Source organism: Scardinius erythrophthalmus (assembly GCF_964197995.2).
Source record: "Scardinius erythrophthalmus genome assembly, chromosome: 16".
NCBI classification, from domain to species: Eukaryota; Metazoa; Chordata; class Actinopteri; order Cypriniformes; family Leuciscidae; genus Scardinius; species Scardinius erythrophthalmus.
In genome coordinates this window covers 21,785,638-21,929,816 of record NC_138236.1, presented here as the reverse complement: position 1 = coordinate 21,929,816, position 144,179 = coordinate 21,785,638, and the positions used below count along the sequence as shown (strand labels likewise).

General features: G+C 38.3%; 3 protein-coding genes across 3 annotated transcripts; 2 read left to right on the top strand and 1 right to left on the bottom strand.

Moving 5' to 3' along the window:
• Window positions 1-711: 711 nt before the first annotated feature.
• Window positions 712-13,932, bottom strand: pitpnc1b (phosphatidylinositol transfer protein cytoplasmic 1b). Its single transcript, XM_081389196.1, has 9 exons — window positions 13,488-13,932; window positions 10,696-10,844; window positions 8,564-8,669; window positions 8,204-8,275; window positions 5,334-5,426; window positions 2,709-2,864; window positions 2,554-2,617; window positions 2,271-2,357; window positions 712-1,871 (listed from the first exon to the last, which is right to left on the bottom strand). The coding sequence occupies exons 1-9, from the start codon at window positions 13,533-13,535 to the stop codon at window positions 1,711-1,713; spliced, it is 936 nt and encodes a 311-aa protein (XP_081245322.1). The 5' UTR covers window positions 13,536-13,932; the 3' UTR covers window positions 712-1,710.
• A 13,062-nt stretch (window positions 13,933-26,994) lies between these two features.
• grin2db (glutamate receptor, ionotropic, N-methyl D-aspartate 2D, b) lies at window positions 26,995-99,615 on the top strand. The gene is made up of 15 exons (XM_081388154.1): window positions 26,995-27,171; window positions 64,069-64,401; window positions 65,458-65,664; window positions 67,329-67,595; window positions 69,478-69,806; window positions 72,602-72,716; window positions 78,507-78,712; window positions 80,998-81,166; window positions 85,401-85,554; window positions 86,058-86,183; window positions 86,629-86,858; window positions 88,162-88,322; window positions 89,604-89,791; window positions 94,095-94,336; window positions 94,543-99,615. The coding sequence occupies exons 2-15, from the start codon at window positions 64,099-64,101 to the stop codon at window positions 97,738-97,740; spliced, it is 5,895 nt and encodes a 1,964-aa protein (XP_081244280.1). The 5' UTR covers window positions 26,995-27,171; window positions 64,069-64,098; the 3' UTR covers window positions 97,741-99,615.
• A 17,539-nt stretch (window positions 99,616-117,154) lies between these two features.
• On the top strand, window positions 117,155-142,810 carry prkcg (protein kinase C, gamma; the record flags this gene model as incomplete). The annotated part of the gene is made up of 16 exons (XM_081389679.1): window positions 117,155-117,384; window positions 120,786-120,817; window positions 121,866-121,945; window positions 124,468-124,579; window positions 125,589-125,717; window positions 127,917-128,073; window positions 128,239-128,440; window positions 129,451-129,627; window positions 133,702-133,875; window positions 137,665-137,756; window positions 137,934-137,996; window positions 138,092-138,230; window positions 140,031-140,111; window positions 140,213-140,320; window positions 140,501-140,641; window positions 142,445-142,810. The coding sequence occupies 16 exons, from the start codon at window positions 117,155-117,157 to the stop codon at window positions 142,604-142,606; spliced, it is 2,079 nt and encodes a 692-aa protein (XP_081245805.1). The 3' UTR covers window positions 142,607-142,810.
• Window positions 142,811-144,179: the final 1,369 nt, after the last annotated feature.

Below are 144,179 nucleotides of genomic sequence, written 5' to 3'. Positions count from 1 at the left end.
CCATTTTTGAGTGGAAGGAAAAACATGCTGTTTTCGTACATGTATCTTTAAATGCAAATGAGCTGCTGCTCCCCACCCTGCTTTCAGTGAGAGGGCGAGAGCATTGAATAGGCCTATTCTGCCAAAAACTAAAACATCTATTTGGTTTTGATTATCATCTTAATCACAGCAAGTAAAGAAATCACATGTGTATATTAGATCTGTGTATTAAAGTGAAAACAGCGTAATATACAGTACCTACTGCTATAAATGCTGTTAATATGTATCAAACAACAAAATAAAAACGGAAAATCACTCACTGCATTTGATTGAATATCATAGTATTAATAAGAATACATTTCTTACTTGAATGCTGCTGTTAAATGCTCTGGCGAGGAGATAAACATGGCGGACTATGTACAGCTCACTCAGGGCTAGGGCTGTCAAACGATTAATCGCGATTAATCGCATCCAAAATAAAAGTTTGTGTTTACATAATATATGTGTGTGTATGGAGTATAATTATTTTCTATATATAAATACATACACATGCATATATATTTAAGAAGAAAGTGTTATTTATATATAAAATATTTATATATAATATAAATTATATATAATATAAATATATATATATACACAGTATATGCATGCAAATATTTCTTAAATATATACATGCATGTGTGTGTATTTATATATAGAAAATAATTATACACCATACACACATATATTATGTAAAAACAAACTTTTAATTTGGATGCGATTAATCGCGATTAATCGTTTGACAGCCCTACTCAGGGCAGGTCTATGCTAATAGGGAAGAGTCCATCAGCAGTTGTGGGTGGGGCCTAAGCAATGTGATGTCACATTGCATAGAAACTGCGAACAGCTTATTCTGAGAAACTGCTTATGATTTATGGGGATAAAAAAAAAGGAGTGGATGGATTTTTACCATTATAGGGTGGTTGGCCTACACACACTGCCTACACACATTTATGTTCAAACACCATTTTGCATAATAGGTCCCCTTTAATTATGAATAACCAGAGACAAACACAGAATATCACCAATGGCATGTATCGAATGAACGGTGGGAAAAGTGTCAAATAACGGATAATGTTCAGTCCATTGTAGTCTTTAATCTTCTCACCAAAAGTACTATTGATAATGTTCTTATTATGTGCTGCACGACTAAACAATCAATTACGTTCCTTCAATGTATTGATACAGGGTCAAAGGTTAGTCTCAATAACCCGTAACCCACTAGAAATTTCGGCTAGTTGCTCACAATCACCAGAATCCATATGATTGGGTTTCACTGAACCGGTCTACTGATTTCATCATTACGTCAATAGAGGCTTTTCATATCCATTCTGTGCTCAGGTGGGTCTGTTGTCTCCTTCTTGTTCATTTGGCACTGGAATAGACTGTTTGTTGAATCCATTTTGGTGATGTGGGCTTGCCTGTGAAAAAAGTTCATTAAGGCACTATGGTTTCACTCCATGGAGGGCCAGAATCTTTTACATAGTATCTCAAATTCTTTAGAAAGATGTTTTGTGAATGTCGACCTCTGCATGAACACAAGCATACAAGCAAGTCCAGTGGGAATGGAAAGCAGAGAGTGACAATGTGGAATGTCTTTCTATCAGTTTTGGTTAGAAGAGAAAGTCCAAGTCGAGAGAATTTTGGCAAATGTTTCAAGGAGTGGTACTGATGTGGTTCGTGTGGGTTTTATTCCGGGGTAGAGTTTAATCTCAAGGGACTTTTGACGGAGGAAAGGCAGGATGAAGAGTCTGTCATGTCTTCAGTCTTTACCCCCATCTTTTTAAGTGACGATTCATCCGTAACAGAGATGGAGCGAGTGTAGCTGGGTCGCTTCTGAGGAGCAGAGTCTGAAAGGCAGACAAGAAAATCAGTTTTTGCAACAAATGCTTCTGATTTATCGGATCATGTTGCAACAGTTTTGTTAGATGAGTCATGATGACTTCCATATTAATTGTGAAGTTGCATCACTGTGCTGACTAAACTGTAACAGCTGTGATGCAGTGTAAAACATTCACCAATAGAGGGCAGTGAGAGATGACAGAGTTTACAATGAAAATCTATTCAAACTCTAAATCTAGAAATGTTACAATGAAAATGAATTTTTTCAAAATGTATGGTTCGGCACTATTTCTAGGTCACTAATCATTAAGCAAATTTGTGATGTTGATTTATATTAATTTTTAAATTCCAAATTAAATTCTTATGCTGATAATATAATTTCAGCATTTTTCTTGCTTTTTCTCTACCTGTGGAGGTAATGTCACTCTTGAGTTGGCAGTTGGTTTCCTCCTGCTGTTTTCTCTCGTACTCTCTCACCTGCTCGATCGTCATTCCTGCATAGTACGCAAATATTTGTTATACGTTTGCCGGTATTTGCGAAGAATTAAGACAGATGACATGCAGCATTTGAGTGCCAAGTGAGGGATCAGGATTCTTGTGTGTACTTATCAGAGCATGTGATAAATTATGGTAATGAACAGAGCATGTGATAAATTATGGTAATGAAGCATAACAATACGTCTCGTTTACCATGCCACTCGTCAATCCATGCCACCGCCTGTCTGTGTCCCACCAACAGAATGTCACGAATGTTCTATGATGAATCATAACATGCAGTAATATGACACATGATGGGATTACATGACTAAAAGCATGATGTACTGTATGGGAGTAACGCTCAGTACCCTGTGAACGAAGTCCTCTGTTCTTCCCTGGAAGCCGTAGACCTCAAAGCTACAGGTGACTCTTTTGTAGGAGCACATGATGGGTGTAGTGGAGTTCCTCCAGTCATCCACTAGGGGTCCCCGGCCTGTTTTCTCTGACACCCAGTGTCTCAGATCCTGTTTGTTTTAAGTAGATACACATTACCTGCTGAGTGAGCAGATTATTGCTTGTTCTTGTGTGTGTGTGTGTGTGTGCGTGTGTGTGTGTGTGTGTGTGTGTGTGTGTGTGTGTGTGTGTGTGTGTGTGTGTGTGTGTGTGTGTGTGTGTGTGTGTGTGTGTGTGTGTGTGTGTGTGTGTTGCATGCTGTGCATGATTCACTGTGCAGGGGTGACATTACTTTTCACAGTTGGTCATGTGGTGTCTCATTTTTAAAGCGTTAGAGGCACAAATTCCATGCTTTTTGTTGTGTGACCTATTAGATATGTCTGATAAATGATTATCTAACATAAAATTAACATAGCATGAAAAGTAGTTAGTGCTAAACATAACATTTTGGGTTCAGCCCTGCGTAAAATGAGCGATTTTGGCTTGTCTGTTGTCTAACAATAAAAATCTTTATCATTTTTACATATTCTGTTGAAATGATGTTCAGTTAATTGTCATAAAAGTGGTTTTATTGAGCAAAAATGTAATATTTAGCTGTTTCCCATATTTTTTTTTTGCCTAACAATTTTAGTGCATGGGTTATGTTACAAAAAGTGTAACACTCAAGAAGTAACATCATTTGGACACTTTTTAAAGCATGACAAGTAAATTAAAATAATAAGTTGTATAGCCAGTAACCTCCATTAAATGGAAAGCTTTTTGTGATTTCTGAGGATAAAATGGAAATTAAAGTAATCAAACATCATATTTGAAAGCCATCATTAACAATGATTATGGCATAAACTAGATTATCAGGCTCTGTTTTCGTTCATTTATTACTGTAATTGACAATTACAGAACATAATTAGTCTCAACTACTTAATAATATAATAATATTTGAAGTATTGATTCACCCATCCGTATTTTAAAATGTTGGTCCCTTGTCTGTAGAAGTTATAGTTTTGTCTGTTTTTCTTTTTTGGTAATCCTTGGATTTGTCTTATTCCTAACTTGGCATATGACAGTTATGGATTTGAGGTTGTGCATGACTGAATCTGAGAGAACATGGAAACATGCTTTCCTCTGATGTATTGTTTGTCCACTGAAAGAGCAGCAGATTCCGATAAACTGTATCTCTAAGTAGAGCACACTGACAAATGTGTTTTTTATGTAGGCCTAATGTTTGTCTTGTGGTTTTTGTTTCTGCACTTGTGTGAAGTGCACACGTACTTATGCAGAGCTGTGTTAGTCTCTGCTGTGTCATTTAAATACTAGCTTTGAAGACATTTGCACTGCTATAAGGGTGCAAGGACCTTAGAGAACACAGTAGACCGGATGTTTATTTATTTGTGTGTCAGAGTTGTTCACCGTTCGGAATTGAGCTGAGAATTTAATTCTAATTAAATATGATGAACATGATACAGATGAAAATTTAAGGAAGAACAAGCTAACTGCTGTAGGCTTAAGTGTTGCTTTTAATAATAACATTGTTCGGTATGAATTACCCTGTTATCATACACCCAACATATCAACAATCAATATTTGAAATGGCACGTATAGACATTAATTATTTCATGTCATGGTGGAAGAACATTTCATTTCACAGAATTTTCAAATTTTCTCAATATATTAAATGGATTTAAAAAGTTATATGAAAACGTATCAGTTATTTGATTCTGCCTTTCTTTATAAAGTCACCTTTAAAGGGATACTCCACTTTTTTGTGGAGTATTACCGTTTTCGAATCCATTCAGCCGATCTCTGGGTCTGGTGGTACCACTTTTAGCAACTCTTAGAAACTCTTTGGTCATTTTTTTGAGACAGATGCTAATGGTCTTGTCCGATTCAATGATCTATGCTAAGCTATGCTAAAAGGGGTACCGCCAGATCCGGAGTTCGGCTGAATGGATTCGAAAACGGTAAAACTCAACTGTTTAACTCTGGGGGAGTTGTAAAATGAGCCTATTTCCAAAAAAAAAGTGGAGTATCCCTTTAATATTTTTCTTTAAAAAGTAAAAATTGCACTTTATACATAAAAATACATTACGTTATATTTTAGGAAAGGGTCTCTCTCAAGGGGATCATTATATTTGTGGGACTTTCCATTAAAAAAAAACCCTTATGTCAAATCTGTTTTGATGTTTGTGTTAACTTGACGGCACTCAGTTTAGACTCAGTTTAGTCTAATGAGCTGAGAACTTTTCAGCCTACATATCAGGAGATAAATAGGCATAATTAGTTAAAATGAATGATTTATTTATGTTTTGACGAAACTTGTGTTAGACTGATGAATTTCCTCTTATGTAGACTGCTGGTCTATACAGTCGTCTTCCTGACGTTCCCAATTCAAATCCCAATTTAGCGTTCGATGGCATGTGGCCAATTCAATTCACATTCCAACTCATGAATAGAAAATGAGCCCACTCATAAATTCTGAATTTTACCCACCCCTGATTTAGTTTTGCCATGTATTTATACATATATGTATGTATATTATGTACCTCCGACTTCTTGTAATGCTTATCAGGGATCGGATCGCTCAAAATATCCAAAAAGCAGACCGTGTCCTTTGGAGTTGGGTCATCACCAAACACCTGCACAGGAGACATCAGGAAACATCAGACAAATCCAACAATATATCAAAGAAAACACTGCTTTCTGATTCCAGTAATGCCCAAGTAAAATATGACAGTGTAACTTAAAGTTGTCTAAACATAGAAGAATAGAAACGCACCAACGTCTGCATCTGTTTGAAGAAAAAGGGAAGCTGTTTCAGTGCTCAGCATTGCTCAGAGCAATCTTGATGTAAAATACCACACATTGCAATGCAACCGGTTAAACATTCTGTAGCCCATTACAGAACCTTGACACACTATATAACAGAAAGACCGTAGGGCGTAGGCAGAGACTGAATTAATGCAAAAAACATGGAAACAAAGAGTGCAAAACCAAGCCTATATAGGCAGAAGTACTGAATTATGCACACCACTGCAGGCCAGTGGAGAAATAAACCAGATAACAAGTCTTAACTTAAAGGAGTGCTGCCTTAACTGTGCAGCATTGCAGGTGCTTTTTGCACCCGCCGGAATCTAAGAGAAGAGAATGAATGAAAAATAAGCAATTAAGGAAATAAGTGGCGTTCTGATCTTTCTTTTGTGGGCTCTCTGTTTCAAAACCTTAGTCGTTTTTTTTTTAAGTTGTTTATGGGTTAACAAACCCCTGCTTTTTTCCCTCTCCTGTTCTTTCCTCTCTCTTTGTCTTTTTATCCCTGTCTCCTCGTGAGGAAAGCTGTTTACTAGTGTTGACACTTGGACCAGTATTATTTTGATTTGTTTGAATGTGCTGGAGTTGTGAAACTTCTATGCAGTGCCTGTATGAAAAAGCGATATGTTGGTGTTCATTTGGAGGTTAAGGTTTGGAACAACTTAAGGGCGAGTAAATGATGACAGAATTGTAATTTTTGGGTGAGCTATCCCTTTAAGTCATGTGAATGTGAATGAGGGAGTGTGTCTGCTGGTGTGTGGAGAGAAAGTTGGATGAGTTGGAGGAAATTGTATCAGTAACAAAACTCCCCCCCGCCATCTCCCTCGCTCTTTCTTTCTCACAGGCAGATACTCATAAATCTCTGAGTTTCTTTGCGGCAGGTTGGATCTTGTTTAATTCTTAGTTTTCGTTTCTTAATAACAGAGCGCACTCCGGGGCACAACGGCCCCTCTCTCTATCTCTCTCTCTATCTTTCTCTCTCTCTCTCATTCGCTGTATGCAAACAAACACACGGCAAACCAGTAACAATAACTCATCTCATCTCAATAACTACTAAGAAAAAAGTCTGCATGACAACACAGCTAAATGAACTGTTTGTTCACTTCATTATGTAGGCGTCTCAAATGACCTGAGGGCTAGTAGAATTTTTTTTTCTTTTTTTTGAAACCTAAAACTTTAACTGTCTAGTGTCTACAGTAAACAGTTATTAGTGCAGTTTTATGGTTATTGATGCATTAAAAACCTCAAAGCGACTCATGAGATTGTATCTCCTGAGAACAAATTTTGTCCTTGCAGTATATTGTCCCATTAAGAAGCCAAAAAAGTGAGAAGTTATTTAAACAAATGTATTTATTTAAATAAATATGAAAATTCTGGCCAATATTGATAAGATGATAATAATTTTATTGTTGTAATAAATTGAAATGGTTTTATTATTGTTTTGCATTTTTTTCTAAATAAGTTAAAAATAAAATAATAATAATTTATATGCTAAATGAATTTAGGCATCACAAAATTATATTGTACAGTATGAAAAATGGATATTAATTTTTAAATCAGCCAAAGATTACATTTAACTTACATTTAACCAGCAATAAAATATGAATATCATCCAAAACTATATTTTAAAAAAAACTTTAATATCTTCCATTAGCTGATATGGTACAGATATATTGTGTATCCCTGTAATTTGAAGACTACAAACATAAATCAATCAAATTGCATATATATTTGTTAATTATTTTTTTTATTTCAGATGAGAAAGACAAATAAAGTTTCTGGAGTTCAAACTACAGTTTAAATGGTTGGGGTCGTTAACATTTCTCAAAAATGTTGTTAAAAGAAGTTTATTATGCTCATCAAATATTGCATTTATAATTGTGACATATTATTACAATTTAAAGTAACTGTTTTCTATTGAAAAATATTTGAAAATGTAATTTATTGCTGTCATGGCAAAGCTGAATTTTTCAGCAGGCATTACTCCAGTGTCACATGATCCTTCAGAAATAATGCTGAATTGACGCTCAAGAATATTATCATATCAGTGTTGAGAACAAATATGCAGCTTAATATTTTTGTGGAAATCGTGATAATTATTTTTCAGGATTCTTTAAATAGAAAGTTCAAAATAAAAGCATTTATTTGAAATATAATAATGTGAGATTTTTTTTTCTTTTTTTCTTTTTTACAAAGAAAAAGTCTTATATATGTCTTTACTGTCAGTTTTGAACAATTTAATGCATCCTTTCTGTATAAAAGTATAAGTTTGACGTCCGTTAACTGAAGGTGCGTCAACAGCTCTGTTGGTGTAAATACAAGAGCCCTATAGCTTTGCTATAGTCTGACCTGAGGCCCTGTTTTTAAGGCACTGGTGTCCGGTGTCACAGGAGTGAGGTGGACTGTTTGGATCTGCTTACATGACTGTTTCTACTGAGTGCTACACAGACGGACACGAGCACAATGGCCTTTACAAGGACGCGGCAGCTACGTGAGCCTCTGATGAATCGCCCTCCTTTAAGAGGATTATCTCCTGTAAGAACACACATTTGTGTGTGTGTGTGTGTGTGTGTGTGTGTATGCATGCGTGTTGCCTTCTCTCACTCACATTTTCACTGCAGCCGTTGTCATTCTCAAAGTGTGTCTCGATCCTGACGTGGAACCTCGGTAGGAAGGAACACTTTTGGAAGGAGTAAAGAAACGAGAAAGAGGGAGAGTGAGGTGATTATCTTGTTTGCTCAGTGGGTCAGTGAGCCAAGAGCAAACTGCATGATTTTGAGCTGACATGTGAGAATACTTACAGTGTATTCTATGGTAAAACACCAATGGACGTAGAAGGAGAAAAGTATGCAGAAGAGAAATAGAGTGTTAGGTTACGGCTGGTTACTGGTGCATTAAAAACACAAGATGGATGTATGTGCCATGTGACGGCACATTACTATTCAAACACTGGTATATTTATTGTAACAAAATACTTGGGCTGACCTGTTATGGTGTAAGGGTAGAAGTTCCAGGCAGTTTCTGTTATATAAAAAGCCATGGGAACAAACTTTCTCATCCAGGTTGGCAGTTTGCTGAACACAGTCAAAAAGGGAAACGAGAAGATGTTATGACGCAACAGACACATTATACAACCCTCGGCTTAACTCAAGCATGAAGTTTGTAGTCAGTAAGATTTTAATGCTTTTATTCAGTAAGGATGCCTTAAACTGACAGCAAAGACATTTGTAGTATCCTAAAAGATTTACATTTCAAATAAATGCTGTTCTTTTAAACTTAACCTTCATCAAACAATCCTGAAAAAAAAAAGTAATTAGGCTGCACAACATATTAAGTTATTAAGTTACAATAAGGTTTAATTTTTTTAACAGTAGCTACTGTATTAACTAACATGAACTAACCTTGAGCAATACGTTTGTTACTGTATTTGTTAATCTTTGATAACTTTAGTTAATAAAAATACAGCTGACATTCTGATGCAGAGCTGCAATGTCATGTGAGCGTCACTGCGTTAGAGATGATATTCAAAACCAAACGGATGTTTTAGTTTTTGTCAGAGTATGGAGGCACTGTTGTAAAAGCTCCGCCCTCTTCTGGAGCAGCAGCAGCTCATTTGCATTTAAAGATACATGCACGAATACAGCATTTTTTTCCCCTTCCACTCAAAAATGGGCCATCACAGTAATAAATGACATTTTAAAATATATTAAAATAGAAAAGGTATTTTAAATTGTGTAATATTTTAGAATATTAGTGTTTTTACTGTATTTTTATTCTTACCGACCCCAGACTTTTGAACGGCAGTGTACATTGTTCAATGGTTGGCTAAAATTAATTGGAAAAAGTTAGTTCTGAGAAAATGTCTTGCATTGTTTGTCTGCAGTTGGCAGTTGCCCTTTGTTTTGATATTTTGTGTCTTGTTTAATGAAAATCATTTAAAGTTTGTCTTAAGTGTCCAGATACTTTTTGGAGCCACTGTAGATGTGAATGTGCAGGGGTGAGAGGTCAGGCAGCCGTCACAATAGCTATAAGTCTCACTTCCAGAGGTGTCAGGTGCCATCTGTCCCTCACAAAAAAAAAAAAAAAAAACCACGAGAGAGAGAGAGAGAGAGAGAGAGAGAGAGAGAGAGAGAGAGTGAGATAATGAACTCAGCACTGTAAGATAAGGCAGCACAGACAGCGCTTGAGATTTACAGCCTGAGGACTTGAGTGATGGATGAATGGACAGAGGATGAGAAGAGAGGGGTGGAGAAGAGAAGATGTAGATCATTCACGGTCAGCCAGTTGTGTCGAGCGCCACGGATGTGGCCGCGCGTTCTCACACTCTCTCTTTCCCCATTTCTGAAGTGACAGACATTTCCACAGTGTGTCCCGCTGAACAGCACATTCCCACCAAACAACTGGCATTACATTTCAATCCTTTGACGCCCGTATCTTGATGATACAAGTTAAATTATTCATAATTACAATGCAGCGGTTCAGCATGATGTACTTGTAAACAGCACATAATGATCTCGTCTGCGGTAATATCAGCATTTGAATTAGACTCACATGCTCCACGATAAGATTTATTTGACCATTAGGAACTTAATGCTCTGCCCTTTTGGTCTTTGCTAACACATTAATGGCTTGAAAAATTTGCTTTACTGCTAGAGGTGCAGTAATTCATATTCACAACAGCATCTAATGACTGAGTGTGTGTGTGTGTGTGTGGGGGGGGGGGGTGTTCTGTCCTTGTAGGGCGAGAGTGTAAAGAATATAACAAAACAGGCAATTACAATAAGTGTGTATGCATGTTCACCGCGTGGGATGATATCAGACTGAATGTCTACGTGATCTTCCTTAGGACGGTTATGTTGCTGTGCATTTTTGCTTGAAGCTCGAAAGGGAGAGAAAAGGTTTTTTTGGAGGTAAAGTGAGAGATGGTTGGAGCTCTGCTGCATGCATAAAGGTGTTAGCTGCAGTCATCAATAATAGCTGATCGCTGGTACGTTGGCAGATGTGTGATGTAAACCGTGAACAAAACAGGATGGCTTATGCGTGCCTGTGTGTGTGTGTGTGTGTGTGTGTGTGTGCAGTGTGCAGTGTGCACGCTCTCACCTGTTGAGGTAGATGCGTTTCTCTGTGATCTGACCGGCTCCGTGTTTGTGGTCTGTGCAAGGTTCATTACGGACGACCTCCACCCCTTCACCTCCTCCGCTCTGCTCTCTGCTGTGCTTGCTGATCATGTATAACTGGCCGATCTTGTACTGAGGAAGAGAGAGAGAGAAATTGCTGACCTCTGTTTGTGACCTCATGTTTCATTTCTCTCTCTTTTTTTTGGCCTTGTTTTTTAGCTAGGTTGAGCAAAATCCAGGATTTTAGAAATGGCTCACTTTCAGCTCACGATTTGGAATGTGAATTGAATTGGCTACATTCCACATGGATGTTGAATTGGAATTTAAATTGGAATGACAGGAAGTTGAATTCCCCTAGTGAAAAAACCTATACCAAAACGTATTTAAAACACATTTATTTCATAAGTATAGTACGAATCTATTAACATATTTGCTGACATATCATATCACACAGTAAGTCTGATATAAATATTATAATTAAACTTTTTTTTGGAGTACTACTTTTTTGCACAATGCACATTTATTGCCTAAAATGTGTTTTAATATAACTGTTAGTAAGGATAGTATGATCACTATATAATTTAAATGCAAGGTATTTAAAGTGTATCAAAAGTATACTTGCAAATGTTCCATTTTAGCACAATCAAATATACTTAATTATATATAATCATATAATGTATGTATATGTATATATATATATATATATATATATATATATATATATATATATCTTTAGTTGGACCTCAGCATTACCTCTGAATAACTAAAATGCATTGAGTACAAAATTAGTTGTTCCAATTTAGCAGACTTTAGGTATATTAATTTAGTATCGCACTAATTTTCCTATCGTACAACTGCAGGGTATTTAAATATGTAAATGTATTTGTCGTATATATTTAGCGATTAAATAAATTAGCAATTAACATTAAATAAATGTATTTGAAATATATATATTTTTTTTTTCAGTAGTGTCACTTTAGTCTCTTTAGTCCAGCGCAAGTTTTGCGACAGCGTAAACTCTTAATTATGCCAACTTATTCTCTGATATATGCTTCGTCACAACTGATATAAGTTCAATTATGCCAAATAAACAGCATTAGCTATCAAGATTTAAAAAAAGTGCTTCACATTGTTTTCAGAAATAGAAAATATTGACAATAATTGTGAATATTATTATTATTATCATTATTATTTAATTTATTATTTATATAGGCTATTATGTAAATTAGGGCATTCTTGGAAACTGTGTGTTCTGCCATAATGATCCATGAAACAAAATTGTATTTGTTAAATATAATAAAACATCTATAAATTAAATATTTAAATTAAAGGTATGACATTTCTTTAGGTGCCATTTTGCAATCAAACATTGATTATTAATTTTTTATTTTATTTTTGGAATACATTTTGTGGTATTTATGATAACATGTAACAATTTATGGCTAATTTATTCTGAAAAATGTTATTAACTGAGATACAATTCATGAATTTACATTTTTTGAGAATGGCTTGTTCCATAATGATCTATGAAATTAAATTCGATTTGTTAAATATAATTTATAGTCAACTATAAATTAAATATTTTCTTTAAATTATTACATTTCTGTAGGTGCCATTTTGCAAACAAACATTGATTTATTACTGTAATATAATATCTTTGGATAATATATGTTGTGATATGTGCTATTATGATAACGGTTTATGGCTAATTTATTCTAAGAAATGTAAAAAATGTAAACAAAATGATACATTTACAGTTTAAAGCTTTTTTTAAATACTAAACCGTCACTAGCGATGTTTCCATTCCATCCAGTTTAACTTTTGCGCAAAATTGGAATTTTGCATAAAACGTTTACAAATAAAGCAACATTTCCATCCCATGTGTTCAAGTGAACAAAATGGTCACTTCCTGGGAAATTGGTGCAAAATATCTGTAATAAAAATGCAAGTTGTTGCAATCAGGGAAGCCACTAAATAGGTGGGTGGAAACATAGCTAATGTCATTGTCATAGTGTGCTTGATCTGAAATATTTGGGGGGTTTTTTTGCCTAAAGATTGATATTCACTGAAGAGCACAAAATGTCTCAGGGTAATTTTTTCCACATATTCTCCTGAAAAACCGTGTTGGCAGCACTGACAATGTTCCTTCTGTTTGTCTGAGGACTAATTCTTTTGAAATCTGTTAATGCGAAAACTCATTCCGACAATCATTGTCACTGATGACGACAGAGACCTTGTGAAGCTTGGAGCATAAAAACGCTGTCTGTACGCACAACAGAGCTTGTCCAGAAAAAGGGGGCGGTGCTCCTGTCTGGAAACTATGCGGTCTAGTGCTGATGTAGTCCATAGACGAATTCTAAGGAAGACTTTTAGGTCAGGTGTGCTTGTTTGGGCTTGTCTGATCTGAAGAGCACAAGTTGGGCTATTTGAAGGTGAAACATAGATTGACTAAACAATCCCTGACCCTTCTGCAGAAACCCAAGCTGTTTGTTGGAAAGGCCTTTGTGTTTTGTTTCTAGCCTTGAGGTGGATAACTTAGAATGAAAATACATAACTGGTCAAACCCGTTTAGGTAAAGAAAACGGCTGAAATGGGGAGATTATGAAATGCAACCCACAGACATACACAGAGCTAGATTAATGTTTCATCTGCATAAACAGAGTGGAATAAACATCTTGATAATGTTTACTTTGATGCACTAATCATGTGGACAGCTGCAGTACACACAAACATATGGAAGCAAACCCAAACACATGTGAAAAGTTACAAACTTACCTCATCGACAGTGAGCGGCATGCATATCCGGTATTCTTTTATCAACATGGTGTGGTTGAATTTAGACTAGTTTTATCCTTTTGTCTCTCTCTCTCTTTCTGTTTCTCTTAAGCGCCTGTTAGGCTGAGTATGAAACTGTCAAGCGGTTTCCGTAAAGCAATGTTGCACCCCTCTTCCTCTCTCACTTCACTGATGTCAGAGCTGGTCCTGTAAACTCTGCCAATGTGTATCCGCCGTGTTTATTTTATTGTTCTCACAGTCTCTCTGTCTTTTGTCTGTCTTTCTCTTTCAGTGTCCCTCTTTCCTGGCTCTCTGAGTCATGAATGTACTCACTCCTTTAGCATTCAGTTCTTCCGTTCTGTTTTTAATTTACGGTTTAATGTGATATTGCAGAGATAAGAGCACAACCGAAGCTTCCTCTCTCTACTTCTCTCTTTCTGTGACTGTGTTAAAGAAGAAAACAGACTGCAGTTCATGTGTAACCTTGCCATGTTCTTTGCCCCTCCCTCTTCCCTCCCCTCGTCTCCGTCCTGTGTGCATTCTTTTCTTCTGTGCTTATCTTTATTCTTTCTCTCCTGCCTCAGCCCATTCCTCCCCTTCCCTCCTCTACCTGACTTTACTTTCCTCTACTGGTTTCCCAGACAATACCATCACTCCATCTTTTTCATCTTTCATACTTCTAGTCCTACTTTTACTTTCTCCCTCTTTATCCTGCTCTCTCAATAAACATCACTTTGCCCCAGATTAAACAACCACACTCTGTTTACAATACAAAATGCACTAACCTGCTCAGTCTGTGTGTGTGTGTGCGTGCGTGCGTGTGTTAGTGTGAGAGAGAGGTTTGGGGTCAGTAAGATTTTCTTTTTAAAGAAATTAATGCTTTTATTCAGCAAGCAAGTGACTGTAAAGACATTTAAAATCTAACAAAAGATTGATTTTTCTTCTTTTTTGAAAAGCTTCTTTTTTTCTTCTTCTTTATTCTTTTTTTCCATCCATTGAAGAATCCTATAAAAAATATATCTTGGTTTTTCACAAAAATATCAGCAACACTACTGTTTTCAACATTGATAATAATAATATATATATTTATTGAGCATATCAGCATATTAGAATGATTTCTGAAGGATCATGTGACACTGCAGACTGGAAATTCAGCTTAGCCATGACAGCAATGAATTACATTTAAAAGATCACAATATTATTGTTTTTACTGTACTTTGATCAAATAAATTGAGACTTCTTTCAAAAACATTAAAAATGATTAAAAAAAAAATATAACATTAAATTGACTGATAATTTTATAATGAGCATTTATTTTTTTACTTTCTGAGTTAAAGTTATTTTGATATTTTTGAGGCAAAAATGTCTGTAATATTAGTGTGGTACAGCTTTCATGATGTTGTAAAGAAGAAAAAAAAAAGCTTTATTAAAAGAAAACAAGAAACTTGCAAAGTTCAGGTTGCAAAATCCCATGTGTTGTGACTCCCCAAACTTTTACTGATTATTTATGAATTAATAACTCATGACATTTGTAAAGATAAATTCTTGAAAATATTTTTAAAAACATTTGTGTGTACACTGACATATATTTAAGACATAAGGAAAAAGTTGTACTACTAGTGGTTATATACCACATGACATTTTTTGAGTCATTACTGATTTTTTTTGTTGAAAATGGTATAAAAGTAAAGGACTGGATTCAAGGGAATCAATATATCATTAGCTCAGTTAAACAAAACAATAGAAATCTATGAAAATTCCCCACTATCGTGGAAAAACAAACCAGTGCGTGTGTGAATTTTATCAGAGGCGGCTACAGGGCACTCCACTTGGAGTCCATGGTGCTCATCTGATTAAAGATTACCTCAAGTACAGGAGAGAGATAATTAAGCATTACAGGAGGAAGTCTATGCAATTTCTCATCTCCCCCACCCTACCCTCACTCAGCAGATCCAGTCCCCATTTGAAATTTAAACGCCCCCAGCAAAGCACAATAGTTTTCTGCTCTGGTTATTTTGGTTTCACTGTGAACTGCCCCGTTTTCTTTACTTAGCATAACTATGTTGTCTTCTCAAAGCACAATAGTTTTACACCTTTAATCCTCAAACAGAAGGAACCTGCTCAGCTTCTGATCGAATGGTAATGTCTTTCGGTTTCTGTTCTGTTCAATTGTTTTATCAGCTTAACCGGATCAGGCTAAACTAAACCCTGTCATCTTGTAGGCAACAGCAGAGTCAATATGTCTTATTTTGGGGAGACCAGTGGCCTGTGTGTAGTAGTTGGTATTAGTGTAGAATGGAAACTATGAAAAAGAAAACTGAGGGGGGAACGAGGGAGAACTGAACACAAACTAGCCTGCTGTGCTCTGAATGAATCTGTGAGAGCTGGTTGAGCGACTGTGTCAGTGGAGTGTGCAGACGTTTTTGATCTTTATTTACAATGTACTCTTTACACCAATGACACTACAACAATGACTCTATATCTGCTGCTCTCATTCCTGGGATTTTGTAAGGCAAAGGATAGATTAATAGTAGAGATCAGCAGGACAAAGTCAATATTTATGTAATGGGTTTCCTTTCTGTGTTTTTTTTTTTACTGTAAAATACCAAAATTGCTGCAGGCAATAAGGGTCTTGTTCGTTTGCATTCCAGCACTGGATTACCATTATGATGCACAATAATGAAATGAAACCTGTTTCACAATTGTAAATTCTCTCTCAGTATTACTTACACTGTCAAGGTGTGGTGCAGGCAGAAGAAGAGGGAGAATCAAAAGTTCCAATGCAAACTTTTACTAACAATATGATTCAAACAGGCAGAAGGTACACACACACTTAGTAGGACAGAGATCGGACAAAGACTGACTGAACAGAATGGAACTAAATACAAACACTGATGAACACTGATTAACAGAACACAGGTGACACAGATGATGATGATGATGATGATGATTAACTAAACACAGGTGATACAGATGGACTAAATGACAGTAACCAGTGATGTAGTGGTGCCTGGAGAAGTGGGTATACTCTTAATTTTTGCCCCCAATATTTTTTTTAAGCGTGCCAGCAAAGGATGAAAGCTTTGTGTTATAAACAGTGACATGTAAGACTAGTCTTGCATATTAGTTCATCCCAAAATGGGCCAGTAGTATTTGCACATTATCACTTAACTTTTGCTGCTTGACTTCACAGAGAAAGGATCACTATGAAATTAATATTAGCCACAGAAAAGATGCAGTTTTTGCAATTAATACTGGCTTTTAATTATTTATTAATACTAAATAATTATGAATTTTGAGTGACTATTCCTTAGTCTATCCACACATGAAAATTGGACAACTATTCTGCATCACTGTCTTTACTGGGTGCCGTATGCAGGGTTTTATAAATACAGAGGTCCCAAAAATGATCTTGCTAGGGGGGTTCGGGGACATACCCCCTCGAGAAAATATAGATTTTCCTGATCTCGACATGTGCATTTTAAGGTGTTTTGAAGCCCAAAAAAATGGACAACAGTAGCTTTAAAAGCATGTCAGTGGGCAGTAGCATGAAGTATTTTATCAGATATTTTTAAACATGAGAATCAGTTTAAATGTCACAATGAATGATCCACACTACAAAATGGAAATGCAGAATGTTTATGCTTATTGTTGACAATACACAATCGCATATTCAAAACAGGAATGGCCTTAAATAAGAAATGATTCAAGGATTATTTTGCATACATGTTACATTTCAAAAAAACGCCAATGCAATCCTTCTGTTTCCAGAGGCATATGAGCAATTAGTATGAGCATCAAAGATCAGTTTCAGCTACTTTTTCTTTCTAAATAAATCAATGTTTTTGGACTAATCTGTTCATTTAAAGGGACACTAGGCAAGTCTGAGTGTTTTTTCTCTACGAAGCTCCTCCTAGTGTCTGGTAGTAAATGCTTTCAAACACTCTGTCATAAAAACAAACTGTTGTCCCTCCCCCCTCGCCACAAGCAACCCAGCTGAGCAGAGGAACCGGCTATTTCAAAACCAGTTATGTCTACCGAGGCAAGTAAAGCAATACTTTCTTTCCAACTGATGGTGATTTTTTTTTTATTGTGTTGTCATGCATACTAGTATTTTTACAGGGAACGAACGATATGAACGAGGCGAACTACTGCTTTCGTGTTTGTTTGTTTTTGGGAGAATGGGCATGAGCATAAAAAAATATATATATATCGGAGGCTAATATTTGTCTAAAGTTATATTAGCAAGGTCTATAAGTTCATCTGGTAGAATGATGGTTTACCTTTGCTTGTCTAAGAAAACATCAGAACGTTTTTTCTAGCTCGATCATGATATGTGCAACATTTTGCGCGTCTGATATTGCCTATTATCAGACGCGTTGACTTAGTGGCATAAAATAAAAGTGTAAGTTACACAAATAAAACCGACAGAGGAACGGCCAAACAACTACAGAAATCAAACGTGTTTGCTAATGACAATGCTAACATCAAAGTTATACGCTAGTATCTAGCGTACTAGTAAGCCCGTAACAGACAGCGATCATAATAAAAACCTTTACAGACAATAGCAAACATCCTGAGGTCGCAATTACTTGAAATTTAAATATTAAACACAGTTTATTCCAAAGATACTTACAAGTGCAACAGCAAGAAGGCCAGATCAGCATCCGTTTTGCAGGCTTCTGTTTCTCTCAGTTCTCACCATTCTGAAAAAGCCGGTCCGATATATTTACTCGAGTCTGACTTCTTGCTCGGTCAGTCTCCCGTTTCCTCTTTCATTGGTCCTCCGACAAAGATTTCCTAGCTTTCTGCTTCTTTTTTTACAGGCTCAGCCATAACTCAATCTATCGTTGCCCTTTGCATATAGCTAGCCAGTGCTTGATACGTGTACGTGTGCAGTGCCGTCAAGCAATTCGTTACATCGCGAGACCTGATATCACGCGATACTTCCTGACGGGGGGTGCGAAAACAACAACCATTCAACCCGAAATAAGTAAAATAACCATTCCACTGACTCCGAAGCTGTTCAGTTAAGGTTAAAAAGTTACCTAGTGTCCCTTTAATCAATGGTTCAATTGCTCACTCATAAAAACAATCACTTGTCGCCACCTTCTGGCTTAATGATTCAAGTTGCGCAAACACAGACAAGCGGAGTGATACAAATTGTGAAAAGTCCCAGTGCTGATACTGGGCAAATATTCGAACACATTCGAGGTAACGTTATACAAATATATTTAGACATTATATTTATAATAATAATGGCAATATATTTAAAAGGGTGCATGTGTTGTTAAATTGAGCTTATAGTTTCCACTCTCTTTGATCAAACTGATTATTTCTGTCGGTCATTTAAAACTTCAATCGAAAAACAGCTGTAGTTTATCGTTAACTGAAACGTGAAGCGTCACATTGGGATTTGTGCTCGGCCCGCGCTTCTGTGAACATAAATCCCGCTGGCTTTGATTGGTATCAAACATTTGACATTGACGAGCGGGTGTTTGAGTGCTGAAGCAGCTCAGATGAGAAAGTTGATTATCGTCGCGATGGGCGAATCATTGCAGCACCAAATTAGAGTTAATATTAGGCAATTATTTCACAACTTTCATTATAGGCTACACTCAAAAAAATTACTGAGGTCCGGACCTCGGGGACCTCAATGGTGGGTATGGCCCTGAGTGGGTGTTTTCACATGCACATCAGAGGGGATTTAGAAGTTGGTATACACAATGCCGACTGAAAAAGAAGTGGGTATACGCCGTATGCCTGCGTATACCCTGCACTACACCAGTGACAGTAACCATGGATACGAAGGAGTGACAGTACTCCCCCCGCCTGGAAGGCGCGTCCTCACGCCCTAGATAGGCCAACTGCGGGAGGAGGATGAAGAGCAGGTGAAGGGCAGAAAGAGGGCAGGAGGGACCAGACGATGCAGGCGGCCAGGGCGGAGCAGTCTGTGCAGGCGGCCAAGGCGGAGACGGCGGCTGGAGGAGCCATGGAGGAGGCAGGGCTGACGACTCCAGGGGGCCAACTGACGGGGGCGAAGCAGGTGGGAGAGGAGACCAGGGTGGAGCCGGAGAGCCGACGAGCCCAGGCGACGCCGAGGATCTGGCGGGACATGGTGAAGCTGCCGGCTCTGGCGACTGAGGTGGATCCGGGGGGACAAGGGAGCCTGGAGAAACGGGTGAACTGATGGGCCACGGTGGAGCTGAGGGAGGTAGGAGCCAAGGTTGAGCTGATGGATCGACGGGCCGAGGTAGAGTCCTGGTCGCGGAGGTTGGAGGCGGAGACTGGGGATCCACCAACCAGGCTGGAGCTGCAGGCTGGCAGACCCACGGCGACCTCACCTCCCGAAGGTGGCTAGAGGAGCTATGGGGCTGACAGGCGGTGGCGGAAGAAGGGTTGAGAGGTGGTAGATGTGAGGAGGTGGGAGAGGGAGGCTGGGTGGGAATTCAGGAACCGGCTCAGGCTCAGGTTCTGGAACAGATTCCGGCTTGGGAACAGATTTGGGCTCGGGAACAGACTCAGGCTCAGACTCGGGAACAGATTCAGATACAGACTCGGGAACAGGTTCAGATACAGGCTCGGGAACAGAGTCAGATACAGGCTAGGGAACAGAAGACTCAGGCTCAGGGACAGAAGACTCTGGACAGGCGGTCTTGGCGGGACGAGACTCTGGACGGGTGGTCTAGGCGGTACGAGACTCTGGACGGGCGGTCTCGGTGGGACGAGACTCTGGACGGGCGGTCTCGGTGGGACGAGACTCTGGACGGGCGGTCTCGGTGGGAATATGGACAGTCCATGGGGCAGGAACAGGTCTGGGAACATGGACAGTCCTTGGGACAGGAACAGATCTAGGAACAGAATGGGGAACAGGAACAGGTATCGGTGTGCGGCGGCCATCCTGGCTGAGGGCTCAGGCGGTGAGGCAGCAACCATCTTGGCTAGGGTTGGATACCGAAACCTGGCACCGATATGGAACTGGTACCTAAGTAACCGGTATGTAACCGGACCGAATCAAAACACAGATTTCGGTGCCTCATTTCGGTGCCACTTAAATGCCTCAGCTGTCGGTTGAAATATCTGCCCTCTGGTTCTCCGAAACGGACGTAAGAAACATAATCATCGCATGTGATTGCTAGTTAATCCTTTGACGCTTATGATTGTTCACACCGGTGTGCTTAATGTTCAGATCGCGTGATCATCAACTTATAAATTCAAATCTGCGTTGACTGGTGCTGAGCCAGAGAGACAGATGCACTCAGCAGTCACAGTTCGTTATTTGTTCCGTGTCATGTTTTCTGTTAAAATGTAAAGTCAATGTCCATACAATAACAGACCGGCGTACATCTAATAAATTATTCATTCAAGAACGTTGTGCAAGTTTACTGCAAGAATAGAGCCGCAAACCTCACGTACTTTTGAAAATCCAGCCTTCAGTTGATCCTGATGAGCGCTCATTGTCACAGTTGTAAACATGACGGCGTTCTTCTTCCACGATGGGTTTCGCGTCACGGCATTTAAGATGATGCGTTCTAAAATAACGCTCACCTTGTGCAGGACATGCAATAAGTCAGGAGAGGTGTCGTATTTGGCCAGAGAACACAAAAAATGTGAAAAGAATTGCTGAAATTTAAAGCTGGTTTGTAGCATACCAAGAATACAGACTACTTTGCTGTTATTAGTACTGTAGTGTTAAATTATTGTATTTGGGTAATCTTTTTTTTTTAGATTACTTATATTAATATATTTACTCTAAAATTTTAATATATTAAATTTTAAGATTTTTTTATTTTATTTTTTTCAATAAAAAGGTTCTTTAATGTCATTCACCATCGTTTTGAGGCTTTCTTTTTAATATATATATATATTTTTTTTTAACTATTGTACAGGCACCATTTAGGCACCGGTACCGTTTTAAAAGTATCGATTTGGCACCGGTATCGAAAAAAAAAAAAAAAACGATACCCAACCCTAATCTTGGCTGAGGGCTCAGGCGGCGAGGCGGCGGCCATCTTGGCTGAGGGCTCAAGCGGTGAGGCGGCGAGGCAGTGGCCATCTTGGCTGAGGACTCAGGCTGGGCAGGCATGACGTGAAGATCCCTTGAGTCAGGCTGTGTTCCGGATCGAGAAACGACGCTCTCCAGACACCGGATGACAGTCTCCCTCCAGTCCAGTCTGGTGGTGTCTGGGAGGTCGATAGGATGGTTAAATGTGGCCCCGATCCGGAACAAGGTGCTCAGGCTCATGTCATTGAGGGTGCTGGTGACGGCAAGGCGGCAAAAGTCCTTGACGAATAAAAAAAGTTTTGGCTCTCCTGAGCCATGACGATCATTCTAACCCTATCGTCCATTTTGGGCGGTCCGATCTTCTGTCATGGTGTGATGCAGGCAGAAGAAGACAAGGGAGAATCGGACAAAGACTGACTGAACAGAATGTAACTAAATGTAACTAACTTTTCTTTAGAAAAATCAAGGTTACATTGAGGCGCTTACAACGGAGGTGAATGAGGCCAAAGATTTAGAAAAAATGTGAAGCTTATCATTTTTTAAAAGCATGTACAATAATTCTTCCGTAATGACACTTGTTTTTTTTTGTTTTTTTTTAGCTGTTAAGCTGTTGAAATAATGTTACAGCCATTTCAGGGTTTATGGCATTTCGTTGTCTTGGACAATTGGACAACTTCATTCAAAATAGGATCACCCCTCCACGCACACACATTAAAATCATGTTAACACATTGTTCTGTTGCTTTATTTTTGAAACAGTGGGTATTTTAATGTTTACGGATTGGCCCCATTCACTTCCATTGTCAGTTTCCCCAAGTGGAAATTCTTTTTTGTGGTAATCAACATTATGCCACAAATGCTGTCAGCAACACTTTAGTTTACGGTCCAATTCTCACTATTAACTAGTTGCTTATTAGCATGCATATTACTATGATATTGGCTGTTTATTACTTATAAAGCACATATTAATGCCTTATTCTGCATGACCTTATTATTCTACATCCCCTACCCAATACCTAAACTTAAAGGTGGTATCAGCGATTTCAGGCCCAAACATAAATGATCACATTCATCTAATATTTCCTAACGATCCACTAGCTGCCCGCCCCTTAAGCATGCTGTCAAAAAAAGTGTCTCTCTAGGCAGCCTAGGCTCTGAGATCTGCACACAAAAACAGTTGGTATCAACATCACTCAAAACCAAAATAAATAGTGTTCCAACCAATCACCGACAGGGGCGGGTGTTGTGAGGTTTTGCGCTCGTGCACGGCTGCCTATGACGGCTGCATGCGAAAACCTCACAACACCCGCCCCTGTCGGTGATTGGTTGGAACACTATTTATTTTGGTTTTGAGTGATGTTGATACCAACTGTTTTTGTGTGCAGATCTCAGAGCCTAGGCTGCCTAGAGAGACACTTTTTTTGACAGCATGCTTAAGGGGCGGGCAGCTAGCGGATCGTTAGGAAATATTAGATGAATTTGATCATTTATGTTTGGGCCTGAAATCGCTGATACCACCTTTAACAGCTACCTTACTTACTATTAATAAGCATTAATTAGGAGTTTATTGAGGCAAAAGTCATAGTTAATAGTTAGTTAAGAGCGAGAATTGGACCCTAATCTAATGTGTGACCATGCTTAACTAGCAACTATTACTGAACCCAGAATATTCCTTAAACATAAACCAGAGTGGATAGAACAATGTTCACTTCATAATGGCTGAGGCTCTGCATCTTTAGACCGCTATAGAGCACTGATTGGTTGGGACTTTTAACTGATATATCTGAGAACTTGGCACACACTGGGATAAAGCCCAAACCCCTGGTGTTCTGGATGATGAAGGGCTTTCCAATCTTCTCATCGAATCTCTATCCGACCCTGTTGAATACCTCTTGAGAAAGAAGGATCTTGAAACATGCGGCATCATGCCATCATTATCCGTGGGTGAAGCTGTTCGTTGAGAGTAATACTGTTTAAATGGAATCATAAGTGATCAGAGAAATGACCGCAGGGACTAAAGGCTCTTGTGGCTTCCATCAGCTCCTTTTGAACCCTCCGACTATACTGTACCAACACAAGCGAGGAGTCTTAAAGAATTATTCATACAAAGTCTTTAGATATTCAGAAATGTGGATACTTGAAAAACGGTGATGTACATTTGCGCTTGTTGCGATAATTAGCTCGGGATTACAAAGCCCATCATTTACCGCCTGTGAAAATGAATATGATGTTCTGTAGCTCTTTTTTTTTTCTTTGGTGAAAGCCTAATTTCGAGTCTACGTTTAACACAGGCCCAGTCAAAGACAGAGTTCAGTCTCACTGTGAGAGGGGAAAAAATATGTATCTTTAAGAGGAAGAAAATTTATTCAAGAAATGAAATGTAGCGGATTTGAACCGAGCCGTTCTGCGAGGGCACCGTAAAGGATTAGCCCTATTCTTCTCAGAAGGTCGCTGACAGCTATTGCGCGAAAGTACTTGGTTATTTTCTATTACAGCTAGGACTGAGAAGAAATTAAATCGTCGTCGAGGTCTCCCAGTGCGAAAGGAAAGTCTGTGTGGCACTGCTGAATAGGGCTCTCACTCTCTCCATCTTCCCTCAGGCAGTCTCTCTCTTTAGTTCTCCTATTAGTTTCTTCTGCACTTCTCCCTCACGTCTGCTTGTTTTATCCGACACTAATGCCAGATGCCATGTCGTAGTCCGTATTATTATCCCAAGGCTTGTACGAACCTTCAATATGATTTCTATAAGGCCCAGTGTGTGCCTCTGGGACTGCTGCTCAATTCCTCCATCTACTATTTACTTGATTAAATGGGATTTTTTTTATCAACTCTAATCAGACTTTGCGAGGAGTCGAAGAGAGAATGAAAGAAACGCCTACAGAGAGAGAAAAAGAGGAACTGAGAGCGAGGGCAGGAGGGAGCGCAGCCTTTGCATTCCCCAATCTGATTTGATGGGATTTACTTGTGACTATCAATGTTTACTCATCTGTTGTGCTCTGAGCTGTAACTCAAACAACAGGACACATATACAAAGAGTGAGACCGAGAGAGAGAAAGAGGGTGAATAGGGTGTGAACATAAATTCCACTGAATGAAACTTGTTAACATGCTCTCACTTCAATATCACACTCAGTCACTTTGACAGTTTATGTTGTGAACCATTCAACTGACATCTGTCGCTGGCCAATGAGATTCAGACTGATGATTGATATGTGGGTTTGTGCAACCTGACAACTACAACACTGGTTCCCTTGTTCTCTCACAAAAATCATTGTTATGACCTGGGTAGATTGAACCAGTCCATTTGTATGAACATTTTTTAATAATAATTCTGTCATGATTTACTCACCCCCATATTGTTCCAAATCTGTATGGCTTTCTTTCTTCTGTGGAAAAATCTTTCAGCTGAATTTTCAATGGTGTCCAATACAACATTGACGCCGTTGAATTTCATCGGCCTTTCCACAGAAGAAAGTCATACAGGTTTAAAACATTATGAGGGTAATTATAATTATAATGAAACTTTTGGTTGAACACTTTCTTTAAATTGGGATGTAAAGTTTACATTTGGGGCTTAGTAACTACTGGTAAGTTTGTAACTAAGCCTGTACTTCATTCGGTTGCACCATGTAGTCTTGCAGTAAGCATGTTTTTCTATTTTCTATATGCATGTTATACATCTGTGAACAATTTTTACCTTATAATGTTTAATCAAAATGTTATATTGGGACCTTCCAGTGAAAACGACAGAATTCTCTCTACTAGTGACGTATACAGGACTTTTGAATGCGACGCCCACTTCTCAAAATCAAATCAGCAACCGATGCATAGAAGTCCTCTCCATAGATTTAATCATTTTTTTAATTTTTTTATAAATCTGTACTCTCAGATCAGATGTGTCACAATACAGAAGGAAAGATCTGACGCTACATCCATTCACCACAGTTCACCCAAAAATGGAAAACTCTGTCATCGTTTATACTCACCGGCCCTCATGTCATTCAAAACAAAAAAATTAAGCTATAACTTTATGGGAAGACTTCACTGCGGTTGTAAGCAAAAAGGAAAGTAATGTGTTGCATAATATGAAATGTACGTTTATTTGTCAAATAGACCTTATGCACCAGAGAAACAAGCGCACAGCCATCTTTAGAATTTTGTGTTTGAACTTAAAGTTGCTTACAACTGGCTCGAGTTCTTTTAAGGGCCTGATAAAAATAACTAATAACTTTAAGAATGAAGCAGATATGAATTAACTTGCATTACACTCAGGCATTGAACATAAATTTCTTCAGTGGAGATGAGGAAACGGAACAGAATGTTTAGTAATGCTTAAAATGCTGGTTCCCAACCCTGTTCCTGGAGGGCTCCCAACAGTACTCACTTTGGATGTCTCCCAAATCAAACACACCTGATTAAACTCGTCAGCTCATTAGTAGAGTACTCCAATACTTTAAATGAGTGTGTTATATGAGGGAGACATCCAAAATGTGTAGCGTTGGGGGGCCTCCAGGAACAGGGTTGGAAACGACTGCTTTAAATGGCTGAACGGTATTTCATCAATAGCGCTGCGTCACGCTGGGATTCAGTCAGTGACCTTCTGAAAAAACATTGACCATTTATCATCAGAGCTAACTAAATGAAACACAGTGTCAGTATTAATCACGGACGATTGAGTTATTGGTTTATTAATCGATTGACAAGCGACCACTTCCAGTAGACCAAAGATATAAAAAGAGAGGTAAAAAAAAATCTAACCAGTGAAATAATAAAAACACTTAACGAAGAAAAAAAAATCGTATAAAATAATGTATTAATACGGTGACTGCAGCTCAAGCTACTTACTCCATCCATTTTCTCGGCATAAGCAACGGTAACTCACTCTCCAGAACACGCGCGCGCGCTCACGGTCGGTGCGTATTTTCCCCTGTCTTTGCTGTATGGATACACGCGTGTCTAGTGAAACGGATGGACTGCGTGATGGACACACACCTCTCCGTTTTGCTCGGAGAAGCAGAAGTGGCAACACGGCTCCATTGATTCGCAGTACGGGATGATGGGAGGGGAGAGAGACACGGACGGGGGCTGCGGGGGGCATGCAACAGAGGACTGAGTGGCTCTAGTAAATATTTATATTGCATGATGATATGCGCGAGCGAAAGGAGGAGGTGTGTGTGCGCGATGGCGTGAGTGTGTGTGTGTGGAGTGGGAGAGAGAGTGAGAGGCAGAGGAAGAGACCTCGAGCCACCCAGTTATTAATATTATTCCACACCGCTAAGTTTAGCATTCAACACGTGTCGCAAGTGATGGAGAGCGAGAGAGAGGGAGAGAGAGGGAGAGAGAGAAGCGGGAGGCGCGCGCGCGCTCGAGAGAGGGAGGTTGACGGTTGACGGTTGCTAGGTGACGAGGTGCATATACTGAATTTTAACAAAAGAGCGGAGAGAGAGAGAGTGGGAGAGAGGAGCAAGAGAGAGAGAGGAGGGAGCTGGAGATAGGTGGAGAGAGAGAGAGGGAGAGGGAGAGAGAGAGCGAGAGCTCGCGAAAATTGAATACATGTAGAATATATATATTTCTAGGTGTATTTCCCCCGGAGAAGCCGCAAAAAGGATACCTCGAGGGGAATGGTGTGAAGAGAATGGAGGGCCGAAAGGAGAGAGGGGGGACAGGCGCGTGAAAACACAGTAAGTAACAGTTTAATGAATACTGCTGTGTTTTTGCACGGACTTGACTGCGTGGAGCGAGGAGGCACTGACAGTGCACCGGTGGCTCCGGGTGAGGGTAACGTTACTGGAAAAGATGGATGGCACGCGAAAGATAGATGGATACGGCCGGCGCGCGCTGGTGTTTGACCCTTCTGTCATTGCTGCACGCGCGCACATATGCCAGTGCTTATAAGCCCACTTGTTCCTCAGTGAAACAGCACATACTTAGACTTTTCTTGCTCTCTCACTGCACAGCTACGCGCAGAGGTTACAGCAACACGCGAAAACGCACGCGCCTGGAAACGGCACTGAGACACGCGCAGTCTGCGGGCACAATTAGTGATTTTCATAAAAACAACAACTGTGAAGCAACTGAATATTAAAACGTGTTTAAAATGCTGCTTCGGTGCGGCTAATGATCGTGTCGATACGCCGCGCTGTCAGGTTGCTCGTCTCCAGTTGTGTATGTAAACTGCGGATTTATCAATTTTACTGAGCACAGTTTTCAGTGTCTCACAGTGTGTGTTTGATATTCTTGGTGTTTCAGTGCCATGCGAGCTTATTAACATAGCATAGCCTATTTATTTTCGAGTATTTTTTATGTATAATCATTTAAATGGAAGACAGTGTATTGAAATATGTCAATACACCAATTGCTTTCGTTATTCAAAGTCTGGCCATTTGCTTTTTAATAGTTGGGTAAGAAATCAGTGAGATTTATGAGCAGCGCTCATTATGTTAATTTCATATGAGCCCATCATAGGCCCACAGTTTTCCTCCTGCGATATGAATCAAACCGTTGGCGTTTAGATGAAGTAAAATCATTTATGTGGGGCTTCTGCTTCATATTCTGTAATAAGTTTTACTCCCTCCTTGCGCCAAACTTATTAAAGCTGTTAAGATGGAGCCTGGAGTCCTGCAGAGGGAATGTGAGGTCTTAATGTACACCAAGACAGGCCTGAGATCAGTGCTGGCATACATCATACACAGAAAACATTTTAGTTCAATTATATTGAATGCATGTTTTAGTGAACTAGGAGCTTGTTGTGCAACGTGACCTTTCATAAGCTTCATTCTGTACTGATTTGCTGTCTTGAGACTCTTTTCACATACAGTACATGCGCTGTATAGAGTATCTGCCATAGGTGAGAAAAGATTACGACCTCCAAAAAAAGCATATTTATTGAACAAGGCATGTTGTGGATACTGGGCACGCAAATCACCAAGGACTACACACACACACACACACACACACTGCAGTACTGTAATGCGCACAGTAATGTTAATGTGTTGCCTTCAGTGTCAATATAGCTTCACTCCAGCGGTCTGTCTTACAGCTGCTTTCCAGGCTTTACTGTAGAGGGAGGGGGAGTGCACTTATAAAGAAGGAGGGAGAGTGAAAGAATGAAAGAGTATAGAATGAAAGAAGGTGAGAGACTATTATGCACTGAAGAGGAGGATGTAGCAGAGGTGTGGATACAGATGAAGCTGGATGGGGAGGAGAAGACTCTTAGACAGAAATACAGTGAAGGATGGGGAAAAGAGAAATACAGTGCAAACAGAATGAGGGAGTGAGAGGAGGAAATGAAGGAGAGGAAGAAAGGGAGAAGAGGAATTGAATATCTGAGACTGAACATGGTTGGAGGGCTCAGACAGAAAGATGAGAGCAGCTTGAATCAACGTTTGCATTTCTCTTTACCTCTTTCTCCTTTTTCTGTTTCAGCGCATTGATTCTTTATCTTCTCCTTTACCTTTGCTCTCTATCCTCTCTATCATTCCCTCTCGGGCTTTCTGGCTCTAGAGTATTGCTGCTTTTTTAACATCTCTTTTTTCTGCTGGATCCCTCTCTTCAGCGTTTCTGTATCAGTCTCTTCATCTGATTACTTTCCTCTCTCTTTTTTTTGTTCACATAGCTGTGTTGATGAGTCCAGCAGGCCCCAAACTGTATCCAACTCCCTCTCAGTATCCCCCGTTCACTTAAATGTGACTAATTAAGGTAAAGCTCGTTAACACAGAACATCAATTAGTCTTTAACGAGATCATAGGCTGGTGTTTGAAAGAGATTACATTGCTCCCCTCTCCCCTGACTCCCCAGAGGTTAGACTGGCTCGCTATTGATAAAGGCCATTCTAATTTACATTAGACCTCAGACGCAGTTTGGGTGCTTGGGGTCAGATGGAGAAAGCACGTGGGACACCACAGTTGCTCCGACATTCAATCAAAATAAAGCAGCCCACCCTGTCTCACACACAGAGCTATTGCTGCGTTAGGGACGTTTACATTGAAAGCGTTTTTTATTTTAAGAACACAAATAAACAAGGTCTAGAGACACTTTTTTGTTTTACTTCTTTTAACTTATGGAAGCCGTTTTCCGCCACATATGATATGCTTTGATAAATCATAATTGTGAGATAAAAAGTCAAAATTGACAAAAAGTCAAAATTATTATACTATAACTACAAATTACAAAGAGTTGAGTCATATTATGACGTGTCATAAGTATGAGAAATCAGAATTGACAAAAATAGTCAAAATTGTTGATAAAAATTCAAAATTACATACTAAGAGATGAGTCGAAATCGACAGAAAGTTAAAATTCAGAGAAGTCACAATTAAAAATAATCTACAATGTCATCATTTTCATTCAAGTTGTATGAAATAAAATTCATAATTATTACATAAAAAGTCAATTATAACAAAAAAATCTTTTCATTTCATAATGATTTTTATTCTATTATAATGTCTTTTTTATGTTGTCTTGGGATTTAGTTATTTCTATTTTATAATTCTGACTTTTTATGTCTCAATGATTTACCAAATTTTTTTTATGTGGCTAAAATTGTGATTCCATTTTAACTTGAGTGTCGTGTTTTTAGAAAAACGTCTAATTTGCGAGACGCAGCAAAAGACGTGAGCGCAATAGTCAAACATGCCTGTCTAACAAACAGTTTTAAAAGCATTTTGTGTAAACGGCACCTTAGTGTTATACAGCTGAGGCCAAGTGGTAGTAAAGGAGCAATGGAAGGAGGAGGAGAAGGAGGAAAATAAAAAGAAGGAGATTGTTTCTATGAAAAGGGAAACAGAAGCGACTTTTAACAAGAAAGCCGGAAATGTTAGCATATTGAGAGGAAACGTTGACACAGAAAGTGTAGCACTCAGTGGCATCCTGTTCTAATCAGCCATGAGTTTCCACAGGAAGCCGAGTCTTCCCTTTCACCCATCTCCACGGTTACCGTAACCACGGATATTTCGGTCTAACTACAACTGCGGTCCTGTACAGTTACCACGGAAATCCCTGCAAGACTTCCCTCGTTTCCATAGACAATTCACCTGAGAGCTTAACGTGAGCTCGCTGACACTGTGTGAGATCATGGCGTCTCTTGATTCATTCATCTCTGATATCCAATCAAACACATGTCCATAAAACACTATTGACAGATGTAAACTAACAATGGCTGAAAATCAAGCCAGTGTGGACCTTGCTTTCCCCCTGAGGAGGTCTCTAGTGATAAGACATGTATTGTGATGCTGTTTCTGTGAAGTGGAGAGGTGCAGAGATGTGTATAGCAGCTGTTGGATGAAACAAGATGAGATTCAGGGGCAGTGAAATGACACGGATAATGGTGGACCAGGCTGAGGAGACATTTTGGGCTGTATTCAAGGTGCTGATTGATCATACTGACAGATTTCTGTTCAGTATGTTAATGGAGAAGAAGGAGGACAAGAAAGATGGCATGCTTTTACCTGACACAGATCTAGAAAAGATAAAGCTGAAATATTTTAGATCAAGGCAAGAACAGAAATGGTTCATTGATGAATGAATGAATGAGGCATTTATATTATAGCGCTTTCATATACTACTGTACACCCAAAGCGCTGTACAATCATATCAGGGGATCTCCTCAACCACCGCCATATTCACTATAAGTTTGATAACTTTTAGTTACTTAGGCTATTTAAAATAAACATAACAGCTTCAAAAAATTTATTTTCGGGATGGGTGTGTGTAATTTATGTTGTTGAGCAAAAAAAAAAAAAAAAAGTTTCGTAACTTTATGTTTAGCACAGACCTTATTTTACTCATTAATTGAAAAAAACTCATTAAAAAAAACCTATAGGAAAATCCCAAAGGATCCACTGGCGAATTAGTCTTCTGGGTTTTGACATCATCCCTGAACCACTCTTTAGAGCTGGTAAGTCCCGCCCCTTCCGCTAACCCCACTGGACCTCTAGGTTGAAAAATTGTCAATGCAAGTGAATGGGAGAAAATAATTATTTTCTGGTCCCGTTTGAATTGTGCCATGAATGTGAACATATGTTGTCTGTGAATTTTTAATATAATTTTTCGTGTAAAGAATGCTACAATTTAGCGGGTAGAAGTTTGATACGGTTAGACTTTGTGTGAGAGCACTTTGTGGACTACAACTCTTCGCTGCTTTCGACGCGCTTGAAACGTCACCACCACTCGCACACGGACACTAGCTCACGGATCCCGCTAAACATGGCTGTGTCTTTGGTGCACTTCACCGCCTTCTTTCAGGGAGAGGACAAAATCGTTGAGGTTGGCGAAAACCACGGGTAAGTCAACTTTATGGGGTGACGTCACATAGGCGACATGTAGTCTTTCTTGTTATGGCTTTTCCACAACTGCTAGCCGAATAATCATACCATATACTGTCAAACTCGTAACATGAAAAATTATATAAAAAATTAACAGACAACATATGTTCACATTCATGGCACAATTCAAACGGGACCAGAAAATAATTATTTTCTCCCATTCACTTGCATTGACGATTTTTCAACCTAGAGGTCCACTTGGGGTTTTACGGATGGGTGGGACTTACCAGCTCTATAGTAGTTACTGCTAAAACTGTTAAAGGGGTCAAATAATGGTACATGCACTTTTACAAGTTGATTGTACTGAAATGTGTGTTGGCAGTGCCTGTACACAACCATCATAAAATGATAAAAATCCATCCAATGTTTTTTTTTTAATCTCCTTATATGTTTTCCAATCTCTAAGATCGACCTAGTGACGTCACACGGTCGGACACCCCTCCCACGATTTGTAATTTGATGTTCCTAAATCCGAACCGCTGAAGACGCAGTGGCTGAGTTTGTTTTCGAAGGGAATATTCCCCACGATCAACGTCAATGCTTTCATGTTTGCGCGAATCATTTCACACACCAGACTGCTTTACAAACGAGGGTCAGTAAAGCTGGATTTGCTAAGAAGCTGCTCCTGAAAAAAGTATCGGTACCAACTATGCGTGTTCCTGTTGCACCTCCAGAGGAAGAAGTGAGTGTAACGTTTTATTAACCTTTATATTAATATTTATATTGATCTTTGCAAATCGCTTGCTGCACGCTTCACGATGAATGCGGCTATTTTTACACTCAGGGTACATTACGGCATGTTTTCTATGTACAACGTTATCAATATAATTCATAATCCCACGTTTATAATGAACAACGCGTTATGGTTATTGTGTTATTGTGTTACAAACGGTGTACGCACAGAACAGAGGGGCGGGGTGAGCAAAGCTCATTATCATTTAAAGACACATGCACTTAAACGGCGTGCTGAAAACAGAGCTGTTTTTGACCAGGTAAAATTAGTGTTTTCTTACAATACTAATGAGAATTTTTAATTAAAGTATATTACAAACTTTTAATTTAGACCCTTAAGAATCATATTAGCGTACAAAAATGGCATTATATGACCCCTTTAACAACAACAGACTTCAAAAGTGAGCAGTACTAAATTTGCACATTTTGTTACAGTGAATTACAGTTGCATAATATCTTGCAACTGTTGATTGTGTACTTGTGTTATTATGCCTTTAAGACTAAACGTTTGCTATTCTGTGACATATTAAATGTTGTTAAAAATTTTGCTGATTGTAATATGACATAAATATAACTAAATGTGAAAAGGATAGTTCATCACCCCCCATTGATTCATTAACTCATTCTTATGTCGTTCCAAACCTGTATAGCCTACTCTAAACAGAAATAAAGACAGAAAGTCAAACAGGGTTGGAATGACTGACATGAGAGTGAGTATATCATGTTTCTAAAAATAAAATGTATAACTAGGCCTAAGCTAGGCTATATGTGATGAAGTCAGGGCTGAGTAATAATTTGAACCAGCTGGACCAGCAATAAATCCTCATTTTTTTACCCCTTCAAAATACCATTTTTTTGTTATTGCTAGACTTTGAGTTTTAATCCTCCACACCTGTAATTTTTTTTTATTGTTTTTGAATTGTGATAAATGTAGGTATGAAGTAGAAATATCCATGTAGTGTAGATTGTTTGCTCAGATTACCTGTTCAAAGTATTCACCTTCAGTCCAGTTGTGCGTGTGTGTCTGTGTGAGAGAGAGAAGGAGAGATAGGGAAAGACAGAGAAAGAGATTGTAAGTGTAATCAAGCATGTGATGCACAGGTGTGCATGTTGGTGCAACAGTAATGTAATGTTGCTGCAGGCCTATATGAGCAGTGCTGTTACATCCGTGTAACATTCGTCTGATTGTAACAACTGTTTGCCATGTAGTTTAAATATCATAAATTATTAATATCTTTATGTGGCTTTAGGGTCTGGCATTTCTTAATGCTATCCTGTTTACCCTTTGTGCATGTGTGTTTAGGAATGCTGCCTGCATTTAGATTTTAAATATCTATAGATACACTGTCTAAATGATTGAAGAGAGGAGGGTGTTCTTGCGTTATTACAGCCATAATTTGCTGGTTAACTCACAGCATGGTGTGCTGAGCACGAGAGAAAATGTCTCATTGGGCAACAACTGTCATCTGTTTCAAAGAAATAGGACAACGCAAGGCTGCATTTATGAAATGATGCATTCATTTAAACTCTGTGCTACTCTGACACAGAGTTTTTTTTTTTTTTGGCTTTGTTGCCTCAGTGAATTTTTCCCAACAACTTTCATTAAAAGTACAGGAATTATGAGCTGCCCCATTGCTTTGTCTCTCTCATCATCTCTTTCTTCCCACCACACGTGGTAATTAGGGGCAACTGCACATAAGCAACCTAGAGAGATTACCTTGAGTCTAATATACATACTAATTGCATAGTACTTTGCATGCATAATAAGCCCATCCGAAAAGCTCAATACACAGTCACAAAACTGTAATATGATGGGCGTGGCCTCAGTCTGGATTCTGACCAGTCGGCATTAATAAAAAAAGAATATTAATCATAAATTCCCTAAGATGCTGTTGCCTTAAGGGATAGCTCACCCAAAAGAGATTCAAATGAGAGTTCTGTCATAATTTACTCAGCCTCCTGTTGTTCCAAACCAAAAATATTTTTGTTCATCTTCGAAACACTTATGTTTTTTTTATGGATACCAGAGACATTTCTGTCCCTCACAAACTTTAAAGTTAGAGTTAGTTCACCCAAAAATGAAATTTCTGTCATCAATTACTCACCCTTGTGTCGTTCCAAACCCGTAAGACCTCCGTTAATCTTCGGAACACAAATTAAGATATTTTTGATGAAATCCGAGAGCTTTCTGATAACCACTTTCAAGTCCCGGAAAAGTAGTAAAGATATTGTTAAAATAGTCCATGTGACTATAGTGGTTCAACCTTAATTTTATGAATATGAAGCGATGAGAAATACATTTTGTATGAAAAAAACAAACAAAAATAACAACTTTATTATAACAATACACAATTTGTTAACAATAACAATAACAATTTATTTTCTTCCTTGTCAGTCTCTAATGCTGTTCGCATTGTAAACACAATGCGATGAAGCGATGAGAAATACATTTTGTATGAAAAAAACAAACAAAAATAACAACTTTATTATAACAATACACAATTTGTTAACAATAACAATAACAATTTATTTTCTTCCTTGTCAGTCTCTAATGCTGTTCGCATTGTAAACACAGCGCTTCCAGGTTCAATGTCAGGAAACAGGAATTAATATTGACAAAAGATTAATTGCTGTAGTCTATTTAAAAATGTTAAATTAATTTGAATTAATTAATAAAAAAAAAAGGTTTTGAATGAATGAACGATTAACACAGAAATAACAATATAGTGCGGTTCAAAACTGCTTTCTCTGGGTCAGTGGCAGCGCAAACACCTATTTGAATGCTCCGGTATGAATCTGTCAAAGGTTTAGGCACAGGCAAATAAATGGTTGTCATATAGAAAAAAAGGTTTTGTGTGTGTGTTTGAATCGAGATCAAGATCTTTTAGCGATTAATCGTTCAGCTCTAGTGAGAACTGATGGATTTGAAATGTTGTAAAAGTGGCATTTATTTTTTATATAATTATACATTATAGGCGTTTTTATTACTCAACAGGTGAGTAAGGTATTTTTTTGGAGAGTAAACAAAAGTCGGCACACTGCCACTGCTGCTACCAAAGAATCAATTTATTGAACAATCTATTGAGATGATTCTTTGGAAGCAGCAGTGGCAGTGTGCCGACTTTTGTTTATTCTCTAGTGAAGTGCTTGATCTGATCGCACACCTGTCTAAAGTTTTCTGGATGTGTGCATACTACTACTTCGAATAAGGTATTTTATTGAACAGAAAAATTGCCATATGTAGTTCTTTAACAGTTCATTGCAAAGCATTATCTATTGTAAAGGGTCATTTCATTTTGGTTGTAGTGCTGTGCTGGAATTTATTTTCGAGGATGTACCGTGACTATTAATGGGGATAGCTACAGTAACGTCTTCAGCTAATCAGATTGAGATCCTTTCCATTTAACTATAGATGGATACAGTAGATCTACTATAGATATAAACTAGCCTATCTCTTAAGCCTAGTAGTAAATGTTTTATGAGCGGTATAGGATAATCTCTCAGTCTCTCTTTTTTTAGTTATGAGAAAGAACCATATTCATCTGTAAAGTCACAGAGCCGAAGCACAACCAAAACAATGTTCTTCTGCAAAATGAATGCAGTTTTGTTTTTTTATTGCTAGAGGCCTAAAAGTTATAGCCTGGTTAAAACCAGACCCTTCTCAGTTGAAACTGAGTGTAGGGTCTGGCGAAGCTATGTAGACAAATCATTTCCAAAGGGGCGTCACCAACTGACGTAGCTCAAATTTCTTGACCCTTCACAGGGAGCTTGATTGACAGGCGATCTAACCAATCATAATCCGCCATCCGCCATTTTGTCCGACAAAGCAGTCAGGAGAGATAGCAGATTAACATGGGAGGATTTGAACATGAAAAACGGAGTGTACTGACGTCTTTCCGCGGTTAAAACAACAATCCTTCCCATGTTCATTCATGTTTATTTGATGCTATAAATGAACTAGAAGGAAGAGATGATTGGTTCACGAGCAGCTTTAACTGATGCTCAGCGATCTGTCACGGCACATTAAAGAGCAACAAAACGGTATGTATCGTTTAAATTTCTTTTAAAAAATGACCAAATTTGAAAGGTGAGACTTTGTTTAATATGTTTAATATCAAAAGTAACCGAAAAGTAACCTGGTCTGTCCTGTCTGTCAGCGTGTTGTCAGTCTCCTCTCTGCTCCGCGATGTATTTTTTCACTGCGTGAGAACATGGTGTGTGCGTGAGAGCAGCGTTGCTTGTCGGGCATAGCGACAGTAACTAAGGGGGGCGGGTCTTTGCGAAGGGTCAATCGTATGCTTCGAGTGTTGTTCTTTGCTCCGGTTTTAACGAAAACGGTAAGTTTAAATCGCTCAAAACAGACGCGATAACTGATTCGTTTATATACTGTCTATGATTCGAACGAGTGATGTTCCACGGCGGCATCCATCTTTGTAATGAAATCTCCTTCAGCGTCGCTGTGCTGTCGTCATCATGTAAATCCCTCCCCAAACGTTTCTGATTGGTGCCGCGATTTCGGCGGCACAGAAATGAGTTTGAATGGCCTCTTCTCCAGACTATCCTGGAGAGAGAATTAAAATTCGCCGGAAGTAGTCTGGGTTTTCCCAGGCTATAAAAGTTACATATAGTGTACCTTTAAAATAGATTACCATTGTGGGAATGCAAATGTATTAAAATGTTTAATTTAGGTTTACATTGAATTTAGCATGTTAAGGTTAGGTATAAATTATGATTATCAGAGTTTTCTAAGCAAAAGACTCTGGTCAGTCCTGTTTTACTGAAACTCTTGGAGTTTGTGTTTTAGCAAGAAAGTCCAGCCAGTCCTGTACTCGGGTCTCAGTGTTTGAATAGATATGCTGAGTGGATTAGGGTGGGCAATGCTCTCAGTCTAAAACCGGTTCCTAAACCTGTCTTTTTCGGTTCCTGCCCCTAAATGTATATAAACTGTAAGAGAACATTCACGTCAGACTTGGTGACTGCAGCTACCGACAGCTCGTGTTCTCAGTAAAGAATCCTGCTGAAGAAACAACCAAGTCTCCTGGTCTTTCGATTCTAAGTTCACAACACCATTAAATGTAATATTGAACAACCCACTTAAAACTAAAACGAAGTGCTTTTACATGTGCTTTTAGTATGTTATTCAATACAGAAAAATAAGAACAAACATTAAGGTCTGTTCTTGCTTGTCAAGAAAGTACGGTTGTGCTTTCATGTTTACTGTATTTGATGTGCCCGGTTTGCGTTGTTCAATGTTGATATGTGAATAAATGAAATCTGTTCATCATATAAAGCAATTGTGTCTCCTCAGACTTGGATTAAACGTTTTGATTCATAGATTATTTTTATGATGTCATTATGAACTTTTTGAAGTGCCACATTTTTGGTGTAATGGTTCTTCAATGGAAGGGCAGAAATCTGTCAGGTTTCATTAAACATATCTTCATTTGTGTTTCGAAGATGAACCAAAGTCTTGTGGGTTTAAAACAACATGAGGGTGAGGTAATGACAGAATTTTTATTTTTGGCCAAACTATCCATTTAATATTATTTTGTAAAGTTGTGATGATTTTTAATTCTGCTCACGTCCCCCTGTTTCTTAATTAACGATTCACAACACCTTGTAACATGCAAGCAAACAGACATTTCCACAACACCACAAATGACCCAATAATGCCACATGGCGGGAGTCGGTGTTACCTGTAAAACAATCCAAACCGTGCATGTTTCATAGCAGTCGTGTCAAGATTTAAAGTCCACGACAGGCTTTTTGTCATGTTAACAACATTCCCATTGACCTTTAATAATGACCATGTCAAACAACGAGTCACGGCGCTTGCACAGCGAAGGGCAGATGAAGCCAATAACACGACCATTTCCGATTACATTTACATTTATTTTCTTGGCAGACGCTCTTCTACCAAAGTGATTTGCAAGAGGCTGCGTGCGTTGCATTGCTACAAACCGCAGCATGTTTGTGTGTTGTCTGTGCAATGGAGCACTGGGGTGCACACGAGTGTAAGTGTCATTATGCCATGTGAGCACATGTGCTCCCTATCACCAATTTTATAATGTATGTTTGTGTGCGAGCGCGCGTGTGTGTGGTCGCCCTGCGCATCTGTGCCTGAAATTACATGTTAGTGGGTAAAGCCAAGTGTTCTCTTGCAAGTGTATGTCTGTGTGTGTGTGTGTGTGTGTGTGTTGAGGCGGGCACAGGAGGAAGCTGACAGCTGTGAGAGTGTATCAGTGTCCATGAAGATTGTGTTGATGTGCACAGTGTGTATCCGGCTTCTTTTCTGGCACCCGGTGTGTGAGGACTGGCCAGATGTGGTGTGAAAGCATGTGTGTGTGACTGATTGAGAGAGTGTAATTTGATGCGTGTCCTTATTTCCAATCCAAGTTGTCGTTGCGGATATGTAGACGAAACTTCACAAACAATTTGGTCTGTTTTACGAGTGCAGTTAGTTCCAGAGAGTCTCTGTTTGTAGATCAGTTCACACAAGTGAAACGACCGTGCCATTTATTTAAAGTGCATTTTTATATTGGTCTTTTCGAAAATCATGGTTTTCAGTTTAAACTTACTTGCATAGAAAAACTATTTTGTTTAAATAGTATTTTCACTTGACACCAGAGTGTAATGTGTAGAGCACACACTGGCTATTACTGACTGCAGAAATGATTGTGGGTTTTATTAATTATATTTGATAAATGTATACATTTTTGGTACATAACAGAAAACATGATACATACTTTTAAAAATACATCACATTATAAAAAGACCTTTTTTAAAAATAAAGTAAACTAATTTAAACATTGTCTTACAAAATGTTTCATGTTATAGCCTAGCTAATTTAGCTTTTGTTTATGGTGAAATTAAAGTAAAAAGCCCCAAAAATATTATATTGATATATTCAATTTATAGATACCTACATTAAGTAACATTTTGGCTTATGTATAAAGAACATACATAAAGTATGATATTTATAATAAAATGGAAAATAAATATTTTTTTATTAATATTACATAAAAATTTAAGATTTGAAACTAAATAATAAATATAATTTGAGAAATTCATTCATTTTGCTGTATTTTTTCAAAGTATAATTTTTTTCTTCAGTGTATGACTACACGCATTGTTTTACTATGTGTGTGTTTAGTGTTATTATGCAGCTGTCGTCAGTGAAGCTCCCTCCTCACAGCGGTGTGTGTCTGAGAGGTGTGAGGAGGGATGCTTTAAGACTGCTGGCTTTCAGCTCGAGCTCTCCTCCTCCTTCATCTCCTCTCATCAGCACCTCCCACTCATCCTGTGCCACTCCACTGGCTCCCAATCCTTTCTCTCCCCACCGCACTGAACAGATAGGAGCTCTACATTCACTTTGGCTCATGTAGAACTGTAACCGCCTTTCATTTTTGGATGCTCATCAGATGCTTCATTAGGTTTTTTGAAAGACTTCATTCTCGATTTGCCAAAAATGTAAAACAATATGCTTGTTGGGCTGCCCGCTGAATAAAACTACATAGCAAAACATGACAATCATTTGATTTTGTGAAAATCATCACAAAAAAAATTAAAAACAAAACAAAAACACTCTAGTTGATTCATATTCAATGACTGGGTCAATGACATGTACTGTAAGAGTGTCCATGATAAATGTAAGGAATAAACTTTTAAAAATGTAGTTTGACACAGTTGTTTTTAGTTTGTGCCAAGTTATTTTTATTCGTGTTGGTTTCATATTGTTTTGAAAAACGATTATACAATTTTCAAGAAAAGTTGAATTTATTTACTCTAAAAAATATAGCCTACTATATAGCTATGGAAAAAGATCTTTGCAAAATTGGCTATATATATTGAAGGCCTATATATTACAAATCATGAATTATTCATTTGTAGTTTTTGGGGGAGTCGCACCACATGGCATTTTATAACCTGAACTTGCCTGCCTTGTCATAAAAAGGTCAAATTATCTGATAGTTTAATATAGCCTACTTATTGACAATCATGAGGGTCATCACATGTTGCTTGGTTGCACTACAGTACCTGACTTTGAGTTGGTGTACAAAAGTTTTTCAAATACAGCACTAAGCACTAAAGAGGCTTTCTTAAAATATTTCTTCTAAGAAATAATAATAAATATATGTAAAACTACTTGAGGTTTTAATATTAAGATTTTGTTTCAGTGAGGGTACTTTTCTTAATTAAGACATCAGGACAGTTATATCTGCCTAACATTTTTGACTTTTTGCTATTATGAAATTGCAAACATGCTCATCGTAGACAATGTGTATTCTAGTCAATGCCATTGCATTTTTAATGAGTAGTATTAGAGGTAATTTAGATAATAAAAATAAAAAAATAGAGTGTTGCGTTGTTGACCTGACTGTTATGATCAGTGGTGGAGGAAGTACTGAATCTCAGTACTTAAGTAAAAGTACAAATAACCAGAGACATATTTACTTTAGTAAAAGTAAAAGTACCACAATGAAAACCCTACTTAAGTAAAAAGTAAAAAGTACCTGATTTTAAATGTACTTTAAGTATTAAAAGTAAAAGTACTTTCATAACAATTTATTCTCTTAATGTCTATATTCTAATAATTAGGGCTGTAACAATACGCAATATGAAACCGAAATCGCGACACTCGGATCCACGAACCTGTGTCGTGGTGTGAGTGTGAGAAGGCAGAATCGCGACACACCCCTTATTTGAAGTTAACATAATACAATACGTAGACCTGGATAAATTCTTTAAAATTGGGCAATCCCAGCGTTATATGGACGTCACAATTGCAGTAAAAACTTGAAATGTAAATTCTCAAATACCAATTGAAACTGTTTATATATCCATACTCCCTTAAAAAAGAAGTCCAGACATTAGAAAAATACTAGTCTACAGACACATGCCGTTTTATATTTTAATATGAGGGAAATATAAATCCGTAACGTGACACAAAAAAAAATCTTTAACTTTTAGGTGGCAAAATATTTTTTAGTAATTCTGTGAATTTCACTGTGCAAACCAAAAGTAATAACCACCGGATGAAGAACATATCACAGAACATATCATATTCATTTTATTTTTTGTGTTCACATTTATGAGGAAAAAACAATGGTACGGACGTGTCAGTTCTCCATTACGCACGTGAGCGCTCTGAAAGCGGCACCAAAATACTGCTTTAAAACATTCACAGAGACCTCAAAAGCCCTTCTTTAAAGTGAATTTCGTTTCGTATTAATTGTATCTTAATTTTAATCAATATTTCATTCATGTTTCATGGATTTAATAAATAAGTAAATATAGCAGAAAATAGATCAGGACACGGAGGCGCGGGCGCGTGAACTGGTGAAACTCATGAACCGAAACTCAGGTCTGTACTTGCCTCACAGACCTGAGATGTATATAGAAAACTTGAAATGTGTACTTTTAAACAGAACAATTCAAAACGAAAGAAAACAGACTGTTTTCTGCATGTAATCCGTATAAAATGTGCATTTCTCTCTGGCGCATTCACTGCAAAGATCGCGCGTCAGAATCAATTAAAATGTCTCCTTGTTATATTTTACATATTCATAATCATTACTTTTGCCGGTTCTTTGTGACAGCTTTTAGGTGCTTTATTGGCAGCGCCACAGTTACATGTTACATGAACGCGTCAGCACCGAAAACATGGAGATTTTTTTCAATCCCTGTTTTGGCAAGGGGAAAAACTGATCAGAAAATGTAACGAAAATGTAAAGAAACGTAGAAATGTAGTGGAGTAGAAAGTATAATAATTGCTGCAAAAAGTAACGAAGTAAAAGTCAAAAGTATGCACTATTGATTCTACTTAAGTAAAGTACAGATACGTGAAAAATGTACTTAAGTAAAGTAACGAAGTATTTTTACTTCGTTACATTCCACCACTGGTTATGATATCATTGCATCTAAATCTGTGTGTTTTTGCTGGATAATGGTCTTTTTGCACTATAGCGCTCAGCGAAGAGGCCACTCTCCCTGATGGATTGCATCTCCTGGCTTGCTTATTTCCCCCGCTCTCAGGAAGTCGGGTCTCTTTCTCCAGGGCAATTTCCACTTAAAATCTCAATCATATTCAAATGTTAGAGTGGCACAACACAGGGCAACTGTTTTATATATATATATATATATATATATATATATATATATATATATATATATATATATATATATATATATATATATATATATATATATTTTTTTTTTTTTTACTAAACCCCCAACCAAGTTAATGAGGTTTTTTAGGTTTTTTAAAATGAAACTGTGCGATTAATCTAGGCAACCAATGAATAGCTAATGCTCAGGGTAGTCAATTATCTGTGGATAGAGGCAGGAGGAGGCCATTCCTGGTCATTTATAATTAAATTTTAGCTAAGAGTCGGTTTGAGTGCCCTGTTTCTTTGGAGGAGCTTTGATTCAACAGCTGAAGCTTGACTTACACGCATCATTTACCGCTGTTGTTTAGTGCTAACAATCTTTTAAAGCTGCAATAAATCAGCTTCTAGTTAAATCCACCTGTACAAGGAAAAAGTAAATTCAACGACCAACACTTGTTAAAGAAATCCATATCCTGCCTTGAGGTGCTCAGATTCTTTGTGGGTTATACAGAAGCTAGGATCTTCTGAGGACTGGTGGTGTTATAGAGGGTGAAGTCGGATCTTAGGGCAGACACTGCCCAAGGGCTCATAGATTTTGGATGGTGTATGATCCAAGTTGACTCACGGCATTTCCCTCTGTGTGTCTTTAGAACGGGTCTAATCCTTAAAACACTCCATTGTGCTTGACAGAAAGGCAGGATGCAGGATCTCAGTGGGGCCTGGAAGCTTAAGGGATGTGCTGGTTGAGCCAACCTCAGGCAGGGCATCATGTAGAGACCGCCACGGAGGTTTGTGGCGCTGAACTCTTACTCGAGGGTCCTCGGAGCCAGCTGCCGGCTGGTAGCAGTATCCAGGAGCCCATTCATCAATGCAGAGCCTCTGAATAGCAGCCAAATATTCAACCTAGGCTCAATGGAAAAATGTGCTTCTACCTACATTTTTGCAAAACTCCAAAAACGTACATGCAATTCATTAGCCTGGAAATCCAGACCTAAATCTAAAAGATTAATGGTCTGGCATCAACTAATGAAAACTGGCCAGCTCGAGGGGCGACACCAAGAATACATTTGAAAATCTCACTGCACGCAATTGGATAACACTACGACCAATCACAACAAGCCCCATACGCTTAGCTACAGTACCAGCGGAGCTAACTGGTAGATTAGACTCTTGCCATATCCGGTCGGCAAAACAGCAAAAACGCCCTTCTTGCAAAGGAACGATTCGAGCGTCGTCTTCTGTTCCTCTTTTAGATAAAAAGCCCAGTCTAAAGGGGGTCGCACACCGAACGAGAAGCGCAGTGCCAGATCGCGCAGTGCCACATCGCGCAGTGCCACGTCTTAAAAATTCAAACACATTATTCTCTATCAGTGTACACACACCGGCGGCGCCATTCGTCGTCTGTCCGCGGTGCCCAGCTACGGCTCAGGACCTTGTTCAAAATCCTGCCGCGCCACAGAACGCCATTTACATAGTTTAATATTAAATGTACATTTATTGGTCTCAAATAGTCATTAATGTATACTGACTTCACCCTGTGCTGCAATATACATTTAGTTTGACATTATTTTACAGAAATCAGCTGCGTGGATGAAAACTGCTGATGTTATCGGAATTTCAGGTGATATTCTCAATTCATTCAGTTAACGGACGCTCTGAAGTAAAGTGTTCAGACTGCAGACTTAGCAACGATTGTATTTAATTGTACAGTACAATCATAACATAGCACAGACATTATCTTAATTCCATAATGTCCTTAAACTTAACAATATTGCTGGCTATAAACTGAGAAAGTGCGCGTCCGGTGTGCGATATCTCGAGTTGTCCTAGACGTGACGCGGTGCTGCGCTTCTCGTATGGTGTGCGACCCCCTTAACTCGTTCATTGTAGCGGCCAAAGCCGTTTCAAACAACTGGTGTTCATCCATAGCCATCTTGCAATGTTTACTAATGACTTCGACGTCACAGCACTGTCGTCATCTGTTTAGCTCGCCTCTGGCCCGCCTATATCAGATAACCCGATGTGATTGGTGCAGCTCGGATACAAGGGCATATTTAATGAGCATCATTACTCGACGCCAGAGTAAACTCGCTGAGCAAATTCAACTTGTGCTCTCGCGAGAACTCTGGATTTCCAGGGTAGCAATTCACTGTGTTTCCAGCTGAAATTACCACTAGTGGCGATATAACACATGCAACTTTTAATCCTTTTCACACAAATTATGATTACACGGGCAGATTATAAGTTAATAAAGACTTATTTTCATGCAGTTCCTTGCACAATATTATTTGGTGACCTCAAAACACTTTTACCATTGAATTTTAAACTAACAGGCCTACTTGTGGAAGCAAGCTAAAATGGCATGGTTGCTTCAGCAAATGCCTTTTATCCCCTCACGTTTGTGACACCTTGAGGTTTAGGGTAGGGTTTAGGTGGTACGTAAATTTTTGAATGCGATAAAGCATTAACCCTTTAGCGCCAATCATCGGACATTTAATTTCCGAACTGATTGCATGATACAGAATATGTGCAACAAACAATGTAATAAAATGTTGCCAGATTTACGTTCATCTATTTCAGATAAAACTGAACACTCATGCAACATTTCAATTTGAAAGTGTTGCAAAATATGCAAGAAGCAATGTAATATAATTTTGCATAAATGTTGCTACAGGCATGCTTTTTCAATCAGCCATGGTTGGAAAATGTTGGATACCATAGTTGGTGAAAATTGGGTGGAGACATGGCTTGATATTGTTTGAGGGGCTGTTTTTAGGATTGTAAGGACGAGTGTAAGGATGTTTCATAAGGTAAATAAAGCAAAGTGAATTAGGAGCATTGTTCTTTTGCAAATACAGTGAATGAATTGCAGGGGATCTTTTTTATAAGAATGGCTTGTGAAATTGTTCTTTTTTTATGGACAGGAAACTTGTTTTCTCAGCATGGATAAATTGGGCAAATTAATGTCTTTGGCTTAGCTTGTTATGTTAATAGAGGCCATGGGGGTTGTTTTTAGTGAATGGAAGTTATTAGGGTGCTGATTTATGAATGGGAGGATTCAAAGGTGTTTCTTTGTTTTGTGAATGGGGACAGAGGAGCCTGTTGGATCAAATCGACTCAGTATAACCACGAACATGTGCACGTTTGAGGCAGAGGCACGTTGTGATCAGCTGGCACGCTACACAAGAACATAGTGTTCTTCAACCTTTAAAGCAGTTCAGGGCCTCCAAACAGAAGGCAGAAAGAGAGTGGGAAAATTTGAGTGAGTGTGAGAGAGAAAGTGAGCAAAAATGCTGCATAGAGGGCTGTGTGGAAAGGCCAGCTAAAAAATTTCTCATTTCAGCTCTCAGGTTTTCCAGAATGAATTGAGAAAAATGATTCACACTGAGAGTTTTTTTTCCCCTATAATGTTGTTCTTGTTTATTTGTTCAGATGTGGCTGCTGTTTCAAACATCTCTGCTTCCTGCCTTCATCAGTGAAATAAATTACGAGATAATGAGAAAGAGGCTGCCATCGAGGCTCTGCTATTTCTGACAGTGAATGTTGTGCTGGTTTTGAGTCACAATGAAGGAAAGTGGAATGGTTATTATTTAAGACCAATATCAACATTCGTGAGATTTCTCATTTTCAGGACTTAAAAAAAAAGTCTGTGTCAACTGGCTGCTCATTTTTCATCTATTTGCATTGAATTTATTTGATGTAGACACAAATATGGTTCCAAAACCTACTCTGTCCGAAATTGCATACTCAGTAGGTTAATTTAATGAAGAACTGCATCTGTTAAACTTTTGTTTTACGTTATAAATGTGTGTAGTATGAATGAAATCCAGACCCGCCTTGTTGGCTCTGTTGTGAACTATGGTGTTGCTTCTCTGCCATTCATGACTCTTCTCCTGTGGCCTTATGGGATGGTAAAATATCAAATGCGCACTCCAGAATCATGTTGGAATTAGTAGGTCAATGATATTTTCACTTACCGTTTTTTGAATACTAGATAGCAGGGCATAAGGTTGTCAAACGGACTAGTGCTACCAGTAACAATCGGTACTAAAAATAAAGTTGATAGTACCCTAATTTCTGCAGTAACCAGTATATTCGGTACCCGCTGATAGACGCTGCTTTCAAATGCTCACTTTCGTGTTTGTTTGAGTGCTCTCTGTGAGTCATAGGTTTCTGTTTACAGAGTGTTTTTACAAGCGTGGAGAGTTGTAGCCAATCACAATCATATCTGTTGAGAATGTGAATGCCGTGGCCTTTCAGAGAGCTAGTCAGGAAGTTCAGAATCCACTTAACACCGCTGTTCAACGCGAGCTGCTCGCTAGTGAATTTTCATTATAACCAACAAAGTTTAAGCACAATAATAGATTTGTTGCTTTTTTTTTAGTATAATGAGAGTTTTAGCGAGAGTGCAGAATTCAGTAATTTCAGTGACACTATAGAAATTGACAGCCTTAGGGCCGGTTTACACAGAACGTGTTTTTGCTGTAAAAACGCAAGATGCAGGTCAGTGGAACAAAAAATAAAAGAGATGCATCGAAAGATGCGTTTTTTTAAAGGTCCCGTTCTTCGTGATCCCATGTTTCAAACTTTAGTTAGTGTGTAATTTTGCTGTTAGAGCATAAATAATATCTGTAAAATTATAAAGCTCAAAGTTCAATACCAAGCGAGATATTTTATTTAACAGAAGTCGCCTACATCGAACGGCCCGTTTGGACTACACCCCTCTACTTCCTTCTTTAATGACGTCAGTAGAACAGTTTTTTGACTAACCTTCGCCCACAGGAATGCTCCCTCAACTCTACTGAAATTCGTTTATGTACTTGCGCACTTCTAATAACTTACTGTGTTTACTCAGCTCTTACGGTGATTTTCTGAAGTAAAACTGACGCTTCATCTTTTGTGTGATGTACAATAAACTTTATTAAACTCATCAGTATATGTTTGATCATCATTCAGACAGCAGACTTGTAGGCTATTAATAAATAATGGATACATACAAGCAGATGACAAATACGTTATAGAAACCGTAATTAAACTACTAAACTATACCTGTTTCATCTCTATACAGCACTCTGACTCTGTAGGCATTATTGTCCGACTCGAAATGAACACCGTTACTGAGAGTTTCTGATATTATCATCATTCCGTGAGATGAAATTGTCCTGAGAGACTGTGCGCGAGCTCATGAGGCTCCGCCCAATGTGTCATGCAGCAGAAGCTTATTTGCATTTAAAGGGCACACACTAAAACATGTGTGCCCATGTACACACTAAGCTCGTTTTTCTGAGCCCCAAAAAATGACAATTTAAACATGCTGTAAAAAATGATCTGTTGGGTATTTTGAGCTGAAACTTCACATACACACTCTGGAGACATCAAAGACTTATTTTACATCTTGTGAAAAGGGGCATAATACGGGACCTTTAAAAGTTTAACTTATTTTAACCTGAGCACCGCTGTTTGAGAATGCCGTGTTAAGCGCGACACGGTGCAAAGGATGCGAGACTTGAGCGCAACTGTTAAAGACGTCTGTTTAGCACGTGTTTACATTGAAAAATCATGGAAAAGTAGCGCAGCAAAATGGAAAAAATAATTTGTGTGAACGGCCCCTTAGTGATTATGAAGGGAGGGCTCTTCACTTGCTTATTTTATCAAGTTTCTGGTTTGACAACTGTATTTAAATGCGGGATTGAATCGGAAAATGCGATGATGTGACAACAGTTTTTAAAGTAGGACTCAATTCAACAGTTTTTGCCCTGATACCAAAATTGGTACAGAGAACCGCAAAATTGTATAGGTATTGGTACAGACTACAGAAAATTTGGTACTGTAACAACCCTAGTAGGGAAGTGTACATTAGCTAGTGAGCTGCCTATGTAGAAGTTTATGGCATCATAGTTGTACTTCTGACTCAAAGGCTGTTCCAAAAAGCATTTACATTTTGCTGCCTCCTATACCTTCTTTTGGCCAAATTCTAAGGCAATTCATGTATTTGTGGAGAAGGCAATTCCATAATGCACTGAAATGAGCTCAGTGAAATAAATTTAAGATGGCAGAGAAGTGAGATAAATGTTAACTAATTTATAGTTCACTTATAATATGAAGAAAAAAAGTGTGTGTGCCATATCTAGTTTAGTCAAAATCTCTAGATGGCACAGGCTGATTAGATACAATCTGCAAGCTATCTCACCATTACCACATGGCATAAGCTGATTGGCCTTTGCTGATTCTGCAACCAATGAGATTGCTTTCTCAGCATATAAATAGTTTGGTTCAGTTTTTGCTGTATGAAAAAACCCTCCAGCTCCACCTGCTATGGGATGTATGTGTGCTATTCATGCAGCAGCAGCATATCTTACATGCTCACATCAGCATGTCTGTGTAGGGCTGGCAATATGGACAAAATAAAAAGTCTATCGTTTCATATTATGCTCTATCATTTATTTCGTGGTGTCGCAAAATACATTGTTTACTGCAAATTTCAGCATTTGGATGACTGCAATCTTACATGCAGCCAATGGGATGCTGGCAGAAACGTGAATAACAGCATGGCGAGTGAAGGGGAGACAGAACCGGTTTGCTCCGTCGAGTCCGAGCAGGAGAAGGACCAGCCAGGACAAATCGAGGTGCTCGATCCTAAACGAGGGGTTACCTCTGTAGCATGGACATTGTTTGGTTAACTTTCTATATATTTGGTAAGGTTGACTATTTTATTTTGATAATGAACAGGCTGCGATGCGTTGCAAGTTAACAATGCTAGAACGTGTGCTCGTGAGACGCCGGCGCGATTACAGGAATTGTTGTCTTTCTGAGAAACCTGTTACTCTGTAATTTATGGTCATACGGATAGAAGCAAGAATTGATTCAAAACTGTAGCCTAAAGCTTTTGAAAATTACAGCCGCCTCGGTTTCCTTTCCGTGAACTTTGGCCCCCGTCACAATGAACCGAAGCTCAGCAAATATTTTCCTTTTGTTTTGTTACAATTATTTATGTGAAATAGCCTATATTTTGCGTATAGGCCTGTATATTAGTTTTATATATTTCGTTTATTCTGTTTTCTCCGTTCACGGAAGCGTTTTAAGTGCGTGATGTGACGTTGTGTGATGTTCTACACTATCCTGCGATTTCCGCTGGTTTCAAAAAGCTGCATATTACCTGCTATTCATTTTCACTGAAATGTAGGCCTAATTGTTTGACAGTTGGTGACACAGTATAGCCAGCGCATTGCCATTGCGACTTACCTATGATGACTTGACAGCTGACTGAGCACGGGCATTTCAATCACTCACTCAGTCTGTAGTATTTAAATTCGTGATTGGTTGACTGGCAAATTTAAATATTTAACAAAACGATAAAAAAACATTATTAACCAGTTAATGGCCATTTCAAATAAGCGTTTCTGTTCAGAACGATTACATTTGATTTAGTTTCCGTTTGGTTATGTTCCTGTCAAACTTTCGTTAGTTTACGGTTTTCGTTTTCGTTCATTGAACAGGTTCGGAGCCCTTATTGCTGCTACATTTTAAACTTGAAAGTACAATGATTACTTTTGGCATTTTTATATAGCAATATTTTATGTTGGACCTGTAATCATTTGTTTTTGAAAAGTGCTTTAGATTTCATTCATATATTACATTTCTACATTCTTAATCAAACATTTGCCCAGAAGTTCTAAATAAAAGAAAAATACTCGCTTTAAATTACAACATTTTTGAGTAGGCTATACACCTTATTGGGTGGTTGATGTAGCCTAAGCAATTTTAAAACCAATATCTAGATTTTAGGTTAAAGGAGAACTCGGCAACTCTAGCGAACTCTAGTCACTTCTTCGCTGATTTTCCGTTTTGTTGCCGCATGTTTTCCCCACGAGCTCCCCCTACAGTTGTGGGGGGGGGCGTATATTTCACAACACGGTCGTAAAAAACTCACTTGCGGCGGCCTCCTCCCCCTCTCTACCGCTGCTCATGTGCGTTTGTTTTTATCGGAGCAAGCCAACTGTATCATGTGGAGCTATGTCTGACTACCGAGGTGGGTAATCTGGATACATCATACATGCGTGTGTTTATGTCGATTTGCCATAAAGCAATTCGTGTTTCGCGCTCGTTCTCGTTCTCGCTTCTCACGAGACTTCCAATCTCTATCTTGCCGGGACGGTAGTCCCCAAGTTGCAAGGTTGTTTTTCCGCCTGGGAACGCTGGGGGGAGCGGGGAATGTCACCAATATCACCAGAACAGGTTGTTTAACCATCCAAATGATTTCTAGACAGTTTTATTAAGTTAAAGTTACCAAGTTCTCCTTTAAAATTTGAGTGGATTTCTAAGATAAAGGACATATTTTCGACATATTTTTTTTTGCCTGTACTGCTTTATTTGTGGTGTGACAAATGAATTTTGGAAATATTCCATGTAGTCTTTTAAATAATAAAAGTCTTTAATGCTGCATGTATAACAATTTTTAAATAATTAGCTAGTTCTGTTTAAAATGCTTTCAGATGGGGAGTACAGCATGTCATCTCAAAGGTCAACAGCCCAATTAGATTATTCAATCACTCCACTTGTGCTTCCCATATTGAGTCTCCCATGCACTGTGTGTGAGGAACCCATTGCACGGTACACAGAGATGCCTATGTAGACAGCAAGGCAGCCCACTAGGTTTTGGAACAGCTAATCTACTTCTCTCAAACATATGGATTGTATGGTGGCCGAGAGAGCTCAACGCACTGCAACTGAAGAAAACACATACAAATAGAAAAAACACCCGCAAATTATGAAAACGTCTTCATCAGTTTTACAACACGTGTTCTCCAAATACTCACAACACAACCAAATACAGAAACGCACTGCAAATAGCACATACCACAATGGAAATGTTTCCAGGGGACCCCAATAAGTGACGAACCTGGCTGGGACATGCTTATTGCTTAAAGTATTTTTATTTTATTTTATTTTTATTTAACTTTTTTTTTGTGCAAAACATACAGAGATGACATGTTTATGACAAAATGTATTAACAATATGTTGTCATCAGAATACAAATGAGAAAAGAAGAGTTAACAATGAGCTGAAAACTAAAAATAAATAAATAGATAAGATAGAGAAAAAGAACACAAGGGAAAGATATTAATCAGTTACATTGTACAAATTTTGTCATGCTATGTTTAAATACCTGTAAGTTTCATAATAATGTTAGGTAATGCAGGGTCCAAAGATGAGAAGGCAAGTTTTAAAGTTGAGACACTCACACACAGATATAACTTTTTTTTGTATAAAATGTTTAACATAATAAATTAACAGCAATAATAAGACATTTTTAGGAAATGACATTTAGGAAATGACGTTGTCTTTCGTTGCTCCCTTCACCAAGTGCGATCCAAACGGCTACATAATGGTCACTCCTGCTCACTCCAAAGTCCCCACTTCAAGGGCTCTGCCCTTCGAAGGGAGAAGGGAGTAGGGCATAGGCATGCTCACGAGCAATAAGCATGTCCCAGCCGGGTTCGTCACTTATTGGGGTCCCCTGGGAAACATTTCCGTTGTGGTCTGTGCTATTTGCAGCGCGTTTCTGTATTTGCATGTGTTGTGAACTTTGGCATGCGAGTTTCTGTATTTGGTTGTGTGGTGAACGTTTGCAGCGCGTTGTGAGTGTTGTGAGTATTTGGAGCACACGTGTTGTGAAACTGATGAAGATGTTTTCATTATTTGTGGCGTATTTTTCTACATGCATTTGTTTTCTTCAGTTGCAGCGTGTTGAGCTCTCTCGGCCACCGTAGGATTGTCTTAGAACGAAATCATTTTAAAAAGGGAGAAATCAAGCCAATTGAGAAATGCATTTAGTTGCAGAAATGCTTTGGAGATGAGGCCCTAGGAGTGCACTTACCTCTCTTTTTCATAGACCTCTGTCAGGTCCTAAGAGTTTTGTATTTGGGAAAAAAAATATGCTGGCAGCACTTTTGCTATTTTATCATTTAGCTGACAGTTTTATCCAAAGAGTATTACAGGGAAGGCCCCCCTGGAGCAACCTAAGGTTAAGTGTCTTGCCCAAGGGCACAATGATAATAGTTCATAAATTGCTCCTTGTGGGATTCAAACCTACAACCTTTTACTCATCGACTTGCAATAGATCTGCAACTTCTTGGCAACTACCAATTTACCAACTGGTGGAGAGGTTTGAACAATGTTTTTTCTGTTTACATTTTTATGAAATGTGGTACAAACACCTTACAGAATGGAAACATTTGATTTTCTTAATTTGTCAGGGCATTATAGTCTGCATGTTCTCTTAGTCTGCTGAGATTAAGGATGAAAACCTGGTAAAGGAGCAAGATAAGACAGCTATTGTCTTGTGAGTAAGATTACTTTGTACCGCACTCTTGAAGTAGAGATCTTGGAGTTGAACTAGATTAAACTCACTTCTTTACAGTGATACAGCAGCATCTCTGTTAAATGCGTACAACATACTCATGGTATCTAAATAGTGTAGTAATGTTTTTGTGCAGTGCAGCATGGGCTTTGTTATTGTGCCGAGGATCTGTGCCTGTGTGGAAGGTTGATGGATGACATGGTCATTTGTCAGCTAAAGTGCTTTCGATAGCGTCGGTCATCACGGTGCATGCGAAGCATTTTACGAGCTGTGTTTACAGCTGTGCAGTAAAGGGGAGCATTCTCACAGCCAGTGCAGTCATGGGCTCAGCCATAATGATCACGAGCTGTCAATGCATATGGCCCCAGATCCAGCCAGTGTTTGTGAATGCAGTCCATCTCATGTCTCAAGCTTTGTGTTGTCCATTTGTTGTGTTGTTTTGTGTGGGGGGCAGGAAACAAACTGTTTTCTCATTTTTCTACTTTCAATATTAAATCAAAAAATGACTGAACGAATGATACACAGATTATGTGTACTAGAGATGGCCGTTTTTCAAAAATATTGTATTCGAGTATTTGGGCTCATAAAAAACGAATAGGGCTATTCGTTTAAATTTGAATGAAGTTTAACGAGAAAGGCGTTATTTTTTAATCATTACTTTTTTGTCACCATTTCTGAACAAGCTTATGATTAGCTGATATAGCTACACAACAAAGCTTACATTATATCTTGAAATTTTCTTTTAGTTGAAAACATTAAACAATGTGTGTATCAAAATATACTGTAGAAAAGCATTTAAACTGAAGCAATAAAAACGCTAATAAAGTAGACTTCGCCAGTTATTGTGCAGAACATTCAGTACATACACCAGAGTTAGCATATGGTTATTGTGTTTATATTGTTTTACATGTTCATGTTGAGAAAAAAAATCCATATTCGGGTGAAAGTTGACTCCTCAGTCTGATAACAGTAATGCGCTCCGGCGACAGACGGTACATGTGCTAAGCGAAGTTTCTTACAACTCTTGTGTTTTCTGTTCTTAAATCTGTCTCCCTTGACGAACTTAAAGGAAGGATTTGTCTTGAGATCATTTTGCTTTCAGATAAGTTATCTTCTCGGCTAAGTGAGAGGTCTGATCAAATGAGGGATTAAAAACAAACAAAAGTGGGGGTACGGGTTAACATGTTACATAAAATGCTCTTTTTTCATTCTACCAAAAATGTGCCGGGAGCCCACTGTTGCTATAGTAATGAACTACACTTTTACGTGCATCTGATTGACAGATAAATCATGCAATCTTATTTCACTTTTGCTAATGTTGAGGTTATTTTCAGATTCGTACAAAGTTTGCTTTGTACATTGTTTAATTGCATTGATAAAGAGGGCAAGCTTAGCTATTAAACTGAGCTGTGTGCATGCATTTTAGACACTTACATTGTTCTTGCTCCATCCATGCAATAACTGCATACTTGTATGAGAAGGGTTTTCTATACTTCACCTGCTCAGTGCTCTGGTAATATCAATGGTATGACCCATTTCAGGAGCTACCAAAATTACAATTTAAAATCAAAATACGTACATACAATTCCTTGTACTTCCTTCTATTGTGTTTCGCTAGCTGGTGGGTAAGGAGCAATGTTGTGGGAGCACGCACAAAACACTATGAAACACCATGATGGTAAATATTTACCACACCCCCAGTGTATAACACAGTGGGGGATGAAATGAAGAAGTGGCCTGACATCTTATGAGAATATTTTCAATTATTTTGTGTTGTCACTCAGAGACGGGTCTTCGATGCACTTCTCAGCAGCTCGTTTAACAAACGGCATCTCTGCATATTCTGTGAGTTTGGGTTGCTTATGATGTTCATCTGGAAACGCATTGTGCGCCATTTCATCAGATTTGTAAATCATCTATAAACCTATCCCAACACAGGAGAATACATCAATATGTTTCTAAATATGCAAAGAAACTGTTCATTCATCGTGATTATTTCAAAATAAGTTTAAACCCTCACTCTGAGTTTGCATGTTTTGATGTCCACATGTTATTGTTCATGAAATGACAATGACTGTTGCATTTCCATCGTAAATAAGTGGCCAAATATTAACGGGATGATCTTCTGTGAGCAAACGTACAGAAGTTTGGGCGGTTTCTCACAAATGTGTTGCTCAAATACACACAAGAGAAATAGGACCTTAATAAAATAATTTTACATACACATTTCACCTTTTCTGCATCATGTCACACAATTAAGCATGTGCATGCAAAGTACTCAAAATGGTGATTGAACAGTTAATGCAACAGATACACTGTTAACTATTCGACTAAAACTAGCAAAACAAGCTACTTGCATTGCCAGCATGTTCACACATTACAATAATGCTTTAACCAAAGCCAATGAGCTTCTTGCAGCGTGCAGATCATAGGGCGCCCCACATCCACATTCAGTTCTGGTTCGTGGATTATGGTAAAAACAAATATCTTGCAGGTATTTTTTTACGCTTGAACCACTCTATTATGGCACCCACTAACTGCACAAAGGACACCAGTCTGTCTGTAGTCCATATTAAAAGTTAGCTAGCCAGTCAAAACTACTCGGTCGTCGCAAAACTACAGGTTCACAATACAACTACGATTAGCGGAAGTGGCTTATCGGAAATATTACACATTATATTTAAAAAATGGCGGCGCCCACTCTTACTTAAAATATAAGGTGAATATGATACTGATTCAAAATGCGAGCGCCAGTGATTGACTGTCAAAAAGCGGTTTGAGCGCCCAGTCCCCCAGCTCAACTGAACTGGAAGTCTTGATTGGTTTTGCTCCTGAGTCAGAACTGTCTGTTATTGGCTGAAGTGCAGGGCTCCACCGCAGTAGTTTGAAAAGTGCCAGCCCTCCCTGTTGCTCTGTCAGCACCCTTGTCAAAGTACTTTAGGTGAAAAATAAATTTAGCGAAGTAGAATACTTAAAAGTAAAAGTACCACAATTTAATTATAGTGAAAAAAAAAATATATATATATATACTCCAGTACTCAGTACCTCTGGTGAATAGTAATTGAGATTTTGAACCCCAAAAAAGCGCTTCCATCCATCATAAAAGTAATCCGTACAGCTCCAGGGGGTTAATAAAGGCCTTCTGAAGCGAAGCGATGCTCTGTGGTGTCAATGGCCCATAACCAAGTAAACACTGTAATAAATAAATCATGTAATATTTTGTAGAAATTATAATACTGGAATGCAGAAATACTACACCGAACAAACTGTCATATTATTTAAGACAGCATGTTAGAAAAAAATTCATTGGAATCATTTTTGTGCTGCATGTGCTTATAAGTTGGAGTCAGGTTATATGAAAATGTGCTGTCTGTATGTTTCCTTTTTAATTCATACTGTGATATATATAAGGGTCTTAATAGAAATCTTAAATGTATATGTATGTAAAATATATTTTCTTCAAAAGGCAAATTTAAAAAACTGTATCTTCATTTTAAATGGACAGCAATATAATTAATCATGTCTGGCAATTTGAAAAAACTTTTTTGGGGTCTATAAAAGTTTAATGAACATTTAATGATCTGTAAGCCTTTCACATATTTCTACACTAATTACAGTAGGCCTATGTAAAACTATACTGTCAGTACACCATAGTTATACAAATGAACTAGATCAATGCATTCAAAGGGATGAATTTCCATTCAAAGGGATGGAAACTGATAGGAAAAACATTAGGCTTAAAAGATCCTGTGGTGATCCCTCTAGTGTACAACATTAATATTATAACCTTCATCTTTCATTCTAAATAGCTGACGTTTATAATTAGCTGTTTACCCAAGCATCATACTTTTTTGAAACTAAGCATGTTTGCCTCAATCGAAACCCGCTGCTCTGTAATGCACGAAGAATCTTACAGCTATTTAGACATTTATTTTATTTTTATTTATTTTATTTATATTTTTAAAACAGGAAAAGATTAAGGACAATCGGGCCTGGCTCAGTATAAAACTGATTTTCAGCAGGTTCCTGCTCTGCAGAACATAAAAACCACATACACAACAAAGCTCACACACTAGACAGCTAGAGACAACAACAGACACACAAACCAAGATATTGGGCAACAGGAGGGGCTATAGAGCCGTCTCAATGGTCACAGATATACCTGTCCATTAAATGGCGAGCAAATGTTATTTTAAATAGCCTAGTCTTCTTGATGTGATAGTTCTGATGTGCTGTGGGATCTCATTCCAGGTTTTAGTGAGCACATGAAAAAAAGATCTCTGTCCATAACAGTTCCTATAAGCCGGTAAAGGCAAAAGTCCATTTGTAAAAGATCTCGTAGTGCGCTCAGACCTTGAGCTAAGTTTCGGAACCAATTCGGTTAGAGCAGTTACAGTGTGTCCATTTGAGATTTGATAAAACAGGTTTATCCCATGGCTTATTTTATAGTTCTGAAATGTCAAGGCATTACACAAAGATAGTGCAGTACAGTGGTGAGTCCAGCCTGGAAGCCTGACATGGATCTTATGAGCTCTATTATAAAGTCTTATTACTGGTTCAATAATCTCATTTGTTGTTAGTGACCAAACAGGTAAACAATACGACAAAGTGGACAGAATGATGGCATGAAGATAGGTTTTTGAAACAGAAAGCAACAAATATGGTCTAATTTTGCTATAAACATATAACTTTTGGTTTAACTTTCTGGTTAGAGTTTGAACATGTTCTTGATAAGTAAGATGTGAGTCAAGATAGACTCCCAAATACTTATATGCTGATACATTTGAAAGCGTTTGATTAGAAGAAGTGATAGGATTGTATATGGATAGCTGTCTCCTAGATGAATAAAAATACACAACGCATTCTCATCCTTGGGTGTCATATACTGACGCTTTTGACATTTCGTCGACATCGAACGCACATGGCACCCTTTAGCGTCAATATGACACGCACAGAGCTTTGTTCGGTTATGGGTAGGGTTAGGGTTAGACCACTAGGAGGCGCCTTCTGGCCCATATCTATCTGCGTCTCATATTGACGCTAAAGGGTGCCATGTGCGTTCGATGTCGACGAAATGTCAAAAGCGTCAATATATGACGCCCTAGGATGAGAATGGGCTGAAATACATGCATTGTGTTTTCTTGACATTAAGTGTTAAATTATTATCTTGCAGCCAGTTATGTAAATGCTGCAGATCTGTGTTAAGTTTGTAATTTATTGTGTCGATATTAGAACCAGAAAGAAAAATAAAAAAGTCTTTTTGAACACAAAAAGAAAATGTATCCCTTTAATGTAATACAAGCAGCCAATCAAAATAAGAGTTTTAAAGAAGACCAGCATAGCATTTGTTAACACATATGTTTGGACCCCGCCCCCTGTCAAATCCAACTCTTGTACATGAAGATTTAAGCACGGGCATCGCTGTTTTGTCCATTATTTAACGCTTAAAAGGCAACGCTTTTTATTCATTGCTTGAATTAGTGAGAACGAGAAAGGTGTCAAAAATATATAGCCTATATTGTTGAAAATATACTAGGAAAGTCTACTGATGAGTTTTTTGACATTTGGGTATAAAGTGTTTTAATTCTACAATATATGGCGTAAAAACATCTAAGTGCTGCCCTCTTCAGGTTGAACGGTGGCTACTGCAGTTGAATTTTCCTATTGGCAGTTGTGGTGCCCTGTGACGTAAGAGGGCACCACCTCACCACGCCCTTGGCAGCCCCCGGTATAAAAGCATCTTGTTCCGTCCAAACAAATGTAGCGAGTCAGTAGTTGGTATTGCGAGTATTGAAAACGATCAGGAAAGCGTATTTTAGCATCTATTTAGCATAGCATTTATATAGTTATTTAGATTATTTCGTGTAGCCTTGGTAAAATGGGCTTCTCCAAACAGCTCGCACTGAAAAGCTACGCGGTGCCAAACGCTGCTCCTCCTGCATGAACTCCACCGCAGTGGCGTCTTGATGTGAGTGGGCATATATTTTTAGTCACAATTTATGTTCCTTCCTATTAGGCTAAAGTTAACCCTCTGGGGGGTCGACAAATGCGCCGGTGCGTTTTGCTGTATTTTGTCAGTGTCACATAGCAGTAAGTTAGACTTAAAATACTCTGTCATTTATGGTCATACAGACTTAAGAAATATGAAAAAATAATATGTTAAATGTCTACTTTTTTATGCGTCCACTTACAGTAAAAAAAAAAACATAGTGCTTTTGTAAAATAAAATAAAAATAAACATGGTGTGCTTTCTTGCTCTCCCGTCTCCTTGAATTTTTTTTCTGGAGCACGTCTCTAAACTTAAACAAAACTCAGCGAATACTAGTCACACAGGCATAAGCAATATATTTTTTATAAACATTTAAGTCTCTGCTATTAAATTATCTAATTCAAAACGAAAACAAATATTCTCTGTTTATGTAATCTGTATGAAAAGATAGAGATGTCAGTCGTTCTCATGGCAACTCATTATATGTAAACATGCCTACAGAAAGTGCGCGCTATTGAAACGCGGGTCTCAGGTGCACGCCCCCCTGCTCAGCAACGAGGGTTCGTCCCCTCTATCTCCCTATACTGTCTATAGACCTTATGTAGCCCAGCCCCTTTTCAGTGCTGCGCTCGTTGTCTTTTGACTTCCGGTCTGTATTTTCACATCGATTTTGCTTGTTTTAAAATCTTCACGGTTGTCTGACATTTAAGACATCTGCTTTAAACATTACAGCCCTTATGATAACTTTCATTAACTTTACATTAAGTAAATGCACTTCAAAAGCTAATTACTCCTGGACAGCAGCGCCATAGAAATATACAGAGCGACCGCAAAAACGGAAGTTAAAAAACAATATTCTAAAGATGGCGGCGCCCTCGTTTCTCTGGTGCATAAGGTCTATACATAGACAGTAAAAGAAATGGACACAGCGACCCCATTGGATTCAACGGAGAAAAGTGAAGTCAATTAGAAGCACTCACTTCCTGATGGCTGAGCGTACTGCGCAGACTCAGACTGAGCTTGACGACATAGATGTGACGTGAGCAACCCGTCTGTCTTCTAGTAGCTGTGCCAAGAGAAATCTGAATCATTCCCTTCCGAAACTTGCAGAGACGGAGAGTGTGAGTAGGAGGTGTCCATGAGCTGCTAATCAATGGCGGTCCCCGGGGAAGCTTCAGTTACCGGCTGATAGATTACCCCCCTGGGTCTAGGCTTGTTCGACTTCATGCAGCTCTGCGCAGACTGATCGGCGGCTGACTTGAAGCAGTGCATGCCGGTTAGAAATTTCGTCCGACTTGATACAGCACCGACGCCACGTGACTGTGACGTATGCCATTAAAGTACAGCGAGAGCGATTCAAGAGTAGCCGGAGAACTCGGCCAGCGCAGCTTCTCGAGCGGCTGCACGAGCTCTGATGACGACACAGCTGTTCCACGATTGGCCTGATTCACTGCATGACAACGATCACTTGTGTTTCGTGTTTATTCGAACACCTTTAGTGAGCTCACAAATCAGTTTTTTTATAACATTAAACACTCTTTTCATGTAGTTGCAATTTTATATTGTGTCATGTTTATCAGATTAAAACTGATTAAAAAACGTAGACTCCACTTCATTGACAGTAGCTTATGTTGAACTTTATTCTTGTTCAAACAGAGGCTGTATATAAAGTATTGAATGAAAATGTCTCTGAAACATCTGTGTATTATTTGGCAAATATTGCATTTATTTCACTTCAGCTGTGGTAAAGCAAACACCACGTGAGCGGTCACTACAGGAACCAGAAAGTGTCCGACTTCAAGTCTCCGTTTGCAGCTCCAACCCCGCCTGCACACGGCTACTCTCACCGATCGGTTACATCCAGCCGTAGCCGATATCGAACACACCTAATGTCTATCTCTGCTGGGCTCTGCCCACTTTTCTAGCATCTTTCAAATATTGCCAGTGGGTGGAGTCAGGCTCTGACCAGAGGTTGAGTTACCCTTTAAAATACAGATTTTCATAAATCAAACATTGCTGTTCCTCTCGTGAGCATGGTAGGCAGAGCTAGAGCAAATGTCAAGATTTTTGATCTCAAAAAGTACTTAAATTCAGACTTGGCTAAATAGACCTTTTATATTTGGAAATATTGCCAATATGTATATTTATATGTTATATGCACGAATGTAATGATATAAGACCCATTAACTGCACAAGTTCTTTGTAATGGAAATAAATTGACCTTTTGTCTTATAAATCTAATAATTGGTAAACATACATTTTGTGCTGTATGTTCATAAATCTCATTGTAAATAACTGAACTGAACATGTCTTTTAAAGCACAGTGTTCACAGCATATTTAATAAACCAGTCAGGGACACAAGAGATTTATGTAAATTTATATGGAGCCGTTATAGTAATGTACTCTGTAGTATTTTAGAATCGCCCGGGGGTCTGTAAGCAACAGCGAAGCACATGTCCCTTCCATTGTGGATGATATATCATTGAGTATTTTTGGCTCTCTTTGATGAATTCAGGACTGCATGTGCACTTCTCACGTATCCTACTGTATAATGCAACCTGTGGAAGCGGCCGTAAATTGCTGCTTTTGCACAACATTAGCACAGTGGGATCACAAATGACAATCCCAGGCTATGATTACACCAGGTTAATTTGAAGTGACTCAAAAACAGTAATATGCTGTTGTGGAATGTGGTCTTGTGCTCTTTCGTGCGTTCCAACCCCAACCAACCAACACACACACACACACACACACACACACACACACACACACACACACACACACACACACACACACACACACACACACACACACACACACTATCCCTTGTCTGTCAAAACTGGAGGATCGCCAGTGTGTTTGGTCAGGCCAAACACGTACACATACCCCAGTAATCAATATTTCTCTCCTTTCCTCTATTCCTCCATATTTCATCCCTCTTTCTTTTTCTCCACTGCTTCCATTTTCCCCTCCTCCCCATCTCTGTCCACATCTTAGTCATTAGGACTATATTTACCTCTTTCAGCCAAACAGAATTCCAATGTCTGCCTGTCTCCCTCTTTCTCTCTCTCTCTCTGTCTCTATCCCTCCCATATTGTTCTCATTCTTCCGTCGTCTTTGGCCTCTTAATTCTTTCTCTCATTCATCTGAAGGACTTGTCAGGGTCAACAGACTTAGAGATGGATAAATATAACAGGGAGAAAGAGAATACAACAAAAAGAGAACAAACCCAGAGAGTGGTGACAGATTTGGGAGAGAGGGAATATTATGTCAGAGCCTGGTGATTCCAAGCAATTGCATTAGCACCTGAAGTCATGAAACAGAGAGGAGCAGGCAGGAGGAGGCTGCCAAGTACATTGAAAATGATTTGCTTGTATTGTGTGTGACTGTGTTTGTGTTTGTGTGTGTTTGTGTTTGTGTGTGTGTGTGTGTGTGTGTGTGTGTGTGTGTGTGTGTGTGTGTGTGTGTGTGTGTGTGTGTGTGTGTGTGTGTGTGTGTGTGTGTGTGTGCGTGTGTGTGTGTGTGTGATTCTCTCTAAATCATTTTATTGGTGTGCGTGTGTTCGGTAATGTTGATGTTAGTGTGGGTATGAAGTATTTATGTGGGTGTTTATATTTTATTGTTTGTTGTTATTTATTCACCTTAGTAACCACCTTGACTGTTTTTATTAGTGCACACACACAGACCTTAGAAGCTATATGATTAATGAGGAGATTGTATTTTTTCTGAATTAGTTAGGCATAATCTTTATTTTTCAGGGGGAAAAAACCTGCTTCACTGCTTAAATTTGAAAACTTTTGTCTATGAAAACATGAAATGGCATATTGATAAACGTGATATTGCGCTTAAACTTAAAACTACTTAGGCTACCTCAAGCTCCATCTGCAAAATTGGCATGTCAAGCTGGCCTCTTTTCCATAGCCATGACAGCATCCATATTCTCCTCTTTCACTTCGTCCTTTTTTTTCCAGCAAACATAAAAATAACATTTGCCAAGGTGCGATTCATCTTGCTCTATTTGTTTACCACTAGCGCATGCTGATGACGTTTTATTCTTCTATACTAACAAAGATTTAAAAGGTATAATCTTCGTACAGTCTACATACATGACGTTCCCAAGTTTAATAGATCCATGTCCTACAGTGTGATTTGTAATGATTTTTTCCTTTTCATTATTGTGATTTTTTTTTTTTAGACATTGACCTATTTAATATAGGCAAAACCCTTGTACAAGCCTGTTGACATGATTACATTTAAAGGGTTAGTTCACCCAAACAAGAAAATTCTGTCATCATTTACTCACCCTCATGTCATTCCAGACCCGTAAGGCTTTTTTTCCTCTCCGGAACACAAATGAAAATATTTTTAATAAGATCTGAGTGAATAAAAGCCTAAATTCATTCTGTTCATCATATAAAGCGATCGTGTCTCTTCAGAAAATTTGGACTTAACCGCTCAATTCATATTAGTTTTACAATCTCTTTATGAACTTTTTGAAGTGTCAAAGTGGTAGTTGTGTAGCTGTTTTAATAAAAATATCTTCATTTGTGTTTCAAAGATGAACAAAAGTCTTGCAGGTTTGGAACAACACGTGTATGAGTAAATGATGACAGAATATACATTTTTGGGTGAACTAACCCTTTAAAGTAAAACATGATCGGTGAGCCTTCCAAATAGTTAAGTCCACTTCAGATACTCTCACAAGATGGTTTCACTAGGACATTTAGGCCTTCATTAGAACAGCTAAACCTGTACATGCACAAAATCACATGCAGTATCCCTCTATCAATTACCCTCTTTCTGTGTGTGTTTTCCTCCTGTGTTGCTCCATTTCAGCCTGTGGCCTGAATAAAGCCCATTTCATTTTCTTCCCTTCTTTTGTCTGTTCTCTTACTTTCTTGGTATCTTTCTTGTTCTACTTTGCTTTCTTTCTCTCATTCTAATCTTTACTCTCTGTATCTCTCAAGTTTTTTTAAAAAAATTGTATGCAATTGTATATATTGAATTTATGATTTTATTTTAATTGCAGTTTCTCTCTTGCTTTTCCCTTCCTGGTTTCACTCAGGCTTTCTTTGTGCCCTCTCGTTTGGCCTCCATGTTTGTTGCCATGGTCACAGTACCCACGCTGTCTCTGCTATTGGCCCTGGTAGAATGGGCGGGTCAGACTAGCTCCTCCCCTCATCTCTTGCTCCGGTCCCGAGAGCGTGAACGGGACCCGGTGGCATCAATGCACTTCAACATCGCAGTGATCCACGCGGGCTCAACCGTTCAACAAGGGGAAGCAGGGGCTGCAGCAGCTGCGGGTCGGGTGCCGTACCCAGGTTTCGGACGTGTGCACAGCAGCTTTGGTGAGAGCGTCGTCACCCAGTGGGGATCCGCAAACGTAATCTGGCTTCAGGTCAGTCAGAAAGAGGTCATGCAACTGGAACGGAATTGATTGCTTTCAGGGTGGAGACAGATTGTGATTTTACATACAGAGTAACCTAGAATACCTGAACACTTTGTTATTTTAAAGTCCCCTTGTAGTCAATAATTTTATCCCTTTAAACTCATCTTTGATCACCAAAATTACGTTTAAAAATATTTTTTTTGTGCCTTAGAATAGCTTGAATGCAACTCTACACCCTTGCTTCATTTAGTATACGCAGAACCATGAATATGCTAATTAGCCCCGCCTCCACTCACTCGCACCAGCTCAGAGATTCACTCGGCCAATTTACTGAGGTAAACGCTGCACAATGGTATCGCTCTTTACAACGTCGGGCACATAACGGTAATTAATATGATTGGCCTTTTGTTTGACGACTACGTTATCAAACAGCTAATAATACGTTGCTAATGTTACACAAACTATGTTCCCGTTCGCCATCTCAGTCTGCCTTCTAAGTAACAATCATCAGAAATGTTTTGAACAACTCAGAACATCAGTGGAAAAAGGCATATAGTTCATCATAACATCGTAATATACATAATTCACCCGCTATATTGCTAAATCTCCCCGATTTTTCATATCAACAAAAAAATATATACCGGGATAACCTGGCATCTCTCGAGACTCCCTGCTAGTTCGCTGTTAATGATATGCTAAAGCCCATCACAAGTTGACGTGATTGGTTACAAGGTAGTTTGTGATGTCAGAAACACCAGCCATTTCAAACTGCGTTTTTGAGACTGTCTTTTTTTCACTGCAGTTTTAAGGAGAAAATACTCAGCAATGGTGTTGACTTATGAATTTGCACATGATTTGTCTTACACATTAAAAACAACACATAGACATATAAACAACATTAAAAACTTGATTTTCACCACAGGCGGACTTTAAGTTAACTGAAGTGCGAACACAAAAGTAGAGTAATATTATGGGCACTTAAACAGAAGTGCTTATTCAAAACTACTGAAGTTAATGTGGTGTGAATGTGAACATGAATGTGAAGTGAATGTGAATTGACTACAGGTGAATGACAGCAGTCCCAGGACGCTGCTCTCTCAGCTGTGTGACCTGCTGGCAGCCAGACCCCTTCAGGGACTAGTGTATGAAGATGAGAGACCCTATCCGCTGGCCTCCGGCCCCCTGGCCCCCATGCTGGAGTTCGTTTCGGCCCAGACCGGCCTCCCCATCGTTGCTGTGGGAGGGGGAGCGGGTCTGGGCAGGGTACCACAGGTATGGCTGTTTACAGAATTAAGATGCGGTCACATTTACCGTTGCTCAACGAAATTTTGCAGATGAAATCCTGTCATTTCAATAGGAATCCACATGATTAGGAGTTCCCCAAGCAGATTTCACCCATGTTCAAGTTGGTCATGCGAACCGCGTTGACCAACAAACAGCTGCTTGGTTTGAAAGTGAGTGAGTCTGTGTGAGCAGTGCTTCATGTATTGCTACACTAAACCTTAATAAACCTTTAGCGAATAAACAAAATTTCACCAATGTAACCCCAAGTTCGATTTCACTCAACTACTGTAAGTGCATTCCATACTCTTGGGTTAAATTAATTTGACTTAACCTCTGTGCACATTTCATTGATCAACCTTGGATTTCACAGCAAATCTTTCGATACGGACTGCTGCCTATTAAATAAATTATTTTAAATACAGAACCAAAGTCTACAGACTTAAACTTGTCATTTTTAATGTATTTCTTGTAACCCTGCTAGTGTAAGCAAATGCTAAGTCAAATGCCTATTAAAAGCGATTGTACACAGCCAGTACGATTGATTTTAATTTTGAAATATAGCTGTCTTGAAATGAATAGTGTTTTTTCCTGATTAACTGTACTGTCTATGCCATTTAATAGCAAAATAAAACGGGGCCATTGAGGATTTCTCAGAGCAGACCAGTTTGAACAGTCTCAGATGCACTTTAACTGCATTGAATTATTTGACAGCACTATTTTCTTTTAAAAGAAAAAAAAAACAATATGGGAGTTTCTTTGGACTGTGGAAATTCCTCACAAACATCTCTCTGCAAGCTCTTGGTGTTAATGAGCTCTAACACTTGCTAGATAGTGTTTGGCTTGCTGCAGTGCTATAAGGGCATTGTTTGTTAATGGTGCCGCCTGAGGAGGAGTGTTAAACGGACAGAGATAGGACTGCCGTCGTCTCTGTCGGGGCCTGATCGGGGCACACCGATAACTGTAGGAAGGGATGGCATTACTAACATCCATTTGGATAAATAGCAAGGCCAAGGGTCATGCATTACCGCTGCAGGCCATATGGTCTGCTCCTTTTTTCTCTCTTGTGTTCACTGAAGTGCTACGGTCTGGGTTTCGCAATTTCAGTTGCTCATCTCGACATTTATAACATGTTCTCTTTAGCACAGTTTGAAAACAACAAAAGGAAAAACACATGATTTTTTTCATTTACAAATGTTTTATTATTATTATTATTATTATTATTATTATTAACTCTGGAGACATGATATTAAATCCTTTTGATGATGTTGCATTGAATCCTAAAGTCTCCCGGACCTACACGCACACTCCATTGCATTGCAAATTAAATTGGAATCTGTACGCCATACTCCGGTGACGATTGGAGTCACTGAAGTACCTCCCTCCTGTTTCTACAGCGGCTGCATATCTCAGAAACTCTTTTAAAGAAATTGAATTCCTATGATGCTTTATGGAGGCAATAAATAGTCTTCAATCACAGGAAATGTCGTTATTTTTTCCCCTTAATTGCACTGCAGAAGACTAGCTCTGTCTGATGTCATGATTAGAGAATGTCACATTAGAAATGTAGTTCCCATGATGCCTTATGCAAGGAATGAATCGACGGTCTTTAGTCTTGGGAAATGTAGTCGTTTACCTTCTTAATTGCTCTGCAGGAGACCGGCTCAATCTTCCTACAGTTCAGCTCTTCCACCGCACTCCAATTGGAGGTGATCTTTGAGGTGCTGGAGGAGTACGATTGGACGGCCTTCTCAGTGGTGTCCACACGTCACCATGGCTACCAGGACTTCCTGTCGATGGTGGAAGGTTTGACCGACGGGTCATTCATCGGCTGGGAGAAGAAGAGCATAGTGATGTTGAATTTAACCGATGACCCAGGAGGAGCGCGAGCACGACGGCTGCTGAAAGAGAACGAAGCACAGGTAGAGAGGGAAGGTCATTGCATTTATGTCTCACTTATTCGCTTACTCGCTCATTTAATCATTCATTTATTCTTCCTCCCTCCACCTGACATCACTTCCTGTCCTTAACCATTTCTTTGACTTTTTCTTTTGGCTGTTTACTCCACCACCTTTTTCCGTTCTCCTCTCATTCTCTTTCCCATCTCTACCTATATTTGTGTAATGTGTATGTGTGTGTATGTGTGTCACAGGTTGTCCTCTGTCTCCCCCTGGCTCCAGGCTGTTATTGTTCTGTGTACGTGTGTGTTAGAGGGTGTTATTGTGCCTTGTGGGTCCCAGTACACTGATGTCAGTGTTAATATAACACAGAGCCTGTGGCGGTGCAACCCAATGCCGTATGCATTAGATTCAGTCTGCAGTGCTTCTGCTCAATTACACACACACACCGAAATAAATATTGCACACATATATAAAGTATGCATAAAAAAAAAGAAAACAGAAAGTTACACAGTAGAATACAGTAAGTAGTATGATGGTGGTAAAAATGCTTCAGTCAGTAGTGATTGCTATTATAGTACTTCAGCGTATCTGCTGCGTGATTTAAAATATGGATTTTAGCATGGCTAGAATGCTGCGTTGACCAATCAGAAGCTAGAACCTGGCCTGTCCATTTTATAATGTGATATATACATTACCATGAACATGATATTACTCATACTGTGATTTTCGAGGTACCGCACACCCCTACTTTAGACACGGACAGGATGTACGGTATACTCTATAAACACGCACACAGAACAAGAACATAATATCAACACTTAATCTGTTTTGTTCAGGTCTGGTGAGTTTACATACAGTACATGTTGAATTCTCGATCTTTTTTTCCTCTCATTCTCTAGTTCTTTTCTTAGTTCTCTACTGACCTTTTCTTCTTCTTTTTACAGTCTCTCTTGGGTTTTTTTCTCTCTCATGTATTGTAAAGGTGAAATATTTAGCCCCTCTCTCAGTTTCTGTTCTTTTCTTCCTTTCTCTCTCTCCTTCCCAGATTGTGCTAGTCTCATTTCTTCCCTTTTTCTTTCTCTCCTTCTCTTTCCATCCAATATCTGTCTTTCTTCGTTAAGGAATGTCCCAGCACCATTACTCCAAAGCTGCTCCTCTCCTGTAAAATAATTACTGTACATGTTAAAAAAAAAGCATTTAAATAACAAAGTTTACTGTTAAGAGGTAGAACTTGTGACTCTGCAGGCACGAACACATTCTGCCCTCTGAACATGGTACATACTGTAGTAAATCAGTCTACTTTGATCAGTTTATTAGTTCCTGTAATGAACACTTTATTTTTCAGTAATCCCATTAACATTACTGTTCATATATCATTAATTGCAGTGCGTATAGGATTTCAAATTTCAATCCAAATTCACTGATCCAAGTGATTGCATTCCCTTTCTGTTGTGCTCCGTTTGATCTGCATGTGCTCTATGAAGTATCTGAAATTTAATGATGACGGTGACATTTTAATCGCTCTTTTGATATTAGGACGCTCTCATGTAAATGGAAATACTCTCATTATAAGAATTTAACAGTAAAATGTAATTAAATGTTGTTTTGTAAGAAAGACGTTTTTCAAGCACTGAAAAAGGCTCTCCCAAGTACATCGCAAAGACGTGACATTTTCATGATCAGTTCTTAGTGATTTTACACATCGGTTCCAGCACTGAAATATATAATCCCAATACCTCTCCTGTCCTCTCTTCCATTTCCTCTTCTTATTCTGCTCGTGGTCTGTTCCTCCCTTTTGACCTCTGTGTTCTTGTTTGCACTCGCTTTTGTTTCTTCTCTTGCTCCTGCTCTCTGGTTTTCATCTTGGTCCCCTCTGTCCTCTTTGCCCCCACTCCTACTGTAGGTGCGGTTGTTGTACTGCTCTCAGGAGGAAGCAGAACAGGTGTTCCAAGCTGCTTGGGCAGCTGGTCAGGCCAGTGCCTCCCACATATGGTTCGCGGTGGGTCCAGCTCTGTCCGAGCTGTGCCTGACCGGACTACCCAATCGCCTTTTTGCAGTCAGACCGCAGGGTTGGAGGGACGAGCCCCGCAGACGTATCGCCCGTGGGGTGTCCATTCTTACCCACGGAGCTGTCGCGTTGCGCAAGGACTACGGAGCCACTGGAGGTCCACACTTTGTCACTAACTGCCAGACGGATGGCAACAGAACGCAGAGGATTCGCGGTAGAATGAAGTAAGAGATAGAGATTTGACTTGCACAACACTATGTTATAGTGACCATGAACATGAAAATGTATTTGCAAAACATTTAACTAATGTAATGTGTTGTATTAAGTGAAAATTAATATTCAGTGGGACATGATGTAAGACGGGATTTGATTTTTATCAAATGAGATTTCATTGGGCAGTGAAAGAAGGCTGTAAAATAGTTTTACTACTGTTAAAAAAAAGAGATTAATACTTTTATTCAGCAAGGATGCATTAACTTGAACAAAATTGACAGTAAAGACTTTTACAAAAAAATCTATTTCAAATAAATGCTTAAAAAAGAATTTCCTATTCATCAAAGAATCCTGAAAAATATGCGTTACGGTTTCCACGAAAATATTAAGAAGCACAACACAAGTTTTCTACATTGATAATAAGAAGAAATGGTTCTTGAGCAGTAAATCAGTTTATTAGAATGATTTCTGAAGGATCATGTGACACCGAGTAATGATGCTGAAAATTCAGCTTTGCCATCACAGGAATAAATAACTGTTTAAAATATTTAGAAATAGAAAACTTATTTTAAATTGTAATAATATTTCACATTATTACTGTTTTTTGTTCAAATAAATGCAGTCTCGGTGAACATAGGATATTTTTTAAACATTACAAATATTTCTTAAACCAAACTTTTGTATAGTAGCGCATATATAATGTGTAATTGTATTGGTCAAAAATAATGAAAAAGTTCAAATATATTTTTTTGATCATGATTATTAAACAAACATTTTTTGTGATGAACTGTGGACAGTATAACCAGTGACTTTTATTTAGAAAGCACATTTTAATTTTGTTATATATGGAGTAGCAGCTATAGTTATATCAACCATATACTCTAAGTAATTAATTTAGATACTCCCATAGGAGCAAATTCAGTTAAGAGTTAAACCATTTTTGCCCATGGTATTGCAGCACTAATAAAGCTGCTTTTGTGAACGTGTGTGCATGATATTGCCTGTGTAATTCATTTAGTGAATCAAGTGCTAAACTGGCACATGATGCAAATAAATGGTGCTTTTAGCATAGTTTATGGTGTTATTATACTGTGTGATCTTGAAAATCTTTTAAAAGCCCTCAATTTATGTTCACCCTGAGAACAGTGTTTAAAGCTCATTTTGTTTGGCATTAACCTTCAACTTTGTTGCAATATTTTATTTGATTTTTTTGCTGCTTTGTTGCATTTATAGTAAGTCAGTTTATCCTTAATGACACACTCTAATGAGAGTGAAAGTGCTGCACCTTTGGGGCACGGATGTCCTTTACTCCCCCACCACAGGGACTGTAGGAGAGGCGTTCAACATGCCCCTGTGTTTAAGACAACAAAATGGGTGGGAGCGGATAAACAATTGCAGCAGTTTGACGCTGTCTCTACCCTGAAAGCAAGCAACACAACAAAACTAGAATAGTCCCATTATAATTAACAAGCATGTGCCAGTTTCATTTATTATAATGGGAACGTTACTCACCTTACGTAAGAGCGAATGGGTCCGTTTTTAACTTGAATGTGCAAGGATGTATCAGCTGCTTCCAGTTGTTTTAGATGTACAAAAACATTCTTGACATTTATATTGCAGACTGGTACTTGTTTTCATATTATTTTAACATTTATCATAATCATAAACACTTAGTTATAGTGCAAAATAATATGACCATTTACTGCACTATAGTGGCTAATGAATTAGAAGTCTCGCATGGATAATTTTGTCATGATGTGAGAGCCGTTTTTTGACTAAATCTTCCTTTTTAGTTAAAACTTTGTCATTTGATATTCTTTATTTTAGGTCAAATTTGAGAAAAAATGGCATCTAATCTTAGTAGACTAAAGTATTTAGTAGACAAATGTACTGAAATATTCAAACATTTTATATCCCTGACATTATTGGCTAAGATCAGATTCATTCAAAGAATCAGCGTAATTTTCGTCAACAGTGTGTTTAAATTAAATTTCATTAAAATCGTTATCGTCTGCAAAATAAAAAAGCTTCATTAACAAACAGGTTCATTGATAATTTTGATGAGAAAAACACTGGCTGCCAGTGATGAAACTAGAATTTCTGAACAATAGCCTGAATGAAAATGTTTTTTTGTTAATCACCATGTAACATGTTTTACACGTAGTAAGGAGAAATGATATGGACTCACTGAGCAGAAACTCTCAACTTAACAACCAGTGTGACTCACACTCATTACACATCAGAAGAGGATTGACTGGGAAAAGAGATTCACCTGTTTAGTACAACCTGCTGTTGTAATAATGGTTTGCTAAATAGGCTTATACATGATGGTTTTGCACGCATTTATCGCACAGATCTTTGGCGGAATTTTGTAAGGAATATTCACAAAAGGCTTTCAAAAGGCTCATAAGAACAGAGCAGAGGAAACTTTGCTCCTTTAAACTTGTTCACCCAGTCAAATTTTTTAATTGTGCAGTCTTCATTTTGCCAAAAGCATATTGGATTTAAGATAAAAAGATTCATTTGAAGCAGTCACAAAGAATGTCACATTTAGGCACCGTTCTGGGTATTTTACTGGTTTAGATTAAGTGCTCGAAATAGAGTGACTGCCTCCTTTGATTCCATTGCTGAAGGAAATAAAATGGTTACCTTCAACACACTCTTGCAATCTGACCTAATTAGGATGTTTGTGAAGTTGTCTGTGTGAGATTTCCTCTTTGACGTGTCTTGAGTCTTTAATACTAATTCTTTCTGGGTCTCTTCCATCTCAACAGACTGTTTCTGCTCTGTTCTCGTCGCTTTGCAGGTATTTCAGTAACATCACTCTCGGTGGGCGGGACTATTCGTTCAATAACGAGGGCTACCTGGCCAATCCCTTTCTGGATGTCATCTCCTACACGCCTGGGAGTGGCTGGGAAGACGTAAGAACTAATCAGAATTCTATTTCTATTCGTTCTTGTGTAACTGCTGTTATGGATTGGTAATGTCCAGGATGAAAAGCAGCATTGCAGTAGCCATGCTGAGCACTGCAGTACCAATGCGCTGGAATGGATTTCGAGAGACCACATATCATTCGAGATGTCTGCTTATGACATGGACTGTTTTTGTGCGCTGTTATATGAACGATTGCGGTACGTATTGGGGTTTAAAGGTAACGACAGCGCAGTGCTCTAATAAAATGTGCGATTTACTCCATCATGACTATTGAAATGATGTACTTGCTGTCTAAGAGCTGAAAACCTAATGTTACAGATTGTCGCAGTAAGACATATAGATTGAAAGCAGTTTTAAAATGATATACTACTTGACACTACTCTAATTTCGAAAACCATTTCCCATGACAGTCCACAGCAGAAAAAAACCATTACAATTAACTCTGAACAATGCATCACATTGTGCAGGAGAGAGAGTGTTGTGGTGTTGACGGTGCAATTCTGCTGTACTGCAGAGAAACGTTAAAGCCTCAATGATATAAACATATAATTAGGGTTTCAAGAGGACGTACATAATGTACAATTAGCTCATGTTTACATTTGGCCTTGTTATCTATGCATATCCATGATACCCTCAGTATGTTATTAAGATTAGCAATGCTTTCCAACATTATTAGCTTGCGACTTTATTATTATTAGGTGAATAGCAATAAATGGAAAATAATTAATTGTGAAATGGTTTTAGAGAGTGGATTTGATTTCCTCTTCCTTCGCTAGTTATGCTTGTGTTAAGTATTTCTGAGCGGAAAAGGAATAAATAAATAAATGAATAAAAACTCTTTTAAATTTATTGGCTTCTTGTATATCAGCATATCGTTGGTGCCACATGGGACGTTGTGGCTCTGCATTTATCCCGCAGAGCACTGCTGTCGTGAGACAAAATAACTGATACCAAACCCAACTAAGTAAATATAGCCGGGGAGAATGTCATATACATGAAGGTGCCACTCAAACTGTGCCTTAAAACAGAATTATTAATATTTAGATGCCACAAAGACAAGGGTAGAGACTGAAAATTGTAATCCCTGGCAGCGCTTGTGTTCTCCACCTCTACAATCTGTTAACAGAGAAAAAGACAGCGGATTATGTTCTTGGGAGAAATTCTTATTCCTTCGGGCGATATTCACTGACATTGAGCCATAAGAGCAAAAAAGTATCGATATAGAGTGGGGGTTATTTTTCTGCTGATTCCCATAGCTTGTCACCATCCATCCATTTATTTGTGTGCTTTATATAGGCTACTGTACTCTGTGTATTCAGTAGCAGAGCATAGCTTAAAATCAATGCTTTTCACAAGTATTGTCATGCCTTGGACCACTGATAGCACTTCGAACGGCAGCGCGTTCTGTCATGCAACAGATTCACCTTAACATGCTCCAGTAGGAAAGTGAGAGGATGCACAGGGATTGTGTTGCCGAGGGCGTCTTGAAAGGTCGAGTGTTTGTTTTGTTGATGTTCTTGTATAGGATTTGTTTAGGTGCCAGCCAATGAGCTCCTCTTCACTGTCTGTTCTACATTTAGTCCATTCTGAATTAGGCCAGTCTTTCATTTCCTTAAAATCTTTTATTTCATCCTGTATTGAATAGATAGTTCAACCAAAAATAGAATTCTGTCATTTACTCTCATGTTGTTCCAAACCCAAATGATTTTCTATCTTCTGTCGACCATAAAAGGAGATGCTAAGCAGTGTTTTAATCATGTTCTTTTCTACACAATGAAAGTGAATGGTGACTACTGGGACTGCAAAAAAAAAAAAAAAAAAAAAAAAAAGAGCTTCATATAAATCATGTTCTATATTCCAAATCTTCTGAAGTCTTATTATAGCTCAACCTTATCTCATTGCAAAACGTAACTATTTAATGTGGTGGCGATTTCATGTGAATTTGTACAATGTAATTACGAAAACATATGATTTTGTAAAAAAAAAAAAAAAACTGTAAGCATGAAGATCCACCCCAAAACGTAACCGTCAGTGAGGTGTAAGCACATCATACGAAAAAGTACAAATGAGACTGTACAAATTCATACCAATTCACCAAAGAGGAAAATAGTTATGAATTGCCATCAGTGTGTTCGATAGCTTTGTGTGAGGAAAAGGCCAAAATGAATAGTTTTGAAATGACATGAGTAAATCTTGAGAAAAGTTTTAGTTTTCTATTCCATTAAAACTTTTGGTCAAACAATGGCACACTCTATAGAAAACAGTGGTATTTTGTAGTTTTTGAAATCTTTGCACGGAACAACTCTTAAAAAACCCATCAAACGGTGCAACAGTCTGTTAAGGGTTGCATGGTGCTGGTTCTGGCTTTGGCGCCTACGTCTCATTTGCAGATATGTTCTGGAGAAAAGTGCTGTTAGAGACGTCTGGATGCTTTTGTACTTCAGAGTCACGGAGTCTTTGTGTTTCTCATAAAATATTTAATGGGGCGCCATAATGTACGTTTAAAAGGCTTCCACGCTGACTATAGGAGGTTTTCAATTTCCATTTGTTTTAGGAGGGCTCTCTGATAAATGTGATGCACGCCGTCTTTGTCTTCGCTCCGTTTTGTCTCTGGTTGTCTTAAATGCGTTCCGTCTAACATGGAGTAGACAATGGATGCGGATGACTCAACTACCAGAAGCCGTCGTGCACAAGGCACTTCATGTGACGGCTTCCACATGCAGCATTTATAGTGCTTTAACAAACTAACTGCTACAGCGCTTTTGATCCCATTTGTCCATGCTGTTCTCATAAATCGATAAATATCAGGGGGGAGACGTTTAAGAAATGAAATGCCAGGCACATTTTTCCAAACCCTCTTTGTACCTGTCAGGATGTGTCCATGTGTGTTTATGCTGTGTAAATCTTCTAGTTGATTTGTAAGGATCGCGCTGGGGTAAAAGCGCCTCGTTTCATCCTCCTCTCACAGGGACTTTCACAGAGACGGGGGTGTCATAGCAGCGTGTTTGTGTTTCACCCTGTGAAAGTATTATCCGTTCCCGGGGGAGACGGTGTTTGATCAGGCCCCTGCTCTACCTCTGCCTGCGTGAGGCTCTGCCCCCTCAGCTTGGGCCCAGATCTCTGCTACTCCGGCTCTTTGTTATTCACTGCAGGATCTCTGGTTCTCCACACATGCTCCAACACTCCTATTTCGGTCGTTTTGTCGGCCCACATTCCGACGTCGAGAAGAGTTAAGACGTCTGGCTGACACGGATCGGCCCTGAGAACTCGCCGCATTTCAGAGAGTAAGAAAGATTCAGGGGGGGAAAGGAGAAAGATCAGAGAAGAGAAAGGGAGAAGAGAAACCCAACAGCACGTTGAAACACATTAGAGAGTATTGTAAGGACATGACACTAAACACTCTGCATGATTAGCATTTCTATCCCTCAAGCAGCAGCAAAAAGCCACTCGGATCCCACACAGTCCTATCTTGCCTGCTTGTGCTACTTTGTGACACGCCATGCATATTTTATGAAGCTGTTCAGACATCCTTAATACAAGACGGTGTCACCTGTTGAGATGTGTGGCTGATTCTCTTTCCGTGGCTGATTCTGGGATGACGCTGTCTGTCAGATGCAGACACAACATTCCCTTCCTGTTCTCTTCCCTCCTGTCAGTGGTGCTCAGAGAAAATAGATCTTTGGGTTAACACACTGTAAAGGTGGATGTTTAAGAAGGGTGGAGAGAGTGACAGAGAGAGAGAGAGAGCAGACAAATGGACAGTCAAACTGACCCAAGCAGACAGATTGATGAACAGAGAACGAGACAGGGACCAGGTGAGCTGATGTCACCTAATCGGCTTTTTGTTATTTCCAATGATCCGCCCCGGAAGCGTTTGATCTCGGTTACAGGGCAGGTAGAAAGTGGGATAACTAGCTCGATGAGACTAGCGCTCGCAGGAATCCGCATGCTGACTGCTGCCATTTCCTGCTCTATTCCTTTCAATTAGTTGCCTCTGCACTGATCCTGTGCTAATATGCAAAGTCTTCTAGCTGCCAGCCTCTGGCTGATCTCTTAGAGTTGTACGCTTGCACATACACAGCGTATGAGAAGTATATTTATTCTTCGCCTGCCATGGAGACTTTGTAACAGTTTTATAAGAGCTGAAGATCTTTTGCTGTATCGGAATAGCTCTCGAGGGCTGCTTTGGTGCTGATAGCTGCCAGTCTCTGCCGGTGTGTGGAGGAGACTCCTATGGCTCAATGCTGCGAACAAAGTTTGAGTGTTGGGATTGGGACAGGGCAGTTGTGCATGAAGTGTTTGCTGCTTACAAACGAGAGGTTGTTGTGTCCTATAGGAATATTTCTGAAAATGGAAAAATTCTGTCATTATTTACTCACCCACGTGTCGTTCCAAACCTGTATGTTATTTTTTCACAAACAAATCATCATATTTTTTCCATGCAGCGACAGATCATGGATCACAAACTGTCAAGCTTTTGAAATGAAATAAAAGCACTCTAAAGGGGGGTTTTAAAGTTGACGCACATATGACCTTTTTGCAGGTTTGACATTTGTCTCAGATATTTGATGTCATGACATCATGGCGTTTGGTTATGAGACTTCAATTTCAGTCTGAATGTAAATATATGGATTATGTTTATGGTGCTTTTTGCATTGCTTTTTGGCCATCTTGAAGCTTGGCGACCTTTGATCACTATTAGCTGTTGTATGAAAAAGATGTGAAGATTCTTTAAATATTCTATTTTTTGTGGTATAGAAATATCTGTGAAATATCTCTTTAAATTGAACTGATGTTTTGTATCGCAGCTATTCTGTTATTGCTGTCTTATAGTTAATTACTTGTGTTGTAGCATTTCTTATACGTGTTTTGCTTTGGATAAAGGTCTTCCAAATTAGTTGTACATCAACTTTTTTTGTTGCATTTTGTGTGTAAGAGGTATAAGAAAATGTATTATTAGTATTAAGAATAAGAATCAAATATGAAATATTATTAATTATTATTAATACATGCAGATTATACTTTTTGTATAAAGGCTTTTTTATACAAAGTATACTCTACATATATTAATAATAGTCATAGTAATACATAATAATATACAATAATATATCATTATTTGATAAAATAAAAATGTATGATTAAATAATACTTAATTGCATCAAGCATGCTTTTAATTGCCAACTTTGTTGTGGTTTATTTCCTATCAAGGACTGTGTGCGTACTACTGTCTCTGATACAGTACAATACTGCAGGTCTTGATCTTCTGTATATGGATTATGAGCTCAGTTATGAGTTCATAGCCCATCTTGACACATTTTACCCCTTCTTTGTTTTTTTTCTCAGGCTCGTAACCTTTTCCTCTGTGGCCCGTCACTTAGCTAAAATCTGTCTTTTTTTTTCCTCTGAAAAGAAAAATCCACTCATTCCCCAGTGAGTAAAAAGGGCACAGGACTGTTTTTAAAGAGCCCTCAGCTATAAGCTCACAGAGGAACATAGAGGCGATAGTCTTTCATTTTTCACTTTTCACTATCCTTCCCCACTTTACAGGCTTAACCTGAGTAAGGGAAGCCATTCCTGCCTGTAATCCAGCCTCAGTGACTTGTTTAGAATAGACCATTTTAAATATCTGAAATCGCTGAAAAGACCTTTGACTTTCTTGTATTATTGATTTATCATGGCCACAATGATTATTATTTTATATTATTGGCCACATTTTTGCAACCGCAAGTCGCAAATGATCTCTGACCCTCGTCCATGCACTGTCTGTGTGGTCTTAGGTAGGATGGTGGGAGAACGGGGTGTTACGTCTGAGATACCCTGCTTGGTCTCGCTATGGCCCCTTCCTGCAGCCGCCCGACGATGCCCAGCACCTGAGGGTTGTGACCCTGGAGGAGCGCCCCTTCGTTATCGTGGAGCTTGCAGACCCTGCCTCTGGAACCTGCATTAGGGACTCTGTGCCATGCCGACGGCCTCTTAATGCCAGGTTAGTAATCATCAGACCTCCTCTTCTGCCATTTATCAGGGATTTTCTATGTTGTGGAAAAGGAACATTGGTTTCCTGAGACTCACTTGAACAATACACAAAAATGTTAAATTAGAAAATTGTACGTTTCAGTGGACAGGGTAAGGAGTTTCTTCCCTGTAGGATTAGTGTATGACCTTTCAGTGAGACAGGCATTCCAATGTCATTCCGCATTTTCCTAAACTGTCTGAAAGTGATCAAATGCAGGTGTTAGTGGAGGAGTTTTACCCATGCAAGTTTCTATTAGTACTGCAAACCCTCAGCTTTCAAAGCTATAATCTTTATATTAACTCATTCATTGTTTGTATATAATAGAGTAGTTTTAATGTCTTAATATCTTGCCAAATGTCAATAATTTTCATTTTCTATCTCTTTTATTGCTGTATTTTACTGCTATTGTTTTCTACACAGTGTATTGCTAGCATTATTTGTATTATATATTTCATTTGTATTACTGGCAACATATTTATTCATTCATACATTCATTCATTCATCTCAAATTCTTATTCTTCAATTATTAAATAAACATTTCGGCCATCAACATTTCTCAAAAAAAAATTAAAAGCTATTGTCATATACTGTATATACAGTACTTTTTTAAATGTTTTGCTCATCAAGCCTACATTTGTTTAATCAAAAATACAGAAAAAAACAGTAATATTGTGAAATATTATTACAATTTAAAATAATGGTTTTCTATTTTTAATATATTTTAAAATATAATTTATTTCTGCGATGCAAAGCTGAATTTTAATCAGCCATTACTCCAGTCTTCAGCATCACATGATCCTTCAGAAATCATTCTAATATGCTGATTTGATACTCGGTTATTATCAATGTTTGGAACAGTTGTGTTGCTTAATATTTTTTGGAACCTGTGATACTACAGCATTTATTCAAAATAGAAATCTTCTAACAATATACAATTTTACTGTCACTTTTTTATCAATTTAACACATCCTTGCTGAATAAAAGTGAAGGATCATGTGACACTGAAGACTGGAGTAATGGCTGATGAAAATTCAGCTTTGCATCAAATAAATAAATTATATTTTAAAGTATATAACAGTATTTAACAATATTCACAAAAGTACTGTTTTCTTCTGTATTTGTGATCAAATTAATGCAGGCTTGATAGGCATATGACCGGTACTGTATATGACCAAGGTCTATTTTTTTTCTTTTTTCTTTTTTTTATCTTGTTCCAAAAAAATTCTTTGGAAGCATTGGTCATCTTTCTCCAGTCATTTGTCACATTCTTTCAATTTTGTCTTTATATCTGTGTCTCTCACTTTTTTCCCCCAAGATATCACTGTGAAGTTCCTGGGGCTATACTCACCTATCTTAGCTTTGCAATCGATCACTCATTTCCTCTCTCTCTTTTTTTTCACACTCCCCCCTCATTTTGAATTGCCTTGTGGCGATCTCTACTCATACTTAGCCATCATGTTGCTTGTCAATCTGCTTGAGCTCTTGCTGTGTACGTGTGTCTCTGCGGATGCTGTTTCACTACTCCTACACCAGTGATGTAGGCCTTTGTGTTTCATCTCATTACATCAATTTAAGTTATATCACAGAAAATGTACCAAGACAACATACTACTGAAAACCTTGCCCTTCTCATTATTCTGTCTTTCCTTATTTCACATTCCCTCTGTAACTCTCTGTCACTCTGGTAACAGTGTTTCTCTTGTTTTCTCTCACTGGTGGTGGGGGTGGGGGGTAATATTAATAATATGAACATTATTAGATAATAATAATAATAATAATAATAACATAAAAAGTAATAACATTATTACCCTTTAAAATAACTGTTTTCTATTTGAATATATTTTAAAATGTAATTTATTCATGTGACGTTAAAGCTTTACTGTCACTTTTGATTAATTGAATGCATCCTTGCTGAATAAAAATATGAATTTCCTTTTTTATTTATTTTACTGATCCCAAACTTCTAAACATTTTATTTTATTTTATTTTATTTTATTTTATTTTATTTTATTTTATTTTATTTTATTTTATTTTATTTTATTTTATTTTATTTTATTTTATTTTATTTTATTTTATTTTATTTTATTTTATTTTATTTTATTTTATTTTATTTTATTTTATTCCTAAAAAGGAATAATAAAATATTGGGTACCAAATGCATTAACAAATGATAACAAATTGAACCTTTTTGGGAATGTGATGGATTTTCTTGTGGCGTGCAATAAAGCTAAGTGAGCACTTTCTCTCTGATTACAGTGCACTTCAGGAAGGGGTGGCACCTATGAAACAATGCTGCAAGGGATTCTGCATTGACATTCTTAAGCGATTGGCCAGAATTGTTGGCTTCACCTATGACCTCTACTTGGTGACCAATGGGAAACATGGGAAAAAGATTGATGGTGTTTGGAACGGGATGGTGGGAGAGGTGAGAAAGGCTTTTTAAAATCTTTCGTCTACTTTAAACTGGCCAGGCTTGTTGTATTCCCATCAGCGCCTCTCCTTATTCTCCTTATTCTGATGAGCAAGTGCCCTGGATGCACTGTCAGCGATATCTCTAAGACTTTACTTGCATATGTAAATACAGGCATTAGGTGGAGAGAGGACTACAGATTAAAGGCAAAGCTGCTATTCCCTTTAGTATTAGTACTCATGATGATCAAACACTGGGATTATGGGATAGACGAGGTCATGGTGCAGTGTATTTGCAGTAAGGAAGCAATGTGAGCATATGACATGTTTCAATGTTCTTTGTATAAGGATGTATGCGAGTGTGTGGTGAGAGAGTATCCAGGGTTTTCAATGGCAGGGGTTTGCAAACCTTTTCATGCCAAGGACCTTCAAATATGATGATCCCCTTGAGAGGGACTCACTTCCTAAAATGTAAAAGCAGCTTTATATTTTAATATATTTTACTATATGTTAGCCGTTTATAGGGTCTGAGAAAAATAGCATATAATAGCGTGATATATATAGACAATATGTTGTTTCCAAACTTAAATATTTGGCCTTTTTTATTGTCATTGCAGCAAAACCAAAACAAATGAAAATATCTAGAAAAAATATTATAAGCAATACTTGTTTGTTTTAATTGCGTTTGAAATTAAAGTAATTTAAAAATAAAAGTGTGTATCTATTTTCTACCAGTACAGTTATATTTTCAATTCCAATTCAATAAGCATAAATATTGTTCCAGTGGGCATATTGCCATAAAACCATGAGTGAGCAAGGAAAAAATCTTTAAAAAAAAGATGAAAGTTACAAAAAACAAGAACTATATTTTTTTCCCCAAACGTATATATATATATATATATATATATATATATATATATATGTTTTTTATTTCTATCTGTTAAAAACTACAGTATTACAACTATCTAAAACGATTAATCTCAGAAAAAAATGAAAAATATTAGGTGTGTTTGTAATTTTAATTAAGTATATTTAACCAATGTTACCATTGGTTACCATTATGTAATATTTTTTCTATTTTAAATAATTGCCTTCTATTGTAATATATTTTTAATAATATATTTAATTAAATGTAATGTGTTCCTGTGATGGCAAAGCTGAATTTTCATCAGCCATTTCTCCAGTCTTTGGTGTCACATGATCCTTCAGAAATCATTCTAACATGCTGATTTGGGGCTCAAGAAACATTTCTCATTATTATCCATGTTAAAAACAGGAAACCATGATACTTTTTTTCAGGATTCTTTTCTTAAATAGTAAGTTCAAAAAAAGAGCCTACAGTTACAAAAGACCATGTTATTAGTGTCACTTTTGAACAATTTATTGCATTAATAAAAGTATTAATTTCTTTTTAAAAAGGGGGTAAAGAACTTCGTAAAGAAGATAAAACATCTTGAACTTCTATTTTCATGACATTCTTATCTCTAATCTTGTCTCTAATTTTCTTAATGAAAGGTATTATAAAGGGTTGCTGAAGAAATCAAGGCTTTTGTTTATTTTTACTTGGGTTCCTTGAGAGTGCTGGGTCTCTAGGACTGTAGGGCTGAGTGCTGCTCTTTGTAAAGAGTTCCCAGGACAGTGGGTGATGTAACTTGTTGGCCTGTTTGATGACTGAATTCCCACCCGTATCTGCCGGCCTCCAGGACTGCTGAAACACTCTGAACTCTTTCAACACAGCGCCGAGGAATTTGACTAATGGCTCACACGCACATACTGTACACAGATGTATCCAAGACAGAGGCCTGAAGCCTGCCCAAAAAGACTTGCCAATGCATGTGAGTGCGAATGACAGACAGGAGGTTGTTGTTTCGAGAGCGAGACCCCGCTGTGGCGCTCACACCCTGGAGTGACGCCTGTTCGAGACAGTTGCTAGGGAATGGAAACAGCTCTTTTCTCCGTCTCATTCCTTCATTTCCATCCTTCTGTTCTTAATATTTCTCACGGTATCTTATGTGTTCTCTTTTTTTTCTCCCCTGCTCCTTGGTTTTCAACATGTCTCTTTTTCTGTGACCACATCTTTTTCTTTTTCTCAGCCTTTTCCTTTCCCTCTCTCTCTCTCTCTCTCTCTCTCTCGCTCCCTCTCTCGCTCGCTTTTGGTCTTTTCACTGCATATTTTGATGCTCAGCCAATCAGCTGTCAGCACGGCCCCTGTAGGCGCAGTGCTAAGGGTTATTTTCTCAGGCTGCGAGAGTGTGTGTGCGTGAGCGGCTTTGATCTTCTATCTACGACAGGTCCACATTTCCCCTGTGCGTTGTGCCGGCCTGCAGCAGGACCGGGACTGCGGCGCGCTCACAAGGAAACAACTTCATCGATGTTCTTTCCACATTCTCTGCAGACCCACAAACATGCAGGCTCACTTTCCACAAGGATGCAAAAGCTTTCGCCGCACACTGGAAATTATACAACCTAAACAATCCCATTTCCCACATACACATTTATAGGCGCAGGCATGTGCGCATCTTTTCAGAATCAATGCAGCGTTCAAACTGTCAAAGGAGATTTGGGAAAGCTTGTAACCTGCATGACTTTAGGCAGTGACTCAACTCTGCACTCGTCACCATAAATCCCATTCCTCTGCATCATGAGCTTTTTCACACATTCAGGAATATAAAACAGAATGCAAAGTGAGAAAAGAGCTGCACTGGAAAGTAAAGATGTTAATGTTTTCCCTCCTTTTTGGTATTCCCGTACATGCTTTCTCTCTGTATGGGGTATACTGTCTTGAGATGGATAACCTGCCTCCTGTAGCGTCTATGTGTGCAGGCTTCTTACTACACTATCTGCCCGACCAATTTATGGATACTGGAATGCAGCCAGTATGTGGATTGAATATTAATTAGAGATGGAGGTTCTCAGAATTTGCAGATAGACCACCTGTTACACACCACATATGGCCCCTGTGTTCAGGCAAAATGCTGATTCCTTGCCGAGGACTCACCTATGTTGTACATAACTAGTTCTTGATAGTTCTTTGAATGTCTAGTTTTAGTGCACAGTGAGTGCTTTGATCAGTAAAGTGTAGAGGAAATTTTGGACCGTGGTGCTCATGCGGGCATCACAAGCTTGATTCATCTTCGTGTGAATTCTCCAGCTCGTTCCACTCTTCTCTCCCTAACATTTTATGTCCTCTTTCCACCAGGGGCATTGCTGGTGCTTCTCCCCATCGAGTAAAAAAAAAAAGTGCACCCTTATTTTCTTGGGGGGCCTGGGGGTAGGGTTCAAAGAACCAAAGTGTTTAATTCTGGTGACTTTTGGAGCAGCAGTTAACATTATCTGTAGTACTATTGTGTGGCATTAATGTAACTATGGGTAACAGATTATTTCGGTAGTTCAGTTTCTTATTTACATAATTCTAACCGTAACATATTTTTAAAAGTCAACCTTTACCTTATCTTTGACAAAGAAAATAGAAACTAAATAAAGTTGACTTTAAACATTACCTTGAGACCTTCGACCTCCTAAACTTAGGACTACAACTAACGATTATTATAATAATAATTTAATCTGTTGATTATATTTGTTTAAAAAATATATATTTTAATTAAATATAATTGAATTATATAAATGGCTATATATAATCTGCTAAAAAGGTGGGTCATCTTTTTTGTTCAATAAGGCTTCATTTATTTGATAAGTAATATTATTATTACTAATAAGTATATTATTTATTTATTTATTTATGACTCCAGTCTTCAGTGTCACATGATCCCTTAGAAATCATTGAAATATGCTAATTCTCACTTCTTCAAGTCACTTCTTCACTGTCAAGTTAAAGATAGGGATTTGCAATAGCTACTCATTCACACATTAGTTAGCGTGGTAGCTAGCTACCTTTCATTCTCTCATTCCTCTGCAAGTCACCATGGCCACATGATCTGTGAGCAAATCTGAGGTTCCCAAGAAGATCTAAGGTAAGGAAAGAGGTGCCCACCTTGACTTAATCTCCGACATTTTGGAGATGATCAAATCCATTAACTCAGACAACTTAGTTTCTCAGGTCAGTATATGGTAGTTTTCCTTGTCAAACAAGGATTAATCAGTAAAACTTTACTGGGCCACAGCAGCATTTAACAGGGAATCGTGCTCCTGTAAAAATAGTCCCTATAAATCCTGTAAATAAAATGTTCCTACTACAAATAAAAATGGCAAAAGAGCAAAAATACAATCCTCTACTTCCTCCTGTTCTGTAGGTTGTGTACAAGCGGGCAGACATGGCGATCGGCTCCCTCACTATCAACGAGGAAAGGTCAGAGGTCGTGGACTTCTCTGTGCCCTTTGTGGAGACGGGAATCAGCGTCATGGTCTCTCGCAGTAACGGAACTGTCTCTCCCTCTGCTTTTCTTGGTGAGTCTCATGTGAGCCATAATGTTTCATCATATTAGACTTTAATCAGTCTCTGCTGCATGTGATTATGATGTATGACTTTTCAGGTACTGGTGCGTATCTTTCCAGAGCTCATCAATCAGACTTACAGTTCCCTTTCAAAACAAACTGTTTATCACACTTCAGTGAGAAGAACTAAATCAACATTTTTCCAAACGGGCTCTTTATTTTATTTTATTTTATTTTATTTTATTTTATTAATTTCTTATAAAATCTATTTTATTTTTTAATAAACTTATTTTATTTTTATTTTTTCACAAATATAACATGGTTTTAAAAGCCTAGTTAAGTTAATAAGTTAATTTAATTCAAATTCAAATTTCCAAAGGTCTCCTCCAGTTCTAATGTTTGCTACAACCTTGGTATTGATTTCTGCTCTGTGTTGTGTACAAACCAAGTAGAAAAACTACTACTAATGGTTTTGATGCCTCTGTCCTCTTCTCTTTCTCTGTGCCCTCTCTCAGAGCCGTACAGCCCCGCTGTGTGGGTGATGATGTTTGTTATGTGCCTGACCGTGGTGGCAGTGACGGTTTTTATCTTTGAGTTTTTCAGTCCAGTGGGGTACAACCGCAGCCTTCAGAGTGGCAAGAGTGAGTCCGGTTTATTCTTAGTCCTGCATGTAACCTTCAATAATAATAATTAGTAGTCTCAAGTGTTATTTTAACAGAGATAAATTAGTTGCTTGTCAGTTGCTGAGTTTATTCAGGAGTCCTAATGGCTGAGCTCACCTCTCTCTTTATTGGCCTGGACGTGGGTTTGATATCTGTGGTGCAGGCAGTTTCTCAGATACTCATGTATAATAAAGCACTGCAGACATGTGCTCTGTATTCCTCTCCCTCCTCTGTTCTCTTCTTCATCCTCTGGCACTGGCACCCCTCTCACGCCTCATCGTCTGCATAGCTTAGGAAGCCTTTTTTTATTTAATTTAGCAGTTATGATACTTTTTAGTTTGTGTTGAGCTTATGAAGTGCCTTTAAAATTCAAGGCCATGTTGAAATTCTTTCTTTCTCTGTTTCGCTTGCTTTTCCCTGTCAGAGGCCGGAGGTTCTACATTCACAATAGGGAAGTCAATCTGGCTTCTTTGGGCGCTGGTCTTTAATAACTCCGTTCCAGTGGAGAACCCCAAAGGAACTACTAGCAAGATCATGGTTCTTGTCTGGGCTTTCTTTGCTGTCATCTTCCTGGCTAGCTACACTGCCAACCTGGCTGCCTTCATGATCCAAGAGGAATACATTGACACTGTGTCTGGCCTCAGCGATAAAAAGGTAAGGGAATAACGGTTTCAGAGATACTGTAGAAGCAGAGAGAGCTTGTGTTTATTGGTGCGTATAGATGGACATATAAAGTTTTCATAATTCGTGATGTGGTGTTGACATGGATTTTGGGATCAATATTCTTTAAGACTACAGAGACTAGAGTTAGACTGGAATTTGAGATTGACAGTAGCTCAAATTGGCTGTTAAGTGGATAAACAGCATGAAGAAACATTTTCTCACTGTGTAGAGCCTATGCTTTCAAAGTATTACTGAAATGACACACATTTTAGAAGAAAGACTATTATGTTGATTTTAAAATGTAATAAAATATGTATAAACTTTGGATTTTAAAAATCACAGTTTCCACAAAAATATTAACCAGCACTACTGTTCTTAAGCAGCATCAGATATGTAGAATGATTTCTGAAGAATCATGGGAAGGAGATTTATTTTCAAAACATGTAAAAATCAACCTCAAACTTTTTAACGGTGTACAGACAAACACACACACTTGCAAGTATTTGATAGCCCTGCATTCTCATCTTTACTGTTTGGCCATTCAGCTCCTGTATTACATGAAAAGCTTCCTAATTCTATAAAATACCTCATCATAGCTAACAATAAGGACAATTTATACTCAATCTTCTGCTAGCAACCAGATTATATTGCCTCAACTTGTTCTTGCGTTTTAATACGGTGGTAGTGCTCTTGGTTCTGTGAGATGTTCAGTAGTTTGCCATTCTAGCGTGGAAATGTTCCTTTGCCCTCGCTCTTAGTGTTGACCTTGAAGAATCTACAGGGATTCTTGAGGAAACACACTGACATAAAAAACAAAACAATGTTTTGCTTTCATGGCAAATGAATGTACTTATGTACACTAAATATGTTCCCATTGTGTTTGTGTCATTTTCAGAAAAGAAGCTACATCAAAAACTGGATACTTAAAGTCATTTAACTTGCGGTGGCTTTTGTTGGTTCTTTTTCTAAGTGCCTTGTGTTCATTTTGTAATCCCTTTTTAAATGAAAATAGTTTCCCCCATCTCCTTCACTATTGTGAAGCGGAATGAACACAATGTGCATGTCAGCACTGCTGCTTTGTATATTGTTCTGTGTTTATGATGTATTATAGTTGGTTTTGACAGCTGCAGTAGCTCTAGTCTGTTTCTAACATGCGTTCACTGTCACACGTCATTCATGTTTATTCTTGCAATATTTTTTTCATTGTGCTCTATTGTTAGTCCACTAATTACTTTGAAAAAAACAAATGCAACATCAATTTCAATCACTGTTTCATACTGTTTCCCTCTCTCAGTTTCAGCACCCCACAGAGCAGTACCCCCCTCTGAAGTTTGGAACGGTCCCTAACGGAAGCACAGAGAAAAACATCCGCAGTAACTATCCAGACATGCACCAGTACATGATCAAATACAACCAGAGAAGTGTGGAGGACGCCATCTCCCACCTCAAGTCTGGGTCTGTGCTGGTTTTCTTACTCTCACTCTCTTGCGTCATTCTATTTCTCATACAGTTTTGAATTTTGAATGGTATTGTATAATGGTTTTCAGCTTTAGTTTTAATGGTGCATAGATGATTCTTTCTTGTTTGTAATGTATATTTAACTGCATTTGAAACTACCATTACTAATCACCCTAGCTTTTCATTTGGACTAGATCCACATTGGAGTTCAAGAGTGTTTCATAAGCAACAAAAAAAAAATCTTAAAAAAAAGTTGTATTTTTTTTATTCTGTTTAATTTCCATTCACAATGAAATGTGCACATTTATAGTTTTGGGATCAAGTGATAAAAACCTACTGTTTTTGTAAGATTTCTAAAACTGATCATGGAGCCCAAACCATAATGCCTATAGATTTGAAATTTGGTGGTATGGTAGAACTATTGGCCATTACTTTGCCGCACAAGGACTCAGCCCAAACAGCCAAGTGGGGGCACTATAATGAAGATAAATGCGTTTTAGGTTGTACATTTTGAACTGTGTATCTCCTGAACCGTATATCACTGGAACCATGATCTCTAAATGCTCTAAATCCTTGAGTCAAGACAAACCAAACGTATATCCTAAATGTAATTTCTGTTCTTTGTGGGTGTGGCCCAGTTTGCTCAAAAGTCTACAACCTCGAAATGCAAGATTTTCATAAAATGACAGATGGACAATAGATGGGGCTACAACAGTGATAAATTTGAGTGGTCAGATCTCTACTCTAATTGTCCTGAAATAACAGATTGTCTGAGAAATGCTTTATAATAAAAACAAATTCTTAAAGTTCCAGCCCTGATAATTTCAGTGTAGCTTTCATTCCTTTGCAAACTCATTTATATTTCTGTTAACGAAAATACTTCCGCTATGTTTATTTAGTTTCTCTCTTTGTAATTGTTTACATAAACAATAATAACCTTGTTTTCAAAATGTTATCTAACATCTCTCACTTTTCCTCTCGCTTCCTTACACCTCCCAGCCCCGAGTTCCTTTACGATGTGTTTGCACTTTTTTCCCTCCTCCTACACTTCCTCTGTTAGCCCTGTACACCTCACACACTTTTCCTCTATTTATCATGAGTTGTTAATCCTCACCATGGTTTTCCTGAGCCTGTCATTTCCTTATCCATTTTTAGCAAAAGTGATAATATAATGCCGCCACACTACAACTTTCCTCTCTGCTCTCTTTCTGTCTATCACCCTCCTCCATCCCACTCTCTGTCTCTTCTGACTCATACTCTTCCTGTCTGTGTCTGCAGTAAGCTGGATGCCTTAATCTATGATGCAGCCGTGTTGAACTACATGGCTCGTAAAGATGAAGGCTGCAAAGTAATGACCATCGGCTCAGGGAAAGTATTCGCCACAACTGGTTACGGCATCGCCCTGATCAAGAACTCCCGCTGGAAGCGACCATTGGACCTGGCCTTACTGCAGCTGGTGGGCGATGGTGAGGGTCTGAAGGTTCTGCAGTATCAAAGTGCTAAAATTGAAGGAATTGTATATTAGTGCATTTATGCTGTTGGGACGTAGGAGATTAAAGTCTCCTTTTTTTATGCATGTTTAACAAGACTTCATTAGCCTGTACTGCTAGCTTCAAGCCATCTTCCCAGCCATTTTGTTGTAATCCAGTTTCCTTAACATGACGCAATATGTATCTGTTGTCTGCTAGGTGACATTTGTCTTTGTGCTAGCAGGCTGTTTACTGATTTAAAGGAGGTGATAGCAACCTATTGATGCATAAAAGAGATGTATCATGTATCAAAGATTCAGTCTTGGGAATGACAGAAGTTGTGTGTGTGTGTGTGTGTGTGTGTGTGTGTGTGTGTGTGTGTGTGTGTGTGTGTGTGTGTGTGTGTGTGTGTGTGTGTGTGTGTGTGTGTGTGTGTGTGTGTGTGTGTGTGTGTGTGTGTGTGTGTGTGTGTGTGTGTGTGTGTGTGTGTGTGTGTGTGTGTGTGAGAAATGGAGAAAGAAAGTCTGCTCTGTTCCAAAACCTATGAGCTGCTTGATGCAGGATTGTGGGTCATTAAGCTGTGTATTTAAAGACCCCATGTGGTGAAAATCAAGTTTTTAATGTTGTTTATATGTCTATATGGTGTTTTTAATGTGCTTTAAGACAAACCATGTGCAAATTCATAAGTCAACACCATTGCAGTATTTTCTGCAGTGAACCAAAGACAGTCTCAAAAACGCTGGTGTTTCTGACGTCACAAACTACCCTGTAACCAATCACGTCAACGTGTGATCGTCAACGAGTTGATCTCTGAGCTGGTGTGAGTGAGTGGAGCCAAGGGTGTAGAGTTACATTCAAGCTATTTTAAAGGACAAGTTCGGTATTTTACACTTAAAGCCCTGTTTACAGATCGTTTCTGATGAAATAGAACGGTTAAGATACAATTTTGGACAAATGCTGCTGTCCCGAGAATTTTAGGTTTCTTTCGCTTTCCCCCCCACCAGTAGACTGGGTGTATAGGTGCACTCGAACACTCCTTCCTAAAACACATTAAACTTTCGTTTACAAAGACGTGAAACTCACCGAGTGGTCAGGGGTGTTCACTGATATGCTCACACAAAAATCGCTGCAAAATACGTTTCTATTTCATCAGAAACGATCTGTAAACAGGGCTTTAAGTGTAAAATACCGAACTTGTCCTTTAAGGCATGAAGGCATATTTTTTTATTCCAAACTAGTCAGTTAGACAGTTCCATAATGGTTAGGAAAACTACACAGGCAGTTGCCTGTGTTCGCAGCAGGTAGCTAGTCATCTCACTAGGTTTTGGAACCAAGCAATTGTGTGAGATGTGTGTGTTGAGTGACTGTCCATTATCACACACCATAGAGGATTAGCTGTTATGGATTTGCAATGTCAGAGTGGAACGCATCTGATTCAAATGTGCTTGTCCAAGTACTAATTCTTTAATTGTCATTTATACACCATCCTCCCTGCCTTCTCCCAACACACACATACACAAACACATAAATGTACTAGCTATCTCACACAGTGTTTTGTTTCAACTGGATGGTTTGTTTGATTGCTGTTTAAATCCTCTTTGGCTTTTGGTGTGTCAGAGAGAGAGAGAATGAAAGAATGTGTGTGTACGCCAGGTTCCCACAGTGCGATTGTCACACTGGTGCCAGGTTCTATTAGCTAACACCACAATTTAACAGCTGAGAAGCTTAACAAGTGAAATGAACAGTGACTTTTTTTTATCCATTTGGTTGGTGGTTGTTCTGGTGGGTGTTTATCTGATGTTATTTTCTGAATTCTGTCCTCGTTTTATATTTAAAATGTTAAAAACCATTGTGGTTTTCTGGGGATAATGAGTATATATACTGTATATTCAAATATTTTAATCTTATTGATTTAATGAATTTCTGCTGTAATGACCGCTCTTATCACTCTTCTTTTTCAAAATGCTTCATTGGACAATCATGAAAGAAAATGTCAGTGCTGTTGCTAAAGGTTGCCTTTTAAAGGTTGCCTTTTCTACTTAAGCATATTTGTTGATGGCATACTGTATCAACACAAAATAACGTACAATTCTTAACTGATGAAATTGTGCCAACCCATGAAATTAGCTCTGAAGCTTAAACATGTGGGAAGTTACTATGGAGGTACTGAATATTTTTTTTGCTGTACAACAGCTTCAACTATAATTTGTACTTTTATGTTTCTTTTGAGCCTTTAAAAGCCCCAGGAAACCACTTGTCCATCTGCAGCCTTTTCATTTCTTTTAAACTGCAGGTAACCTTATTGGTCAGTACCACGCAAAAGCACTTCTTACCTACTAAAAGCGTTTTGTTATTTTATCTCTGGGCCAGCAGCTTTCTTTGCTGTGGTCGTCTAGAATAGGAGTCCTTTTACCTACTAACAATTTCAGAGGACTTATTACAGTGGTCAGAGATGCCTCTGCGGTTCCGATCTGTTTATAAAAGTGTTGACCTTTAAGGCTGATCCAAGAGCAATGTTTGTTTTAGCATGATAGTGGTTTGGGTCAGGACGGGATCAGAGGTGGCTGCACAGGGAACAGTGTTGGAGGTCACACAAATGGCACAGACTGGCTGTCTGCCTGAGCTTAAAGACCTTGCTAAAGCATTAGCTGTTAAAATGTGCCCACTTAATCGTGCCAACCCTGAGTTCCATTGCCAAACAGAAGCTGTTATGGCAAGAGCAAAGGTGTGAAAGTATGTCTACATGTGTTAGAATGTGCTATGCGCACATTTGTACTGAATGTGTGGGTGTGTATTTGTAACTTAGCGTGCATCTATAAAGCTGTGCAAGTGTGTGAATGGTGTCTCTGTGTTTATAATATAGCTGTGTGTGTGTATATGTATGTTCTCAGTATGACACACCTGCTAAGTTTGGCTGTGGTCAGTGAAGTGGTTTGCCAGAGCCACTGGCAGGAGTCAGAAGGAGGTGAATGGACAGTGTCAACAGAGTGAGGCAGTGCTCGGATCCAAGCTGGGCTCGTGCTGTTATCTGTTCAAGTCCCATGTGGGATTCAGCTTGCGCTTCCTCGTCCTGCTTGACTGCATTTTCTTTTGTGAAATGTTTTATGTGATGTGTCTGCGGCATCTCATCTACATTGTGATTAATGCCCGCAGGTTACGCTTGCTGGATAGTTTGTTTTGATAGCGTAAGAGACAGATGCCATAATTCAAACTCTGTGAGAACAACGCAACTGTCATTTACAGTGTGATGGGTGATGATGTACTTTTATTATGTTACACAGCACTATTTTGAGATGGCCCATACTGAGATAACGTGGTGCAGTTGGCCAGTTCTCATCAAAGCAGTTAATGCTGCAGTACATGCCTCGGTCTAGTAAGGATTGCAGTAATTCACAAGCTCGTCTTTCTGTAGATAAAAGGTGAGATTCTGATTTTCTCTTGAGTTTGCAGCAGGCCTGACCATCTTCCAGCACAATTAAATGATTATGATCTCACCCTTTCACCGTTCGGTCTCCCTCTCTGTCCTCTTGTTTTTCTGCCCTCTGCCTATCACTCTGTTGCTCCTTCTTTATTTTCTTTTCCCTTTCCTGTTCCATCTTTCACAACCAAATATGTACATCCACATGTACTGTTTTCCCTGTCGCAATCTGTCTTCATCCCTCTTTTTATGTTAACTTTATCCTCTCTGAATAGAAAAGGTGCTTCTGCTATTTGTCATAATGACAAAGTCACTCTCATCTTCTTTTCCACATGCCTTTTACTTATTTCTTCACATCCTCTCATTTCCCAAGATACAATGCCGCATTGAAAAGACAAAGAACTTTGGTCTCCTTCCTTTTTTATCTTCTCATTTACCCTCTGAGGAAAAGAGGATATGGGTAGATCATTATGCAGGACCTAGCCTTTGCTAGCCTACAGGCCTCTTGCTCTCTTCCTCTTCCTTTCACTCTTTCAAAATTAACAAAAACTTACCCATTTGATCAGCTTCTAAACAGAACTTCACATTAATGTTCCCATTTACCCACAGTGACCTGTTCACTTGACCTCTGACCTGTAATGTTTTCAGTATAAAACTCTACAGATCTCAAAATAGCACCTGACTTAGGTTCACAACAGATGTACACACATTTATTATTAGCATCTGCTTCCTGCTACAGCAAGCATGTGGGAAAGGCAACTCAATGCCATATTGCATTCATACATGTTTTATTGATACAGCTGTGCCAAGTAGTTGTATCACTTATTAAATGAGAAAATGAGTTTTTTTAATGCCTTGTATTTCTCTCCCCTCTCCACTCAGATGAGATTGAGATGCTAGAGCGTCTCTGGCTCTCAGGGATCTGTCATAATGATAAAATTGAAGTGATGAGCTCCAAACTAGACATAGACAACATGGCCGGTGTTTTCTACATGCTGCTGGTGGCCATGGGCCTAAGTCTGCTGGTCTTCGCCTGGGAACACCTGGTTTACTGGAGGCTGCGGCACTGCATGAACAAAATGGGCCAGTCTGGCAAACTGGACTTCCTACTCGCCTTCAGCAGGGTGAGAGAGAGTGTGAAGTGAGAGTGTAAAGTGAAAGAGTGAGTGATTATTAGTCACTGGATGAAAGACATATGGAAGAGTTTGAGTAGAAGAAAGATGGTAACATGGACATGCCTGTGGTATTACAGATGGGGTGAGAGTGATGCAATGAAAGCTGATTTGCCCTTATTATCAAAATGTGACTTAACAATTTATTGTACTCTTAGGGAATGTATAGCTGCTGCAGTTTTGAAGATGAAACTGCACAAGGTGGGGTTAAAGTCACAGTTCCTGGCCACCATCACACTGCCATGATTCCTGCTTCTTCCTCACATGTGGTCACTTCAGCTGTATCCAATCCAGCCATTGCCATGGTGCAGCAGCAGCAACCACAACAGCCTCAACCTCCTCAGTCTTACAAAACACCTCTTCCTGGTTCCCCTCCAACAATTGTTCATTCTGGAGCAGCCCTGGGTCCTGCAAATACTCAACTTATAGGAGCTCCGCTCCCATGCACTACTTTCTTACCCCGGCCAGATCGCAGACTGGCGGTTGTGGACCGCTGGAGACTACCCAAAACCGCTAGTGCCACCACCTCCATGGGTGTGAGAGGAGCCCTAGCAGAAACAGGGCCCTTACCCCAAAAGGTGGCACCTACCTGGGCAAGTGGTGGAGGTACGGGTAGTGGTCTAGATGGATATAAGCGCTACTATGGACCTATTGATCCGGAGGGACTTGGGACATGTCTGGAACAACAGACAGGTTCTCAAACTCCAAAAACTGTCCCCAGAGCCCACCAACAACCCCCACCAACTAGTGTGGCTTTCTATCAGGAGAAGGGCATGGACCATGGCATGGGGAAGAAGGTGGGAGTGGGTACTGGTGGAGGGGGTCAGGGTAGAGGGGTTAAATCTCTGGGAACTCCAAGGCTTCCTCCTAAAAGCCAGGCCCCAGCCCCGCTGACACCTAACCCCCCGCTGCAGCACCCCTCTCCCCCTCTCCCTTCATCCTTCTGGAGGAAGCGGCGACCAAAAAAGCCCAAAGAACCTGGTGGCCCACTGTATGAAAATATCCTGCCACTGGGCCGGAGAGGTGGAGGCAGGGAAGCGAGTCGAAGACCGAGACCCTCTCCTCCTCTCCCCATCCCTGTGCCAGTCACACATTCCCCATCCTACACTCCTCCATCACCGTCTCCCTCACTCCCCTACACCTCCACATCATCCTCCTCATCCACCACCAGCTCCTCAACCACATCTTCAGCCACATCCTCACGTTCCACCTCTCCTTCATCCACTTCCACAGCATCATCTCGCAGCACCCGAGATAGAGAAGGTGAGGAAGAGGATGAGGAGGATTTGGATGAGCTGACTGAAGAGTCTAGTCTTCTGCAGGGCCACAACAGAACTAGGGACAGAGAACGGTCTATCCTTTCCCCTAGATCTCTCACTCATGGACCTCCTCCTCCTATACCCCCACGTAAACCGTGGGGCACCTTTGGAGACAGGGAGCATAAGAAGGACAGAGAAAGAGAGAGGGGTGGCAGTCAGCTAGCACAGCTCCAGGAATGGTGGGCAGGGTGGGCAGAGAGAGAGAGGGACAGAGAGAGGAGTAGTGGAGCCCAGGGAGACACAGAAAGGAAAAGAGAGAAGAAACGTAGGAAAGAGAGAGACAAAGAGAAAAAGAAAAAGAGGAAGAAAAACAAAAAACGGAAAAAGAGGGAGGAGCGTGAAAGGGAAAGAGAAAGAGAAAGGAAGCGTCGCAAGGTGAAAAAGAAGAAAAAGAAGGCAATGAAAACAAAAAAAAAGAAGAAAGTGTCTTCCGGTAAGCGGTCAGAGCCAGAGGAGGGTGATGTTGAGGCAGAGAGACATGGAGAGGGGGATGGGGATGGGGATAGAGAAGGAGAGTACTCATCATTTTCCACTCAATACCGCAGCGCATTTGTGGACAAAGGCAGTCTTTCAGCTTGGGAGGGAGAGAGAGAACGAGGGAGGAGAGATGGAGGTGAGGACGAGGGGGACGATAGAGAGGACGAGAGTGGGGGGGGTAGAGGAAGGGAGAGAAGACCCAAAAGCTCCCATTCACAACATCGACCATCCAGTAAACGCTATCCCAACCTCAACAAACTCCCCTCTTCAGTCAAATTCTGGGTCAGTGGAGGAGAAGCAGGTGGCACTGAGGCCTCCGGACCCTCCCCTCCCTCCTCTTTACATACGCTCCTCTCCTCGTCCAAGAGACGGAGGAGTAGTGGGGTAGAGAGAGAGGCAGAAGGGAGAGTAGGAGAGCGCAAGCCACTGCTTCTCCACTATGAAAGGGGGCGAGTTAACACAAGAGAAGGCCTGTCCCTCCATGAGTGGGACTCTGAGGACGAGGAGGAGGAAGGGGAAGAAGAAGAGAGAGAGAGAGAACGAGAGAGGGAGAGAATAGAGGAGAGAGTGCAGCGTGCAGGGAGAGGAGCAGTGTCTGAGTCAGAGAGGGACAGAATAAGAGCAGAGGAAAGCTTTTCTGATGAGGGGTCCTCAGGAGAGTTTGGCCGTTTTGAGAGGTACTGGGAAGGAACTGGTGTAGGTGGAGCCAGCGGAATTGGGGGTGGGGGCTGGTTTTTTGGAACATACCCTGCTCGAGAGAAAGGTGGAAGTGTCAACAGTAGAGATGATTCCATTTTGGGTCGGGCTGAAGGGTGGGGTGTGGCAGGTGATTTCTGGGCTTCAGGTCCAGGGATTGGATGGGGTTCTGGGGGAGGCAGTGGAGGGCTGGGTTCACAGTGGCCACCCCCTCCCACCTCCCTTCCACCACCGCGACGCTATTGGTCAGTGGACAAATTACAGATGAAGGGTGAGAAGCGTAGTCGCAGTGGGCCAAAAAGCAAAGGTCAGAGGTCTCGGGATAGAATGCAAGATGCAGCATCATGTACGTGTACACAGTATGGGCACGGTAGGCCCCACATACACCACAAACACAGCAGTGCTCAGTCCCATAGTCAGGAGGATCTGCTTCCTCACTGCCACAGCTTCAGTGGAAGCTCTCGGCCCAAAGCACCCCCTAATCCTGACAAATCCAAATCCGGAAGCCAGTCCAACCTAAGTTCCCAGCAAGCCCAGCTCTCAGAACACATACCCCAGGCATCACCCTCCTCACCTCAGCCACTCCTACCCTCATTATCTGTACCTTCTGCTCCCAACTCCCTACCCATGCCCATTCCTCCACCTCCATCCTCTGCATCCATGTCCCCTCCGCCTGTGCTTTCCCCTGGGGCTGCTTCCGGCTCCTCCCAAGCAGCCACCGCCAGTGCTAAGCTTCAGTACCAGAGACTTCGGTCTGTGCCCCAGCCAAGACGATTCTACTCCCCACACCTGCCACTCAAAGCCAAGAGCTTATGCTCACGCCGTGGTTCTGCCCATTTCTCCAGCCTAGAGAGTGAAGTATGACACGGGGCTTCGCTGCTGCGCGTGTGTGTGAGCTCTACTGTGAAGCGCAGCTGGAGTGTGATGCACATACATGCGCCGCACCAAGACGAGGAAAACGTCCACGACAGTGACCAGAGTAGCAAAGATACAGCAGTCAAAGCAGGGAAAGGCGCAACAAATTATGCCGCGGTCACAATGGATACTCCAGCCGTGCTCCGTCTCCGGTCTGAGCTGAGTATTATGATGTCCTCTGTGCTCCTCTCCTCCAATGAGAACAGTGGATAGCAAATGTCTGGGATCTTTCTGTGAGTAATGATGTCATGTTTACACATATACACTCCCTCAAACAAGGAAAAGACATTTTTGGATCGTCCACATACAACATGTGACAGACAACAAATACTGCTGTGGCTGAAACTGGCTATTCAGTTTATTTACAGATGACTAAAAATTAATATATATTCAATCTGAATGCAGTCTTGGAGAGCCTCAGATGATCAGCATCAACCCACTGACTGAAAAATTGTCTCCATGGCAACCTGATGCTCATAGATACAGAAATACCCTTTTTTCTTTGTTTTCTTTTTCTTTCTTTTTTTGACACTTGCAACAGTGATGTTATGGCATCAGTACCTGTTTGGCTTCCTCTTTTAAGGCCATGCGGGAAAATTATTAATTGAAATTTGACCTCAAATTAAACAAAGAGTAAACTGTCACTCTTTCTGTGTTTCTGATTCAAAGATAATCAGAATCTACATGGAGCCATTTCACTCATCAGAACTCTTGTTGTCCTATCAGAACTCCAATGCCATGGTGTCACTTTGACATCAAATAGGGATGACTTTATGTTCTAAAGAGACAGACTTCAAAAGATAAACAATAAGAACACAAACAAAACAAAAATGTAGCAATTTTTTCTGTATATTTTTTTTTTTCCTTTCAGGTTTCCTTTTCTTTAATGCTGTTTATTGCTCTCACTGTGGTCGTATTTTAACAAAAGGGTAAACCAGCTGTGTCTGATGTTAAATAGTGGGATTGTACATGTGAAGGCAATTTTTAATGAGTTATTTCTTTTGATAACACAATTTTCAAATTGTCACAACTAGATCCACGGCACTGCCCAATGTGATGGTCCTTTCTTTGCATACAAGCAATACTTGTCTTTCATCATTTGATGATGGGTTGCAATATTTATGATTGGCACTAGATGGCTACATAATATTAAAAACCGTATGTTAACAATTATAAATGGTGGACCAAGAGTGGATCATGCTTGTTTTGTTCCTTAATCATTAGGTTTCGAACCGACAGCTTGCTGTGTTTCTAGGATGGTTAAGGGCAATGTTTAAAAAAGCTGAGGCTGTCATTGTCACTGATTGTGCATTATCAAGTCAAGCCTACTTCCAGTGCAGAGTTGCATATAATAAAGCACAAGTTGCTGGCTCTTGTCAGTGCAAATGTTAACATATGATAATGAAGAGTCAAGGACAAACATTTCTTATCGATTTTTAACCAAAAGTATCCTACACCATTTATTTTGGCTAGAGTATTGATGTCAATCATACAGAGATTCGGTTTCTGAATACCTATTTGACGTCAGGCACCGCTCATTTGCCCGTGTTGTAGTTGAATGTAGCTTTGAAATGATTTAGCAAAAAGTAGACATGCGGTAGATTTTGTAGCATTCTGGATACAGATACTCATCACAAGAAGTGACAATTACACTTTTATTCTGGGGGGCATAGAGGGCTTGTACATGTCGTCACAGATCAACAGATTTGATTGCCCTTTATTTGATATAAGTGATGTTTGTCTCCCTTTCATATCTTGTTCATTTAAACAAGACCCCCTGGGGAAGGTTTGTCATCAACTACAATAAAATTTAGGGCTTTTTCACATTTTAAAGACCCACCTGTCATCGCATGAGTCAAGAAATAACAAGCTCAGGTATTGAATTGCGTGTTGTGTAATTTGAATCACACACAGCCACTTAATCCCCTCGGTCAGCGTTTCTTCCAATGCCGGGAATACGGGTGCGTCAGCAGAAAGTCCACCGCACCCGGCATGGAAGGGGGAGGGGCAGGAAGATGGATGTAGAATGATTGAATTAATATAGTGTGCTATGAGTACACTTGATCTGTCATTGACCCTTACTGAGTTAGAAGGCGCTAACACAGAATTCTGTGACTGCATGTACAGAACAGACTTATAATTCCCATGTAGCTTTTTTCTTGAGAACAAAAAAGAAATATTATCTCTATATACTATGTTTTTGAGAATGTATCATGTTATACTGTGAATTGACATAGATATTTTATTGCCCATTGTATTCAGTTTTCATTGCCATCATATAATTTATCTATACAAAATATATATATATGTACAAATAAATATATACATATATATACAGACAGGTATATATATATATAATGAGTTAAGTTTGATATACTTGGAGGAAGTGGTAGAAATAGTTTTAAATGTTTTAGCTTTGTAGCAATTCTAGACTCTGGAGACATTTTTGAATTTTGATTCCTCCTATATGACTGTGAAAACATTAGTGCCTGTGAAGAAGAAAAAAAAAACAAGTCTAATATCCTTTCACCCATCCATCCATCCATCCTTCTGTCCATCTTTTTTTATTTATAGCAGATCTTCACAATTACTCTAATACTACCTAAATAGCTTTCATATCATTTGTGTTTTAGCTCTTTGCCCTCATCGCTGTGTCTGTCCTTTTGATATTCTGCCATTCCAACTGTCCATCTAGCCAGTTAGTATTCCATCCATCCATTCAGCCACCCATCAGTCCATCAGTCTAATAATAACTACTGATTTCTTCTTATTTTGTAGTTTTCTTAAAATCTTTTTTCCACAACACCATTGATTAGGCAACTTAAACAATGTACCTCTGGCATTTTCCTTTTTTAGATATTTTTAATCTCTGTTTATCCCTCTGTATGTTCTCTCAGTTAGCAAAAAACAAATCAAGAAAAAAAAAAAAAACAGAGACCAGTAGCTACTGTGTTCCTGCTCCTATCAATTGATTATTGAAGATAATGATCAATTAAAGTTATGATGTAATTGATAAATGACTGAAGAGTTGTACCTGATGACCATGACACTGTAGTGAGAGTCTGGGCTGTACTGTACACAGCTCACTGTTACTGTGCTGACTATAGATGCCTGATGGGTAATGTGTGTAACTGTAACATAATGTTGGCGTACTGACTCATGTTGATTAGGAGGTACGGTAGGCAATAGATATGTCATCCCATCTCCAAACAAACACTCACTAAAGGCTTCCCCTTGTCAGTTTAGACTTGTGATGTACAAGCGTTGGATATTGTTGGTAGAATTGTCCATGGTGGTCAATATTTGGCTGGGAAATTAAAGTCACATATTGTGTTAAGGGCTGGTCAGCTGCTACTTTAGATTCAGTGTGGCTGTTTGTTTGTATGTCTGAGTATCAGAACAGGAGAGAAAAGACTAGTGTCCTTTTTCTACACTGATGCAACCACACTGATGCATTATGCGTAATCTGTCTGTGCATCTCATTTGCTATCAGTATTCCGTTCAAAAGTTTGGAGTCAGATTTTAATACTTTTCTTCAGCAAGGATGTATTAAACTGATCCAAAGTGGCAGTAAAGGCATTCATAATGTTACAAAAAATAATTTCAAATAAATGTTGTTCTTCTGATGTTCATCAAATAATCCTGAAAAAAAAATGTATCACAGTTTTCATAGAAATATTATCAACATTGATATTGAGAAGAAACCTTTCTTTAGCTCCAAATCAGCATATAAGAATGATGTCTGAAGGGTCATGTGACACTAAAGACTGGAGTAATGATGCTAAAAATTCAGCTTTACCATCACAGGAGTTTTTAAAAACATATGTATTCAAATTAAACCTAAATATACAGATCCAAACTTTTGAACGGTATTGTATTAAATATTTGGGCTTATTGATTAAGCTTTCAGCTACCAATATATTTTTAGAACTCTGTTTAAGTTCCATTTAACACACTGTATCACATATAAATCCTTTCTGCCGATTTTCCCCAGTTAACATTTTAAAGGTCTTCAGATTCCATCTGGACTTGCCAAGTGAGTGTCACAATGAATTTAAGCTCTGTAGTGAGTGAATAAGGAAGAGAAAGAGACAGATTATGTGCAGGTTTGTTCTGCATATACAGTTGCTTTGTAGGCGTTTCATTATTTATGTGGCGATTGTACGTGAGAAAGAGTGTGTGCGCATACAGCATTTATATATACACCAATACAAAGTCTCTATCCGTCTCCTTTTTCCTCTTTTTAAATCAGATTTTTTTTCAACTGTTTCCTCGCACTCGTCGGCCTGCTATAATGCATAATTCACTCACTCAGGACAGACATACATACTCACACTCCTTGCAGCTTCAAGGATAGCACAAATCCTGCAGGTGTTCTAGAACTGTCTCTGGTTCTCTTTCTCCCTCAGGAGCTTGAGACTCAGAGTTGCTCCAGGTAGCTGTTGGCACCATGATGTGAGGCATTACTTGACAGTCAGCTCGACGGATAAAAGCGCAGCTCTTCCCTCTTGATCACAGCTGAGCAGAGATCAGTGTGTGTTTGTGTGAAAGCAGGTCAGCCCCTGTGATAGACCACTACATGTTTTACTTAGCCTACCCTTATTCCGCAAGCTGCAGCTGAACACTAACAATAATGTCTGAGATTCAATGCTGGAAATTCACTATATTTTTGCTTTGTCATGCAATTAATGAGCTCTTACATGTTGTGAAACCCATATTTAAACAGGGTCCTTCATGTCACATCACAATCATATAATCCCATCTCCCATTCAAAATGCAGAAGGAAAAGGAGTAATTACTGTTTTACTTTAGTCTTAACAGCTAGAAATTATTCTGTCTAAGAATTATTATTTTTTTTTTAGCAAATCTTTTTTATTGTGAAAATTTTCTGGAGTTTTTTTTTTTTTTTCACTTTCTCACTATTTTATTTAAATGATTGATGTGGCATTGTGTAAACTGCACTGTAACTAAAGGCAGTTTGAGTGTGTATGTGTGTGACAGGCAGCAGTTGAGGATGTTTATTGCCTTTGCACTGTACAGTCCAGACAGAATTCATCCACCAATCAGAGTTTGTTTGGTTTCGACATCATGTCTTGGGAAGGGGTTTGAAGGGGTCAGTGCTAAGAATTGCTTCATAAAGAATACTCTTTAAAATACTCATTGCCTTTGCTTATTTGTCCTGTAACTGTATTTGTGTGTGTGAACGTGGGAAGGCATGTTTATGTGTTTGTCTGTGTGGGTGAGAATGTGTGTTTTGCCTTCCACACATGCCTGTGAGTGTGATGAAGTAAATTCTCTTGTATCATGGTAAGAACTTTCTTCAGTTCCTTGGTACGCGTTTCTCTGAACCTCCCCCCTCTCTATTCCTTTGAGCGATGTGTTCTGAGCTTTGATCTTTGAAGACCAGACCTGACCTTATATAAGCCAACATCTCTGTACACAGTCATGAGCCTGATGAGCTGTGATCTTCCTCTCTTGCCAGTTAAAATGACAAATACACTGCACACAGTATTGCACAATATCATTATCAATGCTTTAACATATTAATGAATTATGTGCAATACTGCATTCGTATTTGTGTGTTTCTGTCTTAAATCAATTTCTCTTTTTTTTTTTAAACTGAACTTAGCCTAGATAGATAAATGGGTAGCTAGATTATTCATATAATATTTTCAGTATCTTTATTATTACATGTTACTATGCAAGGTTCACATTTAATGAAAAACATTGGAGTGTTGAAAAAACAAGTTAAGGCAGCATTTTGTTGCATTTGTTCAAGCAAAATCATCACTTACAGAGAAATTGGCTTAAAATAAATACGGAAATGGAAATTAGTCACTGGGGTCTTTTATGAGCAAATTATTCAGTCACATGACTCGAGACAACTTTTTTTTTCCTGCATCTAGGGCTGTGTTTGAAATTCCCCCCTATACCCTCATTCACTATTCCCTACATTACTCCACTAATATAGTCCACTTGAGGGAGTGAGTGGATTCGGACAGCCGTTGAGCGTATAACGGTTGTAGCCTACACTCGTTGTTGCGGTGCATTGTGGGATTGAATGAGTGCTCTCAATAACGTCCACTATGGTTTCGGACGCCACTACAAATGTCTGTCCCCTCAAATAGCGCCCTATTTGAGAGTATAGGGGCCGATTTCAGATTCATTGCTGGATTCCTATTGAAATGACCGAATTTCGTCCATGAAAATTAGCTGAACGGTAAATGTAACAAGTCATTTTAGTGTCAAGTTAAATTGAAAGGGATATTTCGCGCAAAAATGTAATTTGCTCGCCCTCATGCCGTTCCCAACCATGCCGTTTCTTCTGTGGAACATCAAAGATGATATATTTTGACAAATGTATCAGTGTTGTGCCTACAATGGAAGTCAATTGTAACTAAAACTGTTTCCAGCATTCTTCAAAATATCTTCTGTGTTGCGCAGAAGTATGGAAGCCATACAGAATTTTCATTTATGGGTGAACTATCCCCCCAAAAAACATTCTTGAAATACAAGCCAAATAATAACCTCTGCTGTTGGAAATCAGCTCTTACTCTCCCCGTCCTCGCTTACCCTGGAGCCGCGTGGCGTGTGTATGTGTGCCCGCTGGGGTGAGAAAGAGATTGCCGGATATCTTGTGTTTTATGCATATGCTGCGTGAGTGAGATAGCTGAACTTCACTATATCTAGTGTTATCGCTGTGATGGTGGAGAGCTTTCAGCCTCGTCTTGGGAGTGTTTTCAGCGGCTGCAGATGATCCATCTCTGGGGTGTGCTGATGTCTGCACATCGATCAACACTGAGCCGTGTTTATGTCACTCAAAAGCCGCAAGAGTACGAAGAGTTCTGCCACGGCACAGCAGAATCTGAGTCCTCACTTATCCTCTCACTATAGCATCAATGCTCAGATTAACACCGCACGTGTGCGCGAGCGAGCGAGTGTTAGTAGCTGGATTTGAGGCTCGCACACACTCTCATGTATGATAGAAGCAGCAATGCTCTCTCTTTCATCATTAGCCCAGCGTGCCGCAGGCTGCACCAGCGCATCGACTTGATCTCTCAATAAAAAAAAAGAAAAATGCAAGACCAGGGGAAAGACAGAGAGAGAGAGAGATAGAGAGCATATTTTCTTCCACAAAGCAAATCATGTCAGATCTACTTTTTTCACGTGCATATTACTGTGCTGGGACCAAGCGACAAATTACCCAGAATTCACAGGGGCATACTCCAACTTCACATGGCATAGCGCTCGTCTCCCATCATTATTGACATTAGCATTAATGTCAATTTATCTTGCAGGACTTTGCTGCTGCTTTTATAGATAAAACCATTGCGAGCGAATGCTGCACATGGTGCAGAGGCGATTAAAGTCGCTTGTTTTTCCCAGTTATTTTTGTCGGTTCAAAGGACTTTGGATCCTCTGCAGCTGCTTTGTGCCATTCAGTATGCACCTGAAATAGGCTCTCGGTTCTTAAATAGTTAAAATCCTCTTTTAAAGTGAATGAAAATGAAAAGTTTATAATAACCATATGATGCATATGTTTAATTTTATATGTGATCATTATGAGATGGCACAGTTGAGTAGTTTTCTGTGGGAAAGCAGATGCTATCTGCCAGTCTGTGTCTTTTGGTTTCCAGAAGCAATGTTTCTGAAATGTAATTTGTGTCTAATTTCATTTGAAAGTAGGAAAAGCAAGACCAGACACAAGCACATTTGGATGTTTTCATTTTGCTGTAATAGATTCATGTAATTGGTCAGATTCTGGTCGTCTTGATAGAAAGAGAGAGAGAGAGAGAGAGAGAGAGAGAGAGAGAGAGAGGCAGAAAAAAAGAAGTCTGGGGATGGTATAGATGCAGAATTTTTCCTCTTCATTAGTGCAATGTCAGGACTAATAAGCTGATGGCTTGTGGCCAGTATAAACTCTGCTTTGTACAGTAAAGAGAGAGAGAGATGCACTTTGATGTTCTAATCTTTTGAATCTACCTTTATCTCTCTGTAAACAAATATTTCATAAGTGTAAATCATAAGCTGAGTACAAAGCTCTCAAAGCCATTAATGTGGTGTCGTTGAACAGTGGTGTCACAGAAAATAATTACCGGGGGAAAAAAGCTGCATAATTTGTTTAGCATTTTATGGTTTCTGACCACATAGCTGCCAGTTCAATATAGCTTCCCTTTGAACAATTAATCCCCGTTATTTGGAAGAGATATTTATTCAGATCAGTGTTACCATGATAGATGTGAATTTCCAAATGTTACGCAGCTCGTGGTTTTTTACCACTGAAAAGGATAGATCTTTACTCTTTTGACCTTCATTTATCTGGATTCTTGAGGGGTAATACATGCTGCAACTTGTTATACCTGAGTAGCTAATTGAGTAATTAAGCTAATTAGAGTGATTAGTTGGCCAGACAGTGCACTCAACTGGGATGGCCAAATTTCATCAGCGTCTGAGAGTTCCTAAGGAATCCACCCTGCAGTTAAGATCAACGAGCTGGAAATAAAGAAAGCTGCGGGTTTTGCTATGTGTGCGTTTGGCTTCTTGCTGTTTGTCTAAACGCTTGTTTGTCTGTCTGTGTTTGGTTAAAGTACAGAGTGGATCACATTGCATGAAGGAAGTAATCAAGGAGGTCTTAAGTTACAATTGCGAGTCAAGTTTTTGAGCCAGTCACCTGAGCTGTAAAGCCGCAGGAAAATGACGTAATGGCTATGCTGATTGACTGATGCCACAGTATCAAACCTTTTACTAAAGACTGTCCTGTCTGTACATAAGCTGTGACGCCAAAGGCAAGCAGACAGGGATAAACATAAGCCCATTTCATGCTTTTAAGATCATTTCAAAGAAAATGGGCACTGACTAAATATCTATAATATAATTAAATGTTTACATAATACACTGCAATTTTTGAACGTCAATAGAGATAGATGCTTTTTGGCAGGAGAATCTTGCCAAGCAGCCAACCTCAAACTTAGAAAATATGAAATGTATATCATGGAAATATGATGGAAAACAAGGTTCTGAATAGAGTGTGTTTACTGTAGAGGGTGAATGCAGAAAAAGAAGCATAACATATATGTTATGTACGGAGCCCCTAAAGGGACATGGACATATAAAAAATATGAGATGAGAGGAAAAAATATATTTCAATGCTTTCGCGTTCGGTCAGTTTTGCGTTTCCCTGTGGAACTTTGCGTTCGCTCGCAAAGAACGAAAAGGTCTTGCGAGTGACCGCAAAGTTTCTTTGGGGAACGCATAGGTTTTTTTGAGCAAACACAAAGTGTCTGGCGAATGCAAAACGTGCGAGAGGACGCAAAAGCATTGATATATATAATTGTTTTTTCTCCCATCATATTTTTTTCCTTCACCATGTCCCTTTAGAGGCACCGTAGTTATGTTCACAGTGTCATTAAAGGATTAGTTCACCCAAAAAATGAACCCAGCACAATGATTACTCTCATGTCATTCCAAACCTGTAAGATCTTCGTTCATTTTCGGAACACAAATTAAGATATTTTGAATGGGGGTGGGTGGGGTGAAGGGGGGTGGGGGTGGTGGGGCTACAAAAAAATATATAATCAGCCCATTTAAACTTCTCACAAGAAAACGTACAGCTACTTACATCAAATTAAGTGTACTTCTCAGATTTCAATCTGCACATTGATGAAAACCTTCCAGATGTGAATCGCTACAGAAACCCTGCAAAAGATTCAAGGAAAATCTGTAAAAAGGAAGTTATTAATATCCTCCTGCCATTCCTCAGACTCATTTAGACAGCCTCATCATCCTCATATCTGTCAAAAGTCACACAGGAGGTGTCAGTGAATCACTGATGATTAAATGAATGCGCTGCTTTTTCGTAAAATAGGCTGCCATGTTTCAGGTTAGTTTAAGACTGCTTTTGTGCCTGAAGCAAAAGTGCCTCTGTTATCAGCGCTCTCAGGATTTAAACTCCCTCAAACTTTATCAGGAAAACGAAAAGGAAGAAATTAGCTGTGAAATGCTGGGGCTTATATAGGAGTCTTATGCAGTCATCAAAAAGGTTCAGTCAGCAATTGGAAATATTGGCTAATAACAATGTGAATATGTGAGGGTTATTTTATAATAATTTACATTGATGGGTTTGTGTGTATTGGGGTGTTTACTCTTGAAATTGTGTCTGGATCTAACACAGATCTGTATGTAGAAACTTTCTTTTTCTTTTTTTTTGTAACAGTCATTTTAACACTGCTATGGCCCCAAAGAGGTAGTAAAGAATTTGATGGGTTTTCTAAAGGTATTTGAGTTGTGGATATCTCCAACTCTGAACTACCTTCCCTCTGTTCCTAACAAGCCTCCAGATAGTCAGTGACTATTGCCTTTGTTCCATTTTATCACGGTCTTTCTCTTTTTTAGCAACTAATCAGCAACAAAACAGTCTCTCTCTCTTGTTCTGTGTGAGAGAGGTGTGTTCCCAGAGTACTGCGGGCGTGGTAGAGTGCTTTATGGCGGTAATGTATTTCCACTCAGCATTGCCATAGTTCATTTTTACGAGCAGGAGCGGGGCATTGTAAAGCAGGCAGAGATAGCGCTGTGAAATATTCCTCCCTGTGTCCACAGCATGACCGCTGCTCTTGTAATTTCAGCTGCACTCTACCAAAATGAAACAAAGAAACAAAATAAATAAATATATGGATATAACAAAATTCAGTTTATACATACTTATATATATATATATATATATATATATATATATATATATATAAATTCAGTTTTTAAAAATAAATTCTGTATTTTTTTTAGTAATGAATATTATTATTCTATTAATAAATTATAATCTAGTAGTATATGGCCTGGTTTCACAGATAGGGATTAGATTAAGCCAGGATTAGGCAGGCCTTAGTTAAATTAGGACATTTAAGTAGCTTTTATAAACGTGCTTTAGAAAAAAAAAAACCATTACTGGTGTGCATTTTGAGAAAAAAACAATGGCACCGACATATTTTTAAGGTATGTCAGTGCAAGTTGCTTTCAGTTAAGACAGCCTTGTGTGTTAAACTGGGCATATATTTATAGCCTAATCATTCAAAAACTCTTGAGTGATTCATTGGACCATTTTGTTCAAAAACACTTTCCCCGTTCCCTTATATAGCGCACTGCTTGAGGGAACATCCATTTGTAGTGGTGTCTGAAACCATAGCCAACATTATTGAGTGCACTTATTCAATCCCATAATTCCCCCCAATAACAAGTCTACCGATGTAAACTCAATGGCTAGTCATTAGAGCAGGGGTACTCAAGTTTGGAGGCCAAGAGGGCCGCATTTTAAACCACATAAAATGCAAAGAGCCACAAATTACAACTTGGATCGTAAGACTTTTATTTAGGCCTACTCGGGACAATGTGTAGTTTAGTGAGTATTTACAGTTTATTATCTTGCTAAGTCTTACTAGTCCTTTAATAGTTGTTCTATTTATTTAAGTATTTGAAAAAAAAAAAGGATTAATAGTTTGTCTTGCTGTATTCATACTCAGAGTATGAAAAAAATTACCAAAATGCATAAAGAAAAACATTCTTAAGCAAATAAACTTAAGAACTGATGAAAAGAAGTCATTCTAGTGAAAAGTCTGCATTGTTTTCACAAGTAATTTCAGGTCTGGCTGTTGCTCACTGGTTAATCTGAGAAGCTAATCTTTATTATTACCTCTACCTTTTAAATTGGTAAGAATCCAAAATAGTATTTTTTTTGTTCAGTCACAGTCTCACAAATCCTCTAATTATAACCAACACTGTAAACACAATAAATAAGAGATTCACTGTGAGGTCAATGAAGTGAGGACAGCTCTGTAATGGTAGTGCTCTCTGCTTACTTTCTGTTCATAACACATTGACATTAAAGGTCCCATTGCATGAAAATTTCACTTTATGAGTTTTTTTAACCTTATTATGAGTTTCCCTAGCCTGCCTATGGTCCCCCAGTGGCTAGACGTTTTGATGGGTGTAAACCAAGCCCCGGGTATTTTTGAGAAAATGAAAGCTCAGACGGGCGAATCTAGAAATCTTCCCCTTATGTCATCATAAGGGGAAAGGTTACCTCCCCTTTCTCTTCTTTGCCCGCAAAAAGAATTTAGCCCGCCCATGAGAAAATGAGCTGCGCGAGCGCGATATTGGTTTTTCCTCGAGAGACATAATGGCTTCATTGGCTTGCAAACGAACAAAGCATGGCAGCTGCTCAGTGTTTGGATGTACAAATGAACACAAAAAGTATTTTTTTAGTTCCTTCATCCGAGCCTCTGAAGAACCAGTGGGTTATATGAATTTCTGATGTGTAATTGTTCAAGTTCAGACAGATAATCTTTCTCTCAAAGTCGTTCAATACTGTTTATGCATCAGTAAATCAAGCCAGTGCCTAATCTTCAACTTCACGTCGTTTCTCTTAGTAGGATGAAAATAATCTTACTTAAACTGTGATTAATATATATACAGAAAGCGATCCAAGAACAATCCTTTTCCAATCGCCCAAGCTGTCAATCACACAGCGCGAGTTTATCTGGACACTTGCCAAAAGTCGTTATGAAATCAATGACGCTGTTACGCTGCACAACAAAGCTCTTACTGTACTTACCTCATGTTTGCATTGGTGAAATCATTAGTGAGAGTGCAAAAACTGTGTTGCAATGATAAGATCTTCATTCACGCGATCAACAGGCTGTCATCTGCTCAATACTCATCACTGCAACCTTTTATGTGATGGGAATAGATCTAAATACTTAAAAAACTTCTCACGATTCGTTAATCTCGATAGCTGTAATAGTAAAAACGTATAATAGCTGTAATAGTAAAAGTTTTCGAGAGAGTTCCACATGTAATGCTAGATATTTCATATGCAAGCATGTCAGCCAATCACAGCAGTGGGCGTTTACACTGAAGTCTCACAGCAGACACGCCCCTTCAAACAGAGTGTTCAAATCAGAGGCTAAAATCAGGCTAGGAAACATGCCTTTTATTTCTAAATTATAACAACTTTTGATCTAAAAAACATACTAACATTATAAGGGCACCCCAGGAAACATTCTAAAATAATAAAATAATCCATGCAATGGGACCTTTAAAGGTGACTTATTATACCCCTTTTCACAAGATGTAATATTCAAGATTCAAGATTTTTATTTGTCACATACACAGTTATATAGAGAATATATAACCAGCAGTGAAATGTAAAAACAGGTATATAATATCAATCTATGGTGTCCCCAGAATGTGTGAAATTTCAACTCAAAATACCACCCAGATCATTTATCATAGCTCGTCAAATTTGCTCCTTTTGGGGTGTGATCGAAAAACGCACCGTTTTGTTTGTGTCCTAAATGCAAATGAGCTGCTGCTCCCCACCTCCGGTCGATCCTTTACAGGAGCTTCCATACTCCAGCAATAACAAAACACACGAATAATCTCACTCATCCAAAATCTCAGAAATAACCAGTAGTGTTGTGAAGCCTTACAGAGAGACTCAGGAAGAGATGCAACTTTTAGACGCACCTGGACGTTTCTGAATGGTTAGTGGATACATTTGTGTAGTTGTTGTGGAGTTACATTGATTCATCTCACTGACTTGCATGTACCATCATGTTTAACTTTTACACAAGTGAGAGAGCTGTGACATTTTTGGTCTAATAGTGTTCTGTGCTCGTCTGACGTTTTTTCACGTGCGTGAACACAGGTGCTCGACACGTGCACTAGAAAGATTCATCTTGTCCAGTCACTGCTCTTTTTTGCTCCAAAGGTTACGATAAAATTGTATGTGTACTTGTTTAAAATAGAGTTGCTGGTATCTTTTTTAATTCCCTCACACAAGCACTCGTCAACACGGGCGACTGTTGGGTTTGTTTTTCCGTTTCTTTTCAGACTGAGAGACGGCCTTTTTCAGCGTTGACACCTTGTGGACAAACTAAATTAGTGCAAAATCTATTCAAAGCGCACGTGCAAAGTGCCTTACTTTGTTCTTTGCCATACGCTATGCATGTTCTGTGCTGATGACTAAATGTGCGTCACAGGCAGTGTACATCTTCCCTAGTGTGCCTTCTTATGTCACACTCGGTGTCTGAATTTGTTCACTCGTTTTCATTCACTCCTACAAAGTGATATAAAAGTGAGGTAAAGTAGCGAATGAGGGTATAAGGGTCTTTTCAAATACAGCCACTGATGACTACAGGAATGCAATTAAAAGTAGTTGAACTATTAAAAAGACCTTGCGGTTTCTTGGTTTTGTTTTTTTTTCTGTTTCACTTCCCCACATTTAGCATTTTTAAAAACATCTTGTCTCCTTTTGAGTTTCAAAAAAGTTCCTTTTGAGGTTACCTGCATACATATGTACCCCGGTTCCCTTTCGAGGGAACTCAACGCTGCGTCATAGCATTTACGTTATGGGAACATTCCCATAGCATCAACTCCATTACGCAGCGTTGAGTTCCCTCGAAAGGGAACGGGGTTACACATGTACGTATACTGTATGTAACCTCAAAAGGAACTTGTTCTGTGTAAAAAGAACTGTGTGAAACTCTATTCAGGCCTCACTTAAAACTATTTGGTGGTAAATGCAAAAATACATAATCTGTTGCTGTGTACCGTATATGTCCCTTCAGAGATGAGAAATTTGTGAGAAGTTTTGTTTCATTCTTATTAAGCAGCATTGTTTAGATGGGGTTTTTTTAAGCTAGGTGATGATAAAATGCTCCCCTTTAAAAATGACAGGTGTGAAAAGGCTAAACATGATGCATTTCTGCGATTTGCCTCATGGCCACGTTTGTAACATGATACTGAAAGCCTGCCATACCGTGGCAATGCACATCATCAGAAATGCTCTTTACGTGTTTGGAGGTGAAAATGATTTTGTCCTCTTTTCCATCACCTTTTCATTCTGTCTGCACGAATCATTTGTTCGCTTTTATTCTTCTATTTAGCACATTTATTCATTTTTATTTCTTATTACACCATACAGAAGCCCAGTGTTGCAATGCATCTTCTATTATTAAAGGGATAGTTCACCCAGAAATAAAATTCGGTCTTCATTTACTCACTCTCTTGTCTTTCCAAACCCATTTATGTCTTCTATTCACCTTATTCTCAACGTAAGAGCGGGAGCGGGCCATTGTAACTTGATTGTGTCAAGGTCTCACTTCCATTTAGCTGTTCAAAAACTATTCTGCTTGAGATTGTAAACTGTTACTTGTTATCATATTATTTAGGGATTTCAAATTTCAAAAAGGGTGCCAAAGCACCAGAGAAATATCATAAAAGTGGTCCATGCATATATACAGTTTGTGTACTATATTCAGCATAGCATTGTGTGAGTAACATGCTGTGAGTTATTCACTGACAATGTCCTCCAGTGAACTTTTAACTGCAGTGACACACAAATTGAGTCAGTGAGTTGAACTTGAGAGCTGGATCAGTCTGATTTGTGAATTAATCATTCTGACTGCTTTTGTGAACTGGATCCAACTGATTCATTGATAAAATCGAACTCAAAACCATATTTGATCATAAAATTGTCCAAGGAGAGCTAGAACAAGAGGTGTCTCTTTTATGATACTTTTATGGTGCTTTCACCTTTTTTTTTGAAGCTTGAAACCCTTTTAATGTAATTGCATGGAAATAGAGTGACTAGTACAATTCCACCAAATCCTCCTTTTCTGTTCCACAGAGGAAGAAAGTCACACAGGTTTTGTACGACATGAGGATCTAATGACTGAGTAAGAATTATACAGTAATATAGCTGATTTATTCTGCATTATGATTCCATTACAGCATGACCAGAGACATGAAGCTGGCATTGATATATCACTGCAGGCATGAGACACTAAAGCTCTGAAATCATTGCTGCAGCATGTGCCTCTATCTGAAATTAAGATATAAACCACGCTGACCTACACACCCTCGCTCTCAATGACAGCAACACACACACACACTCCTCTAAATCTCCATGCACATACCTGTCCAATGACACCGTTTTGCTCTCTAACAATCTTGCTAATTATAATTGTTAATTAATTTTCTCATAGTGTCCCCATCAGGAGACTAATAACCTACATTTTACATAATTAGACCTTCAACCTTTTACTCACTCTCCCGTTCCCCTCCCTCTTCCTCTCATCCTCTCCTTCTCTTCACATCACCTATTGGACTCTGCCCCACTCCTGTTCTCTGGATGTTAGTGGGTTAGTGTTATGTCCTAACAACGTTTCTTGCGCCCTCGTCCCGATATAACAGCGCTGTGGCCGGACCCCTCACTTGTCGCCCTTCCCTCTGGTCTTCTTCCCTCTTTTAATGTCAGTGTCTGCCGGCCATCTTGTCTGCCTCCTCCCTCTCTCACACACACTCTGTGACCTGGTTTCAGATGCAGCTGTGCTACAGAAAGCCACCTGTGTGCAGGAGCCTCATGCACGTATTTGTTTTCAGGGGCACCGGGGGCACTTCTGACTCACTTTTGCTCTAGGCGAGATAAGACATGTTATTGTGTTATTCTAGTGGTTTTTTGTTTAGTGTGCCTGGGTTTAGGGACCTGGGTTCAAATTCTCACATAATACTGTATATTTATTTTTTAATTATCTGAGCAAAAGTGAACTTTTGAGCCATTGATTGTCACGCTTTTTTGTTGTTGAATGAAAATGATCATTTTACTGTTTTACTGTTTTTAAAATAATTTTTAATGTTTTGGCTCACCAACGCTGCATTTATTTGATCAAAAACACAGTAAAACAGTAATATTGTGAAATATTATTACAATTTTATATGTTTTAAATGTATTCTTGTGATGGTAAATCTGAATTTTCAGCATCATTACTCATCATTACTAGTTTTCAGTCACATGATCCTTCATAAATCATTTTAATATGCAGATTTTCTGCTCAAGAAACATTTTTTTATTATTATCAATGTCGAAAACATTTTGTTACTTATTATTTTTGTGGAAACAGTGATACTTTTCTTTCAGATTTCTTTGAATAGAAAGTTAAAAAGAACAGCATTTATTTAAAAAAAAAAACTATATTCTTTGTAACAATGATGTAGGCTAACTTTTGATCAATTCAATGCATCCTGGCTGAATATATATATATATATATATATATATATATATATACAGTATATATATATATATATATATATATATATACAGTATATATATATATATATATAATTGTCCAATTTAATGATCAAATATATAGTTAGATTTATTAATTTATTTATTTTCAATTGTCTAACAAACCTGCTGTATAATGCTTTGTGTTACTCTTCTCAGGAATACTGATTTTCCTGTGTCATTCTCCGCGGTTCACTGGAACAGTCGTGAAGGCCTCAAAGTCCTTATGGATGAGCATGATGACTGCCAAGACTCCCATCTGTCCAAACTCTTTTATAGAGCGAGACACTGGCAGCTTTACAGACTGAAGCGGATTATTGATCACTGATCAGATTTCTTTGCTTTCCATCCTACTGTACTGGAGCTACTGGCTGTCCGAGGATGAGCGAGCTGGTGGCCAACATCTCCCTCTCTTTCTCTCTCTCTGTCCTCTTTCCTCACCCTCCCATCATCTGTCTCTTTTTTTTACTCTCTAGAGAGGGGTAACCCAGATTTCAAAAATGAATTGCTGCCTATTTCTCTCTCTCTCTCTCTCTCTCTCTCTCTCTCTCTCTCTCTCTCTCTCTCTCTCTCTCTCTCTCTCTCTCTCTCTCTCTCTCTCTCTCTCTCTTTCTCTCTCTCTCTCTCTCTCTCTCTCTCTCCCTATCTCTCTCTCTGTCTCACTTCACTTCATCCCCTCTTTCTGTTGGTAAAAACAGATTCAATCTTGGAAAGTGAAAATCGCCTCTTCCTCACCCCCTCTATTCTCTCTATTGGATAAAGGAATATACCACCATTCACTCCTCCTTCTCTCTTTCCTGGAAAACTGCTGTTTCATCCTTCCTTTCATTCTCAATTTCGTTTTTGGGGTTTGATTCTTTTTTTTTTTTTCAGGTGTGTTTCCTCTCTTGTAGACCTTCTGTTTGGTGAGGTTGTCTCTTTTTTTTCCTTTGTACTTTTTATGAGCCGAGGATTGATCGCATAGAATAGCAAGAGTCTTAAGAAGAAGTGGGAGGAAGAGGAGAAACCACTGTCACATTTAGGTACCTGTTGGGTTTGTTTGTATGCTTTCTTTCTTTCTTTCTTTCTTTCTTTCTTTCTTTCTTTCTTTCTTTCTTTCTTTCTTTCTTTCTTTCTTTCTTTCTTTCTTTCTTTCTTTCTTTCTTTCTTTCTTTCATAAATGTAGTGTTTGTCATTTTTTCATTGGTGGATGTCCTAAATTCTTTGTGTTTCCTTTCTTCATTCTCCCACTCTGTAGATCTCCTCTTTAATTAATGTGACGATCATTTGTTCAGTGTCGTTTCCTGTTTAATTTGATCCTGTGTCATCATTTATTTCTGCTTTTCTTCCTTTATTCTGTTTTATTAATGTAATCGATCCTAATGCACTCCATTTCTGACTGACCTTAAATCTGCTAAAAAAAGTCTGTTTTTGTTCAGTTATGTGTGTGTGTGTGTGTGTGTATATATATATATATATATATATATATATATATATATATATATATATATATATAATCGAATTTAAATGACAATTTAAACTTTAAAATTATATAAAACAATACATATTTTATACATTTTAATATAATGATAGTATAATATTATATTATATATGATACAATATTATGTGTGTGTGTGTGTGTGTGTGTGTGTGTGTGTGTGTGTGTGTGTGTGTGTGTGTGTGTGTGTGTGTGTGTGTGTGTGTGTGTGTGTGTGTGTGTGTGTGTGTGTGTGTGTGTGTGTGTGTGTGTGTGTGTGTGTGTGTGTGTGTGTGTGTGTGTGTGTGTGTGTGTGTGTGTGTGAGTACGTGTGTGTATGTGTGTGTGTGTGTGTGTGTGTGTGTGTGTGTGTGTGTGTGTGTGTGTGTGTGTGTGTGTGTGTGTGTGTGTGTGTGTGTGTGTGTGTGTGTGTGTGTGTGTGTGTATGAAGTAGGGCAGAATGTACACTAATCGCTATGCGTTTTGAAGTCCCAGTGGAAGTTTCTCTTGGAGTGTGTATTAACCTCTATTTTACTCTCTGTTTCTCACCCTCCCTTTCCTTCTCCTGGGAATCTCTTCCTTTCATTTCCTCAACATCACAAACCGATCTGCCATCACATCCTATTGAATGCATTCCTCTACGTTCCATGTAACCTGCTTGATCTGTGTTCTACCAGACGTTTTTCTTCTTATTTATTCTCCTCTTGTTGTTCTCTCACCCCTTGGTTGCATAAACCATCCATCCCTCTCCCAGTCTTGTTCTCTGTGTCTTGCTCTGTCCAACTGGTAGCATGTCTACCCCGGTCTCTCCGTCTCCATCTCTGTCTCCCCTGGCCCTGTCCTCCCCATCTCCATCCTCCTCTCCGCTCCCCTCTCCTCTATCTCCTCCCCCCAGGCTGCCAGTCTTCCAGAGGAAGGGAGCTCTCAAACACAAGAGGATCATTGAAGTGAAGGACCACCAGTTCACTGCCCGGTTCTTCAAGCAGCCCACTTTCTGCAGCCACTGCACTGACTTCATCTGGTACTTCACACCTTTAACACCGCTGGCCACTTTAGAAACTTTGCTGAACTCGTAACACTATTATGCTGTAAACCGACACTTTTACCTTAACCTTTACACTGCACTGCATTTATGTATTGATTTAATCCTAAAAACCTAATGCCCATATCCTGATTCATATCATAACTCACTCTCAATGCTGTACTGGCCTGGTATTTTATAGTTCATACTGAATTGTTATGAAATGAAGCCTCTATTAGCTCTTCCATGCAATTCGAATACAGTTAGCTTTAACACCATTGTTACGTATTTATTAAAAGACTACATTTAAAAGTGTAGCAATTTGAGCGATTTTTTTTTTTATACTACACCTCTGTACAAAAGTTTGTGGTCAGTAAGATTTTTTAAATGTTTTTGAAAGAGGCTCATCCTCTTTAACATCAAGACTGCATTTTTTTATCAAAAAAGTTAAAAAAAACTGCGGAGAAAACAGTGTTTTCTATTTTATAATGTTTTAAAATGTAATGCATTCCTCTAATGGCAAAGCTGAATTACTCCAATCTTCAGTGTTCCATTGAAAACATTTGTGCTGCTTAATATTTTTGTGGAAACTGTAATATATTTTCAGCATTCTTTGATTAGAAACTTCAAAATATCAGCATTTATTTGAAATAGATTTTTTTTAAAACAATGTAAAAGCCTTTACTGGCACTTTTAATTCAATACATCATTCAATGCATGAAAGTATTAATTTCTTTAAAAAAAAAAAAAAAAAAAAAAATCTTACTGACCCCAGTCTTTTAAACAGTAGTGTCTGTACAATCTTGCAATTAAGCATACTTTTAAATGTATGACCATGTATGAATTGCAAGTTTTAATCATATATGTAATAAAACATTAATGAGGTTTAAGCTTGAAACCAAAAAATCAACATGTGCTGTTGTTAATTGTGTAATTAGTTAAATTATCTATAAACATTTCTATATTTTTTCCTGGAAAACATGACAAAAGACCTTGGTTAACATTTCCAGGACACTTTCGATGACACACACACACACACACACACACACACACACACACACACACACACACACACACACACACACACACACACACACACACACACACAAGAGAGGGCAGAAAAACACTGTCCCACACGTGTGTTACATGACCGTGCTTGTTCACAGTTTCCTCCATGCCTGATAAAACTCATGCCCAGAGGGGCTTCTTAAATTATGCAGTCCTCTCTGTTTGAGCTGCCATTTAACCACAAGCTTCACAGAACCCGCATGGAATTGTGGCCGGCCATATGGCCCATGCATTACCCACTCATATTCTGTGCCTCATGTTCATTAGTACAACTCAAATAGCTTCTGATAGATGCATCTGTTTCTCTGTCTGTCCTTTCATTTCAGTTCATTGAAGTTTTATTGTTATGTCTGTTGGAGTACATAATTTCTAAAGAATTGTATAGTAGGGGAGACTAGGGAAATACCTTTTTATACATAATATATTTTTTTCGCTTTTTTAATTTTCCTTAAATTATCCAACAGTAGGCTACGATACCATCAACAACTTTACAGGGAGAAAGAAATTTAAAGGGCATCTCTCGCCGAAATGCAACCTAGGGTCTTTTTGTTAATCTACCCGAGGCGAACTTTCATGTAAAAGCATAATTAGAATGGAAACGCCACTTTTAAGTTTGACTGTATTTTCGTTTTCGGTCAAATTGCCTTTTGAATGGGAGTGCTAGGGGCACGACTATGATAGCATCAAAAATCGCTATTTTTAAAACACTAAGAAGGCTCGACACAACATGAAACTCTGCTCGAAGTATCACCAGGGGCTCTATGCATGAACTCGAGCATTGAGAACACTGTTTGCGTACACAGAGTTTACTAAAAAGAAAGATTTTGAACAACTCACTGTAGCTGTGTCCGCCAGCATTTTGACAGTCAAAAATAGTCGATCTCCGAATGCGAATGAACTGACTCTGAATTTTAGTATTGCTTCTTATATGAGCATCCTTTTTCAAATCAAGGTCAATATTGATTTGCACTAACGACAAAACAAATTATCCGTGAATTAATATGGAACTAAGCTTTAGGAGCTTTCCATCTTTACTCTCCACCCTGTTACGTTGCATTCGGAGATCGACTATTTTTGACTGTTAAAATGCCGGCGGACACAGCTACAGTGAGTTGTTCAGAATCTTTCTTTTTAGTAAACTCTGTGTACGCAAACAATGTTCTCAATGCTCGAGTTCATGTGTAGATCCCCTGGTGATACTTCGAGCAAAGTTTCATGTCGTGTCGAGCCTTCTTAGTGTTTTAAAAATAGTGATTTTTGATACTATCATAGAAGAGCCCCAGGCACTCCCATTCAAAAGGCAATTTGACCGAAAACGAAAATACGGTCAATCTTAAAAGTGTTTTAAGACTTATTTGTTCAAATTGCTTAGGAATCAGCATAAATCTGTACATTTTGAAAACAATCAAATGTATTCAGTTAAAAATAATGAACATGGTTGAAATATGGCTAGCTAAGGAACAATCAATTATCACTTAGAGACTGAAACAAATTGAATTGTACCTGGTTATTGTGTTTTTAAAACTCATTCCGTTCATTATTACATTACAAAAATCTTAAATGTTCCATTTATGAAATGACTGACAAATATCACATTGTTTATTAGTGTGTTTATGCTAAAACTGTGTATTCCAAATGGATGGAAATTTTATTTGCAATTCAAATTCATCCTAAATTTAGGCCTAAGTATTTTTGTGAGTGAAGGGTGAATTTAGGTCAATTTATTTATATATTTATTTATTTATTTTGACATTGAGGTGACTACTGCAACTGAATGTACCTAAACGAACCCTATACAGTACATAAATTACTATTGAATCCTATTAACTTGGTTCTCTTTTCCCTGTCTCTGTCTCTTTGCCCTTGTCTTGTCTCATCCTATATTTCTGAGTATATGTTGATGTTGATGGCTCACATCTCTCAAACCCTGTCGACTGGTCTGAAGGACGCTCATACAGAGTCGTAGAAACTCTCAGATGAATTTTGAGAGGATATCATGCCCAAAGTGTTGGGTGTCAAAGTATCTTATTTTATTACTTTAGGGATTTATGCTAAGTTGTGTTTTGCATAGCAAAGATATCATGAGCAGAGCAACCTGTTATTATGGTGAACTGAAGAGCACTTAAATTGCCCGTCGGATGAGGATTTATTGAAATTACCTTATCTGTCACGGCCTTAGCAGCTTATGTCTTCTGTTTGCCCTCTGTGCGGAGACACACACACACACACACACACACTACAGCTCTGTGAGATCTGCCCTTTCTCACAAATCTATGCATTTACATACAATATAATTAGACAGCAATATGTGAGTTGTTGTTTATGTTTTACAGGGGAATTGGAAAGCAAGGATTCCAGTGTCAAGGTAAGGATTTCGAATCTGTCACACATTTTACAATATTTAAATTCATTCCACACATGTACTCAAAAACAAAATGAGTGCAGAACATGCTAAATAACTTATTCTATCTGAGGCTTCCTATCATCAAAGTCACCTTGCCTGTTTATGAATTAACTGCATTACTCGATATCATGCATTGCTGTGAATGAGCATCCCAGGTCCAAGGATGTAACCAAATATTCCATACTGAAGGGGACCTAACGTAAAATTGTAGGCCTATTCCATGTCCCCCTCAATGTCTATGGGGTCCATGTGAAGATCGAAAAGTGGTTTTCTGAAGCGATTGATATTTGACAATGTGTAAGCTGAGACAGCAAAGTCTGAGCTAAGCCATTTTTTGACCTGAGATCAAGTCCCAGCTTGTGGTCCTTTCTGATCCATCTATCTCTCTTTTCCCCACTTTGCTTCTTATCTGCTGTCTGCACTGTCCTGTATAAATAGGGCAAAAAAGCAATGTAGCAATGACCTGTAGCTAAATGACACACTCCCTCCATTTAATCTCACTTTAACAGTATATTTTTGCTGCATTCAAAAGTTTTGGGTTTGGATTCTTAAAAAAAAAAAAAAGCAAGGAAGCTTTAAATTGATCAAAAGTGACGGTAAAGACATTTATAAAACATTTCTGATTTAAAAATGTATAGCAGTATTATTAAAAAATATTAAGGATCATGTGACATTGAAGCCTGGATTCCTGGAGACTGTTGAAAATCCGTCTCTGCCATCAGAGGAATAAATGACATTTTAAAATGTGATAAAATATAAAAGCGTTATTTTAAATTGTAATAATATACTGTATTTTTGATCAAATAATTTGGTAACAACAAACAAACATTTTAAAATATCTTACTGACCCCAAACTTTGAACGGTAGTGTATATCATGAATAATGACATTATGAAAAATGTATTAAATCTATTAAGTGTACTCATTATAAATTATTTAATTTGTCTATTAATGATCTTCTATAGCCCCTAACATAGGGAATATTAATATCCCCTATGCGTTTCTTTTAGTTTGCAGTTTTGTGGTGCACAAACGCTGTCATGAGTTCGTCACTTTCACTTGTCCTGGAGCCATCACTGCTCCCAAAGAGGTATGTATGTTCCGTCTGTGTCTTTCTCTGTTAACTTGTACAGTATGTGCATGTGATCCTCTTTCCATTAGGATTATTTTAGTTGTTGTTTTTGTCCTATCATTTTTTATATTTATTTTGCTTGATCATCGTATAACTCTCCTTTTCATGCTTGATTTTCTGCTATGATCACCGCAGTTCATCTTTTATTCTACTGTATCATCCGTACCCCATCTGTCTCTCTCCTCTTCATTTTTGCATGGCAAGCCATTTATTTTTTGGCTGAGTAAGCCAATATGGAAGTAGGTCTCACCATCACACACATTTTTCCTTTTCCTGACGAGCCTTTTATTGCTCTCGCCTGCATACTTTCTTTAAAAGAAGAGGCTTTATAGGAAAAAGAATATCAATTTCCTCTCTCTCTTACTCTCTCATATTCGTGCAACGGTATGATAAAACATGCAGGGGATGTGAAATGATGGTGTTACACTGCTACTCACACTCGTACAGTACAGAGTGAGTGTGAGAATATGTGTGAAAGAGAAAAACAAGGAAGGGGCTATATTGTAATACTACCTCTGTTCCAAATCCTAGTTAGCAGCCTACGTAGGCAGCACTTTTCATCAAAGGCATCATGGGCCTCTTCCAAACATTGTTTCAAAAGTGAAACAGCTCAATCTTGCTGCCTCCAAATACACTTTTTTTTTTTTGACAGAAAAGTGCTGTCAAAATGAACTCATTAACGTGTGCAATTATTTTTTTAGTTTAATTAGTTAAAAATATTTAACGCAATTAACGCAGCATCCGTTATTTTTTTTTTATTTTATTTTTTTTTTGTCGTCAAAAACAATGAAAAGCAAGTAAAAATCTGAACTGGTCTGACTGAGCCAACAGAATTTTTTTTTTTTTATTCCTGATATATTAAAGGGCACAGGTAAATGTGACATTTATTATAATGGGTTTGTGTGAAGATTGTTTCAAGTTCACTTAAATTAAAAGTTGTTGTTTTTTTAAAGCCTAATAAATGTTCAAATTGATTAATTCTGAATGGCTATAATTAATGGCTAAAATTGAAAAAAAATATTGGTGTTGGTGATACTGGCCTTTCATAAAAAGGTGCGATTAATTGCTAATTACAGGAAAAATTATATATATACATATATATATACTGTATATTAGGGCATAATCTAATCTAAAACAATACAATATAATATAACAATATAATAATTAATGATCATTTTTGGAAGTAATATTGATATTAAAAAAGAACTTACAAATACTTACAAGAACTAACAAATACTTATAAGACTTATAAATAAATAAAATAGTGTTGTTTTTAATTTATGTCTTTTAATTTATAATATTGTATTATATTACATTACATTAGGCAGAGGAGAAGCGGTTTGGAGAATGGATGGATGGATGTTATATTCTTTGATATTATTTTGTATTGAGATATATATTAAGTCTATGGGAGTCCGTTTCTCAAATGTATCCTTTGTATTTAAATTGTTGCTAGAAGCACATAGAAAAAAAAAAAAGGTGGACAAAGTGAGATAAATGTTGATTGCATACCTATATATTTCATTCAATACCATAAAGTGTTGATAAAAATAGTTTGATGTAATGAAAAATGCTTATTAGAGTCACACTGTTAGCTTAGCAACATGCTAACGTCAAACTCCACTGAAATCGGTACAAATCGAGTGTGTGAAGCAATGTTTGTGCGGCATGTCGAGCGCTCTGAATCTTGTCTTCCATGATGGTTAGGACGCTGTTTTAAAAGGCATCTGCCTATGCTTGCAGTGAGGCAGCTCACTGGGTTTTGGATTAAAGCTACTGTATTTATTTTATCGTGTCTTCCTCAGGAGCATAGTTACAACTTTTTTATGAGATTTTTTTCATAAGCTGCTAAATAGAATGGTTGTAAAATGAGGTAAAGTAGGAGTGCTTGTGTGCAACTAGGCCATAAGGAAGGGTAGACAATGATGCCTGTGTGAAAGGCGGATGAGGCAGACTGACAGAGACGGAGAGAAGTGTCAGAGGATGAAGAAAAGGAGTGGGCAGCATGCAGAGAGTGGGAATGAGGAAGAGAGAGGGGAACGAGGGTGGGGTGGAGGGGGTTTAGGCATTTAGGAGGATTCAGTTTTCACAGCTGAGCAGAACTCATATTCATCCACCATTCATCCTCAAAATAGCCCTGGCTAATTGGCTCCCAGTGAAAAAGTCACTTCAAAATGAAGCCTTTCCTCTGGACCTTTAAAGAGAGAGAGAGAGAACCAGAGGGAAAGTAGAGTATCTGTGTTTGTTTGTGCATAAAGCTCGTCCTATTTATAGAGCAAAGAACAGTATGAGAGGGCTTCTTATCAGACACATAATTTAAATCTCTTTTTCTTTCTCTCATGGCCAACCATTTCCAGGAACTGGGTGTGCATGGTGCCCCTCTTTTTTAAATATGAAAACGCATCAAAGTGCTTTTGCCAACGGATTAAGCAATTAAATAATGAAATGAGGACAATGTTTTTCTCTGTCCCTCTCTCCAGGATCTCAAGAGCAAGCACAAGTTTAAAGTACAGACATACTCCAGTCCCACCTTCTGTGATCACTGTGGGTCTCTGCTCTACGGCCTCATTCATCAGGGCATGAAATGTTCCAGTGAGTCAGTCTCTCTCTCTCTCTCTCTCTCTCTCTCTCTCTCTCTCTCTCTCTCTCTCTCTCTCTCTCTCTATATATATATATATATATATATATATATATATATATATATATATATAGTACACTGAGCAAATATATTATATTATATTATATTATATTATATTATATTATATTATATTATATTATATTATATTATATTATATTATATTATATTATATTATATTATATTATATTATATTATATTATATTATATTATATTATATTATATTATTGTTAAGTTCATTCACTACGTTTTTGAGGGATTGGGTCAAATTTAATTTACTCAAATTCTTTGTGCATATACATTTTAGGGTTTACAGCGTAATCCTGCCAGCCATGCAAGGATATATAAATGATTGTAAATTGAAATATTATTTTTTTTTCAAATATTTATTTTTCAAATTACAGTAAATAATATTATACTAACTTTTAATGAATTAAGTCCATGGTAATTTCTTGCTCAAATTCTGCATGAAGCACAACATTCATATCATTTAAATAATTTTTACAAAATTTTTATCCTGATTAAACTGTATCAATTCTAAGATTAGCATATCATAATTATCAAGATCACTGTTATTAAATGAACATAATTTCTGTAATTATAATGTAATTGTATTACTGTCTGTAGAGTGATGTTTTTATATCTCAATACTGTATATCAGATTGAATGAATTCCCTTTAACTATCGTTTAATCCATGTAATAAACATGTCATCTAATATAATTTGCATGACATGATACACTTTCAGAAAATAATAAAGCAGGCTGTTGCAGCTGACAGCACTTGCTATTTCAGCATGTTGTCTCATAATGTACAGCGTATGACAATGGCTGTTAACAATTACACTGTTTATATTAGATTTGGACTTTATAATTATTGTTTTTGGACAGGCGGGAGACTATAAGTACATCACTCTTTCTTTCTGTCTTTTGTGTTATTTGTCTGTTTGTGTGTCTGTGTGAGAGAGGTTGTGACATTAATGTACACAAGCGTTGTGAGAGCAGCGTCCCCAGCTTGTGCGGACAGGACCACACTGAGAAAAGGGGACGGATTCGTCTGACCGTGCGTGGAGATAAGGAAGACCTATATGTCACAGGTGAACATACCTGTAACTTCGTGGCCTGGTTTCACAGACAGGGCTTGGATTAAGCCTTGGTTTAATTAGGACATTTAAGTAAACTTGCTTTAGAAAAACATTACTGGTATGCATCTTGAGACAAAACAATCGCACTGACATATTAAGGATATGTCAGTGCAAGTATCTTTCAGTAAAACAGTTCAAACATATATTTTAGTTTGAGACTAGCTTAAGCCTTGTCTGTGAAACCGGGCACACGTGAGTTTTAAAACTGATGAACACTGTAAGACTTCTCAAAAAGCTCATTCATGGATGCTCTACACTTTAGTGTCCCATGACTTTTTTGTGGAGACTTACTTTACATTAAGTTATGTTATTACAGTATATGTTACATATGTTTATTTTTGTGCTGTCCCACATATGGGGTCTTGACATTCTTGACTGTATCCAGCAAAACTGATACAACAATGTCATGATGTTGATACAGTCCATCTAATTAATAGAAAAAAAAATTAGCAAAAAAAAAGTCATGTAAAAAAAAAAGTAACAGTCTTCACAATTTTGACACCCTATAAGTAACATAATTTGTACACTTTCTGCATTATAAAAAAAAAATATATATATATATATATATATATATATATATATATATATATATATATATATATATATATATATATATATATATATATATATATATATATATATATATATATATATATATATATATATATATATTTTTTTTTTTTTTTTTTTTTATTATTTTTTTTTTACACAAATTCTACATTTGTGACCCTGGACCACAAAACCAGTCACATGGATACATTTTTTGAAATTGAGATTTATACATCATCTGAAAGCTGAATAAATACTCTTTTCATTGATATATGATTTGTTAGGATAGGACAATATAAAAATCTAAACATTGAGAAAATCGCCTTTAAAGGCCATTTATGTTCGCGATTGTGCTGCATTCACTTACAAAAATAAATGTTTTATCTATTTACGGTGGGAAATGTACAAAATATCTTCATTGAACATGATCTTTATTAATAGCCTAATGATTTTTGGCATAAAAGAAAAATCGATAATTTTGACCCATTCAATGTATTTTTGGCTATTGCCACAAATATACCCGTGCGACTTGTGACTGGTTTTGTGATCCAGGATCACATTTGATTGCTTTTGTCAAGCGCAATCATTCAAACCTGTTCCCCAAATTATTGTAAGAAAAAATTTACTATATAACACCTTCTGAGTGACAGATTAATTTAGGATACACATATGTAGCTCAGTAACTGTATATTGCACCTTTTATTGTATTAGCTTTATATTAATAAATTATATCAAATGTTTATTACTACTTTATTTATTACTAGAAAATTGCAATGTAAAAGATATATGTAGGTTTGTGCATGGCCCCACTTTTGGTAACAGGATTGCAAAAAAATCAAACCCCTTAGAAAATGAATAATGGCTGTCCTTGTTTTATCCCTTATTAATGGAAAGTGTGCGTAATGTTTATTAAGGTGCTCCTGCTGTATTTATACCCCAATGAAGAATTACTCCTTTGCTCACAGAGAGAATCCGCTGTTTAAGGAAGCACATTGGAGATGCATTATGTGCCGCGTGGCACAGCTCAGCTTTCCTCCAGCAGAGGGAAATGTGTGCATACAGCATCAGTACATGACGAAAAAGCTAATTATACTCACACAATCTGCTGTATTACAATGCATTAGCTGCACTGTGTCAACTTAACTAAGCCTGCGGCTCTTACATCAGCACCACCATAGAGAGTCTAATGAGTAGTGAGAAGACTACTAATGCTCTACAGAGAAAGTGAGCATTTAAAAATGCACTGTTGTCATGTCATTCTGACAGGTCGATTTAATAATACAACTGAAGTGAACACGTGTACAAAGCATACTGTTGAAACATTTGTTTCAACTTAAAGTATTTTTGCTGCCTTCAAATTTTAAGTTTAATCAACTTGAAATGTGAAATTGTACTAAGTGAAACTTGGATATTTGAGTTGACTAAACTCACAATTTTAAGGCAGAACAAACGCCTGCTTTTTAAGTTAAAACAACATTGTTGTTTTTTTACAGTGCACATCTGCATGTACATTCATTTGTTCTATTGCATAAGATAATTCATGCAAATACTGTTATTTATAAACACACATGCTTACTTCTCAATATGTATTCTACGCTTTAGTGCATGAGGCACATAACCTGATACCCATGGACCCTAACGGCCTGTCGGACCCTTATGTGAAGCTCAAACTCATCCCTGATCCAAAGAGCCAGAGCAAACAGAAAACCAAAACTATCCGTTCTACACTCAACCCCATCTGGAACGAGAGCTTCACCTTGTGAGTGTTTATTTCATTTGTTTGTATGTGTGTGTACGATGCAGAAGTCGTTGCCATCAATGATGCTAGGGTATTGTGGGTGGTTGCCAAGGTTTTGCTATGCTGTTGCTAAGTCTTCTGAGTGGATGCTAGGCTATCTCTCTCTTTCCTTCTGTCTGAGTGTAGTTCAGTGCGTGGGAGGCAGTGGGACAGGCGTTTGTCTGTAGAGGTCTGGGACTGGGATCGGACCTCAAGGAATGACTTCATGGGCGCTCTGTCGTTTGGTGTTACTGAGATATTCAGACGTTCCGTCAGCGGCTGGTTCAAACTTCTCAACCAGGATGAGGGAGAGTATTATAACATCCCTGTACCCGACCCAGACCTGCAGGTACTCTCATAGCTGTGCGTGTGTGTGTGTGTGTGTGTGTGTGTGTGTGTGTGTGTGTGTGTGTGTGTGTGTGTGTGTGTGTGTGTGTGTGTGTGTGTGTGTGTGTGTGTGTGTGTGTGTGTGTGTGTGTGTGTGTGTGTGTGTGTGTGTGTGTGTGTGTGTGTGTGTGTGTGTGTGTGTGAAAATTGTCACATTTATGGTCTGACCACCTATACAGCTCATTTTTAAATTAAGGTTGATGGTTTCATTTTTGGTAATACTTTTTTTGTGTGAAAGTTGTCATTTTATGATTTGCCCAGCTATACAGATGTTTTAAACTAAATTTGATGATTTAATTTTTGGTTATTGTGGCTACTTTCAACATAATATGACTTTAACCAATTGAACCTTATTGTGTTCATGTTACCTTTTTTAGTATGACTACACCCTAATATTACCAACTAATATAGGCACTAGGTAGTGTAGCCTGCAACTTTACAGTTGCCATCCAGAACTTTAAGGACTAAAGTTCTGGGATGACAATTGAAAAGTTGTTGACTCAAACCTTCAAGTGACTATCCAGGAAGCATCATTTTTGTGCGCTTGAGCGAAGCACTTTACTACAGTTTGCTCTAGGGAAGATTATTCCTGTAATAGGTGTATTTTTAAATCACTTTATATATAAAATAATATATATTATTTATAAATCACTTTATATATAAATCACTGAATATATATGCAATATTCAGCTGAGAGAGCGCTAATAGAAGCCTGGGGCCATCACAGGTCCACAAATAAACACATTCATCCAAAATCAAATGTTCTTTTTGAGTCAAATAGCCACATGCTCAAACATTGCACGCTCAACGTTGCAGCAAAACATGTTCTAGATGTCGCCTAAGTCTTCTTCAGTGAGCACCATAATTGTCACTTTCATAACACATCCACAGGAGGGCAGTGTATGTCTATATTGAAACAAACTATTATTTTCTCTATTTCCCTCTCTCCTCCTGTGTTTCTCTTTTCTGAAGGTACCAGAGGCTGCTATCGAACCTTCTATTCCTCCTCCTCATGTTAACGTGACAACTCCTGTTCCTACTGTGACCCCAGCCGCTCTGAGCCCGACTCCCACTGCACTGCACACGGGCAAAGTCGGACTGCACGATTTCAACTTCCTCATGGTTCTGGGCAAAGGGAGTTTTGGCAAGGTGCTTGAAATTACAGTGGTGTCACAATGAAAATGTGCGATTCAAAATCTGATATAAACCTGGAAATAAAATTTCAGGATTTTGCTATTATGTAAAATGAACAGTGCATGCTGCCACTACAGCAAACGGACACCACATTTTTTGGATGTGTAAAAAATAGATGTATTTCGTTCCTGGTTGTCAAAGGACCAGAAAACTTTAAAGCAAACTCTGTAGACTCAGTCTCAGACAACACTCCCACGAACCGCCCACTCGCTTCACTGACCGTCTGATGCATGTTGAACACCAAAACAGCAAGCGCTGACTATAATCAACAAGTTTCAGTCTGTTCAGGTTGCTTTATGCAACTTTCAAGAGGTTTCTTTTTTTTTATTGGTTCATTTGTAAACAAATTATGTTTACAAGGTACTGAGTTGAAAGAGTTGATAAGTAAGTGTGTACTGTACGCACACGGCCAAATTAATTTTGCCTCGTTCCACTCTGTCTTTGCTCAGTTGAGCGCCCAGGCATCTCAAAGTATACCGCTTTGAACGTGAAGCTGCAGTCACACTCAGTGTTAGGGAAAGTTACACCCCTGCCACTGCACCTAACTCCTGATTTCTCTCAACAATAGGACAGGAGAGGTGTAAGTCAATAATGGGAAAACTTGCATTACTTATTTGAAAAAGTAATTCAGATATTTTGTTGTAGAACTTTACTCGTTACTTGAAAAAAGTCATCTGATTATTTTACTCATGCTACTTGTAATGTGTTACCCCTAACTTCTAAAGATACTACTACTGATATTGCAATGGTCATCATATGACATGACACTTTGCAACATCTTTTTTAAAAACCTTAATTCAACATATAATGAATAAAAATAAATCCAAAATGTAAACAATATACAATCGACTCCACTTTACTGCAAATTATTATTTTTTTTATTCGAATTGATCTTCTCTCAGAAAAAATTGCAATAATTGCACCTTTAGGGGTACAACAGCTTGTCACTGGGACAGGGCCCTTAAAAGGACATCTTTGTTTCTTATTTACTTGTAAAAGTTCTTAGTAGTGGCTCAAGGGTGCATAATTCTATAAGGTACTAAAATGCACCTTTTATGGGTAGATAAAGTACAAAGTTGTCCTTTTAAGGGTACTGCCCCAGTGGCAAGCTGCTGTACCTCTAAAGGTGCCGTTTTTTGGACATTTTCTCTGACAGTGTTCTGTTGGTCACATATCTTCACGTAATACGAATTTGCCGGTCAGAGTTCACCAAACTTTTGAAACTCAGCGAAATCCGAAACTACTTTGCATGAGTTTGCATTTCCGGTTTCCCACATTCACGTGCGTTATTTCCATGCAAGTCAATGGAATGAAAATTGTAGTGTGACCGCCCGTTGAGGGTGGATAGATGCATCTGACACATGCCTGCTTGTGGCCCCTTCTTTAAAAGCTCTCAACTCACTTTTGTTGTACACGGACACAAAAACAGGGTTGAACTCAAACAGTGTGCACTGAAGTACAGGTTATGCGTTCGGCTGTACGTTTACTCTATGGTTCGCGTCAAAACTGAAGTACACTTACGTTTTTCTGTGTACGCTAAGGTATGCTTGTAGTGCGCTTGATGCAAATTTCATCATCAGCATAGTAAGCGCACAGACAGATTTTTCTATATGCGAATACCCGGTATGTTCAGTTTGCACATGCAGCTTGAATGTTTTTGCGCTAATTAGTTTGTCCTCAAGGTGGCAACACTGGGCATTTTCAACATTGTTGAAAAGGAAATGGAAGAGAGCAACTACAATCACTACTGGCAGAGCCCGTCTACGGAGAGCCTGCCCACTCCCTATTAAGCCCTGTTGTACCGAATTTTGGTTGTAGTACCACCAGAGTTCCACTGGGGGCGATCGCCATGAGTGCAAAATGAATGGGAGTCAATGGGGCTAGACGGCTAAATTTGTCTCTTTCACCCGATTGCCGTTGAGAAATCTCAGATCTGATTGTAGATTTTGCAAGTTCAACATGGGTTATGGGTTGAAAGTTGAGTACTTATGTCCTTTTGATTTCTTACAGGTTGAGTTGTTGTTGTCCATAACACGCTAGCATTCTGCTAATGAACGCTGATTGGTCAGTGAAGGACTGATTACGACCAGAGATCCCGCTTGATGGCATCGTGGCATCCAAAGCGGGACCAGAAACAAACAAAACAAAAACTCTTCTAGCACGTGTGTTTACCTGTGTCAGCTGTTTTGTCGATGTCTCGAGAGAAAAGAAAGTGCAGAGCGCGAAAGCATCAGTGTGACTGAAGGATTGCCATAAAGCCGTATCTCTGGTCGTACATGTGTATGACGTCATTGACACTTTAAAAGACTTTTTAAAGCAAATAAGTGACTCTAAAAAATCTAACACCCAGCAATGTGTAATTTATTTGCATTTCCTTTCGAATACAACATTCAAATTACTAAAGAAAAAATTTTATCCTGATAAAAGTGGATTTTTATTGGTATAGCGCCATAGACCTCCATTCATTCTGCACTCGTCCTGTGAGCGCCCTCATATGGAATCAGAGAGGAACTGCAACCAGTTCAGAAGCCGGAAGTGTACTGAGAGTGAAACTTCTCGCCATATTAGACATTCTCTGCTACTGGAGACAGCAACCACAATAGACAGCTGCATTGACAAGAGCTTGTGAGAGGCACTTAAGAGATACCAGCAACTCTAGTTTAAATGAGTACAAAGACATTTTTATCACTTATAACTTCTGGAGAGAAATAGTGCAAACACTGGACAAGGATGAAACTTTCTAGCGCACGTGTTCCAAATGCCATTTACTTTGAAAGGCTATGCGTTCAGCTATTCACACATGGTAGCATTTGTGTCAAAACTGAAGTATACTTTGGGCTTAGCTGGTTTTGGGACAGAATCGGCTGCAAAGCAGACCAGATTTTAAGGCCGAAAGTCAGGCTACATGAGACTGCCCTCACCCATCAACAAACACGTCTACTTCTATGTTCCCTGTAGATGCAATAAGGAGTGCGAAGGGTACAGCGTCCTTGGAACTGAATTAGGCCCTTGTCTCATTCGTTCCTGAGCTGCTGCTAATTCAGACAGAAGGGGAAACGCTAGCTTTTCTGGTCCCAGCTGCAAGAGGAGGGGGCTGATTTCCCTATCTAAAATTTGCAGCTGTGCCTCTGCCTCTCTTCCTCGAGGAAGCAGAAGCTCTGACTCAAGGCCCAGTGAGACTTGTACCTCATACACCTCAAAATACCTGGAGATACTTGGTCATTTCTGGCCAATCACGTTAAGTGATAACTAAAGCGCAATCTGTGATACATGTAAGAAAGACCTGGTGGGGTTGTGTGTCCACAAGCAGCCCAGGAGATGTTGGAATATTTCAGAGCCAATGCCTTGTTTTGGTCAAGCAAAGCACTGTTCCTCTGAATCTAAATTATGTTGTGTGTCAGAGAAGAGCATCCAAGTGAAAGACTCTGAGCTGTTTGATCCCTGAGGAAGAATGACATTGGAGTGTGTGTGCTTTTTACACTCATTTGTTTGAGCGTGTGGAGGAATGTTTATTTGCCCTTGTGGTTGTGCTCATTTATATCAAATCATTTTAGAGTAGATGCTTTATGTGTTAGCGTGTTTCTGGTGTGCGTACACTTGTGCGTGTGTGTGTGTGTTCACAAGATATTTGGTTATATAAGAGGCCAGGGTTATACTCAGTAGACAGCACATCCTCCAGGGCGCAGAACCGCGCTAAAGAAAGGATAGAAACGAGGGAAGAGATTAAAGAAAAGCGCAGAGGAGAGGCCTGGGACCCAGAGATAGAAAAATGACACAAAGCAGGGGAAAAAAGACATGAAGAGAACAGGATCATACGAGTAAATGAAATGAAAGAATTTCTGTTCTCTTTTTTTTATTTGAGGTAATGTTTCCTTATGCATGTTAAACTCACTTTGAATGCTGTTTTCTGCAGTCATTTTGTGTTTTCCCAATTGAGTTGCTGTTGGAGGAGTGTGTGCAGAAGATGATGAACTCTTAATTATTAATGTTCAAGAAATGTTAACGCGAGGTTTCCTTGTCATCCCGCAGGTCCTGTTGGCAGAGGAGAGGGGCAGCGAGCGCTTGTTTGCGGTGAAGGTGTTGAAGAAAGATGTGCTGTTTCAGGATGAGGACACGGAGAGCGCCATGGTGGAGAGAAGAGTGCTGGGCCTCGCAGGGCGACCTCACTTTCTGACCGCCCTCTACTGCGCCTTTCAGACTGAGGTCGGTGTGTTCATCGTCGTGTGCGAATGGTTAATGATTTAAAGAAAGTGGGAGCCTGGGAATGAGGTTTACACATGCATATGCACATTTGTAAATTATGAAATATACATGGGCTGAAATGTCATTCGCCCCTTAGTGATGGAACAGATGTGCTCTTCACCTTCAGGGGGATTTTTAAATCACTTTTTTGGCCTTGCACAGTTAGAACATGAGTACTGACATTTTGTGGGTCCTTGATGTCCACATGTGGCCTCCCAGCTCAACGACTGGCTATTTGTAACAATGAATGCAGTACATTTTTTGTTTGTTTTGTGCTGGTTGATAGTATACTGACACCTAGTGGAGTGGATGCACCACTGATGTTTTTAGGTACTGATGCCATTCATCGGGTTAAAGTGTCTAACAACAGGGGAGTTTACAAGATAAAGCGAAGCATGGCGTTCATTGCATTTTGGAATTACCGTAATTAAGAGATTCTGACTTGCAAAAAAAGTTCACATCCTTATAAAGCTCCTAATTACAACTTGTAAACAGCAACATCATGCGGAAACATTCAAAATGGTGGTGACTGTAATTGACGCTAATGTCTTAATAATGCTAGATTAAGCTGAAAATAAACGAAAGACATATAATACAGTTTTATGTCAACATAGAGTAGATTTAGATATCTAATGTCTAACTAATGACTTTTTTTATAAATAATTTGCATATAACTGTAACTATTGTCATTTTCAAAAGTACTTTTTGTGTAAAAAGGTTTTTTTTTTTTTTTTTTTATTGCACCTCTACTGAGGTTCCTACAGCAGATTAATGATTGTGTTAGCTATGGACTAAAGCTGTTCAGTCATAATAAAAATTAAAGCATCTGGTTACTATTCTTCTTTAACCTCATTAGATGGTTGTTTACATTGGCCTAGATAGGCACCGAAATATTAATGCCCTGAACAAGGCTGTTAGCAGTCCTTAGAGGGAGAGGAGTAACAAGAACAGATTGTTGTTACAATTTTGACTAACAGTGTTTATAAAACGTCAGCATGAACAATGGATGAACAAAATAGCAGAAGCTTCTGACAATGTATTAATTATATTCTTGGAATGCTGTCATGTGAGTCCTAAACTGGCAACCTAGAACAATCTCCATCATAAAAGGTGATTCATTGATCATTTTTCCACGATTCACTTTGACACGATAAATCATTTTTTCTAACTAATGAATCTGGAGGGCCTTTTTGAAATGTTAGTTGCCTCATTCTGCTTTAAAAAATCACTTTTGGTAGTGCTAATTGTCTGACCTCTTTCAGCAGACACATTTTGCAAAGTGGCATTAGCCTAATGAAATACATTGGCAGCTGCTGTACTGAAAGAGAAAAAGAGGAATGAGTGTGTGTGTGTGTTTGTGTCTGGCTTTAATGGTTTGTGAAGGTTTGAATTACTCTTGGTAAATGATCTTGATTTTGTTTTTCCCCTGTCGATTGAATTTGTAACAAACACTCAATGTGACTGTGTTTAGTAATGACCTCTTTTGTGTATTTAAACTGTGTCTCATTGTATCAAGTACATGAAATAGAGAAATAGAGTCAAAGCAATCAGTTGCCCAGTGGAAAAACGCAGCATCCCACTGATCAGAAGTTCAAATCCTACAAACTCCAGATGCTGTAGTCAGATGACTCTGCAGATAAAGTCAGCTGTTATCTTGCTCTGACTGTAGGGGATAAATACTGAAGCAACAGAGAAAACATGCTGGTCTCAACTTACAACAGGGTTTATGTAACAGGCTGTGTAAAGTCAAATTTGTATGTTTTTGAAAGAAGTCTCTTATACTCACCAAGGCTGCATTTATTTGATCAAAAATACAGTAAAATACTGTAAAAAGTGATCAGTTGACTTAACTTAAAAAAAGTGAGAAAACCTGTTGCATTAAAATTATAAAGTAAATAAACTTCATGCTAATTGTTATAATAGTTAGGCTATGTGGAATTGTCGAGTTCACATAACTTACATTTTTCAATTAGCATGAAGTTTATTTACTTAATGATTTTAAGGCAACAGGTTTCTTAATATATAGGAAGTTAAGTCAACTTATCTCTTTTTACAGCGTAATATTGTGAAATATTATTATAATTTAATATAAGTGTTCTCCATTTTAATATATTTTTAAATGTAATATATTCCTGTGATGGCAAAGCTGAATTTTCAGCATCAATACTCCAGTCTTCAGTGTCGCTGATTCGCTGCTCGAAAAATATTTCGTATTATTATCAATGTAGAAAACTATGGAAGCTTGTTTCCGCCACAAAATAAAAAAAAAATAAAAGATAATTGCGACTTTTTATCTCACAATTGCGAGTTTACATCTCGCAATTCTGACTTTATTTCTCAGAATTGCGAGATATAAAGTCAGAATTGCGTGTTTTAAAGTCGCAATTGCGTGTTATAAAGTCAGAATTCTGAGATATAAAGTCAGAATTGCGTGAAATAAAGTCGCAATTGCGTGTTATAAAGTCAGAATTCTGAGATATAAAGTCAGAATTGCGTGAAATAAAGTCACAATTGCGTGTTATAAAGTCAGAATTCTGACTTTTTTTCTCGCAATTGCGACTTTATATCACGCAATTCTGACTTTATATCTCAGAACTCTGACTTTATATCTCAGAATTCTGACTTTATATCACGCAATTGGGAGATATAAAGTCAGAATTGCATGATATAAAGTCGCAATTGCGTGTTATAAAGTCAGAATTGTGAGATATAAACTATTCTGAGGTAAAAAAAAAAGTCCGTCTTTTTTTCCCCTTAGAATTGGACTTTATATCTCACAATTCTGAGAAAAGATGTCAGAATTGCGAGATATAAACTCGCAATTATGTGTTATAAAGTCAGAATTGCGTGATATAAAGTCAGAATTCTGGGATATAAAGTCAGAATTGCGTGATATAAAGTCGCAATTGCGAGAAAAAAAGTCAGAATTCTGACTTTATAAGACGCAATTGCGACTTTATATCTCGCAATTCTGACTTTATATCTCAGAATTCTGACTTTATATCACGCAATTCTGACTTTATATCTCAGAATTCTGACTTTATTTCATGCAATTCTGACTTTATATCTCGCAATTCTGAGAAATAAAGTCAGAATTGCGAGATGTAAACTCGCAATTGTGAGATAAAAAGTCGCAATTATCTTTTATTTTTTTTATTTTGTGGCGTAAACAAGCTTCCATAGTAAACAGTTGTGCTGCATGTGTTGGTGTATATATAATCACTCTGGTATCAATAGACAATTTCATTAGCCTTTTGACATTGCTTCTAATGCTTCTAATGCTTTCTAGGGTTTGTTCACCCAAAAATGAAAATTATCCCATAATTTACTCACCCTCAAGCCATCCTAGGTGTATATGATTTTCTTCTTTCAGCCAAACAGAATCTGAGTTATATTAAAACATATCCTGGCTCTTCCCAGCTTTATAATGGGAGTGAATGGTACCATAGATTTTGAAGGCCAAAAAAGCACAATGGGTGAACTAACCCTTTACTTTCAACTAAATTTAAAAACTATGCATTTTTAAGCATTTTACCCATGCTTTATTTTAAATATAATTTCTCTAAATTATTATATTTTCCTTTGTGTGATCACAAGGTCTTAATTGTGTTTGTATTCATGTATTTATGAACATCTATCTTTTGATTTGACTGAACAAGTGAATTGATTGGTGATCCATTTTTAGTTCCTATAAATATTCTGAAGTTGCATATCTGCTGATTACTAATAATCATTTTTTTCATGCTGTAGGATCGTCTGTATTACGTCATGGAGTATGTGAATGGAGGTGATCTTATGTTTCACATCCAAATTGTTGGCAAGTTTAAAGAACCACACGCAGCGTGAGTTCAGCACTTCTCTTCTTCAACTTTTCATCTTAATCCTGCTTGCCTTTTCTCTGTTGTTGTACCCCTTTCTTCTGTCTGTAAATTCACCCGTTCAGCATCATTCTGTCATTCTGCCCTGCAGTGGCAGCGTGTGTGTTTAATGGCGTTAATGAGAGATTTTGATGTTGACAGGTTCTATGCAGCTGAGATAGCGTTGGGTCTGTTCTTCCTGCACAACAAAGGAATCATATACAGGTACAAGACACGATGGGAATCTCCTTACGCAAGCGCACCATATGTTACAGTCATTTAATATTCTCTCGCTTTCTCTTTCTCTCTCTGATCCGCAGAGATCTAAAGCTGGACAATGTCCTGCTGGACAGTGAAGGACACACAAAGATAGCAGACTTTGGGATGTGTAGGGAAGGCATGATGGCAGGGGACACCACTCGCACCTTCTGTGGCACACCCGATTACATCGCGCCTGAGGTTTCCATTTCTCCGTCTCCATCCTTCTTCTCCTCCTGTTTGATTCATCTTCTCTTCTTCATGACCTTGGCTCTGTGTTTACATTGACACTCAGTGGATTTGCGCAGTCAGCACATGTCTGCCTGTATGTGCTTGTGTGAGTCTGTGAGTGATTTCATTTAGGTTCACTGCGGTGTTTACTACACGGCGACATGATGGACATCCCACTCGAGTGATGTATGTGCTAAATCGTCAATGTTTGTGTTTTGATGTCTGATGTAAAAGCGATAAGTGCGAATGTGGGTCTGCCGAAGCACAGTATGCATCAGTACTGTATTAACCCAGCAGTTAAACTGGCTCACATTGATCACGTTATGTAAAAAAAGGGGGGAAAAAAGACAAAGCTATTGATCTTTGTGTCCATGTCATTTTGAAAAGATGCAATATGTGTCCCTGCAGGCAAGGAAATTAATCTCTCTTTCTCACGCTGTGACACACACTCACGGCTGACACAGAGACACTAGCATATTTATTGTGTAATTATCTTTAATATGATTTTTATGAGCTTATCTGCACATTGAGAGGCCTGTAATAGCAACTCTGCAAGGGGCATATTTCTAATTGATATAATTTTGAGAATATAACATTATGAAATTATGAAGCATTTAGTGGGGATGGACAAAATTCTGAATTTATGTTTTGGCTCTCTTTCAGTTGGAATGTGATTTGAATTGGTTACGTTCCACAGGGTGTTGAATTTGAATTTGAATTGTAATGATGGGAAGTGGAATTTACTGGATTGCAATTCAAAAAAATTCAACACAATCAGACAACGGAGGAACAAAATGGACAAGAACAAACCCACCAGAACATACCTAGTGCTCTACTTAAGGTTTTCATCTTGTCATCATGTTTTATGTTGTTTGTCTCCATTTTAAAGAATATTATGTGAAGTATCATTTATTAAATTTGTAATAATAAAATTAATATTACGAAATAATAAAATACCTACACTGCCGTTCAAAAGTTTGGGGTTGTTAAGATTTGTAAATGTTTTTGAAAGAAGACTGATGCTCATCAACGCTGCATTAATTTGATGTTATTATTTCGATTTCAAAAAACATTTCTATTTTAGTGTTTTAAAATCTAATTTATTTCTGTGAAGGTAAAGCTGAATTTTCAGCATCATTACTCCAGTCTTCAGTGTCTTATGATCCTTCAGAAATCATTCTAATACGCTGATTTGCTGCTCAAGAAAATTTCTTATTATTATCTATGATGTGCTGCTTAATATTTTTGTGGAAACCGTGATGCATTTTTTTCAGGTTTCTTAGATGAATGGAACATTCAAAACAGCAAATATAAATATTTTGTAACATTATAAATATCTTTACCATCACTTTTGATCAATTTAATGCATCCTTGCTGAATAATTTTTATTTCTTTCCCCAAATTTTCTTTCCCCAAACATTTGAATAGTAGTGTAATTTTATTTTATTCAATTCAATAAATTACACATTTTAATGATATTACATATTATTAATATGAAAATGTAATACAAATATAAATGTTATCACATTTTAATATCATCTAATGTTTTTAGAAATTCCACATATAATTTGTACAAGATAGCATGTTGGCAATTCATACTACACTTAGTTTCACTGAATCTCATTTTAATTCAAATGAGAATTCTACATCCTGTTTGCTACCTCAGCACAAATGAAAGAATTCAGCTGGAATCCAAAAGGCATTCTTAATTATCATTTGAATAAATCTAGACTAAAAAAGCCCTGTACAATAGATCTGTATTGTTTTCAGATTGTGGCGTATCAGCCGTATGGTAAAGCAGTGGACTGGTGGTCATATGGAGTCCTCCTTTATGAGATGCTGGCCGGGCAGGTAAGTGTTCATCCTCTTATTCCTTGAGCTTTAATTTTGTCCTTTTCTCAATAGATCTTCATCCCCGGCACCCTCTCCCTCTGTCTCGCTCTTTTCATCAGCCTCCTTTTGATGGCATAGATGAGGAGGAGCTGTTTCAGTCCATCATGGAACAGAGCGTTTCATATCCTAAGAGTCTCTCTCGGGAGGCTGTGGCCATCTGCAAAGGGGTAATCTACTTCCTGTTCTTTCATCTCTGTTGCCTACATATACTTGGATCACAGTGCACACACAGAGAAATCTATTCCATCTTTAATATTAACATTACCTCCAAAAACTGTGACTTACTTAGACAACAAGCGTAATTGTATTTCTGTTTTTCTTTCTTTCTCCATCTGTTTCTCCCCCAGCTCCTCACTAAGAACCCTGTTAAGCGTTTGGGTGGAGGAGAGGATGCAGAGAGAGAGCTGCGGGAGCATCCCTTTTTCCGCTGGATAGACTGGGACCGGCTGGAGAGACTGGAGATACAGCCTCCCTTCAAACCCAGAAGTGTCAGTATCACTTATCACAACACATGTCTCTGTGTGTGGGTCAGGTTTACCCCACAAAACTCCCCACCATGTTAGAAAAACAAATGTGTACATGGGCTCATTTTCTATTTTCATTTTCTAAGGTTATCAAAACTGCCCTTTGGCGGTATTTATGGGGATTTATTCATAAATAAATACAGAAATAAATGGAAAGATAGATGTATATGTATGTATCAGTCTAAGTTTATATATATATATATATATATACATAGTAGGGATGCATGATATATCGGCCACCACATCTGTATTGTCCGATATATGTTCATTTGTAATGCTATCGGCCTAATAAAAAAATTTGGCCGATATTTTAAAGCCGATAAATAATGGGTAGTTTCCTTCAGCTGAGACACCGCAGATGCGCACTGTTTGCAATGATGGTTTTGAGTAGCCTGAAATATGATTGAAATCCCTTCAAAAATCACTTCAAATCACACAAACATTTTTAGTGCAAGTCTGTCATATAGGCTACATAAAATTATAATGAGAACATTATACTTTTATGCTTGGGACATGGCTTTTTAATGGTGAGACTTTTGTTTTTTTTAATCAGGCTCTCAGAAATTATATACAAATTTGGATTTAGATTTATCTGCCAATATATCGGTTATCGGCTTTCAAATATAAAGAATTATTGGTTATTGGTATCAACCAAAATTGTATATATATATATATATATATATATATATATATATATATATATATATATATATATATGTTCTTTATCAGGATGCATAGTATCCATGGCTCCATGAAGTAACTGGCCTTTAAAAATAAAAATCTGCCTGCCTCAATGGGAATTAACATAGGGGTGTCCAAACTTATGCACCCTGTATTTTAAGGAAGAACATTTATTTATTTACGATACATTATTCATTCACAAAGAAAATTGGTGTCCTTAAAGGTTGTATTTTTCCTATTTTTTTTTAATTAAGGCATTAAGTTCAATTTCCAAAAGATGATTTTTTATTCCTCTTTTTAGTCAACTTTAGCATGGGTGTCTAAACTTATGCATAGCACTATATATATATATATATATATATATATATATATATATATATATATATATATATATATATATATATATATATATATATATATATCCTCAGTTGTGAGTCGAATTTGAATAAGTGTTTGCTTAATTTATAAATAAATACATAAATATATATAGTTAGAATTATATAAATTATTATATTAAATATCTACATTTTATATATTTATAGTTATGTATTATATACATTTAAATAGTTTTTTAACAAAAAAATATTTATGGGTATAGAATTTGCTTGTTTAGAAACTATGACTAAACTATTAATTATAATTCATTAATTATAAGAAACAATAGATGTTGTGCTATGTCCTCATTTTCTTAGGGAGATAAACGTTGTACAGTATGCGTGTGTGTGGCAGTTTCTTTTAGCTATTTTAAACCAGTAACCATATAACTGGATATTTATTAATGTGCTCTGCCTGCTCTTCCTTATTATTTTCAGCATGCATCTGTGCATGTGTGCTTTCATATTTACTAGTGTTATTTTTTCTTATGAAAATTGCAGAAGCAAAATAAGCCTGACCCCTATTGCCTGTAGCTCTTTGCCCATATTACTCATGCTAATCTATGCAGTTATTATTATGCTGTGTGAATGTATGTAAGTAGGTGTGCTCTGAGTTCACATATCATCAAGAGCATCCACGCAGTCTGCTTGATATTTAATAGATATAAACTTAACCCAACTGATTTTTTTTGTGCGTGTGCCATTCTCACAGGGAGGCAAAAAAGGAGAAAACTTTGATAAGTTTTTCACATCCGCCCCCTCCGTCCTCACGCCCTCTGACCCGGATGTTCTCGCTGCCATAACTCAAGAGGAATTCCAAGGCTTCTCCTACATGAACCCGGAATTTCCCCCCTCACCCCTCACAGCTGTCTGAGAAAACCTTAATCGATCCTCATCAACCACCTTGTGACTTTTATTCTGCTCCTGTTCATGATTTAAACTACAGTGACCAAAAAAAACCTTTGTGTAATCTGGCTTTAGCTTGCTTGCAATAGGAGTCCGTCTCAATTAGACCAAACATCTCCTTCTGAAACAACACACTGATTTAAATGATCTTTACAGTAAAAAACTAAGCATTAATAATATTTAGCCGGTCCACTCTGAGAGTATCAGTCTGAATTATTTAAGGGTCATGCATTCATGCCATTATCTCATTGGACAATAGGATCTTATTGGATATCCTTTTGGATGCTAGTAGTTGCCATGACCTAATTATAACTGACTGCACCATAGAAACCAGCATGAACATGATTGCCCCCATGTTTTAAAGTTCACTTCAAGCTGATTATTTCATCTCAGATCAAACTCAGTCTTTGTGTGAGATCCTGTTCGCTCTGGTTTGGTTTAGTTAACCAAATAAGTGTAGACAGGTGAGCAAACACTGGTCATCCTTTTAGCATCAGACAACTGGTATAGAAGCTCAGTATTATGATTTAGAAGTCACACACATGACAGCTAGATTAAAAAAAATGTATTAATGCTCAGCATATAAACTACTTGTTTGTGACATGAATGTTAGAGCATACTGTATATGTAGATGCATCATAATTCAGTCCAAATATGATACAGATTTTAAATGTTTAAAAGTATTTTACAAAAATAAGTTATTGGGATCCATGTTCCCTTGTTATTGAAACAAATGACTTTATGAAAAAATGCTAATTTAGATATTTATGATTTATTCCATATATCTATATGCATATCTATATGAAGTATGTGCAGTGTATTATAAAGTATACATGTTAATGTTTATTCAGAATAAAAAAATAGAAATTTTCTATGAACATGTTAAATCATATCATCAGCATTTTTACATCAGCATAAAATAAAAATGACATCTCGTTATAATGTTTTGCAACCTATAGTGTCAAGAAAAAGCAGCCCCAACTGTTATCAACCAAATATTTGATTTATCTACAGTGCATACATATTGCTTATTATATTGCTAAATTGGTCTCAAAATCAGCTTTTGAAATCTCAAGTTTATGGATGAATTAATTGGTGTTTATTAGTTTGAAGCTGGTACGATATGAATATGAGGTCTCAGAGATCAGCATGAACTTGTCTTGCATAGTGAAATTTATGATGTCTGACCTGGAAAGACCTGAGTCTGCACACTGTGCCCAAACTGCCCTACTAATACAACTTGAACATTGCATTGACGACAGAATGCTAGGGGAGGAGGAGTGACAGGTTAGGTGAATGATATGTGTAAAGGTAGGATGAAAATAACTGAAATTAATTTACAAATTAAAAAACATAACATTTTTCAGTATCATGTCCATTATTCCTGGAATTTGTAAGTAGGCAAAATTGACTGATTACTGCCTGGTCATTGGTCAAATTTCCTCAGCCTTTTATTTTATCCCAGACTTGCTGATCTTGTGGTTATGTAAATGGGATACTTTGTAAACCAGGGTGCTAATGGAGATCTACTGTAAATGTCT

Bases quoted from the DNA above. Each gene is read 5' to 3' on its own strand.
- grin2db (XM_081388154.1), top strand. From the start codon at position 64,099: ATGTTTGTTGCCATGGTCACAGTACCCACGCTGTCTCTGCTATTGGCC. The intron at 64,402-65,457 runs GTCAGTCAGAAA...AATTGACTACAG, and splicing joins CAAACGTAATCTGGCTTCAG to GTGAATGACAGCAGTCCCAG. The intron at 69,807-72,601 runs GTAAGAGATAGA...GTCGCTTTGCAG, and splicing joins AGGATTCGCGGTAGAATGAA to GTATTTCAGTAACATCACTC.
- pitpnc1b (XM_081389196.1), bottom strand. From the start codon at position 13,535: ATGTTGATAAAAGAATACCGGATATGCATGCCGCTCACTGTCGATGAG. The intron at 8,276-8,563 runs GTTACAATAAAT...TCCTTCCAAAAG, and splicing joins CAGGTCAGCCCAAGTATTTT to TGTTCCTTCCTACCGAGGTT. The intron at 2,358-2,553 runs GTAAACGAGACG...CGTACTATGCAG, and splicing joins ATGGATTGACGAGTGGCATG to GAATGACGATCGAGCAGGTG.